The sequence below is a fragment of the Chanodichthys erythropterus genome, chromosome 10 (assembly GCF_024489055.1).
Source record: "Chanodichthys erythropterus isolate Z2021 chromosome 10, ASM2448905v1, whole genome shotgun sequence".
Classification (NCBI taxonomy): Eukaryota; Metazoa; Chordata; class Actinopteri; order Cypriniformes; family Xenocyprididae; genus Chanodichthys; species Chanodichthys erythropterus.
Genome location: NC_090230.1, coordinates 22,293,039 through 22,437,217, shown reverse-complemented (window position 1 = coordinate 22,437,217; position 144,179 = coordinate 22,293,039). Strand labels below are relative to the sequence as shown.

The following is a 144,179-nucleotide window of genomic DNA, read 5'->3' as shown; positions in this document are numbered from 1 at the left end:
CTCAGCATCAGTCTCTCTCTACCTCTGGAGGTGGAATATCAGGATAAAAACACCTACAGCTGTGTGCTGAACAATCCCATCAGCAACCAGACTCAACATCTGGACATCACTCACCTCTGTCACACATGTGCAGGTACGACAGCATCGATATACTGTGCATATATTTACTGACCTGATCTCTGTCTCCTGTTGTAGATCAGACTGATTAAATCACGTTAATGGCCACCTCTTTTTTACTCTACTTCAGGTCCTCCAGTCTCTCTGATAGTGTTGGTCTCTGCTGCTGCTGTATTTCTGTTGATTATAGTTACAGTCGTGATCTGCTGCATCTGCTGGAAACATGAAAAAACAGGTCAGAAAACCAAGCAATTAAAGTGTAAGTTCACCCCAAAAAAATTCTGCCATTAATTACTCACCCTCATGTCGTTCCACACCCGTAAGACCTTCGTTCATCTTCAGAACACAAGATATTTTTGATTAAATCTTAGAGGTATTTTATCCCCCATAAAAAACAACATAAAAACTGTCATTCAAGGTCCAGAAAAGTAGTAAAGACATCGTTAAAATAGTCCATATGACTACAGTGGTTCAACCTTAATGTTATGAAGTGAGGTGAATACTTTCTGTGCGCAAAAAAAAAAAAAAAAAAAAAAGACTTTATTCAAAATTTTCTTCTCTCCCGTGACATTCTCCCATGCTGTATACATTGTATAGATGGTGCAGCATTCTGTGTTTATGTCCGAATGCCGACTCAGTATTGGCTGATGCTGTTCACGTGAACAACAGCATGACACATGCGTGTGATGCTGCACAGGAGCTGGTCAATAATGAGCTGGTCAATAATGAGCCAACGTTCTGACTTAGAACCTGGAAGCGGTGAACAGTGTCTATAACTTAACAGCATAAGAGAATGACAGGGAAGAGAAGAAATTGATGAATAAAGTCGTCATTTTTTTTGCACAAAAAGTATTCTTCATAATCTTCATTGCTTCCTAACATTAAAGCTGCAGTCTGTAACTTTGTTTTTGTTCAAAAGTTATTCCTGTTTAGCAATTTTTGAGCAAGTAGTGCAGGGTTGGGGGTGCTCCAGAACAGGTTTAAGAACCACTGATCTAAGCGATCCTTAGTATTAATGCCATTGGCAGCGCAAATTATTGTAATGCTTTTTTTTTTTCTCATTTGGTCAGAATGAAAGTGGCAGATATGTTACTTACTTGTTCAGATGACATTCCAGTGAAAATTCTTATTTTTGTCATACTTCCAAGACAATATGTGATTCCGAAGTACAGTACACACCAGTGTGGTGACTGACAGCCACACATTCACAGCATTAGATTCATCCGCACTAAAGAGCCGATACACAACCCAAGTAAAGATAATTCCACAAATAACTGCAATTGCAGGTTTCAAACAGAGATGGCGACAAAGAGGCAAAACTTACAGACTGCAGCTTTAAGGTTGAACCACTGTCATGACTATTTTTACAATGTCTTTACTACCTTTCTGGACCTTGAATGTGGTACTCACGTTGCTGGGGATAAAAAAAAACTCTTGGATTTCATCAAAAATATCTTCATTTGTGTTCCGAAGATGAATGAAAGTCTTATGGGTTTGGAAAAACATGAGGGTGAGTAATTAATGACAAAAATTTCATTTTTGGGTTAACTAACCCTTAACCTCCTATGTCGATTTATCATTTTCAAAGCCCAAATTTTAAAATGAGATTTAAAATATGTTGTTTTAACATGTGATTATTTATACAGTCCAGACCCCGGAGGAAAACACTGATTCAGCAATGTATAATCCAACAACACGAAAAACAGTAAGATCATTTATGATTAAGTTGTAATCAGTCAGGCTGATTGAAGCTTGTTGATTGAAGTTTTGTGCATCAGACAGTCAGAAAACAGACTGCCAGACTGTGGCAGATGTGCATCTTGATCCTTATTACCTTTAGTAAGGGAGGCTCAAAATGTACTGTTTGCAACTCAGGATAAACACTAACAACATATCCATTCAGCAGACTAATACATTCATTTGCATGAATCAATTTATTAGCACACACAAAAGAATTGTATTTTTACCCAACAACAATAAAATATAATACATTTTGGTAAATTATTATTATATTTAATAATTAGTTCATTAAAAAAGTCAATGTACACATGCTACTGTTTGCAAACCACATGAGTTTCTTTTAAAAATAAAACATTCACTTTCATTAAGCCTTTTTTATACAGTAAACCTTAATAGTGACTGTCAATCTATGTGCAATATTAAGTGTGTAGTAAACACAACCTTTTGTGTTTCCCGGAAGATAGAAGTTAAAATGGGTTAAAACTGTAGACTTCCATCTTGGAGGTTTGAAGCCAATGATGCTGACATAATGAGGGAAGCTCATCCTTCTTTATGTTAAAGCCACCAGCACTTGCACTCCATTTCCCAGCATCCCTCCTGTTCCTCACCTGCACTCACTCACCAATCACCTGCACCTGCAAGTCATCTACTCATCACCACAGTATTATAAAGGCACACTTCACCACTGCACTTTGTCTGGTCTCGTCAATGAATATCACAATGTCACACGTACCTGGACTCCTTACCTGATTCATCTCAGCTTAAAAAAAATGTTGCAGTGTACTATATATCACAAAGGGGTCATACGCAATATGTTACTTTATGGCAATATGCCCATGTCACACACTGACCTCATCAGATTACAGTCTAGGACTTCAATGATATTTTGTGGTCAAAATGCTAAAGGAGTTTCCCTTTCTCCTAGCTTGACCATCTAAGACCAGTCTATCCAGTAATCTAGATAATGTGGTGAATGTTTATATGGCTGTCAATGAATGGGACGCTAAATATAATTTTTTACTTTAATAAGATTTTCCTAATAAATACACAAGAATGAACTCCATGATTCCTGTTCCTTCCAAAAACAAAGCACTTGAATACAATAAGCTCGTAATCACAACTTCAAAAGTGGGAAGTAGGAAATTTCTAATAGCACATCATTAAGGTGTGTTCAATTTCATGTAATAAACTGATTTCAACTAGTAAAAGCGTTCATGTCCTTGTAAAGCTAGTAATTTAAGAGTGTAAGACTCTGAGAGCTCCTACTTGTACCACATGACAGATTCATTTAGGCGTTGATAATTTTACCTTAGAAATGCATAATTCCCTGTCTAAGGACGTGAACAGCTCCGAATATAACGTAACCTGTTGTCATCTTGAGACTACGGTTATTTAGGCATGGCCTAAGCACAGCATTAATCCACTGATACAAGGGACAGTGTCTGTTGAAGGTTTAAAATTCCTACTAGAAAATTTACAGTATAGGCTATGGACTTATCATTGCTATTATTAGCTAAGAAATTATTTAACAAACATTTTAATGAGGTCTTTTTTAAAGGTTGGTCTGCAATTAATTTTCACTCTTGCATCAGCAGGTTACTGACTGAGTTTGTTTCCTTTCAGAGATCAAAGATAGAGGCTGTGTATGAAAATGTCCCCCAAAAATGGCGATCCAATACTGAAATTGATGTTTGAGCTCATATGGTCCCGGACTCACAACTTTTGGTTGAATGCTGTATAAGTGCAGCTCATTATTACTTCATGTTAACTGTTAACTAATGAACCTTATTGTAAAGTATTACACATTTTTTTAAATATTGAACCCACCGTTCATTGTGCTCTTTTATCTGTCTTGTTCCTTTTAAATAAATAATTGATTATCAAATGTGGTGCATTGTGGTTTACAGTTGTCTTTCACAGAACATTTGGCATGTGTAGTGTCCGAGGCAGAACTGGCATCACTCTAACAGTAATAATATTGCTACTTTTACTTTGGCTGACTGTTTGAAAGATGAAGAAAGAATCAATTTAAACACAGATTACTTTGATTAATTACAATAAAAATACATTTCTCACATTTAATTAGCTTTATTTAGGGTGGCCTGGCTAAATCCATTTGGTCTGGATTTATAAAATGCCTAAAATGTCCGTGTTGGCTTTGGTCTTCTCTGGTGGGTCTCTCTACAGATGGAATACATGTTCCAGTATTTTCATTGCTTTGACCACCCTCTGTAGATCATCCCACCTTCACGCACACCATGATTGGTTAAGTACAATGACTGCATGCTATTGGCTATTGGCACGCTACTGGACCAATAGTAGTCTAAATCACAACAGCAAGCCAACACATATTCCTTCAACGACCTGAGGCCTGTTGCATGCTATAGCTGAACAAACTTGGAGTTTCAGAGTTGATAAAACCAGACAAACCCAACCTGGTTTAGAAAATCTGATTGGATTTTGGTGGAAAATGTTGAAAATGGGTTGTTCAAAAGAAAGATTCTGAATTTTGTATTTTATCACAAAATCTAATCATGGTTTTGATCTGGATCAAATCGTCAGTTTGTGTTGTTCAAAACATTTGATCCAAAAAAAAAAAAAAAAAACAGGATTATTCTGGCAGATGGGTGGATTTCAGGAACAATTGTTAGTCAAAAATTTCTGTCTGTTATTTCCTAAAACTCATAATTTAGCAGAGGTGTAAAGTATTTGAGTAAATGTAATTAGTTACTGTACTTGAGTATCTTTTTGGCTATTTTGTAGTTGTACTGAGTATCAAAGATATTGGCAACTTTTACTCTCTACTTGACTACACGTTTGAGCAAGTAAATGTACTTTTTACTCCACTACATTTGTGATGAATAATGCAGTTACACATTACATTTTGCATGGCACCTAACTTTTCTGCAGCAGTTTGTTTCTGATATAAAGAAGCGAGATTGCCATCTAAGGGCACTGAAGATACTATATCTTATGTGTTTTGCCTTTACTCACCCACTTGTCAACAAGGATACTTTACGTGAATGTGAGTGCATTAGTAGGTAGTTGCTGATCGCAGGTGTTTGATTTATTAGATGAGGAAAATGACTGCAGCTGGTGATGAGGCTCAAACCAGCACGTACAGTAGACTTTGACTATTGACTATACTTAACATTGTTTTATTTATCTGCTATGTTGACAAGAACTTTTTGAAGGATATTGGTTTACTTATGGCCTTTTTGTGCACTTGAGCTTAACTGAGACTTGAGAGTTTGTAGGCGTTTAAAAGGTTGTTGTGTCGACCTTGATTTATTGCAATATTGAGTTGTTCAGTTTTATTTTGATTTTAGAAAATAAACATGATTTCTCATCTAATAAATCAACTGTTTCTTATTGTAACTGGCATGCCTCTCCGGTGTCGAGGACTAGTGCATCTTTGAGCCTCCATTCAGCATGAGTAAAACACTTAAGTACTGTTAAAATCAGATACTCTATAATTTTTACTCAAGTCGAATTGGAATTGGTGACTTGTAACTTGTAATGGAGTAATTTTTGATGTAAGGTATCTGTACTTTTACTCAAGTATGGTTTTCAGGTACTCTTCACACCTCTGTAATTTAGACATAAAATACTTTTTAATATTGTATGCTGGAAGTGAATGCCAGCTACAGTATTCATATCCACATAATAGTTGGGGGAGCAACATAATCGTTGTTACAGCACTGACATTATTATCTGAGCTGAAGAATTCATACTTGGTGACTCCTAAGATTTAGAATACACTGACAATAAGATCATTTACGATTGTATAGCACAAATTAATATTAAATCACTGTTTAGTGTTCAAATGTATGATACTTGCCAAATGCCTTTAGCTGTTGAGGAGCATCAGATCTGCAGGCTGAGGAGAAATCCTTGATGGTTTGGTCTGAAATCATAATCAGTATCTTCTGTGTTGGAAATATGAAACAACTTAAGCTGTTCATTTGACACTTGTAGTAATAATAATAATAATAATAACCTTTATTTTCTATAGCACCATTAAATATCTCAAAGCACAAGTAAAGCAACAAAGATACACCACATAATATAAAAATTAAAATTAAAGCAACAAAATAGACTATAAAATAAGCACAATGAAAAATTTAAATTATTCAATTAAAAGCTACCCTAAAAAAAAAAAAAGTGTTTTAAGCTGAGATTTAAAAATGCCAAGAGATTCTTAAACAAGTTAAGGGAACAGTTAAAAGACCAGTTTCAGATGAACAAAGGTCATGGGTTGGAGTATAAGGAATTAAAGCTCAGTCAAATATTGAGGTGCCAACCCATGTAAGGCCTTGTAAGTAAGCATCAAAATTTTAAAATCAACCCTAAACCTAACGGGGAGCCAATGCAAAGACTCTAAAACGGGAGTAATATGATCTCTTATCTTAATTCTTGTAAGGATTCTAGCAGCCGAATTTTGCACTGCAAACCTGCAATTTATTAAGGGTGGCTTTTGACACCCCTGCCAACAATGCAATTACAGTAATCAATACAGGAAAACACAAAAGTGTTGATCAGTCTCTCAGCAACAACGACAGCATTGGAAGCAATCTGGCAATATTTCTGAGATGTAAGAAATAAGTTTTAACAGTATTTTGGATATGTGGCTCAAACGTTAAATTGGCATCATAAATTACCCCTACCCAGCCAGCAGAGCCATGTGGGGCCCAAATGGGTTTGACCTGGGCTATCTAACTGGGACCCAGCCAGTTTTGCACCCAGTTTCCATGTAGGCCCCACATGGATTTGCCCAGATGAAACGAACACTGCTTAGTGTGCACACTACAGGCTGTTTAATGTAACACTTAATCAGTGTTGGAGGTAATGAGATAATTAAGTGATTGAATAATGATTTTGTATTAGTGAAGAACACCTGCTGTTAACAAGCAGAATCACTGAAGGAAAGAGAAACACAAGAACTACTTCCAGCCACAGCCTTGGATGAAATCAACTGAAGATAAAATACATTACATCTCTCAAGATCTGATTAAACAACTCCACAAACAACATTAGCTTCACTTATAACCAGACTGACTTTATTTCTGTCAGACATCTACAGAAGTTCGTATTAAGAATTAAGAAGAGGCTTAGATGTTGATTACTTATTTGAAAGTAATAGTGGTAACACTTTAGATTACAGCCTGGAAAGTACTACGTAATTACAACAAATTTACAGTGTAACTTTCAATAATTATAGTGTAACTATACAGTAAGTATGTGTAAGTATAGGGGAACAATATGTGAAGTATTGGGAATAAAGGGGTAACAACCAGGAAAATAACAAATTATTTTATACTGTAAATATTTTAGGGGTACTTATGACATATAACTAAGGGGTAAGTATGACATTACGGGCCGTAAATTAAAGTGGAGCTTGTTACACTCTTGTTTCATGTAGTTACAGGGTAAATATGACATTACGGGCCGTAAATTAAAGTGGAGCTTGTTACCCTCTTGTTTCATGTAGTTACAGGGTAAATATGACATTAAGGGCCGTAAATTAAAGTGGAGCTTGTTACACTCTTGTTTCATGTAGTTACAGGTTAAGTATGACATTACGGGCCGTAAATTAAAGTGGTGCTTCTTACCCTCTTGTTTCATGTAGTTACAGGGTAAGTATGACATTGCGGGCTGTAAATTAAAGTGGTGCTTCTTACCCTCTTGTTTCATGTAGTTACAGGGTAAGTATGACATTGCGGGCTGTAAATTAAAGTGGTGCTTCTTACCCTCTTGTTTCATGTAGTTACAGGGTAAGTATGACATTGCGGGCTGTAAATTAAAGTGGTGCTTCTTACCCTCTTGTTTCATGTAGTTACAGGGTAAGTATGACATTGCGGGCTGTAAATTAAAGTGGTGCTTCTTACCCTCTTGTTTCATGTAGTTACAGGGTAAGTATGACATTGCGGGCTGTAAATTAAAGTGGTGCTTCTTACCCTCTTGTTTCATGTAGTTACAGGGTAAGTATGACATTAAGGGCCGTAAATTAAAGTGGAGCTTGTTACCCTCTTGTTTCATGTAGTTACAGGTTAAGTATGACATTACGGGCCGTAAATTAAAGTGGAGCTTGTTACCCTCTTGTTTCATGTAGTTACAGGTTAAGTATGACATTACGGGCCGTAAATTAAAGTGGAGCTTGTTACACTCTTGTTTCATGTAGTTACAGGTTAAGTATGACATTACGGGCCGTAAATTAAAGTGGAGCTTGTTACCCTCTTGTTTCATGTAGTTACAGGTTAAGTATGACATTACGGGCCGTAAATTAAAGTGGAGCTTGTTACACTCTTGTTTCATGTAGTTACAGGTTAAGTATGACATTACGGGCCGTAAATTAAAGTGGAGCTTGTTACCCTCTTGTTTCATGTAGTTACAGGTTAAGTATGACATTACGGGCCGTAAATTAAAGTGGAGCTTGTTACCCTCTTGTTTCATGTAGTTACAGGTTAAGTATGACATTACGGGCCGTAAATTAAAGTGGAGCTTGTTACACTCTTGTTTCATGTAGTTACAGGGTAAATATGACATTAAGGGCCGTAAATTAAAGTGGAGCTTGTTACCCTCTTGTTTCATGTAGTTACAGGTTAAGTATGACATTACGGGCCGTAAATTAAAGTGGAGCTTGTTACACTCTTGTTTCATGTAGTTACAGGTTAAGTATGACATTACGGGCCGTAAATTAAAGTGGAGCTTGTTACCCTCTTGTTTCATGTAGTTACAGGTTAAGTATGACATTACGGGCCGTAAATTAAAGTGGAGCTTGTTACCCTCTTGTTTCATGTAGTTACAGGTTAAGTATGACATTACGGGCCGTAAATTAAAGTGGAGCTTGTTACACTCTTGTTTCATGTAGTTACAGGGTAAATATGACATTACGAGCCGTAAATTAAAGTGGAGCTTGTTACCCTCTTGTTTCATGTAGTTACAGGTTAAGTATGACATTACGGGCCGTAAATTAAAGTGGAGCTTGTTACCCTCTTGTTTCATGTAGTTACAGGTTAAGTATGACATTACGGGCCGTAAATTAAAGTGGAGCTTGTTACCCTCTTGTTTCATGTAGTTACAGGTTAAGTATGACATTACGGGCCGTAAATTAAAGTGGAGCTTGTTACACTCTTGTTTCATGTAGTTACAGGGTAAATATGACATTAAGGGCCGTAAATTAAAGTGGAGCTTGTTACACTCTTGTTTCATGTAGTTACAGGGTAAGTAATTAATAAAAAATAAATAAATAAATAAAAACGCAAACAGTCATATCACTTGGAAAACTTTATTTGAAAAACAACTTATTTCAAAACAGATTTAAAGTTACAACACTTCTTATTCGTTTCTCTTACTTGGCTTCCTCCTCCTCTTGTTCCTCTTTTTCTTTCTTTCCACTGATGAATCTTAAGAGTGAATCCCATTTGCTATTCTGTATTAAAAAAATACAGTACACCCGGAAATGTACTCATCATTTACCCTCATGCCATCTGAGATGTATACGACTTTCCTTCTTAAGATGAACACAAAAAGGATTTTAGGAAAAAAATTAATCATCTGGGAACGCTTTATAATGCAAGCTCACGTGTTCCTAAAAGTCGAAGCATCAAACAGCAATAACTACAGTAATCCATACGACCCTAATGGATGAATCGATGTCTTCTGAAGTGAAAAAATTCGTATTTGTAAGAAAAGTACCAAATATTTTAATATTTTTAAAACTTTCGACCAGCTGTCTTCTGCGCGTGCATGCTTGACGTAACTTGAAGCGTGATGTAGCGTAAACTCACGCAGATGTTGGATGCCGTCAGTTTTTTTTTTTTTTATTATTATTTTTTTAGTAATGCTCACCTCACAACAAAATACACAGAATAACAGATAATGAGAACGAGAAACAAACAAGACAGAATAACAGAGACGGCAGTTCTCGCGTGAGTTTCACACGAATCTCCCGCGAGAACGCCATGAAGGCTTCACGTTGCTCATTTCAATATGCTTTATCGAACGTGAAGTCGACTCTCATGCAGGCGCTGGTGACAGCTGGTCGGAAGTGAAAAGATTAATAGCCTAAACCATGAATTTCTGGGTGTACTGTATTTTCTTATAATACAGAATAGCAACGGGATTCCTTCAGCTGAGAAACAAGAGCAGGTGGAAGCCAAGCGAGAAACAACAACAACCAAAAAATGGACAAAACTTGTTACTTTCTGTCAGGACTTTAGAGTTTGAAATGAAAAGTTGATTTAAAAAAATGAATAATAAGTGTTGTAGACCTGTTTTTAATAAAGTTGTTTTTCAAATAAAGGTTTCAGAGTCAGTGATATCAGATTGTTTGCATTTTATTAATTACTTACCCTGTAACTACATGAAATAAGGGGGTAACAAGCACCACTTTAATTTACGGCCCGTAATGTCATATTTACCCTGTAACTACATGAAATAAGGGGGTAACAAGCACCACTTTAATTTACGGCCCGTAATGTCATATTTACCCTGTAACTACATGAAATAAGAGGGTAACAAGCACCACTTTAATTTACGGCTCGTAATGTCATATTTACCCTGTAACTACATGAAATAAGAGGGTAACAAGCACCACTTTAATTTACGGCTCGTAATGTCATATTTACCCTGTAACTACATGAAATAAGGGGGTAACAAGCACCACTTTAATTTACGGCCCGTAATGTCATATTTACCCTGTAACTACATGAAATAAGGGGGTAACAAGCACCACTTTAATTTACGGCCCGTAATGTCATATTTACCCTGTAACTACATGAAATAAGGGGGTAACAAGCACCACTTTAATTTACGGCTCGTAATGTCATATTTACCCTGTAACTACATGAAATAAGAGGGTAACAAGCTCCACTTTAATTTACGGCTCGTAATGTCATATTTACCCTGTAACTACATGAAATAAGAGGGTAACAAGCACCACTTTAATTTACGGCTCGTAATGTCATATTTACCCTGTAACTACATGAAATAAGGGGGTAACAAGCACCACTTTAATTTACGGCCCGTAATGTCATATTTACCCTGTAACTACATGAAATAAGGGGGTAACAAGCACCACTTTAATTTACGGCTCGTAATGTCATATTTACCCTGTAACTACATGAAATAAGAGGGTAACAAGCACCACTTTAATTTACGGCCCGTAATGTCATATTTACCCTGTAACTACATGAAATAAGAGGGTAACAAGCTCCACTTTAATTTACGGCCCGTAATGTCATATTTACCCTGTAACTACATGAAATAAGAGGGTAACAAGCACCACTTTAATTTACGGCTCGTAATGTCATATTTACCCTGTAACTACATGAAATAAGAGGGTAACAAGCACCACTTTAATTTACGGCTCGTAATGTCATATTTACCCTGTAACTACATGAAATAAGGGGGTAACAAGCACCACTTTAATTTACGGCCCGTAATGTCATATTTACCCTGTAACTACATGAAATAAGGGGGTAACAAGCACCACTTTAATTTACGGCTCGTAATGTCATATTTACCCTGTAACTACATGAAATAAGGGGGTAACAAGCACCACTTTAATTTACGGCCCGTAATGTCATATTTACCCTGTAACTACATGAAATAAGGGGGTAACAAGCACCACTTTAATTTACGGCCCGTAATGTCATATTTACCCTGTAACTACATGAAATAAGGGGGTAACAAGTACCACTTTAATTTACGGCCCGTAATGTCATATTTACCCTGTAACTACATGAAATAAGAGTGTAACAAGCTCCACTTTAATTTACGGCCCGTAATGTCATATTTACCCTGTAACTACATGAAATAAGAGTGTAACAAGCTCCACTTTAATTTACGGCCCGTAATGTCATATTTACCCTGTAACTACATGAAATAAGGGGGTAACAAGCACCACTTTAATTTACGGCCCGTAATGTCATATTTACCCCTTAGTTATATGTCATAAGTACCCCTAAAATATTTACAGTATAAATAATTTGTTATTTTCCTGGTTGTTCCCCCTTTATTCCCAATACTTCACATATTGTTCCACTATACTTACACATACTTACTGTATAGTTACACTATGATTATTGAAAGTTATGCTGTAAATTCATTGTAATTACGCAGTACTTTCCAGGCTGTAATCTAAAGCGTTACCGTAATAGTTTGATTTGATGTTACCATTGTGGCGATCAGTGTGTGCTTTAGTCAGGCTCTTGACTTTTTAACATTAGTTTTTCTCTTGACAGCTGTGTCTGTTTGTTATGAATCTCAACAATGGTGACATGCTTCATGGTGCAATGCATTCTGAGTGCATCATACGAAACTTATCCATGGCTCCCAGAATGCATTGCACCATGAAGCATGTCACCATTGTTGAGATTCATATGCTGATTCATAACAAACAGACACAGCTGTCAAGAGAAAAACTAATGTTAAAAAGTCAAGAGCCTGACTAAAGCACACACTGATCACCACAATGGTAACATCAAATCAAACTATTACTTTCAAATAAGTAATCAACATCTAAGCCTCTTCTTAATTCTTAATACGAACTTCTGTAGATGTCTGACAGAAATAAAGTCAGTCTGGTTATAAGTGAAGCTAATGTTGTTTGTGGAGTTGTTTAATCAGATCTTGAGAGATGTAATGTATTTTATCTTCAGTTGATTTCATCCAAGGCTGTGGCTGGAAGTAGTTCTTGTGTTTCTCTTTCCTTCAGTGATTCTGCTTGTTAACAGCAGGTGTTCTTCACTAATACAAAATCATTATTCAATCACTTAATTATCTCATTACCTCCAACACTGATTAAGTGTTACATCAAACAGCCTGTAGTGTGCACACTAAGCAGTGTTCGTTTCATCTGGGCAAATCCATGTGGGGCCTACATGGAAACTGGGTGCAAAACTGGCTGGGTCCCAGTTAGATAGCCCAGGTCAAACCCATTTGGACCCCACATGGCTCTGCTGGCTGGGTAGATCCCTCAATTCTGTTTGAAACTCCACATTTGAACCATCAAGAGTTAGCTTGACGGACCCAGCTTTGCGTAGTTAGTGGGGAGAACCAATGAGCATAATCTCAGTCTTTTCACTGTTAAGACAAAGAAAATGTTCTGTCATCCATTCTTTCATCTTAGAGATACATTCAGAAAGAAAATCAACAGGCACAGCTTCATTGGGATTAAATTGAATATAGATCTGAGTATCATCTGCATAAAAATGAAATAGTAGGAAAGAGTTCTTTCTCTCTGGAGTTCTTTCTCTCTGGATTAAGCACATGGTGGGGGCAGGTCAAGACCTGCCGGCCTGGCCTGAGAAGCCATGTTGTCTTGGGGCAGTTGAAGAGGGAGAAGCAGAGTTGTGTGTCTCTTTTTAAGGTCTGGGAGGACCCACACCTCTTTGGATGGACCTTACCAAAGAGCAAAGTGGAATTTCTGTAGCTGGAATTTCCATTGTTGGGGAGTTTATGGCTCTTGCTTTTGAGCATGATTAAACTGGCTGAGTTGTTGAAGAAGAAACCATTAAAGATTCTTGTAATACTGATATGTTGCACAGGTATCAACATATCATATACACAAGCATTTAAATCTTCAAAATACAAACTTATAGGCACCAAACTTGGTATAGGTTAGTTTATGTTAACCATTGCAGGGCTCGACAATAAGGACTGCCCGATGGCCCGAGGCCAATGTGAACAACGCTCAGGACAGTAGACTGAACAGTCACTTGCCCAATCGGGCCAGTGCTGTAGGGTGTGCGTTATATATCGTCTATGATATCGTAATTGTTGATTTAACAATCTGAAATGATCAAGTATGTCGCTCACTTTACAAAAACCAAATAAAAACACACCCATTGAGTGCATGCATACACTATACGTGACGTTGTCTAGTAGGTTAGCGTGCATATAGATTGCATGCTTTCACTGCATGATTTAGGCACCGTCCACACGGAGACACGTTTCTGTGAATATGCACAATTTTTTTATCGGATAGGCATTTAGTCCACGCGGATCCAGCGTTTTCGAAAGATGAAACCACTATTTTTTGAAACCGGGTCCCAGAGTGGAAAAATTTGAAAATGCCGCCTTTGCATTGTCGTGTGGACAGGGAAATCCATATATTTTCTGAAACGATGATGTCATCGCCCCACGTATCGACCCTAGTCAGATGCGTTAACACCACAAAACAGCACCAGCAATAATAGAATCTACATGCTTGCGTTCGTGCTGCAGAAGCTACTGAGCCAAAAAAAAGCGTTATTTCTAAGCTTTGATATAGTTTGTATTCAGCGCGCAAGGTTTATGCGCATGCTCCAAGTCTTCTTCGCTGCTTTAAGTGCGTTTCTGTGACAGAATTACAGTGCCACATAATGGTCTGGCATGTATACTACATGATTTTGAGTCGTTTCAGTGGTTTCGTGTGGACGCAGATATTTTTTGAGACGAGGAAAAAAAAAGATCGGTTTAGGGTAAGCTCCGGCTTCGTGTGGACGTAGCCTTGGTCTATTAAAATGTCTTTAGAATGCCCCAGAATTCAAGAGTGTTCAAGTGTCTTCATTTTTTTAATAGTTTCAAATAACAGCATTTAACGTTTTATATTTTCAACATTAAAAACATTTTTATGCATCTGTAACTGCTCTTGGCTGATTAACTTTAATCAAGTTTAATCTATTCTATATACTTATACATTAGATTACAATTTCTGTACCAAAAAAATCTCCTGTTTAAACCTACATGAAAAACTTGAAAAGCACCATTTATTTTATTTATATGTCTGTTCTGTTGTATTTATTTGTGCTATTACTCGTAATTTGATTATTTTATTACTTACTGTTTATTTTTTTATAAATTTATTTGTTTGTAAGTTTATTTATAAGTTAATCTAATAGCTTTTGGTGTCATAACCCTATGTATTGAGGTTAAATGTAACAAAGACAACGAAAACAATAACTATGCTTTTTTTATAGGCCCATTTTCTTGTCTTTTACTTTTATATAAAAAATTTGGCGGGGCAACCTTATAATCAACCTTATCTGATGGTGTCCATGGTAAATGAGGCCCTTGCTCAGTCTGGTCCGTGGGGGAGGATTCTGCAGACCTCAGAATGAGTTTTAAAGATTACTAAATATGACAAATAATTGTATCTGATTTGTCTCAGTCATTACAGTATATCCAACACTCAAAAAAATAACTTGTTGGTCTAACTTAATTCAATTATGACACCTATTTCCACACAGTTGAACTGATTTATTTGAACTTAAGCTAGGTTAATTGTACTAATGAGTGAAATTCATCCTAATTGAATGAGATCACACCAGTTTCATTTGACGTATTCTGTGTATGTTTCCTGAACATAATTCATTCTTGTTGATCCAACCAGTGCTTTTTTTTTTTTTTTTTTTTTTTTTGTTACCATCATGGTGAAGATGTGCGCTTGTGCTTAGGTTTTGAGTAGCTGTTGTACACAGACAAACATGATTCATGACCATTGAGAGGGGAGAAGCTGATGACCATATGTAGACTGTGTAAATTTCGTGCAAGCCCTCAAACTATTTTATTTATATTTCTATAAAAATTAAACTAAAATCACACTTATTTATATGCTAAGTAACATTTATAGCATGCAAGTAATGATCAGATAAAGAACTTCTCATTACTGGCTTGAGCACAGTTAATGCTCGTTGAAAACAATATAAATTTGTTTTACATAGCCACCTAGAGCCTAACCACAAGGTCTACACTTCAGCATAATGGTAACCTCAAAAAATCGACATAACATAAACTCTTTTAAATGTCAAATATAACTGAACTCCAAACTTTAAAAGGTATTTCCCTTTACTAAAAAACACATTAAACAGCACTTAAGTTCAACATTTACTGTCCCAATCTTTCCCTACGCAAAGCATGCTGGGAACTAGAAATCCACTGCCCAGGTTCAATCAATGCAACATAAATGATTCATGTAGTCCCAACACAAATGGTTTAGGTTGACCTAACATTTTGCAAATTTAATTTCATTTAACATAATACAATTGAGTGCGAATGCCAAGTAAAAAACTAAAGATTTGTGTTGGTTCAGCTTATTTTATTTAAATACACTGAACAAGCAGCTAGAATCATTTTTTTGAGTGAATGAAACATCACCATTAAAAATAAATTATGGTGTCATGTATTTGCAGCTACATGTTTATGCTATTTCACTTCACCTTTCTCATCCATAGCTTATAGACATTGTATGCTCACAGAGATACAAACAATAGACCTTTACTGCTGCATGACAACTGCATACAGCTAATTTTAGTATAACTCCACAACTATAAATATGACAATTAGTTTAACCCCTTAACTGTCACAGTCCCACTGGCCGGACGCCTCCCAACCAGCACACGCTTGTTTAGCACATGGTTTAGCCCAGATGAAATGAACACTACTCAGTGTGAACACTACAGGCTATTAAATGTAACACTGAATTGTTATTGGAGTTAATGAGATAATTAGGTGATAACGAGCAGAATCACTGAAGGACAGAGAAACAACAAGAACTACAACTTCAGCCTTCGATGAAATCAACTGAAGATAAAAGACATTAAATCTCTGAAGATCTGATCAAACATCTCCACAAACAGCATTACCAGCTTCACTTATTACTAACCAGACTGACTTTATTTCTGACATACATCTACAGAAGCTCTTATTGAGAATTACCAGAGGTTTAGATGTTGATGATTTGTTGAAAATAACAGTTTTGTTTGATGTCACCGTGATCGAGGTCAGTCATTGCTTCAGTTAGGCAGTTTGACTCTTAACTTTTTTAACGTTAGTTTTACTGTATCTGTTGTAGCTGTTTGTTATGGCAATAATGACAAGAGAAAATATGATCAGCTGCTTTATGATCAGAACATAACTGTCATGAAGTGGCTTATTTGATCACTGATCTAATGATTGAGCTTTATATGAGTAAAATATTAAGTTTGTGTTAACTCTTCTAGAAATACAATGATAAAACGGTTTTAGTCAGAAAAGCTGAATGATTTTTAAAACGCATTGTACACTTAACACTTTAAACCCCAGCAAAACTTCCTCACACACAGACATCTACAATCAGCGTATGAATCTCAACAATGGTGACATGCTTCATCATGCCACAATGCATTCTGGGTGCATCATGCAAAACTCATCCATGGACCCCAGAATGCATTGCAGCATTAAGCATGTCACCATTGTTGAGATTCATACGCTGGTTCTTGATGTATGTTTGTGAGTAAAGCTCACTGTAGTTTAAAGTGTTTAGTATACAATCTGTTTTAAAACTCATTCAGATTTTCTGATTAAAACTGTGCTGGATCTTTACATGAATCACATTAAAACACAGTAAGATATTGCTCATATTAAACTCAGTTATAAGATCAGTGAATTAAGTCATTGCGCAGTGATTATATTCTTATCATGAAGCAGACACAGCATCAGATTGTGTTTTCTCTTGCTTTCCTTGCCATAAATAATTCAGTTACAGCAGCCAGAGAAACCCTGACATTATAAAAACAAGTCAAACTACTCAACTAAAGTAAACTCTGATCACCATGATGGTAAGATAAAAAAAATCAATAAAACATCAACAACAAAAAAAACTCTCTCTTAATTCTCAATAAGAGCTTCTGTATATGGAGTTGTTTAATCCTCTGCTGAGATCTGGAGAGATTTAATGTCTTCTTTTATCTTCAGTTGATTTCATCTAAGGCTGCGGCTGAACTCAGTTCTAGTGTTTCGATTTTTTCTGTTCTTGTTCTTTCTTTCTTTCGTTCATTCTTCTTGTTAACAGCAGCTTTCTTCATTAATTCTCAATCATCACTCAATTAATGACTTAATTATCTCATTAAATCCAACACTGATTCAATGTTACATTGAACAGCCTGTAGTGTGCACTCTGATCAATGTTCATTTCATCTGGGCTAAACCATGTGGGCCCTACATGGGTGTGCTGGCTGGGAGGCGTCCCGCCAGAGGGATCGTGACAGTTAAGAGGTTAACTACTTCGAGTATGACTTTAGTCGGATTAAGGCAATAAAACATTGCTGTTTACATGGTCTAAATACTTAATCAGAGTATTGTCTTAATCGCATTAATATCGGATTACTGCTGTCCATGTAAACGTCACCGGGTATGGTTGTAACACTTTTTTCTTCAGCACCTAAAACTACCTTTTTTTTTAGGCTACACGTCTGAAACTTTTAGGCAAAGTACCCACATTTGTCTACTACAAATGGCAACAATTTAAATTTATTCAACTATGTCACAGACTTTGTGAGATGATGACAAATACAAGGTGGTCTTTTGTTACAACCTACCCCACTACTGGGGTAGGTTGTAACACATACTGGGGTAAGTTGTAACAGCTAGACAAAATGCACTGAGCATCTGTCACTCGTCCTCTTAAAAGTGGAAGCTTGTGCGTAGCTTTGTTGCATTATATTGAAACTTTGTTGTTGTTATTGTCATGCATGTTCTGGTTATTTGCGCATGATTAAACATGAGCCTTTATAAGGCGATAAAACAAAGCTTTGTTGCGTTTTTGTTTTTTTGAAGTGGGGATTGGGGGTGCGCCAACCCCGTTTGGGACACAGAAGGGGGTGCGCAGGAAAAAAGTTTGGGAACCGCTGTGATACGGTATTTTAAATGTTTTAGCATAAGGCTGCAGGTTTAGAAACAACCAATAGCTGCGCTATGAGATATATGTGATGCTATGATGCTAGCAGATTGAGTTAGGAACTATCAGCCTGCGACATCTAGAGTTTCATGACAGAACTTAACCCTTTCAAGCGTGAGTTTAAAATTTTCTAACTGACCCCCAAGAGCGATTTTATTTTAGGCGACTGTTATTTTAGAATGTTTGCCCTTATTGTTTCCATGGCGACATGTCTTGCATGTCACGTGTTGAACGCAGCCTCGATATGACAGATGGATCGCTATCATTTTGTTTTTCCTTTTTTATTAAAAATATTCACAAAATTGCTTATCAATTATCTGATATTCCGATTCTCAAATATTTGTAAGTGAGTGTGTTTTGTTGTTTAAAAAGCTTTATAAATGATCTTTATCTTGATCTATAATGCGAGAATGGGCGCCGCCATCTTAATTTGCCCCGCAGTTCGCAGAGTCCTGTCAGTTGGATTTACAGTTGAATTCATCAGTTTTTCCCGAAATATATGCAAGTGGCTGGTGAACTGGAAGAATAATAGAGTGAACTCTATCATTACTTAGGCCTATTATGTGTGTCTGATATGAATAAATGCCATACCACTCAAAGGGTTAACCCTTTCAAGCGTGAGTAGTCTAGCTGAGCCCCCAGAGTGAGTTTTTTAAGGCGACCATTATTTTAGAACATTCGCCCTTATTGTTTCTGTGGTGAATCATAGATTTTACTACTCCGTCTTATTCTTTTCTCTGGAAATGCAAAAGAATGCAGGATTTAATACTTTCAATTTCACTGTCACACACCCAACCATTAAACGCAAAAAACTTCAGGTTCAACCAGTTGATGACACAAAAGGGGGCAGGCCTTTTTTATTTGCATTTTATGGCAATAAAATCGTTGCCATCGTTGACTGTTGCCAACCTTTGGATTCTCAACAGAAAGGTAAGACTATGACTTTTTATACTTTTTTAAGATAAGGTTTTGTTATCTTATGAAAGTGCATTTAACTCTAAAGGGCTGATGTTTCAGGTCAAATAAAAGCATGTATTCTATATTCAATCAATAGAGCAAAGAATATCACAAATTTTATTTTAAATATAAAGTAGTATTCTAACACACAAAATTTAATTTTACATCCTACTGCAGGTCTTTATGACAATATGACGAAATTAACATTCTGCCACTTTCACAAGAGTGGATGCCAAAGAAGCGAGAATTATATATAATAAATAAGAAAATTATAAAAATGTGTTCTCATCTCGTGCAGCAGAAATACGCGCACACACACACACATATATATATCTGTGTGTGGTGTGTGTGTGTATATATATATATATTTCTGCTGCATGAGATGAGAACACATTTTTATAATTTTCTTGGTCATGAAAAAATCAGTCTTTTTGATAAAGGCCTTTTTCATTCTTCCTTTACTGCAAAACGCTCGCTTTGTCTAGATGCGATTAAATCTGCACTTAAATCATTACTAAGCGAACCTGGTAATGCTGTTTGTGGAGTGTTACGGACAGCAAAACATTCATATGGTGGTTTAATTCTTGAGGTGATGTCTTGTTAATAACAGTTAAAACATTTATCTGAAAATGAAAGTTATGAAGCAGTGGTTCTTGCTCAGCATTAATTATGGTTTCATTTGATCATATGGTAGACAATTGCAACTGACATGTTGCAAGCTTTATTTAAATTCACAATTGACATATATGGAATAAAATGGTTATATTTGGGTATCACTAAAGAGAAATAACCAGATTTATTAATAAAGTCATGTAAACATTGTTTACTTGCATTGTCAGGTTACTGATTTGCATGTAAACAGGCAAAACTGGTTATTTCAGTGGGCTGATAATTGTGAGCCGTCAGCTTACAGGTGTGTATGTAAATGTGCTCATTACTGTTTCCTTAACAATCAAGTCACACCAAAGCACACCCTAGCAACCATTAACAGTATGGCCAGCCAAACTGACTTTTAATCATTCACAGGATCTTGATATCAACAATTCAATTTTCACTAGTTAAAATGACCATTCTTTCAAGATATAAGGAATTACATTTTTACTAGTAATGTCTAGGTTACTATTGTAACCCCCGTTTCCTTGAAGGAGGGAACAGAGACATTACGTCGATACTGACAAAATGGGGTCTCGCCTGGGAGCCCAATCACCTCCAAATGGTAGAAAACAAGCCTATGAGAATTGGACCGTGAGATTTACATGCTGGATTCCACCCATCCAGCACATCCGGGTATAAATAGGACTGGCATACTCACTTTTATTCATATTTTGCTGATGAGCCGAGACAGTGATCCGGGTCATTCAGCAGTAGATCAGGGCTATGGCAAGGGGAAGTAACATCTCCATTACCTCCTTACATTAGTAACCTAGACATTCCCATTCAGTCAGTCACATTCAACATTACATCAATACTGATGTACAGGGGTCTAAATGAAAAACGCCATAGCAACTGAACTGTGCTATGAGTGTTGTAGATGCAGAAGCTGGCAGGCAACGGCGTGCCCAGAGCAAGTGCTACTCACAAACGTCGTAACCTACCCAGTGTCCGAAGTAACCCGAGAAAAGTCCTCCATAACAAAGGGATGGAGTAGACAGGGCCTTACTCTGGAGGTAGTCGAAGCTGCTGTTCATTAACCCAGGGAAGAGTGCTCAGCTCAATTCCTATGTTTCAGCCATGACCAATGCTAGGGAAACATTCCCAGTGCCAAGGGAGGGGAACACTACAGAGACCACACCCTACCCAATGGGAGGAAACCTGTGGAAATACACCTATGGACTGACCTTGGGGCAGTGCTACATTTGGAAGATCTGTGCGGTAGGTCCTACTTAGCCAGGGAGGAAACACTGCAGCACAGAGACAGGGCAGAGCCGCCCAAGGAAAGACTCAGGTTTTCCGACAAGGAAACTGTACTGTGGACAATACACATATGGGATTACCTGCAGGGAATCACAACATATGGCCATCTAGCCAAGTACAAGGGCTGACCAACTGGGCATGTACATGAGTACTGGGCCTGGCGTTGGACGCCTCCGCCATGTCAGACTGCCGCAACATGCTGGAGGAACTCCACAAGGTTCGGCATCTGGGGAACTGAACTGATGATAATAAGCAGTCACATCCCCTCCTTGGAGGGAAATGTTGTGGCATGTGAGAACCCATGGCTATCTACTTGTAGACTGCACACAGGAGGACATCGGGTCCACGCGGAGATTATAAAATCTAGCGAATGTATTCAGTGTCACCCAGCCCACAGCTCTGCAAATGTCTGCCAGAGAGGCACTGTGCTTTAACGCCCAGGAAGAAGCGACACCCCAAGTGGAGTGAGCTCTCACCCCGAAGGGGCACAGCTCACCTTTGGACTGGTATGCCAAGGCGATGGCATCTACTTACCAGTGGGCCAACCTCTTTTTGGAGACAGCCTTTCCCTTCTGCTGACCTCCAAAGCAGACAGAGCTGCTCTGAGCTTCTGAAGCTCTACATGCGGTCCACGTACGCATGCAGCGTGCGAACATGACAAAGCAATGCAAGGGCTGGGTCTGCCTCCTCCAAGGGTAGTGCTTGCACACTACTTAGATATGTACTTTGGGCACATATCTAAGCCGGGGTCTCAGGATGATATGAGACAAGGCTGACACAAATTCTAGTCATGATTCACTGACTAAAAACGCTTGCAGGTCCCTGACCCTCTTGAAGGAAGTGAGTGCGATCAGGAGCACTGTCTTCAAAGACGTGTTTAAGCTTGACTGACTCAAGGGGCTCAAATGGAACTCTCTGTAGGCCTGCAAGGATGTATGCCACAATCTGAGTAGCATGACTGTGGCTGCAGATGCCAAATGCCCCAAGAGCCTCTTAAACTGCTTCAGTGGAACCGCAGTTTTCCACGTGAACGTATTCAGGCAGTTCAGCACTGACTGCATGTGCTTGTTAGTAATGCACTTTCATGTTGACAGGGTCCAACTCCACACAGAGAAAAGAGATGTTCTGCACGGGGGAGAGCTTGCTCTTTTCCCAGTTGACCTGAAGCCCCATTTGACCAAAGTGCCTGAGCAACAGGTCCCTGTGTTCGCACAACTGATCTTGGGACTGGGTCAGGATGAGCCAGTCATTGAAATAGTTGAGAATGCAAATGCCCACCTCCCTGAGCAGGGCAAGGGCACCTTTCTCGACTTTGGTAAATATGCAAGGAAACAAGGACAGCCCAAAAGGGAGGATCTTGTACTGGTAGGCTCAACCCTCAAATGCAAAGCATAGAAACGGTCTGTGCCAAGGGAGAATCAAGACATGAAAGTATGCATCCTTCAGATAGATCGCTGCAAACCACGCTGTGTTTCAGTGTGAGCATCTTGAACGGGAGCCAGGGGAAACAGGGGAAACAGGGGCGTTGTTGCCTGCCATCGAGGTGAACAGGACACTGCTGAACCTGGGGGGACGCCTGGTCAACTCAATCGCATAGCCAAGTCTGATTGTCCAAATGAACCAACAGGATGGGTTGGGGAGGTACAGCCAGGCCCCCAAGCTCTGTGTGAGTGGCACACTCAAGACAACAGACACATCAGCGGAGGGGCAGTGCGGAGCACTGAGACCCAACCCGGGAAGCAGAGAATCCTGAGGTAGAGGCAGTGAGTGCGGTGCACTCACATGGCTCCAAATGTTCCCTGAAGGATGAGGCAGGGAGGCAGTGCGTCCTCGAAATGCAAACTCCCTGCACTAGGTGAATGAGGATGTGGCTGAGAGTGAGGAGGCAACGCGTTGTCAGCACAGATCCAGTATGACCCAGAGATTTTGGAAACTGCTCTTTTATTAAAAAGGTGGAACAGAAATAAAACGGAACACAGGATTTTCCACCGGGCCCTCTCCCGGGGTGAAGGAGCGGTGCCTTCACCGTCTCCTGGGACAGAGCAGTCCCCTCCATCTCTGGGTCACCCATCTCAGGGCTGCTCAGGTTGGGGGCCAGCCCACGGCAGAACGGTGGCAGTATCACACTGGGGCAAGATGTGCTTTATGGCCTCCATCTGCTTCTGGACTGCAGAGAATATTATATTAATATGAGAATATTCTGATGATTTATAGGTATCAAGAATTAGCATTTAAACTAGTGAAAATGTAATTTTGGTATCAAGAATTGTTTTCACTAGTTGAAATGCTAATTGTAATCTGTAAATATATTTCAACTTGTATAATTTGGCAATTTTGAAATCAAGAATTGCATTTCAGATATAAATAAATGAGAGAATAATAGCAGATATATGGTTTTCCTTGATCATTGTCTTAAGCCACATTAAGTGTTTTAGAATGTCCCTGATATATTTTGTATGATATAGAAGTCCTCTGAAGCCATATGATAGCTTCATGTGAGATAAGACTGAATCATAAATACGTTATCAGCTGAAAATCTTCTTCTCCACTGTAGCTTTTATATCTCCTTCATGCTTTAAACCACAGTCACAAAACAAACACATTAAATTTGGGTCTGTTTGAACTATACTTGTGAAGCAGAAGAGAACTAGAGATAGTGGCTAAATATCAAGGCTTGTAAATGAAACTCTGCTAATTCAAGTTCCACAATGATCCATAAAGATCTCCAGTATGCCCTTAATTTGAAGAATGTTACATAAAGTTCTGTTGCTTTGTGATTAATTCTACAAGATATGTCATTGTAATTATTTTCTTTTTAAACATTACAGAACTATTTTAGGAAAGGTCCTAGTTTGTGTGGAAACAGCGCAGAAAATCAGTCAAGGTTTCATCCGTAACTGACATTCAAATGGAGTATTATACAGTCTCAACCAAATATGGTGCTCGGATTGAGCTCCAGACTGAAGTAAAAGATAAACTCTCTAATCTTGATGTTGCTTGGGAAAATATGTATAAAGATGAGGATATTGATCCTCAGTTTGTCTTGGAGAAGGAAGCAGAGTTCTACAGAGGAGCCCCACCACAATGGCTGAACTTCTACTGTGCTGAGAGAAATCAAAAACATTTTGTTAAGAGGGACATATACACAAAAATAAAAAAACTCATACAAAAGAAAAGAAAAATAAACTGTAGCACATCCAGTATTAATCTCTTTCATCAGCCAGGCAGTGGAGGTACTACACTGGCAATGCAAGTTCTCTGGGACTTGAGGAAAGAGCTCAGATGTGCACGAGTAATTGATTCAGTATTAGATTCAAAAGCAATTGCGCAACAAGTAATACATCTGTTTAATGGGGGTGCTTCACAAAACCAGAACACAGTCCTACTACTTGTGGACAGAGAGACAGACACAAATGAGGACATGCAATTTATCTCTGACTTGCAAGACAATCTGACAAAAAAAATAAAAGAGAGCAATATCAATGCAAACATTCCTGTGGTCATCATTTTTAACTGCCTTCGAAAAAAGAACAAATCAGGAAAGGAGAAACTAATGTTGTGTACAAGCCTTTCAAAAGAAGAGCAGGACAATTTTAATGCCAAACTTACAGAGATTGCTGAGAGACATGACAGACACAAGGAATTTCATGGTTTTAACATAATGCAGAGGAATTTCAGCCAAACTTACATTACAGAGGCCTGTGAATATCTCAAACCTTTAAAGACAAAAAGGAGACCTCGCAATGCTCAAATGCTGTCTTTTTTGGCTTTGATTAACTCATATGTCCCAGGTTCATATCTTACTGAGAACTTGTGCCTGGAATTTGTGGATAAGAAAAATCACATTTCTGGCCATCCCACTTTGGAAAAACAAATGGGGGCCTTTGCAGATCTTCTGGTGATATATTCAACACGTTCTGGAGGGACCAAATATAAGGACAGATGTATACGAATGGCACATCCGATGATCGCTGACAAGTGTCTACAGTTACTAACCGATGCTGGCGTAACCTTGAGTGATACGACTATAAAACTCATCTCACATTTATGCCCTCAAACCATCCCCCCTTACTTGGTGAAAACAATCAAACATCTGCTTACAAAGCGAGAAAAATATCTGCCAAACGATGAGAGAGAAGAAACACTTCACAAGTTCTCCAATCTTATCCAAGATATTATAGAGAAAGAAAAAAAATCAATGTGCGTGGGAGTGTTCAAACATGCAGCTAAGAAGTTTCCACAGGATCCATTTATTCCACAAGCTCTTGCACGTTTTTATTATATCGAGCAAAGAAAATATGCAAGAGCTGAAACCTGGGCGAAAATTGCTATTGAGATGGAACCAAATAATTCTTTTATCAGAGACACACTTGGACAAGTCTACAAAAACCAACTGAAGAACCCAAACCTTGAAAATCTTTCTAGAAAGATTTTACAGATTGGAAAGCAAGCGTTTAAAGCTTTTGAAGAAGAGGCAGAGATCGCAGAAAAGGAACTAGACCCAAAGATGCAAGAGGATGGTGTGACATACGTCTCTGCTGTTTTTAATTACAGAGGGCTTTTTGGCTACATACAGGTAGCAAACACAATGTTCTACAAGCTAAAATACATGAACTCAGAATGGTCCAAAGTGCTCAGACAGGAAACACAGTCTCCCAGTTTAATCAGCTCTGAAAATTGTAAAAAATACAAATCTCTCCTCACAAGCTTAAGGCAAATAATTGAAGAGAAATGCAATTTTTTTGAGACCTTTCTAATATACTCAAAGCCAAACATTGATAAAATTGAACCACAGTACATTTGGACAGACACTGCCAAGTGCTACGAAAATTATATAAAAGAAGAGGAACAATTCAGCAGGTCTTTTGAAGGTCTGCTTTCTGCTTTAAGCCACATCACAAGTGTTTCTGACCTGGAGCAAATCACAGAACAATGGAGAGAGATTTATATGAATTCTCAGTGTGATAGTGATGCTCAAAACTACATTCTCGCCAACATCATGTTGAGTCAGAAGTCTGCAAACTCTGAAATACTCAGACCAGTGCCAGAGCTCCAGGACATATTACAGAAACTTTGGGGGAGAGAGAACAAAAACAGAAGCCCAGAGTTTTACCTCTTGGTCCTTTTGCTGTTTTGGCATGATAGTGCAAAGAAAACCAGTAACACTCCCGACCTTAAAGAGTGTGTCCAATACATGTGTGATTCATATGAAAGAACCTATCAGAAACACCTTCGCTCTCGCTATCTTGTTCCCCTCTTCTTCCTTGGGAGCGGTGGAGGATTTCAGAGACTTGTTCATTCCTCTAGGAGTAACCCTGACCTCTTCTCTGATGTAATAAATCAGATTGAGATCACCCGTCTCCTCACTGAAGAGCATGAGAATGCTGAAATCGAAAGTCTTCAGCGTATTGAAGGAGAGATTAGAAATCATAAGGTGTTTGCTTTTAGAGGTAGAATCCAAATTGAAGTTTCACCCCACAATCAGGCCAGTGTGTACAATAAAGACCTGGTCTCCTTCTACCTTGGCTTTACCATCAGAGGACCTGTTGCCTACAACATCAGATATGTCAAGAAATGTAAGTATTTTAGTATTAGTTTGTCAGAGGTGGACATTCCAGGGGTCAGAAAGTAAAAGTCCTGCCATATTTTTATCTCATCCACTGAAGCATTAATGAGATAATTAAGTGATTAATTGAGTGATGATTGAGCATTATTGAAGACACCTGATGATAACAAGCAGAATCACCAAAGAAGAAAATCACAATTTTTAAGTTACCATCATCGAGGTCAGGGTTTGTTTTAGTTGAGCTCTTGACCCTTGACTTTTTAATATTAGATTTTGTTTGGGCAGCTTTAACTGCATTAAAACCAAACAGACAAGCAAAGTTAAAATCAGGTGTTGGTTATGTTTTTACATAAACCTTATTTGATCTGAACTCATTTAGAGCTCAATCTCTGAGTTTGATTTACATTATTGATTACAGCAGCACTGTGATCTGACAGCACAAGATCAGCTTTTACAATACATTTTTTTTTTAAAAAAAAAGTGCTTATTTAAACACACAGACATCAAGAATCATCCTGTGAATCTCAACAGTGGTGAGAATAATAAAGCATGTTGCAGTGCATTCTGGGAGCCACCAATCAAAATTCATCCATGCCTCCCATCATGCATTGCTGTATGAATAAATTATGAGCTAAATTGTCTTAGTAATTTCATTTATTCTCACTATTAAAATTTTGCTGTTTTTCTGTGACTTTTTAGTAGCTTGTTTTCTAATGTTCAGAGTTGATCTGTTGATCAGAATATGTTGCTTGTCACCGTTGTTGAGATTCACAGGCTGATACTTGATGTCTGTGTGTGCCTAAAAGACTTTTTTTTTTTTTTTGTGATAAGTACAACTTTTTAAAAAAAAAAAAAAAAAATTCTGTATTGTATAAGCTGATCTTGTGCTGCAGAATCACAGTGCTGCTGTAATCAATAAAGTAAATCTAACTCAGAGATTGGGCTCTAAATGAGTTCAGTGATTCAGATCAAATAATGATTTTGAGAAAACAACCAACAACAAAAGCTAAGACTAAAAAAGGCAAGGGTCAAGAGCTCAACTAAAACAAACCCTGACCTCGATGATGGTAACTTAAAAATTGTGATTTTCTCCTTTGGTGATTCTGCTTGTTATCATCAGGTGTCTTCAATAATGCTCAATCATCACTCAATTAATCACTTATTTATCTCATTAATGCTTCAGTGGATGAGATAAAAATATGGCAGGACATTTACTCTCTGACCCCTGGAATGTCCACCTCTGTAGTTTGTGTAGCAGTTTGTCTTTCTCCCTCACACACTGTAATGATTCACCACACAGGCTGGGATCCATTTGCATGCTTTTAATGATAAAGGGTAGTCGTACAGGCAGGGTCAAACAGGAGCAGACAGGAATAACAGGGACAGGCAGGGTCGTGGTCAAAATAACAGGCAGACAGGTCAAGACAGGCAGCAATGGATCAGTAACGGGTAACAATACAGTCAGCAACAGGCAATTAGACAAGGAAATAACACTCAGAAATGTTCACCAAGGCAAAACAAGACTTCGCAATAAGTGGGTGTGTAGGAGAGTCTTTTATAGTCCAGGTGATGGGTAACAGCTGGAGTGGAAAACAGTCCAAGGCACGGGCTTATGGGAAATGTAGTGTGTGTGTGTCAGTATTCGGGAGAAGGCTCCCTCTGATGGCCAGAGGAGGGAACCACGGAACCGCAGCATTAGTTTGTGTCTAAAATAAAATATTTGATTCTCTTTTTCTTGCAGCTGCTCAGTTTGTGGACAAACACAAGGAGAAAATCATTCAGCATGTCAAGAAGGTGGATTCTATCATAGATGACCTTCGCCCACTGATTGGCACTGAGCAGTACTCAACCATCATAGCAGCTTCAACAAATGAAGACAAAATGAGACAACTATACCCTATTATATCAGCAGGATATGAAATGAAGGACAAATTTTACCAGAGCCTTTTAAAGTATGAGAAAGAACTTATTCACCTTTGGGAAAGAGAGTTCCAGTGAGTTGTACAGTGTGTTGTAATGTTCTAAAAGCGATATTTGATAAACTTCAAACAGTGCTGCACTGTGCTCAACATATCTCTAAATACTTCTGTTTTTATTCCTAAAAGACTTTAAGATCATAACTATCAGTGTATTCAGTGTATTTAAGTTATAAGCATGGGTTCCAATTATGGTACATGGGTTTAATATTGTTATAATGCTCTTTGTAATGATTTATTGAGTACTTTCTAATTCTATGTACTAAGTAGTTCGTTTTTTTTAAAGAAATTTCAGGAACTGTATAAATCAATCAGTTAAAAAATGTTTCATATACAAGTAATTTGCTGTTAAGACTGCATTTATTCCAATAAAAGCAATGTTCAATAAACTCTCTTGGTTATACTTTGAAACAACAACTGTCACGTTGGGTTGTAGTATTTAATCACGACAAAGGAGATATCAGGAATCTTTAATGGAGCAATCCAAACAAGGAACAGGGGAAATAACCAGGAAATAAAATACAAAACATCACATACCATTAGACAAAGCTAGACAAAGAATGGACTGAAACTAAGGGCTTAAATACACAGCAAACAGGAGTTAACGAGACTAAATTAACAAGACCCACCTGAACTGTAATCAGTAACCAAGGAGACAAACAGGGAGGCACACAAGGAAAACTGAAACAATTAAAAACTAGAAAAATGACTATGAAACTGAAGACGGGGAGAAATCATGAAAACAGATCAAAAACAATCTCCAAACAGACATAACCTTGCCCACTCCTGCAAAGGTGCGTCCTCGTGCCATACAAAGATAGCCCAACATAGGAGGGAGGGCGGGGTCTCTGGAGGATGACGAGGAACAAACAAAAGTCCAGGGGGTGGGAGGATTGGCACCCTGGAGGCTGACTAGGAGAGTCTTAGGTAGGGCGGGAAGCCTCCAGGGCGGTATCTGTGGTGCAGGGATCCAGGGAGGTGCTGGCAGCTCTGGGAGCCACCAGGGTGACTCTGGTTTAGGAGGCCATGGTGGCGCCGACAGTTCAGGGGGCCAGGGCGGAGCCACCAGTACAGGGAAGGCCTTCTCGGCTGGAGACAGGTAACCCCCCGCAAAATTTTCTTGGGCAGAGCTACGGCTGTGTGTGCAGCCCACACACACCAATGAGCCATAGCCATGATGGTCAATGTTGTCCTCACAGGGATGGGCTCTGTGGCAGAGTCTGGAGCGGACTACATAGATATATAGTTCCTTGTTTGTGGAACTTCTTTTGGAGATCTGAGTTTTAGAGTTCTGTCTTTTCATCATGGCAGATGAAAGGGACTCCTGATGCAATGAGGGGTCTGCCCTCATGTTTGGCTGCTGATCAGTACAACTGTACTAACCAATTCTGCAGAACTGCGAGGAGGGGGCCTTGATACCACAGCTCCAATTCACTCACTACTGCGCAGACTCTGGCTCCAGGATGTCAGTTCCATATTGGGACATTGGCGGCTTCACTTCTCTACAATGTGAGAGTGAATGTGCGTCATCCATATATTTTTTCTAGTCTATAGTCTGGACTTACATAAATCATGCTCTTGAACACTTACAGAAAAAATGTAACTGGCGCTGCATCATAGAATAGGGAAGGCGTAGGACATATAGCGTAAGCTTTTTGAAGAATACAAAAATGTGGTTTTGGCGGAAGCACTTGCAAGGCAATCATTTGTTTATATAAAGCATATACATTTACATTTTTTTTTCCAAAATGACAGATCGCTTCTCTAGATAAGACCCTTATTCCTCGTCTGGTATCATTTAAAGCCTTTGAAGCTGCACTGAAACTGTAATTTTGACCTTTAACCATCTGGAGGCCATTGAAGTCCACTATAAGGAGAATAATCCTGGAATGTTTTCATCAAAAACCTTCATTTCTTTTCGACTGAAGAAAAAAGAACATAAAAACCCTGGATGACATGGGGGTGAGTAAATTATCAGGAAAATTATATTTGAAAGTAAACTAATCCTTTAAGCAGCAAGTTAGATTTCCAGAATGATCGCACTCAAAGATGGACGGATGCTGATTCAACACACACTGAATCAGATTAACTTCTGCCGGCATGAGCCCGACTACAGCCAATGTGTAGAATACGCCATAAAAACTAGCCCGATAGACACCGATGGCCTGGCATTGGCTGATTTTCAGCTTGGTGTTTCACAGGCCTAAAATGTCTTAAATATCTTAAAATATCTTGCAATGTTTCATTAAAAGACAACAAAGCTGACCAGCCAGCTAGCAGCCAGGAAAATATCTGGTGTATTATTTAGCATTGTGTTTAGCTGTCAATCTGTGTATGTTATTAAAGACACATGATAGGTAAGAGTCTATAGTTGACCTCTGATTTGACTTTTTGATGGATGTTATATGACTGTAAAGCTGTTTTATAGGGCATCAACTGTGAGGTTCATTTAAAGCAGGACAGGAATAAACTCTTCACCTACAAACTAAACACAGATACATCAGATACCCACTCTCACCTACAAACTATTTGTCCACCCAACAGATCAAACCATGTTTCTGAAGAAAACCAACCACAGCAGGTTTCAGTTTGACTCAGAAAATGAGACGCTCACAATGTGAAATGACATTAACTTTTTTTCAGACTTTCACTGAACAATTGAAGAAAATGTTTCACACGGTTGTTCTGTTCTCTTTGTGCTGGTGGCGTCTGATTGGTAAGTTATAAATATATATATTTTTGGCCTAATACTGTTGTGAATAAATATTCTTTTTGCAAGTATTGATGGTGTGCGGGATTTCCTTTTGTTTTTTTAGATTTTTGACATTATTAGTCTTCTCTCCCATGCACCTATCCATTACCTGGAGGATTGCAATTGTGATTGTTTATTGGCCTATGTAATATTAGTAACATTCTTGACATAATAGAAGCCACGGAAGATAATGGGAACTGCTATAGTGAATGTAACCAGTGGAGACTCAAAGAGAGCGAATCCTCCATTAAGCCACTTTCTAATCTCAGGTCAGACCCGGTTCTACATGTAACATTAATGTAATGTGTAAACTTTTGAACAGGATAATTAGAGGAAATTGTTATTATTTTGCTTAAAGAAGTTACAGTAAAAGATTGTTTCCCAGAAGACAAAATAAGAACAACTTAGTCCGATCATCCTGTGCAAAAGTTTACACGCCCTAACTCTTAATGCATCGTGTTTCTCTCTTAAGCATCAGGGAATGTTTGCACTGTCTGTAATAGTTATGTACAATAGCTGTCCTCTGTGTACAAAGATGGATCCTAAAATGTTTGGAATGTTGGAATGGGTTTAAATATGCAGTAGATGCTGAATAAACAAAGAATGTGCAATTGACATAGTAGGGGGTAATAGTTCAGAAATACTTTGGTAGTAAATAGTCAGATAGATACTAATCTAAATGTCCTATATTTAAAAAATGTCAACATATTGAAAATATGCAGGTTAAAGCCTTTTTTTGTAATTTGACTACAGAAGGCATAGGATGTATAGCGCAAGCTTTTTGAACCGAGAGAGGTGTTATACTTTCCTCCTGAGCTGAATATAGAAGGTGGTCTGGTGGAAGCTTGATATTTTACTTTAGAACTTGTTAAATATGGATATTTTTCTTACACAAACACGTCGCATCAGAAGGCCTTTATTAACCCCCGTAGCTGTGAGGAGTACGTTTATAATGGATGGGTGCACTTTCTTGAGTTTCCAACTTGTTGACCTATTTCACTGCCATTATAAAGCTTGGACGAGTCAAGATATTTATTAATATAACTTTGATTGTGTTCTTTATACATTTATTGTGCTCTAGATAGCAGATAACTTAAAAAACAAACAAACAAAAAAAAACATTAATATCATATTCATGTTTCCCACTTTTCATGTGTCTTTGCTGCAGTTCAGAAAGTTTTTCAATTCACATTTATTTACAAACCATAGCTGATTTCAGTCTTTGTAGGGCCTTAATCAGTTTAAATCTGTCTGTTCATCAGTTGTGTTTGGTGATTCAGTGTCAGTGATGGAGGGAGATTCTGTCACTTTATACACTGATCTTACTGAAATACATGAAGACGACATACTGTGGACATTTGGAGCTGAAAACTCTCTCATAGCTAAAAGAAAGAAGCAAATCTTCTCCACATATAACGGTACTGATGGGAGATTCAGAGACAGACTGAAGCTGGACAATCAAACTGGATCTCTGACCATCACAAACATCACAACTGAACATGCTGGAGTTTATAAAGTACAGATAAGGACAGAAAAAGTGACATCAAAAACATTCAGTGTTTCTGTCTATGGTGAGATAAGTTGTCTTGTGTTTCAAATATTCTTGTTTTATTAAAGGAATATTCTGTATAACTAAGCTCAATTAACAGAAAATATAAATAAATAATAATAATAATAATAAAGTATTAAAGTTTTAAAGTATGGAAGTTATTAACATTTTCACAAATGTTGTCAATTGAGCTTAAATGGAACTGAAACCAGAATATGCTTAAACCGTTTACATATTGAAAGATTCAATCATTGTGTATTTTGAGAAGATGGAAACAAAGTAAGATTTTTGGCTGGATTTATCAAGATTTGTTTATTCTCTGATGTTTTTCAGCTCATCTGCCTGTTCCTGTCATCATCAGAAACTCTTCACAATGTTCATCATCATCATCATCATCATCAAATTGTTCATTAGTGTGTTCAGCTGTGAATGTGGGTCATGTGACTCTCTTCTGGTACAAAGGAAACAGTTTATTGTCCAGCATCAGTGTGTCTGATCTCAGCATCAGTCTCTCTCTACCTCTGGAGGTGGAATATCAGGATAAAAACACCTACAGCTGTGTGCTGAACAATCCCATCAGCAACCAGACTCAACATCTGGACATCACTCACCTCTGTCACACATGTGCAGGTACAGCAGAGCTGATATTAATGTTAATTAAGCTTATCTATCATGTTATACAGTGCTGATGTTTGATAGTGTTTGTTGTAGATCATACGGACAGATTCACTCACACTAATGACTCATTTGGTCATTTACAGATCAAGGTCTACCTTTATTGTACCTAGTGCTGATTTCTGCTGGATCTCTATTGATTGTAGTCGTGATGTGCTGCATCTGCAAGAAATGTAGAAAAACAGGTCAAAAGAGTAAGCAATTAATGCATATGTCAAAATATCTACTTTCTTGGGCACATATCTCAGTATAAGATTGAAAACTTTGTTGTTTGAACATGTGTGTTATCATTGTTAATGCAGTCGAGACCTGGAAGGATTCAGCTCTCTGTCAACAGAAAACACGAGTAAGTAATTTATGACTGTTTTGCAAGAAGTTATTGCAGTTGTTGAAGCTGGTTGACTGTAGTTTTGTGTGCAGCATCAGACTGTCAGTGAACAGATGTGGATGGTCAGCCTCAGTCATTACCTTCAATAGGGAGCAGCTCGAAAAAATCATGCTTTTATGATATTTACACTAAATGCATGTACTATTTGAACCACAGTGTAAAAGCTAACGTACTGTATGTTAGCGTTTGCTCATTCTGCAGACCTATAAATTAGCACAAATCAAAAAGAATTAGCACACAGAAAATACTGCACTTTTCTTCAATAACAATGAAATATCACTGATAAATAATGTTTAAACTGTTCCATCAGCCAGGCTCCTGATTGACTGTATTTTTTTTTCTTGCAGAAAATAAAGAAGGAGGCTGTATATTCAAATCTCCCCAAAAGACGATGATCAGATAACTCTTTACACCTCTTTAGTTCACACACATACACACACAGAGAGAAGTCAGTCAAGCAAATCACTCAGCAGTTTGTCCATTTAGGGCTGCTGTAGAAACATGGCTGCACAAAATGGCGATTTAACATGTAAAGCCACGCACACACTTAACGATTGTAAGGCCGATTATGAATGTAAATCGATACTTATGACTGATTGCGCTCAAACGCATCCAGTCAGAGCCAGTTGCGTTCAGTCTGCGATTACAGTCGCTGTTCAAATTCCATGTGTGAGTATATAAATCGGCTCCAGTCGAAGGAAACAATCGGTATGTGTGTTCAGCTCAGTCTTAGAATGTTTCAGCTAATCGTTAGGTGTGTCCCCGGCTTAAGGGGACCCGTGGCGTATGTAGATAGAAATGGCTTGTTCTAAGGTAATAAAAACGTTACAGTTCATCATATAACATATTTATACACCACTGAAAACAGAGTTATGTATATTAAATTGCATTTCTGTCAATGGATCCTCCTAAAATATACATATTGCACCTTTAAATATCGATCACACCCTTCACTGTTCTCACATAATCTACTTTTGTTTAAATAAATAGAAAATTGAATATCAGTTCTATAGTGGTTTACAGTATCTCACGTTCTGTTGCACTGTATGAAAAAAACATCCGCTATTATGTTTGTACTCTCCATTGAATAGGCTACTCCATATTGTGTATATTTGATAAAGGTGTAATTCTGTATTGTGTATATTTTGTATAAAGTGTGCATATACTGTGTATACTGTATTGTATAAATCTTTTATAGTGTATATTTTGTATTGATTCTGTAGGCCTATTATATGTAGCTGTACTACAGTATTTAGTGCAGTGTATATTTTGCAGATTATATTTGTAATACCTGTCAGATGCACTGTCTGGAGTATTTACCCAAGACCTTCAACTATTGTATACAAATGTGTCATTAAATGTCAAATTAAGATGTGGTTAAAATTCTCTTATTAGTCTGATTAATCAAGCTGTCCATAAAACAATCAAAATAAGCTCTACAATTTAATAAAATAACACATTATAAAGACACTTGATGTAATGTTATTTGATAATTAGTTTTTATAGTATTTAATAGGTTACAATAAAACATTTGTAACTGGTTTGTAAAAAGGTGTTTTGTGCATGTTTGAGTTTTCTCTGCGTTTACACTGGTCTGACCAGCAGGGGTCACCAGCGTGAGGCGATTCGAGCACTTCTAAAAAGTGAATCATTTTACGAAGCAATTGATTCAATTGATTCAAAGATTCGAAAAGCTGTTTCAGTTTCTCCCATCACTATTATGAACTAAATAAGACATCTACTTCACGGGTGGCAAACGTCGGTCCTGGAGAGCCAAAGTCCTGCGGAGTTTTTCTTAAACCCAAATCAAACACACATGAACAAGCTAATCAAGGTCTGAAGGGTTATTTGGCTCTCCAGGACCCGAATCGCCACCCCGATTTACCTGAACACTGCGCTGCCTCCCGATGCCTGTTTAATAATAATAATAATAATAATAATAATAATAATAATAATAATAACAAACTCAATTAAAGATAGATGACTTGGATTATTATCTTATCTGTTTCTAAAAATTGTAATTCTCATCAGCAAAACAACAGCACATTCAGGACCTGAAGACAGACCTGCAGATGTAATGATAAATACATAGCATATTTATCATCTTTGACTCACATGACTTTCATTCACTATATTGAATGGCGCCATCTGGTGGATGGTTTGAATAACTGCAGCTAAAGCAGCATTAAATCTCAGGTGATTCATGTGACATATGTAATGTGAAAGTTGATCTTTAGTTGAAAAAATTCACTATCTGAGGTTCTTTCTGTCTGAACGCTGAAAACAAAAGAAATTATCAGTTAATTATAAACCATTTTAGACAGTGGAACAAATACACAACGGGAAAGTGATGTTTTTATAGATCATAAAGATTGCGAGTAGAGAAATATGTCTGGATTCATAATGTAACACATTCAAACAAACATCATTGATTTACATTCACTCATCAGACAAACAAACATGAGTCTCATGGTGATCTTATACAACTTAATACAAACCACATCCTGGTTCATATCTACATACCCTCCTCCTCATATACATACAACCAAACAGTGTTCACTACATATTTTCAATAAACCCTGCTCATTGGGATCTGGTCAAAACACTAGTGATGGGCAGATCGAGGCTTCATGAAACACTGAAGCAGCTGAATCAAATGTGCCGTAATGATTCGAGGCTTCGAAACAATCTGACACCTGTCTCCACGGTGACCCCTAGTGGTCAGAGCAGTGCAAATGCAACAAAACTCAGGCCAAACATGCATTAAAAATACACTTTAACAAATGTATTGCAAAAGTTTTATTTAAAGTAAAATCAATTAAATGGAATTAACTAATCATCTAATAAGATTAAATATAGAGTGTCTGTATAATTTGTGTTCTTTTATCAATTTTAAAGGCTTGTTTCTCTGTTCCATGGCTCAAGCTAAACAGGCCAATAAGAGATTAATAACTACCATTATTCATTTTAATGTATAATTAAAACATGTACAACTGTATAAAACTGATCGGAGATCAGGTAAAACCATAGGGTAAAGCCCTAGACACTTGTTCAGTTGTTCTCAGTGAATCTGCATGATTCATGGGCTCACTTTATCATCACCCTCTGTTGGTGAAGCATTGAAATTTCGAACTGTTTCGAAACAGTGATGACGTGATGAAGCCTCATTTACTAAAATCACGTGACTTTGGCAGTTTGATACACGCTCCGAATCACTGATTCGAAACAAAAAGATTCATGAAGCTTCAGAGCTTCATGAAGCAGTGTTTCGAAATTGGCCATCACTACAAAACACTGGATCCAGACATGGTCTTATTATTGGGAGCTTACCTTTATAGAAGGCCTAATAACCAACATGGATCACATGGTCTGTCATTTTCCTGTTTCCATCAAGGACGTCCGGGCCTTCGGCTCCACTGGGGTTCTCCACCTCCTCCGGCTCCACCTCAGTCTTCAGATCCAGCTGCACCGTGGTCAACGGTTCCTGTTTCCTCATGGATCTTCATCCCTCTGGCTCCATCAAGATCTCCCACTCCATTAGTTCTGTCGTGGCCTCCTTCACCGTCTCCACAGGGGTCATCTCATGAGTTCAAGTCCTCCTATGTTCATATTTATGTCGTGTTTATGATCTCAGGTGTGTTGTGTTCAAGTCACTTCCATCAGAGCAAGATGGAGATGTATCTTCTCTGAATTAAACTCTACTTCTAGAAAATGAACAAACAATGTGCATCAGGTGTGTTCACCTCTGTCTTAGTTGCTTGTTTATTGTTTGTACATATAGTGTATATTGTGTATTCTTTGTACATATAATAGTGTTTAAGTCCCTTTTTGTCTGATCTTGTCTGGTTTGGTTTTCTGTCCTCGTGGTTTTGCTGAGCTGTATTTACTGCTTTGCAAATAAGTTCTTCAACAGTCTCCTTCCCATCAAGCTCTGACAGACAGATTTTATTCCCACAGTGGGTGGAAAAAAAAAAAATCATTCTATACCTATAAAAATATGATCATTTTGTTATTTTACTCTCTCTTCCTTTCTCTCATTTTATTATGTTTTTTTTGTTTGTATTCTGTCTGTAGATTAAAGAGTCCTGCTCATAGTGGCAGAACAGGAAGAAACCCTTTACCTACAAACACTCGTGCTCTAAATACCCATCCCCACACGAGAGGTCTGTCCAGCTGAAACCACATTTCTGAAGAAAAACGACCACAGAAGGTTTCGGTTTGACTCTGAACTTTAAAAACTGTTACTGTGAGATGATATATAGTTTTAACTTTGTCCTTTGTTTTAGGTTTTTTTTTTGGTTTTTTGGTTTTTTGTTTGTTTGTTTTTTGTATACACTAAAATTGAAGAATTAATAAATACACACAACATTTTGTTTGTCCACAATTCACAATATTCTTCAAGCAACTACTTTTCAAAAAGTATGTTGAATGATAAGAATAAAGAATATTTTCATCCACTGAGAACAGTGAAAGTTTTAATAAGGGTCAGATGAACTATAACATTATGCATATGCAAATGCAGCAAGTGAAACTAGGAGGTTCAGACTCTGTCGTGGGAGGATTCACACCAGCTGGAGTGTTTTATTAGATCAGACACTGAACCGCTGAAGAAAATGTTTCACATGCTTGTTTTGTTCTGTTTGTGCCGCTGGAGTTTGACTGGTAAGTTATAAAAAATATTTTTCCCACATTTCAGAGTAATAAAGTGGCTGCTGCTGTTCAAATGAGACTTTTTTCTGCTGCTATGAAACAAATTAATCATGAATAATATCTGAACGTCTACAAAGTCATGGAAATTCATTATTCAAAAAGTTTTTAAAATATCCAGCACAGTTAAACTTGTACTTTCAATCTGCAATAATTATCATGTATCTGTTTTCAATAAATTATGTAACTTTAAACACTGATTTCCTCTAAAGCAGACCATTTTAAAACAAATTATTATTTTTATTCAAATTATTTCCAGGTAATCTGTAAGCACTGCTGCAGTGTTTTCTCTTTCTGCTTGATTCTGACGGTCTAGTTTACAGTAGCAGTTTATAAATACATTTTACACATCTATTTCCTTTATCTATAAGAACTACTGATGTCAGAGAGAAACTTTCTTATAGTCAGTCAAAAAAGAAATTGAATATTAACATTGTTCCTTTTTAATTATAATGGCGATTCCTGGTGGACAAAAAAGTTTTTAATCACAGGTTAGAATTATAATCTCGGATCTGTTAATCTGTGTTTAATAATAAGTGTTGCAACCAGAGCTAAGTGTCTTTTTGTATTTCTCACACTTTCTGTTCACTGTTTCTGCTGCTGTTCTCAACTTCACATCTGAGCAAGAAAAAAAAAACTATGTTAGCTGATTTAAGGCTTTTGTAAACCATAAGAAACCTTAATCAATGTAAAATCTGTTTGTTCTCAGGTGTGTTTGGTGATTCAGTGTCAGTGATGGAGGGAGATTCTGTCACTTTATACGCTGATCTTACTGAAATACATGAAGACGACATACTGTGGACATTTGGAGCTGAAAACTCTCTCATAGCTAAAAGAAAGAAGCAAATCTTCTCCACATATAACAGTACTGATGGGAGATTCAGAGACAGACTGAAGCTGGACAATCAAACTGGATCTCTGACCATCACAAACATCACAACTGAACATGCTGGAGTTTATAAAGTACAGATAAGGACAGAAAAAGTGACAGAAAAAACATTCAATGTTTCTGTATATGGTGAGTAGAAGCGTCATTTGTCCAAACATTTACATATTCCCTTTACATATTGAAATGTTTAATAATTTTAGAGTTTGAAATGACATACAGATTCAGTGACCATTAACCCACTAAACATTCACTCAACACAAAAGTTATTACACTGATTCACTAAAATTCAAAACACCAAAAATAGACTGATGGTTGTGTTTATATTCCTGTTTATTCTCATGTTTTGCAGCTCATCTGCCTGTTCCTGTCATCAGCAGTAACTCTTCACAATGTTCTTCATCATCTTCATCATCAAATTGTTCATTGGTGTGTTCAGCTGTGAATGTGGGTCATGTGACTCTCTCCTGGTACAAAGGAAACAGTTTATTGTCCAGCATCAGTGTGTCTGATCTCAGCATCAGTCTCTCTCTACCTCTGGAGGTGGAATATCAGGATAAAAACACCTACAGCTGTGTGCTGAACAATCCCATCAGCAACCAGACTCAACATCTGGACATCACTCACCTCTGTCACACGTGTGCAGGTATGACAAAACTAATATAATGTGATTATTTACTGAGCTGATCTCTGTCTTCTGTTGTAGATCAGACTGAGACATTAATGACTGTCTCTCTTTTACTCAAATGCAGCTCCTCCAGTCTCTCTGATAGTGCTGATCTCTGCTGGATCTCTGTTGATTGTTGCTGCCGTCGGGATCTTCTGCATCTGCAAGAAATGTAAAATTGAAAAAGAAGGCAAGTATTACTTTCTCCTTTTAAACAAGTAATATAGCAAATAATACTTTAAAGATATGCTCTAAATAGTTTAGCCAACTGATAGCCCTATTTTATCATTTAAATAAAATTATTCTCATAGTTTTGTAGTTAACATCCTTTAAATGAAACCAAACTAATGTGTATATTGAGTTTGACGGTTTCTGTAGATTTCACTCATATAATATAATAATACTGAATGTCACTCTTTAGTCGTATCACTCTCTCTCACACACACACACACACACACACACACACACACACACAAAGATTCTGCGTTTGTCAAACTGCATCAATGCTGGAAATTCAAAAACAGAAATGTTTATTTTTAATTAACAAAAAAAAAAAAAAGAAAAAAAAAGCTTGTCCCATTATGAACATACATGTAAAGTTGCAGCTGGTGCTGAAATTAAAATCTATATGAATGATACATTTTCTTGAGCTTGTTGAGCTTTGATGCTGAGTAAATACAAAAAAATTTTAAGACTTTGTTAAACATCCCAGATGGGTTTGATTTATGTGTAAATTTATATGTGATTTATGTGTCTCTATAAAAATAATGATAAACAGTCTTTTGGAAGTTTTTGTAAGAGTTATAGGCCCTATCATGGCAAATTATATTTGTTAATGAATAAAAAGCCTTTTTTGAAAGCTCTAATAATAACATATATGTTGTGAGGAACCAGATCTAAGACTGAATTTTTCAGTATTAATGCATCTATCATAGTTCAAGCAGCAGAGACTCATGAGGAAGAGATCACTTACGCTGAGACGACATTCTACAAGAGAAACTCACAGAAATCAGTTAAGTATTTGAATAATTTCAGCAGTTTTGATTTTGTCTGTATAAAGCTTTCTTAAATAGAAATAAAATCATGCTCTCATAAATTCATTATGACAGAAAGTCGAAATCATGACATATTAAATTGAAAAAAAAAAATCAAAATTATGACAAATTGGAATTTTGACTTAACCCAAAATTAAGAAAAAAAACAAAATCATAATTCTGAGATTACAAAGTCAACATTATGAGTTAAAAAGTCAAAAATATCACATACAAAATTTAAATTATGAGATTAAAAATTTAAATTCTGACTTAAAATCTTGAAATTATGGCATACTAATTTTGACTCTGTTTGTCATGACTGTGAATTTTTAATCTCATAATTTTGACTTTGTATGTCACAATTTCGACTTATGTCAAAATGATGATTTACCAGAGCATTACATAAATCTCACACAGAACAGCACCATCAGATGTTTTTAAAAGCTTTATTACTAATATTATTGCCATTTTTCACAGAATGTTAAAGAGGACGATTGTGTGGATTATGCACCAATCACAATGAGAAGATGATCAAACGTCAGTCTTTTATTAAGTACAAAACCCAGATTATGATCATTTTCAGAAAAAAACATTTCTGCAAACTGAGTCTGTTGTTGAGTTTTGGGATTGTGAGAATCATCGTGTTATATCAGGAAGTCACAGCGGACAGAGAGAGTATGATTATTCTAAAGGGGTTTAAAGTGTGATCATTTGCAATGGATTAATTAAACGGTCTCCTAAAAACTTCGAAAGAATTTTCATTACATGAACTTTATTATATATATATATATATATATATATATATGTGTGTGTGTGTGTGTGTGTGTGTGTGTGTAAATCGTATGGTCCATTGGAACATTTTCATGTCTTACTCTAAAAGTCAAAAGTGCAAAACGTAGATGCAAACTTCTCATTAAAAGGAGTCAAAGTGAACCTGCTGTGGTGTTATTTATTCATGTATTCACATGGGTACAGAGATGTGGTTTGATCTGTTGGGTAGACAAACAGCTTGTGCATGAGAATGCATCTCCTATGGGTTTGTGTTTGATGTGAGTTTGTGATTGCATCTGTGAGGTGTGAAAAGTGTGTCTGTGAATGTGTCTAAGGTGTCAGACTGTATGATAGCATGTTTTTCCATTCCTGCTCACATGAAACCATTGACTTGCTCTACAGTGAAGCCACTTCACTACAAAACACTAAACTCATTAGTCTCAAATCAAAGTGATACTGCTGTGAAAACTGAAAATATCTGTGTGCATATACATGATTATCTTATGTACTCATAACGTGATCCTGCAGTTAAGCAGTGCTACACTCTTGCTAGTGCTGGAAATAACTACTGAAACTACACTCTCAGAGAGAAAAAGCTGTCACTGGTGGCACATTAAGCCCGGGTGAAAACCTGTACCTTTATTTCTGAGAGCATGGTTTCAGTAGTTATTTCCAGCCCTAGCAAGAGTTTGGTGTATCCAAAATGGTCAATGTTTATGATAATGTCTTTATTAATATTATTTTTTATATTTTTTATACTGTACATTATTGTTATTTTACATGTTATTGATTTCCTTAATCATTTACATATTTCAGTATATGTTGCACACACAGAAGAGGCGGAGACTTCTGGTGGCACATATATTGTTTTATTGCTGTAAAAACACATAAACAGAGATAGGAATTAGTTATTTTCAACTGTTTATCAGTGACTGCCAGAGTGGCTTCTTCATATATAAATTAAGCTCTATGTCCTTAAACTCACTTTGCACAATCTTATGACACTACATCAAAAGAAAATAAGAATATATTGCTGTATACTGTCTGTAACACATTAACATTTCCATTACATCAGACAGACAATAATACTCAGTACTCAATAAACATACACAAACGGTGTATAAGCACTTAGTTTCCTTTTTAGTATGCTATGTCTCTCTGTGTGCTCTGTTATAAACGATCTGTATCAGCAATTTATTTATTCCTAACCCATGACAGGTTTACAGAACACAAACGTAACAATAAACAAATATAAACTCTTTCATAACCAATTATTACAATTATATTGTAATACTAACAACATTAAGCAATATGATTATGTTGCTGTAATATCTCGCGCGGCCTCCACCAGCCCAGCGGAGTCGGCCGCCTCCCAGCCGCGATTGCGCAATCCATCGCGCGGGCGCCGCCGGCCGCATCTCAACCGTTAAATTTATCGAATTAATATACAAATTCATCAAACTAACACATATAACTAACGTATAACATTTTATGAACACAAACTGTGATGCCACATCACTCATCTTACCTGTAAAAACACATAAACAGAGATAGGAATTAGTTATTTTCAACTGTTTATCAGTGACTGCCAGAGTGGCTTCTTCATATATAAATTAAGCTCTATGTCCTGCGGCTCACGATCGCCCTCTAGCGTCACCCGCCAGCGTATACAGGTCTACGTGATGTTCAAGTTGGCATCATTGCACAATACTATATACAAATATATTTTGATATACATTTAACACAAGAACCATATTTTACAAATGACAACTAATAATATTAATGATAAGCAATACATACATAACTACTTGAGTTCATACCACTACATATATGCTCTGATATGTTTAAATATTTCCAAATGTAAGATCGTTTGGTGTCTCTTCTGTGCTGTGAGATTGAGTGGGTGTATTTTCCAGTGGAATGAATTATGTACCTTTGTATCAAAATATATGTCTGTTTCCATTTTGGCAGATATGAGATCTACAATTTTCTCTTAAAGGTGTCAAAACAACACCTTCTGTATCTAATCTCATCTATCTTTGACGTTTGACTAGTCACTCTAACTTAGCCATTACACCAACTATGACATAATGGATAAGTCTGTTTGACCTTTTCTTATAAGACTAAAAGAAGTGTAAGGGGGTGTAAGTTTCCTGTATATATAGTCATTGCTCTTATTTTACTCTAGAATTTTACATTTTTATTTAACAAATTTATTGTTCCTTAATCAAATTTTATCCCTGACATAATCATTGCTAGACTGATCCAGATCTCATCTCATTAGTTTTGCATCAAGTTATAAGCAGAACTATTCTTGATACCTTTTTTTCTTATAAAGGTCATATACTGTTTTTTTTTTCTGACAGTGTCTGGGTAATTTTAAAGGATTAGTTCACTTTCAAATTAAAATTTCCTGATAATTTACTCACCCCCATGTCATCCAAGATGTTTGTCTTTCTTTCTTCAGTCAAAAAGAAATTAAGGTTTTTGATGAAAACATTCCTGTATTTTTCTCCATATAGTGGACTTTAATGGCCTCCAAATGGTTGAAGGTCAAAATGACAGTTTCATTGCAGCTTTAAAGCGTTCTACACGATCCCAAACAAGGAATAAGGGTCTTATCTAGAGAAACCATCACTAATTTTTCTAAAAAATAAAATAAAATTTTATACATATTAACCATAAATTCTCATCTTGAACTAGCTCTCTTCTATTCTACATTCTCTTTTCTATTTGAATTCCGGAAGTGTAGACACTGCTAAGAGTATTACTGCCCTCCACAGGTCAAAGTTTGAACTAAATTGTCATATACAATATGCTTGTGCAATAGTATATAACAATTAGTTCAAACTTTGACCTGTCGAGGGCAGTAATACACTTAGCAGTGAACTACACTGCTGGAATTCTAATAGAGATGAAGAAGAAGAGAGCTAGTTCAAGATGAGAATTTATGGTTAATATGTATATTTTTTTTTTATTTTTTTTTTTTATTTTTTTTTGAAAATGAGCGATGGTTTCACTAGATAAGACCCTTATTCCTTGTCTGGGATCGTGTGGAATGCTTTGAAGCTGCTGAAACTGTAATTTTGACCTTCAACCGTCTGGAGGCTATTGAAGTTCACTATAAGGAGAATAATCCTGGAATGTTTTCATCAAAAACTTTTAATTTTAAAAGTAAAATTTTAAAAAAGGAAATTTTAATTTGAAAGTGAACTAATCCTTTAAGAATAAATGCAATGTATGACTTACAATTTATGATTTACTGTATATTTGATGGTTGTTAATCATTTATTTTGTTTTCATCGGTTTTGAGAAAAAACTAACTGGTGCTAACAATATGCATAACAGGGCATCTTTAAGACATAAAGGTCAAAATTCAGAGTGTGAGATCAAGATCATATGCTGCGTTCATGCCACCTCGTATTTACCGGAATCCTGAGATGACAACACGTGACGTTATAGTCGGAGCTGTTCACGTCCTCGGACTGGAATTATGTACAGCGGTCAGGTGGTACATGTGGGAGCTTTCAGAAAACTCCCAGCCTACAAGCTGTAATTACGAGCTCTACGAGGACGTGAACACTTTTTACAAGATAGTATCTCATGATTACAGGAATCATGGCATGAACGCACTTATAATCAGATCACCTTAAGTTCCCTTGATAGTGGTAAAGTCCAGACACAAACTTACGAGGACTGCTCAATATATCTGCTCCTGCTCCAGTTCTGTAACCTCCATTTGAGGATGATCAAATCAATGAACATATCACAGGTGATGTGGTAAAGTTGATCCAACAAATAATACAAACAACTTGTTTTTTATTTATTTATTTATTTATTTTATTTTAGTAGAAAAAAAAGTCTTTTTGATAATAAGCCTAATTAGCAAATACACTATATTGCCAAAAGTTTTGGGGGGCCTGCCTTTACGTGCACATAAACTTTAATATCATCCCATTCTTAATCCATGGGGTTTAATATGGAGTTGGCCCTCCCTTTGCAGCTATAACAGCTTCAACTCTTCTAGGAAGGCTTTCCACAAGGTTTAGGAGTGTGTTTCTGAGAATTTGTGACCATTCTTCTTGAAGCACATTTGTGAGGTCAGGCAGTGATGTTGGCGAGAAGGTCTGGCTCACAGTCTCCGCTCTAATTCATCCCAAAGGTGTTCTGTCGGGTTGAGGTCAGGTCTCTGTGCAGGCCAGTCAAGTTCCTCTACACCAAACTCGCTCATCCATGTCTTTATGGACCTTGCTTTGTGCACTGGTGTGCAGTCATGTTGGAGCAGGAATGGGCCATCCCCAAACTGTTCCCACAAAGTTGAGAGCATGAAATTGTCCAAAATGTCTTGGTATGCTGAAGCATTAAGAGTTCCTTTCACTGGAACTAAGGGTTCAAGCCCAACCCCTGAAAAACAACCCACACCATAATCCCCTCCACCAAACTTTACACTCGGCACAATGCAGTCAGGCAAGTACCGTTCTCCTGGCAACCGCAAAACCCAGACTCGCCCATCAGATTACCAAAAAGAGAAGTGTGATTGGTCACTCCAGAGATCATGTCTCCACTGCTCTAGAGTCCAGTGATGGCGTGTTTTACAACATTGCATCCGACACTTTGCATTGCACTTGGTGATGTAAGGCTTGGATGCAGCTGCTCAGCCATGGAAAACCATTCCATGAAGCTCTCTACGCACTGTTCTTGAGCTAATCTGAAGGCCACATGAAGTTTGTAGGTCTGAAGCTATTGACTCCGCAGAAAGTTGGTGACTTCTGCGCACCTCAGCATGCACTGACCGCGCTCTGTGATTTTACGTGGCCTACCATTTCATGGCTAAGTTGCTGATGTTTCCGATATCTTCCACTTTGTTATAATATCAATAACAGTTGACTGTGAAATATTTAATAGTGAGGAAATTTCATGAATGGACTTATTCCACAGGTGGAAACCTGTCACAGTACGACACTTGAATTCACTGAGCTCCTGAGAGTGACCCATTCTTTCACAAATGTTTGTAGAAGCATTCTGTATGCCTAGGTGTTTGATTTTGTACACCTGTGGCCATGGAAGTGATTGAAACACCTGAATTCAATGATTTGGAGGGGTGTCCCAATACTTTTGGCAATATAGTTTATGTATAACCCAACATCTCTGTGATATTATGGTTTGTAAATATGGCTTGGGTCCCTCCTTCAATACGCGTCTGTGGGACTTTTCACCATTCATCATTCTCTGATTCATGATTCAGAGGAAACTGAATCATTTAAAATAACAGCATCTGTCTCCTCAACACACATTATTTAGGAATCATTCATGTCTGGAGCACAGAACTGAAACTGTGCATGACTGGCAAGTAGAAAGTAGTTTCCCCCAAACCCCCCAAATTCTAAGAAAAGTGACATGAAGTCAGATTTACACATCATGCGGAAGTCCTTAGCTGTGTCTGCTATATAGAATACTTTGCATACCAAACAAAAGGCAGCTAATCAATCATTTGGTGCACCTGCATGGGGCCTATTTCAATAAGGAGGTTCAACCAACTCTGAGTTAAAACTTGAACATGGGAAACTCTGAGATTTCGGTTTCAGAACAGCTGAATTGAGTTAGTTCAATCGACTCTGAGTTAACAATGAGTTAAGCGCGTGCACCACGACTATTAAAAGCCATGATCAATGGAGCTCCGATATTACAATTCACCATGGCAACAGCACCCAACAAAAAATGTCTGCATACTTCAGAGACAACACATGTTTAATTCTTATCACTGTTATAATATCACAGGTGAAAACTTGCAGAACAGTAGGCCATTGAACAAATAGGCTATTCATTTTCATGGTATCCCACAGGCAAAAAAGTATAAAACAATAATAATTTAAGTGTATTTTCCTTATTTTGGAAATTATCTGCTAATATGGTAAGAAAAATACGGCAGCGGCTATTTAGCTACACTAAGTGGATGCTACTTTCTTAGCAATAGATCCTATAGTAAGTGCAAATAGCTCTAGATGCTATTTACACTTGGTAAATAGAATATATCACTATTTTCACTATGTAAAAGTAGTTCTTTGCAATAAGTGTAAAGAGTAATTAGATGCTATTTATACTTTATACTGGCAGACACATTATTTGCACCTCAGTATTATTGTACATTACCAGGATGCAATACTAACAGAGCGTAAATGATTACAGTATGTTTATTAAAATTATAAATATTTTTATCATTAATAAACACTCGTTAGGAAGTTTACTTCCACTTTTAGAACATTTTCTTCATTTTTATTTAAAATCAATTCTAATGTGATATTGATGGAAAAAGGGAGAGAGCAAGCTCGGCAAAAGCTGGACTCCAGAGGTGTATAGTCCAGGGGTCAAAAAAGTCCTGCCATATTTTGCACCCACTGAAGAAGTGTTAAAGTTAATGTGATAATTAAGTGATTGAATGATGACTGACAATTATTGAAGACACCTGATGATAACAAGCAGAATCACCAAAGGAGAAAATCACAATTTGCCATCACGGTGATCAGGATTTGCTTGAGTTGGGCTCTTGACCCTTTTAATATTTTAATATTAGATTTAGTTATAACAGCCAGACAAACAAAAAGAAAGGATGATCAGGTGTTGGTTATGTTTTCTCATAATCATTATTTGATCTGAATCACTGAACTCATTTAGAGCCCAATCTCTGAGTTAGATTTACATTATTGATTACAGCAGCACTGTGATCCTACAGCACAAGATCAACAGTTGATTAAACCACTTTAATGCAGTTGTTTGTCTGTTGCAACAAACATGTTGATCTGATTTATCAATGAAGAAAGGTTTTCTGAAAACACCTGCAAATGCTGCTTAGTAAAAACTAACAAACAACTGATCTAAAGTACTCAGGGGTCGAAAGCTCAACTAAAACCACCAACCTCCATGATGGGGACCTCAAACAAAACATATAAACCTCTGTTAATTCTCAATAAGAGCTTCTGTAGACGTGTGACAGAAATAAAGTCAGTCTGGTTAGTAAGTGAAGCTGGTAATGCTGTTTGTGGAGTTGTTGAATCAGATCTTCAGAGATTTCATTGTCTTTTATCTTCAGTTCATCTAAGGCTGTGGCTGAAGAAAGTTGTAGTTTGTGTTCTTATTTCTCTTTCTTTCAGTGTTTGTTCACAGCAGGTGTTTGAATGATTGAAAGAATGTTTCAGGAACATAAAACTAACCTTTAAATAACATTCTACTAACATTAAGGAAACTGGACAATTTATGTTCTTGGAATGTTACAAATCAATGTTCCTACAATGTTGACTTTTTAATCAAAATTAAGTTAAGTTAACATTTGAGGAACATCAAACCTTATAAAAACCTTTCCTTTAACATCAAGAAAACTGGATGTTTTTTTTTTTGTTTTTTTGTATGTTCCCAGAACCAACACTGAATATTCAAAGAATTGTGGTGCAATTCCCACTGAGCAAGAATACACTCTGAGAAGAAATGTGTAAAAAAAAATGACACATATTAAGTGTAGCACTCTAGTTTACACATTTTGTGTCAATATTGCATAAAAATGTGTTTGAAGAATTCTTTTACACATATTATGTGTAGTTTTAAAATTAACACAACCTGTGTATTTGTTCACAGCATCAACACAATCTGTGCAGCCAAGAACAGCTGTTATGTGTTAATATTACACATTTACACAACTTTGTGTTGATTTTCACCTCAAAAACCAAGACCATTCAAGACCAGAGGTGTGGTCAAGACCAGATCTTCCAAGACCACAACTACATTATTCAATCAAGATAATTAATTAGTTCTGTGATTATTCAATTGGTTCTTCTTTTAATTCACTTTTATTTTACTGTTGTACAATATCAATGTACATTTACAGTGAAAAAAAAACAAAAAAAGTAAATATCTATTCTATGCTTGGAAGCTGTAAATACTGTTTTCTCTTGTTTTTTATTAGATAGGACCATTTATCATTTCTTTTCTTTTGAAATTAGTTGTTCCTGTTAGGAGTTTGGTGTTTGTGTGTCGTTCTTTGTTCACCCCTGAAGTTGTGCTTTCACTTGTGCTCCTGTAAATAAACTGAAAAAAAGACATTTGTTTCAGTTTATGTTGTGGCCTCAGTAGTTTAGAGAAACTTTATCTTGAATCATTTGTCAATGCTGTTTAGTATGGAAGCCCGTTTCCGCCACAAAAAAAAAAAAAAAACGCCACTTAAAAAAAAAAAAAAAAAGCCACTAAAAAAAAAAAAAAAAGATTAATTGCGACTTTTTATCTCAGAATTGCGAGTTATAAAGTCAGAATTCTGAGATATAAAGTCGCAATTGCGTGATAAAAAGTCAGAATTCTGAGATATAAAGTCGCAATTGCGAGTTATAAAGTCAGAATTCTGAGATATAAAGTCGCAATTGCGAGTTATAAAGTCAGAATTCTGAGATATAAAGTCGCAATTGCGAGTTATAAAGTCAGAATTCTGAGATATAAAGTCGCAATTGCGTGATAAAAAGTCAGAATTCTGAGATATAAAGTCGCAATTGCGTGATAAAAAGTCAGAATTCTGAGATATAAAGTCGCAATTGCGTGATAAAAAGTCAGAATTCTGAGATATAAAGTCGCAATTGCGTGATAAAAAGTCAGAATTCTGAGATATAAAGTCGCAATTGCGAGAAATAAAGTCAGAATTCTGACTTTATATCACGCAATTGCGACTTTATATCTCAGAATTCTGACTTTATAACTCGCAATTGCGACTTTATATCTCAGAATTCTGACTTTATATCACGCAATTGCGACTTTTTATCTCAGAATTCTGACTTTATAACTCGCAATTGCGACTTTATATCTCAGAATTCTGACTTTATAACTCGCAATTGCGACTTTATATCTCAGAATTCTGACTTTATAACTCGCAATTGCGACTTTATATCTCAGAATTCTGACTTTATATCACGCAATTGCGACTTTATATCTCAGAATTCTGACTTTATTTCTTGCAATTGCGACTTTATATCTCAGAATTCTGACTTTTTATCACGCAATTGCGACTTTATATCTCAGAATTCTGACTTTATAACTCGCAATTGCGACTTTATATCTCAGAATTCTGACTTTATATCACGCAATTGCGACTTTATATCTCAGAATTCTGACTTTATATCACGCAATTGCGACTTTATATCTCAGAATTCTGACTTTATAACTCGCAATTGCGACTTTATATCTCAGAATTCTGACTTTATAACTCGCAATTGCGACTTTATATCTCAGAATTCTGACTTTATATCACGCAATTGCGACTTTATATCTCAGAATTCTGACTTTATAACTCGCAATTGCGACTTTATATCTCAGAATTCTGACTTTATATCACGCAATTGCGACTTTTTATCTCAGAATTCTGACTTTATAACTCGCAATTGCGACTTTATATCTCAGAATTCTGACTTTATAACTCGCAATTGCGACTTTATATCTCAGAATTCTGACTTTATAACTCGCAATTGCGACTTTATATCTCAGAATTCTGACTTTATTTCTCGCAATTGCGACTTTATATCTCAGAATTCTGACTTTTTATCACGCAATTGCGACTTTATATCTCAGAATTCTGACTTTATAACTCGCAATTGCGACTTTATATCTCAGAATTCTGACTTTATATCACGCAATTGCGACTTTTTATCTCAGAATTCTGACTTTATAACTCGCAATTGCGACTTTATATCTCAGAATTCTGACTTTATAACTCGCAATTGCGACTTTATATCTCAGAATTCTGACTTTATAACTCGCAATTGCGACTTTATATCTCAGAATTCTGACTTTATATCACGCAATTGCGACTTTATATCTCAGAATTCTGACTTTATAACTCGCAATTGCGACTTTATATCTCAGAATTCTGACTTTATATCACGCAATTGCGACTTTTTATCTCAGAATTCTGACTTTATAACTCGCAATTGCGACTTTATATCTCAGAATTCTGACTTTATAACTCGCAATTGCGACTTTATATCTCAGAATTCTGACTTTATAACTCGCAATTGCGACTTTATATTCAGAATTCTGACTTTATAACTCGCAATTGCGACTTTATATCTCAGAATTCTGACTTTATATCACGCAATTGCGACTTTATATCTCAGAATTCTGACTTTATATCACGCAATTGCGACTTTATATCTGAGAATTCTGACTTTATGTCACGCAATTGCGACTTTATATCTCAGAATTCTGACTTTTTATCACGCAATTGCGACTTTATATCTCAGAATTCTGACTTTATATCACGCAATTGCGACTTTATATCTCAGAATTCTGACTTTATAACTCGCAATTCTGAGATAAAAAGTCGCAATTAATCTTTTTTTTTTTTTTTTAGTGGCTTTTTTTTTTTTTTTAAGTGGCGTTTTTTTTTTTTTTAGTGGCGGAAACGGGCTTCCATAGTTTAGGGTCAGAACACTGAATAAAATCATAGAAAATAAAATGTTATTGCAAATGTCTAGTTTGTTTATTGAAAGCCGTGATGAAACTGTGATAAATGTGGTCATCACTTATATTTCATTGTGAATTTGTAGTCATTTTATTGCTGCCACATTTGACATTCTCCTGCTTAAAAAAATTTTTTAAAAAAATAAAAAGGATTTTTAAAAATTTTTTTTTTAAAAAGTACAATACATTGTAGGGCTGAATAGTCAACAACTATTTTTGTTGTCGAATAGACGTTTGATCTCATATTACCTAATGTAAGGATTTGCAATAATGTGGTTTGCCCAGTGTGGCGCTGTAGCGCAAGACTGTAATTCAGATGGATAAATAAAAATAAAATGAAATAACAACAATGCCAGAGGACAAGAACAAAATTATGAAAAAAAAAAAAAAAAAAGGAAAAGGGTGCTATTATACATCATATCTGCTTACCATGTTATAAACTTAAATTGACTTTTTGCTTTTACAATTACACAAAACAGAACAATAAAGCTTGAAATCATTTTTAAAGCAAACTAAATATTGGCTTTGAGTCAGACCATTTAATTTTATAAATGTGAAACTTTTCCATTAATATTAACAGTTGTATCCCATGATCATTGAAGTGTATCATTATATCAAGTCCACTCAACTGCAATTCATTGTTCAATTGTTTCTTAATTAAATGCTCCACATCAATCCAAACTATTTTTGTATGAAGATACAACACTTTTGCGAATAGTGGTGGAACTATGATGTCACTAGTAGGCCAACCAGCAACTGGTTCCTTCGACAAAAACCTAATAGGATTTTTCCATAGGCTTTTGGATTATCACTTAAAAAAAGTCTCTGTGATCATCAAAAGTTTATGATACTTACACGTTTTGTCCATCAAGATCATTTTCACAGATTAACAACTTTTATACATTTTGAAGCCTAAATACAGTCGCCAGAAGTAAAAAGCTAAAGGTCAACATCACTAAGCTCATTTCATTTTTTATCTAGAGCAAACAAAACATTTTCTCTTAAAGGTGACCTATTCTGCAAAATTCACTTTTTCATGGTGTTTTGATATAAATGTGTGTTGGCAGTGTGTGTACACAACCACCCTATAGTGATAAAAATCCACCCACTCCTCTTTTTAATCCCCATAAATCATAAGCATTGTGTCTGAACAAGCCGTTTCCAGATCCCTGGCAGTGTGAGGTCACAAAGCCACAGACCCCGCCCACGAATGTTGACAGACACTGCCGTTTTAACATAGAACCGCCCTGAGCGAGTTCACAGCGAGTTGTACACAGTCCGCCATTGCTGTACTGATTTGAATGTCTCCCAAGCGTTTTAGGTGTTCTGTTTCTGGATGGATGAATCCACATAGCTCTCTTCATTTACTCCCTAAATCTGAGCCGCTGAAGACAAGGTGGATTAATTTTGTTTTTCGAAGAAAATGCTCCCTCAACTCTACCAAAATTAATTTATGTCTGCGCGAATCATTTCATACCTGACTGCTTTGTGAACAAATACAATACATATACAATACATAAGGTCTTTATATATTTGTTTACTGTTAGTGTTTCTGTGTACTTCACTGTGTATGTTGATGATAATGCAAGGGAGAGAGACTTTATGAGTGTACACGTGTAACACATTTTCATGGTTATACTAAGGATAGCTGAGGTTATTTCTGGCCTATGACTTGTCTAAGGGAGCCGATTTGGTCCCCTCTTGGTTGTTTTGTTTTTGTCATTTCTTGTTGAGTATTTATTTTGATTCTGTGTAAGGATTGTTTTTTTTCCTTTCTTTTTTGTAATAAAGAGACCATGTACTGCACCCTTGCCTACATATTCATTTAGTTGAATACCTTAAGCGGGTCCATTGTCCCTATTGGGTATATACAGGTTGGTAGAAGCCACTCTGTAACATTAAGATGATGCAAAAATACATTCGAAGCTCTCACTCCTGAGGGTAAACCATTTGAAAGGATTAGGGCATAGGGATGAGCCCTTCCGAATGGAAAGCAGGGTGAGTTTACCCGTTCGGCGTGATGACGTTTAATCTCTTCAACAGCCTCTGTAGTCCCATTCACTTCCCAGATATCAAGCAATGATGTCAATGTGTTAATGTGTCAACGTTAACCTCACTGAATCAATATCCCTTTTGCACCCTCAATTAATGTTGAAAAAATGTTGAAATTTCAACAAAAAAAATCAATGGTAATGGCATTGAATCAATGTTACAATGTTAAGTTGGTTCAACATCATGCTTGAACTCTCAGAAAATGAAACACAACTACAACTGACTTAAAGCCACACAGCCTGAAATCAAGTGAAGATAAAAGAAGACAATAAATCTCCCAAGATCTCTGCAGAAGCTCTTTTTGAGAATTAACAGGTTTAGATGTTGATGTTTTATTGAAAATGTTTGGTCACCATTCTGGTGGTCAGTGTTTCCATTTTTTCCCCTTTAAAATTGCTACTTTCTGCCATAATTTGTCATGTCTTTCTATCACCACATCTATGTAGTTAACCGTTTGAAGGTTTCTGCCTACTTGTGGCTGCTGTAGCCCCTCCCACTTGGAGCACAAGCCCCTCCCACTGAGAGGTTTCCGGTCAGAAATGATACCTACTTGTGTTTGTCAATGATAGTTCCTCACCTTTGTTCAGTGTTTCAGTAGATTAAAGAGTCTGAGCTGTGCATAGAAGCAGGAAGAGGCTCTTCACCTACAAACACTCACGCTATAAATACTCACAAAAAAAAATATCCACCAATACTGTATGTCCACCAAACAACATTTCTGAAGAAAAGAAAAAAAAGAGCGCAGAGGTTTCAGGTATGACTCAAATCTGAACTTAGTAAAACTGGCGCTGTGAGATGGCAGTTGGTTTTTAACTTTGTACTTTTTCCACACAATTGAATAAACTGAATATATACAAACATTTTTAAATCACTAAGGGTTAGGCTCAATTTCAAACACTATTCTACTACTTTTACATATTCAACACAACTATATGTAAAAAAAAAAAAAATAGGAAAGTTAATAGGAAAAATTCTACCATTATGAATTCATATAAGCATTCTATATATGTGTGTGTGTGTGTGTGTGTGTGTGTGTGTGTGTGTGTGTGTGTGTGTGTGTGTGTGTGTGTAAAAACATGTTCAGAGCATGTGGGTAAAGTAGGAGGGTCAAAGAAGCAGGTTGAGGGTTTTAGCAAGAAGTCTTATCAAACGGATCAAACATTTTGATGAAGAACTGAACAACATTTTTCAGATGTTTTTATTACTCTGTTTGTGTTGCTGGAGTTTGATGGGTAAGTAAAAAAAAAAAAAAAAAAATATATATATATATATATATATATATATGGTTTATTTTCTTTGTTTCAGGGTAATAAAGCTGCTCCTGCAGTTTAGTTTACATTATTTCCTACTTTTATATGTATCAGGTCAATATAATGAGATTTACTTACAGTGAATTCAGGTCTCTGTGTTTAATCGGAATTTTAAGTGGATATTTCCGGGCTTTCTATTTTGACTATAAATTTATCTCGCTCAGAAATCCAAAGTAATTTCAAAGATTACAAATGCACATACTTCCCAGCATTTTCTCAAAAAATCTATTGAATATATTCAGCAGAATTATTGTAATGGTAATTATGATAGTAATTATCGTCATGTATTTATTTGCTTTTGTGTCTCTGGATGTTCTTCAGTTCATATTCAAACACCAGACTTTCAGGCTTTGTAAACCAACTTAAGCCTTAATCTGTCTCTTTTCTCTTCTTCAGGTGTGTTTCGTGCTGAAACAAATGAAATACAGTCAGTGTCAGTGATGGAGGGAGATTCTGTCACTCTAAACTCTGATCTTACAGAAATACCTGACAGCTTAATAACATGGAAGTTTGGAGCTAATAACACTTGGATAGCAAAGATTAAAAGAAAGAAGCAAATCTTCTCCACATATAACGGTACTGCTGAGAGATTCAGAGACAGACTGAAGCTGGACGATCAAACTGGATCTCTGACCATCATGAACATCAGAACTGAACATGCTGGAGTTTATAAAGTACAAATGCATGCAGCTAAACTGTCATCAAAAATGTTCAATGTTTCTGTCTATGGTGAGTAGAGATCCCCAATCCTGTCCTCTACACTCCTTTTTTATTAACTCTTTATATTGAAGTGTTTAATCATTTATATTTTGAGATCACAGACACACTCATTAACCGTCAACACACTAAACACTCACTCAACACACTGATCTGAAAATATGATTGTTGATTAACTGTTGATTTCTCTCGATTCTCATATTTTTCAGCTCATCTGCCTGTTCCTGTCATCAGCAGTAACTCTTCACAATGTTCATCATCATCATCATCAAATTGTTCATTGGTGTGTTCAGCTGTGAATGTGAGTCATGTGACTCTCTCCTGGTACAAAGGAAACAGTTTATTGTCCAGCATCAGTGTGTCTGATCTCAGCATCAGTCTCTCTCTACCTCTGGAGGTGGAATATCAGGATAAAAACACCTACAGCTGTGTGCTGAACAATCCCATCAGCAACCAGACTCAACATCTGGACATCACTCACCTCTGTCACACATGTGCAGGTACAACAGAGCAGATATTAGTGTTTATGCACTTATTCATTGACTGTCTCTCTTTATCATCACAACACACTCTCCTTCACTTCATCCAGTCTCTCAGGTAGTGCTGATCTCTGTTGCTGCCACTGGATCTCTGTTGATTGTCGCTGCAGTCGGGATCTTCTGCATCTACAAAAAACAAAGAAAAAAAGATCAAGAAGGCAAGTTTTTAAAAGCTACAGCTTTAAAACAATTATTATGAAAATATACTATATTTTAATCAGTTGATAGCCCTAATTATCATTTAATCACATTTATTCTCTTAATTTTAGTAATTAATGACCTCTAGTTTCTTTTTAATGGAAGAAACTGGAATAATGTGCAGTAACTGCACTGTAAAAAATTACCATGATTTTAACAGTAAAAGACTGTAAAAACGCTGCGGTGAAAAACTGTTAATTGGTTTACAGAAAGTTTCCGTACTATATAGGGTGAATAACTGTAATAGATCTTACGGTACATTTAATGTAATTTTACGGTAAAATACTGTTAAATTCACAGTTTTTGAAGTGAAAAATAACAATTCATTGTAAAATTTACAGTGAAAAACCGTAAATTGACATTCCCACAATTCCCTGCGTGACACTTCACATTTGATATATTTTTGTTGAAATAACTCTATTTCTTCTTAGTTTTTCTCATTTTTTTCTAATCAGTTATGTACATTAGGGTTTTATGTTACATCTAATGTTGTTAAATTAATGTTTATTGCATTTTTAAAATTTCATGCATGTTACCATGATGGTGTTTAGTGTGTGTGAATGACACTGTGTGCACCTTCTATATATTAGTATTGTCCTCCTCAGCTTGTGGAAAAGCTGCTTGTGATGAACTTTGATTCATCATGTGGCTCTCATCACCACTGTGTTTGGTGACTGTCAGTGTATTATAAAGGTACAAAACAGATATTAGTACTTCATTAGGTTGGTAAATTAACATTATATCAGTTAATGGAATATGTTATTTTACCGTAAATTTTACTGGGATTTTTTTTACAGTGTACTGAAATCCAATGTTAAATAAACATATTTAAAATGTAAAATTCACATGTAACTCCGTAAGTATGTTTACGGTTTGATGTCATTTTTACAGTATTGTTCTGGTAACCACAGCTGCCGGTATTTTTCCGTAGAAACAACTGGATTTTTTTTACAGTGTGGGTTTCGGTATGTGTTTGCATATAATGTCAATGGAACACATTCTTTACTCGTCTCTCGCTCACAAACTGCATCAAAACACTGTACATGCAAACACAGAAATGCTTTTCTACATTATTTCAATAATGTATTTATGAACATAATCATGTGTAAAGATTCAGCTTTCTGCTGGTGAATGTGTTCACATGTTTCATTTGTTGAGTTTCATTGAAAATTATGTGTTAGGAATATTGTTCATAATATAATAACTGCATTCTCTGCTGTAATGTCAAATTAATGCATGCTATTTAATATATTATTATTATTTAAACAGATCAGGCTTGTGATGTAGAAATAACATATGCTGACATGATCTTCAAAGGAAATGAACACAAATGGGTAAGATAGTTTAATCTCTGCTTTTATTCTCTGTATTAATTTAGCAGAAAGTGAGAATTTGATGTGGGCAACACTTTACAATACTGAGCCCATTATAATCAGTGATGGTGAAGCTACAACACAACAAAACGTCACTTCTGTTATGAAGAACAAACAGACTTACAATGGTCTGTCACATGATTTGATAATGGTTGCGTTCAGTTTACACACAGTGTAACAGAATGTCCATGTCCTTCTTTCTTCAGTCGAAAAGAAATTTAGGTTTTTGATGAAAACATTCCAGGATTATTCTCCTTATAGTGGACTTCAATGGCCTCCAGACGGTTGAAGGTCAAAATTACAGTTTCAGTGCAGCTCCAAAGGGATTTAGATGATGAATAAGGGTCTTATCTAGAGAAAAGATCAGTGCGTGAAAAACTGCATTTCCATATTCTCCAAAAAGTTTACGCAGTATGTCCTACACCTTTCCTATTCTATTTACGGAATGAATGCAGCAACAGTTCCATTTTTTCCGTAAGTAGAATAGGGAAGGCGTAGGACATACAGCGTAAGTAATATAAGTAAACACGGAGGACATTAGAGTAAGTAATTACGAGTTTATTTACAGATCTGTTTATAAACTACTGTCTGTTCTTGTCCGAAGCCAGCAAATTTATGAGCAGGCAATTTAAAAAATCAAAGATCATTAAGTAGATTCGAGCAACACATTTTTTTCCCATAAAATTCTAAATCTGCAAATCGTCCTCCGTCTCGTCGCTGTAGGCCGTGGTCACTGTGGGCAAGGCTTCGTCCCATGAAGAAATAATGAAGAAAGAGGAATGGCGACAGCACACAGCCCTGCTTCACTCCCGTGTCAATGCGGAAGAATTCAGAGAAGTTTTGGTCAGTGTGGATGCAGCAGCTCGATTCATTTTAAATGTTGCAGAAGAGGTCAATGAAACCAGGATGCTGTATGAGCGAGCAATTTTCCAGAGCGTGCCACAATGTAGGCTACACTGTCAAATGCTTTTGTTAAATCAATGAAATTGACTGACAGTTTCATAGTTCAATACTTTACTCAATAATTGTTCTCAAGATAAAAATTTGTGTTGTTTACGAATAACATTGCATCTGTAACGAAGCGGGACTCTGGATTCATTTGCAAGCTTTTATTAAACAGTTCGTAGTCAAACAGGCAGTGGTGGAACAACAGCAAACAGGTATGGCAGAGAGCAGACAGAATCGTAGTCGAGGAACAGGCAGTGGGTCAGGGCTGGCAGATAACAATCATAAATCCAAAAACAGAGCAAATAGTCCAAAGGGCAGGCAGCAGAGATTCGTACATGGGGAACAGACAGGATCAGTAACAGACAGACAGAGAGACAAGATAATAACGCTGAGAATTGCAACCGTGGTAAACAAGACTTCGCAAAGTATGTGAGGGTGTGAATGGTTTAAATAGTCCAGATTGCTGCAGCTGGGTGTGGTGATTAGTGATTGGTGGAGTGCGTGCAGGTGATAGCCAGGGAGGATGATGGGAAATGTAGTCCGGGAATAACTGGGAACGTGACAGCATCCCTGTTAGAAAGGGGGAAAAAACATGATTTCACATTGAATCTCAATTAATGTTCAGGATGCCACATTTTTAATTTAATAATTTTATTGGCATTATGTCTTGTGTGATGTTTTTTTACAGAGAGTTAAAAAGGAGGATCATGTGGTGTATGCACCTGTCAACACGAGAGGATCACAAGATCTGTTGCCGGAAGCCAGTGATTATAGTTTATAAAGTTTTAAATCTGAATATTTTTCTTACATCACTTTGCTTCAGAAAGCCTTTATTAACCCACTGGAGTCGTGTCATTACTTTTATGATGAATGGATGCACTTTTTGGACTATTCAATACCATTACAAAGAGCCAAAGAGTGTTTTTTTTTTTTTTTTTTTTTTTATATATATAATTCTGATTATGTTCGGCTGAAAGAATAATGTCATATACACCTAGGATGGCTTGAGGGTGAGTAAATTGTGGGAAATTTTTCATTTTTGGTTGAAGTATTCCTTTAAATTCAACCTTCATGTCATTCCAAACCCGTAAGGTTAATCTTCAAAAAACAATAAAGTTATTTTTAATATTCTATCATCATTCTTTTGTCCAGCTATTGAAAGTAAATTTTCAAGCTTTAAAAAGATTTGACAATCAAGAACACACCTCATTGTTTCTTGTGCATCAAGCATGCAGATTTGAGCTTCTAACTCAACTAATTGAGGCCATATCTGTACAGCTGGAAACAAAAACATGGACAGACAGCTTCTGTAGGAGCGTGACTGCTGTGGAATGTTTGTGTTTGAAGTGTGAATAAAGTGCATCATGCGGTTGAAGGGTATTTTTTCCATTTCTGCTCATATGAAGCTCAACATTTGACTTCCGCTCTACACAGCTTTACTATCTAACTGATTCTGACAGATAAAAGATATCAAATTTGACAGGAATATTATTTTGTGAACGTAAAAGTTGCTTCATCTAGCTCTAGCAAAAAAAACAGAAGTTATTTTTAGAAAGCTTCGCCTATTCTTGATCTCACACTTAGAGTCCCCACATCCTGTACCTGTTTTCTAAAGATCATATCCAACATAAAGTGCTGTTTGGTCTTAAGTATGCAGCCTGATACTGAGCTGTAAATATCATGTGATTGATGACTCAATATTACAACTTCCTTCAGCAAACAAGGGAAAACACAAGTCAATTTTAAAGGGATAGTTCACCCAAAAATGAAAATTTGATGTTTATCTGCTTACCCCCAGGGCATCCAAGATGTAGGTGACTTTGTTTCCTCAGTAAAACACAAATGATGATTTTTAACTCCAACCGTTGCCGTCTGTCAGTCGTATAATGCATGTCAATGGGAACACAATCTATAAGAGTCAAAAAAACACTGGGGGTCCGGTGACATGCCCCCACGGAAGAAAATTTTTAAAAATAACCCCTGAAATGATGACTTCGGGTGAATATTGTGGAAACTAATTGATACATTTCGATAAATATATTTCATACATTATAGCATATTATAATACAACTTATTAGGCCTATATATTTATAGAATAGCAAAGTAGGCCTAATCAATATACAAGACTGAACCACATAGATGTGAAATATAAAGGCTATCATGATCATTTTGCCAACAATGAACCATGGATTTGTTTAGTTTATAATACGTTTTTATTTTTAACTTAAACAAATACAACATATAACATTCAAAACTCATCAGCTTAGACTGCATTTGAAGAAAAATAAACAGTTTTATATAGCCTTGTGCAAACTTATTCAAAAGAATTAGACTTCTAGAATGTTCTTTCCAGTGCCAAAAAATAAACATTTTAAGGAAGTGTAGTGCAAATATCTTTATGTAATTATACTTCCATTATAGTTAACTTTCTTTCCAGTGCAAAACAATAATATATAAAAAAAACAGCTAATAAAGAAAATATAAAATATTGCACTCAAATACTGCATTCAAGCAATACAGCACCTGTATGTATGCACATGGAAAATCTCACAGAAACAAATAAACCTCCAGACTAAGTACATTGTGCAGCTGTTTTTTCCATGTGTACTTTTTTGATTTCTTGCAGCAGCGAGTAGTTGTTTGTCCTGTAGAGCTGCACTGTAGAACTCTGTACAAGACATCTCATAATTCAGAGTGATGATCAGCTCACTTTTTATTAGTCCAACTGAACATTTGTTTCGTACATCTGACCATTTATTTTTCATTGCCGAGAACACCCTCTCCACATACCCAGTGGAAGATGGGATGCTGAGGACAAAGGACACCACAGCAAGGATGTTTGGGAGATCAGCTGCCTGTAGAACTGCCATCCACTTCTCTGCTGTTCCCTTGGACACCCAGTCATCATGCTCTGTGAGATGCTTTAGAATGTTGTTGGCAGTAACACACTCATCATAAAGCATATCCATGGAGATGTTTTGCCTGCTAACCAGGTGAAGCTGCTCAATGATCTTCTCCATGCCATCATAAGAGATCCTCCCAGATGTCAGAGAGAGGGGCTGTAGATGGAAAAGCCAGTTGTCTTCTGAAAAATTGAACCATTTTTGTATGTACGTAATGGCAGTGTTTAAGAAGGCTGTAAACTCCTGTCTGGCAACATCAGCATCAGATGGAGAAAGACGCTGAAGCTTTTGTTTAGATAGCCATAGAATCCATCATCTCTTCTCTGAGATACTTTTGTCAGAAAAGAGTGCATGATGGCATAGAGGTCAGCTGATGTGGTGTCATTCCTCTCCAGCTTTTTGACCACTTCTTCAAAGAGGGTCAGGATTTTGTTACAAAAGAGCACATACACCTCCACAAGATCAGGCTTGTCGTCCTCAATGCTAGCAGCATTGCTTGTTAATTTCAGCAATTTTTGCAGGTGCCTTGGACAGTCAACACCCATGCTAATGAAACAGGACTTGAGAGCAGTCCAGTTCTGGAGCAGGCGACTGATTGCAGGGTTGAGTGACAGCCATCTGGTCACCACATGGCGCATGACTTCATGGAACTCGACATCACAAAAGGCACAAAACTCCTTCAGAGACTCTCTCCTTTTTGCAGAGATGGAAAAGAAACTGTAGACCTTCAGAACTACATTTTCTATGTCGACTGAGAGCTGATCCAGGGCATACTTTATGGTGTTATGGACAATATGCGCATGGCAGTTGCCTCTGAGGAGATCACTGTTTGAACTTTTTAATTTTGAGAATACTGAATTGTGGATTCCATAATTGACATTTGAATTGTCTGCACTGAATGCAGACACATGATCCAAAGTCAGGCCCAGGTTTCCAAGAGAGCTCCGAATTGTAGTGACTATTCCCTCAGCAGATTCATCTGGATTTTCAACAAAATCTATCAACATGTTTATGACCCCGCTCTCTGCAGTGAAAAACTGTACAGTCAAGGGAAACATCTTGCGATTGCCCTTGTTAGATGCAGTTTGAATATAGAATGGACGTGGATTCTCAGCAGTTTTTAATTTGTTGATCACCTCCTGTACTGCCTTTGGGGCAAGGACTTCTGTGACTAGTGCCTCTGCTTTTGTTCTCCCACAGGACATCTTCTTGACAATATTAGAATCGCTCAGTGTTCGGTGACAGAGCTTAAGCCCACAGTCAGAACTGTTGTAGCTCGAATTGTGGTTCACTGTATGATATACATGTGCTAGCTCAGCAGCAGTGACCTAAAGAAAGAGATATACAATTTCACTATTTGTAAGCCTATGCTTTGTGAGTAGGCTTAGTTATAGCAATTAGCAATTCTATATTTTTGTGCTCTTTTCTTTGTGGATCTTGAGAGAGGAAATGTCATTGCTCCCTATGAAGGCCTCACTGAGCCATTGGATTTTAACTAAATCTTAATTTGTGTTCAGAAGATGAATGAAGGTCTTACGGGTGTAAAACAACATGAGGGTGAGTAATAAATGACAGAATTTTCATTTTGGGGTGAACTAACCCTTTAATTTATAAGATGTTTACTCATTAAATAAAATTTGTCTGATCATTTCAGATTCTCATTGTTTTCCTGTTGTGTTGTGATGCATCTGTTATCATGTCATTTTCTTCAATTACTTCTGAATTTAAATTTCAGTGTGATGTGGTAAAATGATCGGTCCACTCATTTCTGTCCTCCATGTTGTGTTTTATCTGTGGTAGCAGTCATCTATGGCTGTTATAAATGTACCTCAGAATTCTGTGTGATACATAAATTGTAAAATTCAATTTTAACTGTTCTCAGCCTGTCTAATGTAATATTCTGGCCCCATACTCCAAATGAGTTCACCTAGACTCATTTTTAAAAGGCAAGACAATATTAGGAATTTAAAGAGCACTGCCAAACCAACACACAACATTTTGTAATTTTGTTTATTATTTAATGCATTCAGATAACAACAAAAATAAGAAGCACATGACCCTCAACAGCAAATGATTAAAGGCAAGAAACTACAGGCAAAAAGAGTTGTTTTTTTTGTTTTTGTTTTTTTGCGTTGGTCCATTTTGGGCTGTTTGGCTTTTTATTTTCAGACTAGTGGAAAGAAAAGCTTTTAAGTGTAATTTATTTTATTGCACTTCATTTATTTGCATCAAACATTTAAAGGAAATTTTCTCAAAATGAGTCAGAAATCTCCACTTCAATAACACTAGCTTAACACCAGAGTAACAACATTCAGCACAGCCATATCATTTATGCATCCAGGTACAGACGTGGAACACATCAAATAATCTCAGTAAAGTGTTTCATCAACTATAAAATAAATCAACAAGCTAGTTAATGCTGTTTTTGTGCTGGCGTAGATGGTGGTCATTCTGTTCATACTTAGTCAGCCTTTTTTTTTTTTTTCTTGATGAAGATGGTTGACCAAAGGCAGCTTGCTGGTTAAAATAGTTAAAGGCTCTAGGTACATTTGCAATATAACACTATTATTTACTATACTAGTATTTTCCAGTAATGGCAATTATACCAGTAACAACACCTACAGTATCAGCAGTACAGACTTAATTCAGAACCTGTATACCTGTTTGACAAACACATATTTATGTACATGCTCTTTACTTTGACGAGCAGGGGGATTTCCAGTAAGATGGTTATGCGACATACTCAGATAAGTAAATGTATAACCCCAACTTTCGGTTCTAAATATTTTCAGGGTATGAAAGTAGCTATAGCAACTTGTTCTTTTAAATGTGTGCGCACGCATACAATGGGACGTTTTCTATATAATATATTTCTTTAATAAAAAAAAACATATGTGATGCATCTCACCTTAAAACTCAAAAGAAGTGAAATGACTAAACGAACTTAAATTATACGGTCTACTTGTAGTGGTACTAGACATACATACATATTAACTTTAAAAGCACAGATTGGTTTTAATTCAATCAGTTTTTACATTATATTATTAGCATCAGACAAATGATAACTTTGCACTATTCTATGCCATTTTAAGTGGCTGTTCAATGATACCATTTTCAACTAAAAACAGAAAACTTTTTATGTGTTTTAGCCATTAATTTAAACAAGTTGTTTTGTGGGCCTGAAAACACAAACTTTTGGAAATGGGTTTCAAAGTGCAAGTTTTTGAAAACGATACAGTTCTCTTCTCCGTGTAAACTACAAAATTTGTTAAAACGTCATCAACTGTGAAGTCATGCACATGTGCATTATATATTCAGTCTATGGAGTAGTGTTTATTTACAAAGTAACTTCACCAACTACTGGCCTGGCAGCAGAATAGCGTTTTTAGTAGTTTTCATGGATCAGTTTGAACAGGATTGTTTTGACAACATTGTCATCTGCATGCAAAATGCAAAGGAAAAAACTTTCCACTTTTAGTGCATCATTGTCATGTAACCTCCACTAAATAGTGTGAATAATGTGTTCACACTAAAAATTCCAACAAAAAATACATTTTTGGAGATGGGTCGGAGCCAGCTCCAAATGGGTGGGACTTTAGCTCCAAGGGGGTTGTACAATCTTCCAGAGGCTTTCAATTGGTTTTCAATAGGCACACAAATGGGTAAGATAGTTTAATCTCTGCTTTTATTCTCTGTATTATTTTAGCAGCGATGATCTATTACTTGAAGTTTTACATTGAATCTCAAACAATTTTTAGAATGCCACATTTTTATTTAATACATTTAGAAGCAATATATTGTGTTCCCTTTCAGTCGGTCACGTTCGACGTACGTCAGTAGTGACCGACGAATTGTGATATAGCCCTATCAGCTTCGAGTGAACTAAAACAAGCCAATGGAATTGGCGTGCGATATTTGCATAATGCTCCGACAGGTGTATATAAATAGGAAGCAGATGCAATCGCACTCTGTCTTTCGCTTCGGAGCCAACAGTTGGTGTCCAGCTTCAGACTTCACAAGAGTGAAACTAAACAGCCTTGGAGATTCAGCGTCTGTTTGTGTTGGCGTTAAAGCACAACAGCGAGGTCGCGAGCTTCCCGGGGAGCCTGAGCTTAAGCTCTCAACCGCTGTTTTAACAGCGACTGAATTCCAATATAAAACGCAGTTGTCTGTTGCGATTTGGGCCGGTTCCTCCCGGTGTGTTCGGGGAGTGGTGTACCCGAACACATCGCGTCACTCCCTGTGTGCTTCAGCACGAGAGAGCTGACTCTTCCTCTTCTAAAAGAGCTTCACAGACAGACACTGCATCTTTTTCAAGACATCATTATGTCTGTGCGTTTCTGGAGGCAGTCGTTTCCTATCCTCACTGACGGCCACAATCACTTTCTCTCATGTCTGCGTAGCGTGCTGAGACTGTGTTTGTGGGTGATTCATATTCTCTTATGAGAATATGCCCACGTCGGTGCGTTGTTTGTCTCGCCTTTCTCGTAAGGGCTTGAGCGCTCAGCGCGCCGTGTGCCGTCAAGCTGCCGGCTGACAGCGCGCGTTGCAATGGCAACCCTGCGCGTCGTCTGGCGCTCTAGATACTTTTGTTAATAAGCCTGGGTGACCAGAGGATCACAGTGGGGCCATACCCGCCGAGCCATTCTCCGTGGGCCCCCCACTCCTCTAGTGCATCACAAACATGTTGTGGCTATGTCCGTGGGTGGTTCATGTTTAGTAAAACATGGCCACGTCGGCGCCCAGTGCGCCGTGTGTCGTCCAGTTGGACGGCCACGTTCACTGTCCAACATGGCTGGTAGCTTTTGCTTGGATTGCTGGTCCTTCTTATGAGGGACCTAGCGTCTTAGTCGGAGCTCCAGCAGAGGATCAGATGTCGACTGCTACATTGGAGAGAGTATTGTTGGGCTCTGAAAATGAAGATGATGCTGAGCGTCTCACAGTCGTGATGTGCTCATGCTGAATCAGATTCAGACTCGACAACCATGCATTCCCAGTCCCCTGGGGGCGTTGTGTGACGCGTACTCGCCTTGCCCCGCCCCCTTTGCCCGGACGTGCATGGAAAAACTTGGCAGTTTTGTAGCCTCTTTGGTGTTAAAGATGGAACGCCAAAGGGGCCATAATCTGCACTACAAGTTTTTTCTCTCTCACTACCCTTTAGGCTGGGGTCGCAGTGCTACGGGCACACTACCTCTGCCCTGCATGGGTCTTGGCCCCCGGCAAGTCCGTGGTAGGCGAAAGCACTCATTGCATGTGGGTAGTTCTGAGTCAGGATTGAGCTACGCATGATGCAGGTCATAGCGCAGGCCTCTGGCCAGACAATGTCCACCATGGTGGTCCAGAAACACCCCTGGCTAGTCTTGCTGGGATGTGTCATCGTCAAGTACACTTTCTTGATGTGCTCATCTCACAAGCTGGCCTAAAACCCAGCCCGCGGTCCTGGGGATATGGTGACCTGCAGCTGAAGTAAACAGTTCTTTCCCCGGAAGAGAGCCGGGTGGAGAATTCTGGTCTGTTCCGCCGCTGGCTCTCCGGAGTCCAGCGGTACCCACGAATAGAACTGTTATCTGATCCTCCAGGTCCCAAGAGGGTTTGGCTGGTAGTGTGCAAGGCCCCGCCTTGTCACTCTTAGCCCTCTCTCACTTCACTAGCAGGTTCCAGTGTGGTGGTTCAGGCTGCACCCCATGTGCCGTCTCCCATTCACACTGCTACCTCGCAGAGTCTGACCACACTCCGGTCCGCTCCCATGCCGTCCGAGTTGGGTCCCCCTACTCTGCTTGTGGCTGTCAGCGTGCGAGGCCCTGCCTTGTCACGCGCAGCCCACCCTCACATCGCCAGCAGGTGGCAGTGTGATGGTGCCGGCCGCGCCCCGTGCACCGTCTCCAATATGCACTGCTGCCTCGCAGAGTCTGACCACACTCCGGGCCGCTCCCATGCCGTCTGAGTCGGGTCGCCGTACTCTGCCTCGCTGCCCCACCCTCGGTGCGTCTGTGGTGCCTTTGGTCCCGCTGGCTCGGTGTCTGGAACCGTGGATAGCGCTCCACAGCCTGTCCAGCTGGCTCATTCGTACCATCAGACTCGGCTATGCGATTCAGTTCGCCCTGCGTCCTCCGGTTTTCAGGGGTGTCCACTACACTCAGGTGTCACTGGACAACGCACCTGTTCTCCGGGTGGAGATTGCTGTCCTCCTGGCGAAGGATGCAATGGTGCCGGTCCCTCCAGCCGATATGAAGTCGGGGTTTTACGGCCCCCTACTTCATTGTACAGAAAAGGGCAGTGGGCTATGGCCAATCCTGGATCCGTGCGTCTTGAACCGATACCTTCACAAGTTGCCGTTCAAGATGCCGTTCAAGACGGACGAATGTGTCCGTCCCCGGGATTGGTTTGCAGAGATCGACCTGAAGGACGCGTACTTTCATGTCTCGATTCTGCCTTGCCACAGACCCTTCCTACAGTTTGCGTTCGAGGGTCGAGCATATCAGTACAAAGTCCTACCCTTCAGGCTGGGCCTGTTGCCCCGCGTCTTCACGAAGATTGCGGAGGCGGCCATTGTTCCCCTCAAGGAACAAGGCGTTCGTATTCTCAACTACCTCAACGACTGGTTGATCCTGGCCAGCTGGTGAGCGCAGTTGTGCGAACACAGGGATATGGTTTTAGCTCACCTCAGCCGGTTGGGGCTTCGGGTCAACTGGGACAAGAGCAAACTCTCCCCCGGGCAGAGGATCTCTTATCTCAGTCTCGAGCTAGATTCGGTCGCCCGGACTGCGCGCCTCACAGAGGAACGCGTCCAGTCGGTGTTGACCTGCCTGAGCATGCTCAAGCGCAGGACAGCGGCCCCACTGAAACTATTTCAGAGGCTCCTGGGGCATATGGCATCTGCAGCCGCGGTAACGCCGCTCGGATTGCTCCATATGAGACCGGGTCCCGAGATGGGCTTGGCAGCGCGGTATGCTCCGTGTTCCCATGACACAAAGCTGCCGACGCACACTCACCCGGTGGTCGGACCCCTCGTTCCTGCGGGCTGGAGTGTCCCTGGAACAGGTGTCCAGGCACGCTGTGGTCTCCACAGACGCCTCTGCCACCGGATGGGGGGCCACTTACAACGGGCATGCAGTATCGGGTCTATGGACGGGGCCTCAATTGCATTGGCATATCAATTGCATGGAGTTGCTAGCAGTACGTCTTGCACTGGGCCGCTTCAAGGAGCTGCTGTCAGACAAGCATGTACTGGTCCGCTGGGACAGCACTGCGGCCGTTGCGTACATCAACCATCAAGGTGGTCTACGCTCCCGTCGCATGTCGCAACTCGCCTGCCATCTCTTGCTGTGGAGTCAGAAGCATCTGAGGTCCCTTCGGGCCACTCATGTCCCAGGTGTGCTCAACCGTGCAGCCGACGGGCTCTCACAGCAGCCTCCACTTGCGGGCGAGTGGCGGCTCCACCCCCAGGCGGTCCAGCTGATTTGGCAGCATTTCAGCGAGGCCCAGGTAGACCTGTTTGCCTCCCCAGAAACTGCCCACTGCCAGTGGTTCTATTCCCTGACCGGCGGCACACTCGGCACGGATGCCCTGGCACACAGCTGGCCCCAGAGTCTGCGCAAATATGCGTTTCCCCCAGTGAGCCTTCTTGCACAACTCCTGTGCAAGGTCAGGGAGGACGGGGAGCAGGTCTTGTTAGTGGCGCCGTACTGGCCCACTCTGACCTGGTTCTCAGACTTCATGCTCCTCGCGACAGCCCCTCCCTGGCCGGTTCCTCTGAGGAAAGACCTCCTGACTCAGAGACGGGGAACCTCCACGTATGGTCAGGACGGGATGCGGAGGTTCTGAGTGATCTCCCGCAAGCGGTCATAGACACCATCACTTCCACTAGAGCTCCTTCCACGTGGAGCCTCTACGCACTGAAGGGGAACCTATTCGTTGAATGGTGCGCCTCTCACCGAGAGGACCCTCGATTATGCTCGGTCAGATCCGTGTTTTCCTTCCTGCAAGAAGGGTTGGAGCGAAGGCTGTCTCCCTCCACCCTGAAGGTGTATGTTGCCGCTATCGCTGCACATCACCACGCAGTTGAGGGTAAGTCCCTGGGAAAACACGATCTGATCGTCAGGTTCCTGAGCCACTGGTTACACACTGGAAGTGTATTTTTTTTTTTTTTTTTTTTTCAAGCTTAAAAATAAGATTTGACATGCAAGAAGAACAAACCTCATTAGTTCTTGTGCATCAGATCAGATTTGAGCTTCTACTAACTTAACTAATTGAGGCCATATCTGTAAAGCTGGAAAACTTAAATGCAAAATGTTCATCAAAACAAGTCAACCCTGCTTCAGAAATGGTTTGATCTGTTGGGTGGACAGACAGCTTCTGCATAAGCGTGACTGCTGTGAGATGTTTGTGTTTGAGGTGTGAGGCGTGTGCCATGCGGTTGAAGGGTATTTTTTCCATTTCTCCTCACATGAAGCTCAACATTTGACTTCCGCTCTGCAAAGCTTTACTATGTAACTGATTCTGACAGATAAAAGATATCAAATTAGACAGTGACATTATTTTGTGAACATAAAAGTTGCTTCTGTAGTTATATGTAGCTCTAGCAAGAGAAAGTTATGTCTATTTTAAGACAAAAAACACAAAAAAACAAACAAAAAAAACCAAAAACAATCCTGTGACTAGTGAAACATCATCTATATTTAAATGAATACATAAATCGCTGTCCATTTACAAAAAAAAAAAAAAAAAAAAAAAAAGCTGTTTTGCCCACATAATTGTATAGAGGCTATGCATCGATGTCACTTTCCCGCCGAAAGCGCGCTCCTTCAGCTGGACTGAGTGGCAAAAGAACCTGCTGCGTGACTAGATTAATTGGGGAAACTGCGAAAACGTGAGTAAAACTAACGAATTACACTAAAGGTTGGAATTGAATGTGTTCCTTACAACTTGTCAAATAAACATAATCCATGGATATTAACATGCAGCCTGGAGTCGTGTTTCCTGACATTTATATGTGCCTGATTTCGACGGTGGGGAAATACATAATGCAAATCTGCCTGTGAATATTTTATATAGGCCTAACTACAATATCGGTAGGTTTAAATCCGCGTAATCACTTACATCAATGTTATATCATCATATTGTCCAGCCCTAAAACATATATAGTTTTATAGTATAGTTTTTGTCAGTGTTGTTTATTTAAAAACACCCAGTTATGCAGAATATGTGAAGTTCCTAAACGTAATTTAGGGAGGAGCGAGCCCATCTAATCTTCCAATTAACAGCCAGAGTATATAAGCTGCTGCTTACCTCTCTTCAGTCTCAGCTGTTTCAGCATCCGGTAGTGCCATACTAAACAATGTCCGATACCATGGAAATTCCATCATCCCCCTTCAGACGACGAACTTTCCCCGAGACACCAACAGTCACATCTCGCGTAAGATCGGATCTCACAATTCCAAACACGGATGCTCTTTCTGAGCGCTCATACAGACCACGCTCCGGATAACCGCTCTCTCCTCCACGCTCAGGATCGCCCGTTTAACTGCGCCTCATCAGTCTTCTTCAAAGACTTCATCTCTTCATTCTACCGCCGCTAATACACTGATATTACCTATTTCAAATGGTCCGCCAACAGCCTACGTCAAGTCCTCTCCAGCTCTGGAATTAATTTCTCCCGCAGATCATCAAAAGTTAAACTCTACGATATTCTTTAGTTCTATCAACAGTTCCAACATGCCAACAAACACTTCAGCATCATAAAAGCAAGACTCAGAAGTTTCTCTTCCGACCTGATGTCCTGAACATAAACATTTACAGCACGCTAATCCACAGTCCGTTGCCACCGCACGCACTTCCTCTTCTGCCGTTTTTCCGCCCGATCAACAACAGCGGCCGCAAAAACAGTCCCGCTTTTCCAGCTCTTCCCATATGCAGCTCCACTCCTCAGGCAAGAACTATCCAAACTTACTCCTGTCTCCCGCACTTTACTTCCTTCTATGGATTATGAAATGAAGCCTCTTGAATCTTGAAGCTTTTTAAAAAATAAATAAATAAATTTACAGCAGCCATAAACCAGCCAGTGCAGCCAAAGAATATAGATGTACAGCTCAGTCATTCCATTAAGCAAATAAAAGCCTGGCAATGTTAAACGTGTAGTTTTCTGATAATATAATTTCCATACTAATGTGTTGCAATAAATTAAATATAACAATAATAATACTAACAGAGTTTGATGCAAGTAAGTCATGCTCTAATTATGATAGGGTTTTATATTGTCTTTATGGCAGAATGTACGATCATGTAATGTTATATATATATATATATATATATATATATATATATATATATATATATAATTAGTAAATGGACTTTAAATTCCATTAACCTGTAGAGTAGTGGTCTGGGTTCAACATTCTGAATCGCACAGCATTCATGTGACTGGAAAGATAGTTGAGTCGTCTTTCATTTATCACCGCTCCTCTGAAAACATATGCATTCATTATAATTGAGCTGTGTATTCGATATGAGATTTGAAGCTTCAGTTTCATATGTAACATCACTAATTCCTTCTGCTTTTTCAGTTCTTTTTCAATCTTCTTCATGATAAACCCATGCGCCAGGATGCCCTCGCAGATGGTTACTTCTCGCTCACCCAGAAAGCGGATCCTAGCGTGAGGCTGCCTCCGCTAGTCGTCCATCACCCTCTATCCGTTTACGACTTGCCTCATTCCTCTTCTTCCTTCTGTTCCCCAATTTCTTCTAACATTCTTCTTGGCACAGATCCTAGCGTGAGGTTGCCTCCGCAAATGATCTCAACACTCTTTTTGCCCACCAACCCCTTTCTCTCACTTCAGCCATTTTGGACACCAGTCAGTAATGGAGCCCTCCTCCCAGCATTCATCTTTTTCCAAAACCAAACACTTCTTCAGGTCTGAGCCGCTTACCAGCCCATTCTCTTGCAACAGCAGTCCCTCTTCCAGCTCCTCCCAACGCTGTCACCATGGAACAACCATCATTCTCAACCCATAACCGTTCCATATTTCCATCAGGTGCAGACATTTGATCTTCTTCCTTTGGAGCAGTCATTTTTTTTATCTACCTCAAGCTTTGCAGCCAAGTGAGCAGCTTCTCTCTTCTTCAATCATTATTTCCCAGTTAGTTAGTGAAATGGACACCATCCAGACAATTTCCAACCAGTTATTTTTTTCAGGCCTGACAGAACATTTCAGCCACAGTCTGGAAAGTATACCTTACTCCAGCTTAATCTGCAATAATTTATAATCTGCAACAGCTGGACCCAATATAGTGGAAGGCCTCATCAAAAAGAACTAGATTCCAGATTCATGATCGGCCCCTTTTGATTCTCCACCTTATTCCGCATAAGCCCAATTGGAGTAACCAAATTAGATGAATTCTCCACCGCCACAACATAGACCAAGCAATCATTCTCATAAACCTGTATCCCATAGTAGTAACAGCCAATCTATGGGGTTCCGAAATGTTAATTGCCCCTTAGAATTTCCGCCTGTTACCAGTTCATCATCATAGATGAACATATCCCAGGTCACCAAAATAAAATCACAGATGTTTTATCTTCTTTTTCAAATTTAGAACATTGGTTCTGGAAGCAGACTCAAATCAACTTCAATTCCTCCTGATTCAGAACTCTCATTCATCTGGTCCATTCCCACAAGACATCTTCATACCACATCCACAAATACCATACTGCAAGCCGTTTCTCTCAGAACACTCCAAACCTACTGGACAGCTTAGAGTTCCTTCAAAAACTTCCACAGAGCTTTCCAGGAGTTTTCCCTCCTTTCAATATCCTTCATCTCTTACCTCCATCATACCAATTTAATTCAGGAACAATCAAAATCTACCTCAGTGGCATACATTGCTCTCCAAGTTCATCCATGGCCAACAGTGCCCCGACTCTTCAAGTCCCCAGATATCCCTCCTCATCAAAGGTTTACAAAACCAATCCCCCTCAGCCAAACACCAGACAACCTTTTAACCATCCATTTTTCTTATCTTTCTGCATGGGTGCAGCCATCACAGCAGCCCAGAGGGGCCTATCCGAACACCAAATTAAAATGATCGGTTGATGCCCCGCCTTTAAAAACAACATATGTTCGATCAGTTCTACAGCACAAACACTAGCATTTTTCTGAGTCTGGACTGCTTCTCCCTACTATTTTTGCATCTCTCATATTCATCTGGATGCAGTGAGAGCTCTCCCTTTTCGGATGTGTGTTAGCTACCACTCCTGGAGTGGGCTTTCCCATTCGAATTGCTGTGTGGGCTCCCCCGTCCAGATACTGTGCAGGCTCTCCCGTTCGACTTGCAGTGTGGGCTCTCCCGTTCAACTTGCAGAGTGAGCTTCCCGTTTATTTTATCGGGAGCTCTCCCGGTCGAATCGCAGTGTGAGCTTCCATTCAGGCGCCGTGGGGGCTCTCCCTTTCTGAATCGCAGTGTGATTTTTCATGTTCTTAACCATGGAGGCTCTCCCGTTCGGATCGCAGTGTGGGCCCTCCTATCTGAACAAGCGGACTGGAGGTACCAAGGATCGTATGTCCCATAAGGATTGCAGCGGGCCCTCATGTCCTTATGTGATCCAAACCACCTTGGAAGGACGGTAGCTCTGCGTTTATCTATATACCGTAGGCTCCCTTTTTCTGCGGCAGGCAGGTTCGCTCTGGATATCAGTGGCCCGTTTTCCCTTTAGGGACGAGGACCTCCTTCCCCTCTGTTGGCAGCTGGGGGCCCCATGTACTTCTGAATTCATGGGCCCCCATGTTGAAGACGTTGTGGCGGGACGTTCTCCAACCACGTACTCAAACCTCCAGTCCCAAAAAACACTCCCGCAGGAGTAATTTTAGAAGTCACTGCCGCAGCAGTGCAGCGACGAGATGCATCCTAGTCAAACTCACACAGCAGCAATAAACGCAAGCTCCCAACAGAGTTCCTTAAATAATAATATTGCCACAGCAGAAGCCTGCTCATAGCTCCACATGGTGGACATAGTAGGGTGACATGTTCCAGCCCAGCTCCCACAGGAGCCTCATTAAATATCACTGACGCAGCGATATTCATTCATGACTCCAGGCCAATTAATCACAACCTCCTTGTGTTCCGGCATAGGAAACACTAGTGCCACTCGACACCTCAACTCTATTCTTCATATCGCTTTAATCTTTCGCTCCTTTTGGGGGGGTAACAAGCATTAAACATCTGGGTATCCCATATACTTTAAATCCTTAAGCCTTTTCAACCATGCTAAATCCAACTTGCTGTCCCAAATTTATTCTGCACTTTTTGGGGGGTGTATCACAGCTCGTGTTGAAGATGCTTCATCGAGTCCCTCCTCAGTGGACAGCAAGCCAAATTAGCTAAACTAATACCCTAAAGATTATATGGGCAAACGAACTTGTTAAGTGAAGTTCCTAAACGTAATTTAGGGAGGAGCAAGCCCATCTAATCTTCCAATCAACAGCCAGAGTATATAAGCAGCTGCTTACCTCTCTTCAGTCTCAGCTGTTTCAGCATCCCTCCACCTCCCCAAACTCCACCTTCATTTAAGGTACCTTGCCCTATGTAATCACTCGTTAAAAGATGGAAAATAATTAATTGATGAGTTGTCAAACTAATAACAACAATATACACAAACATGTACACACACCAAATCAGAGCATTTTTAATCCCACCCCTAAACAGGCAGTTAAAACATGGTATAATAAAAAATCTATGGGGTATTTTGAACTGAAAGTTCACAGGCACATTCTGGGGACGCCTTAGACTTATATTACACCTTGTGAAATAGTGTTCTAGCTAGGGCACCTTAAGGTTTGGGTAGATTAGAAGCAAATAATCAGTTCTCGTAATCAACATTAAATAAATGGACAGGATAAAGATCTGTGTGTTTCAGCTCTCCTATCAATCACATGAAATCACGTGACTTTGGCACCTTGAACCACTGATTCGAAAAAAGAAAAGAAAAAAAAAAACATTTGTGAAGCAGTGTTTTGAAATTGGCCATCACTATATTTAGTTGAAAAGGGTATATATATATATATATATATATATATATATATATATATATATATATATATATATAAAATATATAATATAGTGTGTGTTTAATATGAAGGTTGAACCACTGTAGTCACATGAAATGTTTTAAATAAGTTTTTAGTACCTTTATGGATCCTGAGAAGAGACGGTAATAACTTTAGCAAAAAAACAAACAAACAAAAAAACAAAAACAAGACATAGGTAAATAATATGGTAATTTATTAATGAGGAAAGACCTTTAGAGTTCAGTGAGTGTTTAAAATGTTTAAAAGTGTTTAAAAATGTAAAAAAAAACGACAGTCTTGTCTCTGTTAATACAGTAAGAAACGATGGTAACTTTAACCACATTTAACAGTACATTAGCAACATGCTAACGAAACATTTAGAAAGACAATTTACAAATATCACTAAAAATATCATGTTATCAGGGATCATGTCAGTTATTATTGTTCCATCTGCCATTTTTCGCTATTGTTCTTGCTTGCTTACCTAGTCTGATGATTCAGCTGTGCACAGATCCAGACATTAATGTTGGCTTGTCTAATGCCTTGAACATGAGCTGGCATATGCAAATATTGGGGGCGTATATATTAATGATCCTGACTGTTATGTAACAGTCGGTGTTATGTTGAGATCCGCCTGTTCTTCTGAGGTCTTTTAAACAAATGAGATTTATATAAGAAGGAGGAAACAATGGAGTTTGAGACTCACTGTATGTCATTTCCATGTACTGAACTCTTGTTATTCAACTATGCCGAGGTAAATTAAATTTTCGATTCTATGGCACCTTTAAAAGGGAAACGCTCAGAATCGGCACATATTTAATTACACCCCAACATAGGCATTCACCTTGGACACCTTGGACTTTTATTACATCTTGTAAAATAGTGTTCTAGGGCAAATTTAAATGAAGCAGATACAAGGTGCTTATAGCCTACAAGAAAAGACAAACCATCTCCAAAGCATCTACAAAGCACTCATACGTAGTTAGGTAAATCATTTTAATCTGTGCAGGGAAGATTATACATGCAGGCATGGATATACACTATAATCTTGCATAGACATGTCAATAGAAATACAAGTACAAAGCACAGGACCCCCTTAACCACAAATTATGAGATTTGGTCTACTTTGGAAAAATAATAATAATAATAATAATAATAGAAAATAAAAAAAAAATGCTTCTCTTAAAACATTATTATTTTTCTTAATTGGTTTGTCTTCAAGAATATTAAAACAATGTTTACAATAATCCAGTCCAAACTTTTAAGATAATACTAACAGTAGTACTAATGCTAACAATAATACTAACATGTGACAAAATAAACTAATCACAATAAACTAATCACAATAAAAGAATGTGTCTGAACATAAAACTCCAAAGGTTCTTATCTTCCTCTTCAGAAATGGTATGAATGAAAGAAATAAACTGATCAACACTTAAATATCACAAATGTTTGACTAAAAACATTTAAATGTCACAAACATGTTTGACTAAATGTTATGTTTGACTGTTTCAACAGTTTGTGTGAAAATCTTGCTGTAACATTTCTCCTGATAATCACATTAAGTATTTTCATTAGCTTAACACTAGAGTAACAACTTTACCACAGTTCATAGTTTTCTTTTTTTTTTTTTTTTTTCTTGATGAAATGGTTGACCAAAAGCACCTTGCTGGTTAAAATAGTTAAAAGCTCTAGGCACATTAGCAATATAACAATATCAGTATTTTCCAGTAATGTAACGATACCAGTAACAGCATACAGTACTGTACAGACTTAATACAGAAACTGAATACTTATTGTTTGACTCACAGATGTCTTGAAAAAATACATATTTGTTTACATGTTTCAGTGTGATACTTTAGTAGAATATAGAACTTTCGGATACAAAAACTGAGATAACTTTCAGGTATGCAAGTAGCCATAGCAACTTCTGAAATCTGAAATTACCCTAATATATTTATTATGGTGGTTTCTAAATTCCAAGAACACAGAGAACGGACTTGCATTCTCGTGGAGTCCGGTTTTGCCAGACCTCCTTGAAAGAACGAACTCGGAAGGACTTGAGGACACAGAATGCATCATTTGAGAATTGAGATGTGCTGCGATCTTGTTGCTCAACTGACCGTCCCAGCATATTATAAGTGGCTAATGCACAATAAATACAACATAACATCACATTTTATTATATTTATTATAATATTATATATTTTATTATAATTATAATAATCATATTTTATTTTTATTACTTATATTTTATACTAACATACATTTAAATTGACACCTGCCATGGTGTCGGTCATCTCTGATGTGTGTCCTCAGGCAAGCACTTAAAATTGCAGTATGTAAGAATTTTGAAGGTCGCTAAAAGGCTATTCAAAACAAAGGCGTAGCTTGATGACACCAAGTTTGAGTGCGGAATCTTGGGACATGTGGATAATATAATATAATATACAATGCAATATAATAGGGATAGGACTCGGGAAGAAATAATTGTGATTATTTATTTCTGCTGTGGTATGAGGCGAAGCGGGACCGAGTGTTGTGGGGAGCTGGAGCGATTGCGCAACACACACCTCACGAGCAGCAGGACTTTTAATATGACACAGTTGCTGGCGCCGCTTCCGCTTTTCCGGTCATGAGTATGAGGTAACACAGCTCTGTTTATCATATTAGATACATTTGAGTGTGTGTTTAAAATGATGCTATAACGTTATACATAACATTACTTGCCTTCGCTCGGCGGCTGCTGTGAGACACTGTTACACACTGCAGTAAGATAGATCGATTTTAGAATATCATATTAAATGCTGGATGGCTTGTGTTGATAAATGGCATGCAATTAATTTTAAAACGTATTGTATGATTTAGAAAATTCTGTATTACTGTTACTAAAAATATAGCTGCTTTTGCAGATTATGCTATGTTAGCTACTTGACAAAATAGTGTTTTTCTCTGAGGCAAATCAAGAACATTAGATTTAAACAATAAGACTAAACGTGTTGAGCTATATAACAATATTTAGTTTTCTGTCTATAAATGTATCAAAACAGTTGTTACCTTGTCTATTAAAACTTGTAATATTTTAAAGCATCTTTGGTGTTTTCCATGGTTTCTACAACATAAAACCAGAAACGATTTCTCACGATTTACAAATCACCGGAAACATTTGGGATATTGTAAGTACTCAAGTGAACAAAATATATAACACTGGCCTAGTGGTTTTTGGATATTTCACTGCAAAAATATTACATACTGCACCTTTAAATGTTAAGCATGTAGTTCCTGCTACATTGGTGCCACCTAACCAAATTACAAAAATAAAGCATATTTTGTAAACAGCCCTTTCTCATGTCATGCCTGACTAAACTCAAACATAACTCAACAGCTTTTAAGGGTGCTTGTGAAGGCATCAACAGGTAAATGTAGGCTACTTTCCATAAAAGTTCAAACATTAGGAAAACTTTAGCTGTGTCGCTATGTGTCATGAGAGTAAAGAACTGAGCAGCTAACACTGTCTAGAGCGAACATGAGCATCTCGCTTATTATAAACCCGTCCAACGTATCTGATCAGTGCCAACAGGTGCATTTTTGACATAACATGCCATCCAGCATAATTGGTTAAAGTCACCAATATTCGCAAATCCATGTGAACAGGGAACATTTTGACAATGTTGAAGTTTCTGCAGCAACTTTAAAAAAGAAAAAGAAAAAAAGGCTTATGTAAATAAAAACAGGCTCCCAACATCTGCTCTGAAAAAGTCTAGAACTATTACTTGTAGAGAGCTTCTTTGTTCCTCATTACTGATATGCTTTAAGAAATGTTAATATAATTTAAAAATATTTATGAATATCAAATTAGTTGTTGTGGTGTTAAAATTAGTGGAGGTAAAATTTGACTACTTTATAATTTATAATTTTGGATACTGAATAATGAAATGTTGGTATCATAATATTTCTCTATGAGATTCAGCCGATGCTTTTCTCTCATTCTTCTCTCACACATTAAAAAACCTCACCTTTCGGTGGAATTCGCCATTTTGAAACCAAAATAGGTGATCTACGTGAATCGTGTAGATTCAATGAGAACATGTTTTTTTGGTGGGGTGGGGGGTTCATATTAGGTGCATGGAAATATAAAAGCGAAGGGCCTTGCATCACCAGTGCAGACCACCATCAGAAGCTGAAAGCACGCCTGGCCTCAGCGATTTACTGAAATTGGTGAGTGATGGTTTCAATAATTTTAATATTTGCTGGTATATCTAAGTTAAGTTACCCAGGAGCTCTGTTGACATAGACTACAGCTTGATGAATTGAGTCATTGAACACAGCAGGACTGAACACAACGTTAGCCAACTAGATAAAGCTCCGGTGGAAAATTATTAGCTAACGCTACCGTTTTTGAGGAGGTAGATTTTGAGGTGAGGGGACTGACAAGGCAGAAGGTAAAGTGGTCCACCGTTCTATCAATAAGCAGACCTGCCAACCTGTACGCAATTTGTGTAGCAGATACGCATTTTGACTTCAAAGTACGCTGGTACGATTTGTCACTCTAAACCTGTGGTTTCTCAAACTTTTTAGCGTGGAGTACCCCCTGAAGGGATTCCCATCCTTATGCGTACTCACTTTCTTCCACTTCGACTGCAGTCACACCTTTTCCATTAAGGGACAATATTTGCCCCCTAAATTGATTTTTCCAGTGCATATTTTTACGTTTATGAATAACTTTATAAAATAAATAATGTTTTAAATAAAAAATGTTTAATAGAGAAATAGGCAATGATGGTAAAATGAAGTGATACTTTTAAATATTAAACTAAGACCACCAGTAGGTGGCAGCGAGTCATTCATTCAGTGACGAAGCAAGTGGCTGTGAATGAATCGTTGAATCATTGACTCTCACAATTCGTTCAAAAGCCGCATTCGTGTGTTGTAGTTCTGCTCTGGTTTTCGTTAGAAATATTTTTTTGTTGCAAAAATACTGACAGTACTGTGTTTAAAATGTACGTTTTGTTTTTTGACCTGTTGTATAATAATGCACGTTTACAGTCATGTGGATATTTGGGTACAATTGCATTCTTCCTTGTTATCAACATTAAATACAAGAACTCACACAAGGTATGTTTTGTATCGAAGAAAGTTTGAGTCTTAAATTGATATAAATCCACTATCTGTGTCTATATTTGTTCTTCATGCAAGTGCTAAATCCCCACTTTTACAAAGGCGCATTGTCGAGAACGGCAGTAATTTAGCGCGATTTAAGGCAGCAGATTCGGCACGCAATCTATCATATGCATGCTGCTTGTGTGGATACAGTCATTTTAGACTGCAAAACATGAGGTAATTTGATTAAATGTAATGGATTTACGGCATTTTGCCAGTTAGAAAAACATGCTCGGTTTTAATATTATTTTAAGGTATGGTAGAGTTAAATTAACTACTCCGCATTTTGTTCGCGTACCCCTTTTTGTCACCTCACGTACCCCAGTTTGAGAAACACTGCTCTAAACAACGCAAAAACCTGGGCTGCGTTCAGCCCCGACAAAACGTTGCAAAACGTTTTTTAAACGGAAACGGTGGTGCGTTGAACACCCTGTTGTGATGATGCAAGCGTTGCAACTATGGCAACTGAGAAGGACATTCTTTGTGTTCTTTTTGAATAATTTTCGGAGCCTGATGAAGTCGGTATAAATAGGTGTTTAATACTGCAACATGCGCTCGATGTTACAGTCACTGCCGTTCAGAATAAAAGAGAACATCCCAATCCAGTGAAACTTCTCATTATTGTGATACAACACTTGCCTTGCATTTCAGGATGAAAAGACAAACATTTCAGGTGAAGGATAATCCACTTCTTACCTCCCAGACTGTGTTATGATCTATATTATTTTATTGTTTAATAGGCTTATCATTAATGCTGATCACTGCTGTTGTGCTTTGATATTGTAATATTTACCATTATATAATCAGAGTATAGAAAAGTTTATTAAAGTGTACCTTCACAATACAACACCAAAATATATAAGTAAAGTATTTTTATGTTACATTAATACCCAGTGTGCGAGCTGTCTCTTTAATACCGCGTGGTTTATATACATCTTGCCGCTGATTGGGCTGACATTTGACACACCCACCAAACAAGAGAAAACGCATCTCAAACCTGTTGCACACCGTTTCCAGGAAACATGTCGTTCAACCTGGAAAACGTAGCAAAACGTTGCGCACCGGTGTGAGCTTGAACATGCCCCAGGGCTGCGTTCAGCCCCGACAAAACGTTGCAAAACGTTTTTTAAACGGAAACGGAGGTGCGTTGAACACCCCGTTATGATGACGCAAGAGTTGCAACTATGGCAGCTGAGAAGGACATTCTTTGTGTTCTTTTTGAAGAATTTTCGGAGCCTGATGAAGTCGGTATAAATACGTGTTTAATACTACAAAATACGCTCGATGTTACAGTCACTGCCCTTACCGTCCAGAATGAAAGAGAACATCCCAATCGAGTGAAAGGATTTGTGGAAACTTCTAATTATTGTGATGCAACACTTGCCTTGCATTTCAGGATGAAAAGACAAACATTTCAGGTGAAGGATAATCCACTTCTTAAGACTGTGTTGATCTATATTATTTTTATTGTTTGTATTAATTAGGCTTATCATTAATGCTGATCACTGTTTTTGTGCTTTGATATTGTAATATTTACCATTATATAATCAGAGGAATATAGAAAAGTTTTATTAAAGTGTCACTTCTCAATACAACAGCAAATAGTATTTTGATATTACATTAATACTCATTGTGTGAGCTGTCTCTTTAATACCGCGTGGTTTATATACATCTTGCCGCTGATTGGGCGAACATTTCTGACACGCCCACCAAACAAGAGAAAACGCATCTCAAACACGTTGCACACCGATGCACACCGTTTCCAGGAAACATGTCGTTCAACCCGGAAAACGTAGCAAAACGTTGCGCACCGGTTTGAGCTTGAACGTGCCCCTGGTGACGCCTGGTGCACGCGCAGTCCTCAAATCAAGCTACAGCAAAAGAATAAGAGTTCGACCAATCATAGCGCTAGGTTCTTTCAGCAAACAGCAAGTGGGGATGATTGACAGATGCATAAAGCCTTTCATTAAAAAGTGACTGAAAATCGACACCAATAAAGATTCCCGCTCGATTCCCCTTCATAATACTTAGTAAGGAGGCCATAATAATTTTTGACTCATGGCTGTAGTTAAATTTCTCCAGCTCTCCCCAGGTTGGCAAAAAAAGCATCTCAAAATGCATCAGATTGATGCTTTAAAATATGGAATATTTATATTTTTCTTATGGGGGAGCATGACCCCTGACCCCCCTAGAGGGGTAATATCCTTCTCACCTTTTTCACCCCTGACCCGTTTTCTTGCCTGTCCTTTGCCTCTTCACTGTCCTTTCAATGAAAGTGTCAGGGTAATAAATTATGTTATATTGACATCTCACTGGCAGACTATCGATATGTTAAACAGTATGTCGCAGTCTCATGGGCAGGAGTCCTCACCTAGTCATCATTCTGATTGAGGACGGATCATCTTGATCCACCTGTAAGAACATACAAATTCACAGATGGTATAAGAGAAGAACAGGACTGATCATTCAGATACACACACAAATCTAGAGACTAGGAATTGTGTATTTCTTTCAGTGTTTGCAAATTATACAGTAGTTTTATTTCCCCAAATATGAAACACATTGTGTAAGAGCCATTGAATGTCTGTTGTAATTCCATTGTTGGGCACTGGGTGGAGTGTGGGTCTGATTATTAAATAGGAAGCCAGAGAGTAAGAGAAGTCAGGTGTGTAATGGAGGGAAGCACAACATTTTTTGACATGTCAGGACATGTGCAGTAGTGATGGGAAGTTCGGATCATTTTACTGACTGCTAATTAACAATGCTTATCAATTGTTTCAGTATTTGTTTTATATATTTTTCCAGTACTTTCCCAGTACTGTTGTTGTTCCAAAAGTATGTTATATCCTATATTTAAAGATAGTAACATTAGGTCTTCCTTTCTGATTTGCTGTGTTTAAGCATTTGCAAATAAGATGATCCATGATTTTGGTATGGGGTAAGCTTATATGAAAAGAAAATGTAAGCATTTTAGAAATGTGTTAATTGACTGCATTTTGTGTGAAAACGACATAAATTGTGTTAATGCAATGGCCACAACAGACAGATGTTCTGCTAAATGTTTAGAGTTTTGAAAATGTGACTACAGAATGGACAAAAGTATGTTAGCAATTGAAAAAAACTGTAATACCAGGTGTAAACAGGGCCGTATTAGCAAAATAAAGAGGTTTGCAATACAGATGTTGTCTTAAAAAGCGCGGTTGTCTTATTTATTCTGTGCTGTCGTCTCCACTTGTCTCAAAGTTAAAAGGGGTGGTTCAGTGTTTTTTTTTTTTTTTCTAGGCTTGATTGTGTTTTTGCAGTGCAGTTTAACGTGTCTTAATTCATGTTTTTGTTTTTTTTTTTATTCAAATTTTGCATATATTTTACCTTTATTCTACACCTCTGTTTCCATTGTCATTTGAACGGCTCGTTTGACTTTCTGCTTCAATGAAGCCGCTCCCTCCGAAATACGCAATGTACTCAGATTGGTTGGCGGGCTTGTGATTCGCTCATGGTTCTGGATTCGCTGAAGCTTCCGGAAATGCCATGGCCCTTACCATTCGTTGCCTCAGTGGAAATGTAAATAATGGTGTCTGTATTGCTGTATCAAATTGAGCCGAATCAGACCCAGATGAAGAGGGTCAAGCTGCAATCACGGCTTTTAAAAGACATTTATGAATGGTATTTCATCCAGTATTTGTGTCAAAGTGTTTAGATATGCTGTCACTGCTGTTTGTTAGCTTTCAATGTACAGTTTTATCCTGATTAAATCTTTTAGTAGCATTTTTGTAAAGGTAGCGTTTAATTTATACCAGAGGTGGGGGACTCGAGTCACATGACTTGACTCGAGAAAGACTTAAAGGGATAGTTCACCCAAAAATGAAAATTCTGTCAGTAATTACTCACCCTCATGTTGATACAACCATGTAAGTCTTTCTTTCATCTTCGGATCACAAATTAATATTTTGTGATCCGAATACTTTCACCGTTTCCCATCAAATGATCGTGAGCGACTGAATCTATGGCTGCTGGCTGTTCAACGGGATGTTAATTTACCGGTTAATTTCGTCAAGCACATGAAGTTGTGCAGTGAACATTTCTCTCCAGACGACTTCAAATCAGTTCAACAAAAAAGATTACTGAAATCAACAGCTGTGCCCAACTTGTTTAGACCAACAAGGTAAGTGGAAGCAGTATGTGGTAATTGTTAAAGTCATGATACACTCATTTAGTTTTGTCTTTATTTGTATATGGCTATATATTAAGTAAAAAAAAACATAATACATGATACTACGGTGGCCGAGAGAGCTCAACGCGCTGCAAATGAGAAAACATCTTCATCAGTTTGACAACACATGCGCTGCAAACTCCACAACACTTACAAATAGTGAAACGCGCTGCAAATAAAGAAAACATCTTCATCAGTTTGACAACACATGCGCTGCAAACTCCACAACAATTACAAATGGTGAAACGCGCTGCAAATAAAGAAAACATCTTCATCAGTTTGACAACACACGCGCTGCAAACTCCACATGTTTTCTTTATTTGCAGCGCGTTTCACTATTTGTAAGTGTTGTGGAGTTTGCAGCGCATGTGTTGTCAAACTGATGAAGATGTTTTCTTTATTTGCAGCGCGTTTTTCTTTTTGTAAGTGTTGTGGAGTTTGCAGCGCATATGTGTTGTCAAACTGATGAAGATGTTTTCTTTATTTGCAGCGCGTTTTTCTTTTTGTAAGTGTTGTGGAGTTTGCAGCGCATATGTGTTGTCAAACTGATGAAGATGTTTTCTTTATTTGCAGCGCGTTTTTCTTTTTGTAAGTGTTGTGGAGTTTGCAGCGCGTGTGTTGTCAAACTGATGAAGATGTTTTCTTTATTTGCAGCGCGTTTCACTATTTGTAAGTGTTGTGGAGTTTGCAGCGCATGTGTTGTCAAACCGATGAAGATGTTTTCTTTATTTGCAGCGCGTTTTTCTTTTTGTAAGTGTTGTGGAGTTTGCAGCGCATATGTGTTGTCAAACTGATGAAGATGTTTTCTTTATTTGCAGCGCGTTTTTCTTTTTGTAAGTGTTGTGGAGTTTGCAGCGCATATGTGTTGTCAAACTGATGAAGATGTTTTCTTTATTTGCAGCGCGTTTTTCTTTTTGTAAGTGTTGTGGAGTTTGCAGCGCGTGTGTTGTCAAACTGATGAAGATGTTTTCTTTATTTGCAGCGCGTTTCACTATTTGTAAGTGTTGTGGAGTTTGCAGCGCATGTGTTGTCAAACCGATGAAGATGTTTTCTTTATTTGCAGCGCGTTTCACTATTTGTAAGTGTTGTGGAGTTTGCAGCGCGTGTGTTGTCAAACTGATGAAGATGTTTTCTTTATTTGCAGCGCGTTGAGCTCTCTCGGCCACCGTATGATACAGTGAATCACGATCATTTTATGGGAAACGGTGAAAGGTAAGCCGTTCATTTTGTGGCAATGTTAAGGCACCTTTACGTTTACTCGTTAGTTTGTCACGATTCGAACATCCAGGAAATGCACACTTTCTAACCATTGTAAACAATTACTTAGAGCGAGACCAAAAGCACGATCAATGTCGAATTCAATAGCTTACATACAGCGCGCGCGTTCACCTGCATGTAAACAAAGTTTAGCGCTTCCGGCTATGCCAGCACTTCATCTTGAACACTAGGTGGCGGTAATACTCCTAAGGAGTGAGCAGACAGTAACAAGTAGTAGTAGAAGAAGACCGTCGTCAGTTTAGTTCTCGCGCATGCGTCATGGAGCTCTCGTGAACTAACGTCAGAGGCCTACAAGAGAGAAAATGAATAGTTGAATAAAGTCGTTCTTTTGTTTGTTTTTTTCGCACGAAAAGTATTATCGTCGCTTGAGAAACGTACGGTTGAGCCACTGTAGTGGCATGGACTACTTAAACATTTTCTTCACTGACTTTCTGGACGGACAAGTTTGTGCCCCCTTAAAGCCAATGGAGGAGTATTCCACCGCTCATATTTAATCACAAAAATATTAATTTGTGATCCGAAGATGAAAGAAAGACTTACATGGTTGTATCAACATGAGGGTGAGTAATTACTGACAGAATTTTCATTTTTGGGTGAACTATCCCTTTAAGTCGCACATTGTAAGACTTGAGACTTGCTTGACAAATTTTAATAAAAGACTTGACTTGACTTTGACTTGACATTCATGACTTGAGACTCGACCAGGACTTGACTTAAATTACTCGAAATAACTTGTCTTTTGTTTAATAAATATATTTTTGAATGCGCCTCAACCTAACCACGTGACACAGCAGGCAAGCAGAGAGAGCTTTCATGAGTAAAAAAAATAACATTTTGGACATGTTAAGAGTTGACTTAGAATTGGTTTTGTGTTCATTAAACAGAAAATTTAGTAAATCAGTGCTGTCAATGTTTTCCAGTTTAACGCGTCAAAAATATTTAACGCAAACGCAGCATCCTTTGGCTAGCATTACAATATATATTATCACGCTCTTATTCTTGCAAATGCTTTTAAATAATTTAAGCGTGCCAAAAGAGAAAAAGAGAATGCGCTGTCTGTGAATGTCCTGTCACACACATGACGCACAGAAAGACGCGCGCCTGAATGTCATGCTTGAACGAACAATAACACACCCAATAATGCCACAAATGTCAGTTTTGTCGAGTATCCTCATTAGAGCAGCCTTGAATGAGTTAAAGTCTTAAACGAAAGTAAATAGTTGTGAGAAAGTGGGACACGCGTGAGATCAGCATCATGTGCGGCAGATCTTAAAGTGACAGCAACCAATGCTGTCTGTCACTGAAGACCAAAGGTAACAGAGAAAATTACCTCATGTATTTTTTTGCAAGTGCAATGCGTTGTAAATGGTTATTCACTGTTTATAATGAAATGTCAGCTTTTTTTGCAATAGCACTTAGTATGTGTACAGTGTCTAATAATTGGTCTTCAGTGTTAGACTTTGAATGAAAAGCTTACGGATAGTTTATGGGGATGCACATAAATATTGTATACACACACACAAACAAACTAAAAAAAAAACTCAAACTTGCAAACTGTAACGAAGGCGGGACTCATAGTAAGATCCACATGCAAAGCTTTATTAAATGTTGAGTGTGGTCGTACCATAGACTGTAAAAAAAGATGGACGACGCGACGTCGCTTCCTTCCATTGTAATGAACTGAAGCCAAAATGGCCGACCGAATGGGCGCTGACATGTTACGCAATACGTAAGTTTGGAGCCTGGGCATGCGCAGAAGGAACCGTCAGTGGAGCCGGAGGCGGAGTCGCGATATCAAACTTCCGCCCAGACGACTGCGTCATCATTCATGTATTTTAAATAGACTATAAAAATTATATACAATTTAAAATTCTACCTATAAAATAATAGGCTATTCTATTTCTAGAGCAATAATACTTTTAAAACAGCAAATTCAGTAGATAAAATCAATATAATATGCCACTAGAAACAACTCTAAATCGTCAGAAACGGTCCTGCCATTTTAAATCAAGTTCAACTAATGTTACAGGAGATCGATTGCTGTAATTAGAGTAAGCTATCATTAGTTTTGTCCTGCTAATTATTATTTTATACCCATAAAAATAATAAGTAACTGCCAGATAACGATCACCTGCTTTTTCCCGACATTGTTAACATTAGGTGTGTTATCTTAACTAATAACATTTATTAATTAGCTTATAACACCCATATTTAATTTTACAGAAAAAGGTTCAGTGATCCGTCAGATCCTGTAGGTCGGTTAGTACAGTTTACTGCTGAACAACTCATTTTGTTGGTGTTAAATAACAAAGAAATCGAAAATTAACAGTTAGTTAATACATCTTCAATCTCCCCTCGAAGCTCCGACAGTCCTCAGACAAGCTGAGCTGTCAATCAAGTTCGAATCATGACGACACGCCCCGTTTTTATAGCATCAAATTGCTAGCTAAAATCTAAATCATCACAAAAACGAACAATTGAATATATATCAGTGTGATAACAACTACCTTAAATGACCAAAACCATTTTTCATAAAGTTTTATTTGAAGCAGAATTTATTTTTAAGTTTTCACTGAAGTCTCATTCGACTGCATTGAGAGGGCGGGGTTTATGACCTGTACTGCATCCAGCCTCCAGGGGGCGATCAAAGAGCCCGCGGCTTCACTTTTCAGAACGTATGAGACACACCCGGGTCGTACAGGCATGGTCAAACGGGGCGAACAGGAACATCAGAGACAGGCAGAATCGTAGTCAGGAAACAGGCAGTGGTCAAAAGGCAGGCAGCTAACAATCACAGAACTGTAGAACCGGAACAGACAGGGAAACAGAATAATAACGCTTGGAAATGTCACACAGGGACAACAAGACCTAGCAGTGAGGTGATGTGTGTAAGAGTCTTTTATAGTCCTGGTAATGAGCTGCAGCTGGGTGTGGTGATTAGTGATTAGTGTGAAGTGTGTGCAGGTGAGTGGCAGAGAGGATGATGGGAGACGTAGTCCGGGAACTGACAGGAACAGACGGTGATCATGACACAAACAAACAATAGACTTTTCACTCATACATGTGCACACATTCACTCACAAATATTAATGAATTACAATCATATCACCTCTCTCTGTCACACACACACACACACACACAAACAATCAAATTTGCAAACATAACCATGCACATGCAAACAATACACTTTTCACTCATACACACGCACACACATTAATTTATATTTTATATTTAGGTTTTTATTGTATTGGCAGCTCAGCTGTATGTGGACACCTTTTGAGTAGAAATGCATATTGCAATTTTTTTGTTGCAAATAAAACTCCCATAGTCCATAACTACTGTAGTTTTAATTAATTTTAATTTTAATATAAATATAATTATATAATTTAATATAATTTTAATATAAATTCAGTCAAATCATCAAACATTTGTATGACTTGCCAGTGACTTGTTTGACCCAGGGTACGATTTGACTTGAATTGCTTGACATAAAGCAGTGACTTGACTTGATTCTCACAAAAATTGATTTGGACTTGCTTGAGACTTGAAGGCTATGACTTGAGACTTACTTGCGACTTGCACATGTGTGACTTACTCCCACCTCTGATTTATAGCATGAACAAATGTTTGTCTATATGAACATAGAAGTTTGTTGGTGAAGTATGCAATATAATTTAGCTAACATTAACTGACTAGCGAAGCCAAAACGCGTTGGTCTATGTTTACGTCCTTGATGCAACCAAAAAATAGCAAAAGAACTATACGTTTAAAAAATGTGTACATACAATAAAACGTCCTTACAGTTTGAAGCCAATAAACATTGAACTCGTGTAGATTCTGGATGCTGTCTTCCGCACCGCATCCAGACTATACCACTGATTAGTATTATAATGGGTTCTATTATCTTTTGACGTGTCGCTCGCACCCGGTGTACACAACTCTTCTGATTCCATTATGCCGCGCGACATGGCCTCGCCCAATTTGTGACTGCGATTGGAATAGGATTTCAAACCTATAATTTTTTTCTTTTTGCCATTCACACTTGCCGCATCTGATTGGATTTCAATCGGATATGCACAAAATCAGATTTGAACTGACAGTCTGAATGAGGCTTTAGTATCTTACCGGATCACTGCGCTGCGTCCTGCCGTCTGTTTGAAGAAAAACATCAAACTCAATTAAACACAGATCACTTTGGTTAATCACCATAAAAATACATGTTTTTGCATCTTTCAAATATTTTTTTACACACAATCTCCATCTTGTTAAATCAGCTGTATGTAATACTCACCTTCTCCACTTGCTTGACACTTGCGATAGATAATCACAGCAGCAGCAGCAGCAACGAGCAGAACAGCAAGAACACCAACAACTATTCCTGCTACAGCACCTGAAGACAGACCTGAATCTGGAACTGATGAAGAGAGACAGTCATTATTACTAGAGAGAGCCACTGATAACCAACTGTACCAATATATTTGTCTGATATTTACACCTTTGTACTTTGGTCATCAATTGTATGACATTGATTAATAAATGACAGATTCCTTAATAAAAAATAACAGCAGCTAAACCAGCATCACTGCACGGTGCACTCAAAAGGAAACATCAATGTCACAAAAAACTAATTTTATGCATTTTTCATGTTAATAAATTCAGACCTGTTAACAGCGTGTTTGTTGTGTCGTGTATCTTGATGGTTATGTGAAGATGAAGGAGCAGAGGTGGGTAATCCAGGGGTCAAAGAGTAAAAGTCCTGCCATATTTTTATTCCACCCACTGAAGCATTAATGAGATAAATAAGTGATTAATTGAGTGATGATTGAGCATTATTGAAGACACCTGATGATAACAAGCAGAATCACCAAAGGAGAAAATCACAATTTTTAAGTTACCATCATCGAGGTCAGGGTTTGTTTTAGTTGAGCTCTTGACCCTTAACTTTTTAATATTAGATTTTGTTTGGACAGTTTTAATTGCATTAAAACCTACCAGACAAGCAAAGTTATGTTTTTACAAAATCATTATTTGATCTGAATCACTGAACTCGTTTAGAGCATAATCTCTGAGTTAGATTTACCTTATTTATTACAGCAGCACTGTGATTCTGCAGAAGATCAGCTTTTACAATATATATATATTTTTTTTTAGAGTTCTAATTTAAAAAAAAGTAGAGCTCATTTAAACACACAGACATCAAGAATCATCCTGTGAATCTCAACAGTGGTGGCCATCATAAAGCATGTTGCAGTGCATTCTGGGTGCCACCAATCAAAATTAATCCATGGCTCCCATCATGCATTGTTGCATGAATAAATTATGAGCTGAATTGTCTTAGAAATTTCATTTATTCTCACTATTAAAATTTTGCTGTTTTTCTGTGACTTTTTAGTAGCTTGTTTTCTAATGTTCAGAGTTGATCTGTTGATCAGAATATTTTGCTTGTCACCATCGTTGAGATTCATATGTTGATTCTTGATGTCTGTGTGAGCCTACATTTTTTTTTTATGATAAGGACAACTTTTTTTTTATATATATAAATGTATTGTAAAAGCTGGTCTTGTGCTGTAGAGTCACAGTGCTGCTGTCATCAATAATGTAAATCTAACTCAGAGATTGGGCTCTAATTGAGTTCAGTGATTCAGATCAAATAATGTTTACATAAAAACATAACCAACACCTGATCACCTTTTAACTTTGCTTGTCTGTTTGGTTCTAATGCAGTTAAAACTGCCCAAACAAAATCTAAAATTAAAAAGGCAAGGTCAAGAGCTCAACTAAAACAAACCCTGACCTCGATGATGGTAACTTAAAAATTGTGATTTTCTCCTTTGGTGATTCTGCTTTTTATCATCAGGTGTCTTCAATAATGCTCAATCATCACTCAATTAATCACTTATTTATCTCATTAATGCTTCAGTGGGTGGAATAAAAATATGGCAGGACTTTTACTCTTTGACCCCTGGATTACCCACCTCTGTGAAGGAGATGTTATCAATTATGATTTTTATGATCATTTTTTCTAATAGACCAATTTGATGTTTGCAAACAGCGATGACGTTTTTGTGGGCGGAGCCTACCTGGTTGCAGAAAATGACAGTTGAGCAGTAGCAGTCTATGGAAGCCACAAAATAAAAGAATAAAAAAAAGTTAATTTCGAGTTTATATCTCACAATTCTGACTTTTATTTCTCGCAAATTTGAGTTTATAGCTCACATTTCTTACAAAGAAAAACAGAACTGTGAGATATACTTGTATTCTGTCTTTTCTGAATTGCAATTTATCCCGCAATTCTGACTTTTTTCCCCTCAGAATTGTGAAATAAACTCACAATTGCCAGTTATAAAGCCAAACATAAATCAGCAGAAACATAAATCGGCGCCTATCCTTGCAGGTGTCATCAATCCAGTCTGTGAAACGTCTCCGTTTAGCTTCAAATTACATTTTCAACGATGGTTTTCTTTAAAAATGAAGACTATATTTTTTGCATTCCCAGAGACACAACAAAACATTTTTCTCTTATTCTGTGGATTTTGCACATTTCAATTGCTACCGCTATTTTTCTGCAACCACTTTGCAAGTGACGAAATTGTGACGTCTATATATATATACACACACACACACACAGGTGCTGGTCATATAATTAGAAAATCGTGAAGAAGTTCTTTTTTTTATTGTAAATTATTTTTTAAAATGAAACTTTCATATATTCTAGATTCCCTACATGTAAAGTAAAACATTTAAATTTTTTTTTTTTTTTTTTTTTTTTTTTAATTTTGATGATTAGAGCATACAACTCATGAAAGTCCAAAATCTCAAAATATTAGAATATTTACATTTGAGTTTCATTAAATGACCATCCCTACAGTATAAATTCCGGGTATCTCTTGTTCTTTGAAACCACACTAATGGGGAAGACTGCTGACTTGGCAATGGTCCAGGAGACAATCATTGAAAAAAAAAAAAAAAAAAAAAATGAAATGTTTTACTTTACATGTAGGGAATCTAGAATATATGAAATTTTCATTTTTAAAAATAATTTACAATAATAAAAAAAAACCTTTTTCACGATATTCTAATTATATGACCAGCACCTATACATATATATGTATCAAGGGAACTAAATTATACTCACTAACAGTAACTCTGAAGCGGTTCTTAATCATGCCGCTGTTGATGTGACGAGGACTGATGCTGCTGATCTTCAGTGTATATTCTCCAGAATCTGTGTTTCTGGTGTTCATGATGGTTAGAGATCCAGTCTGATTGTCCAGCTTCAGTCTGTCTCTGAATCTCTCGTCACACTGATCATCTTCACAGATCTTACTCTGATCTCCAGTGATTTCAGCGATGGGAATATCATTGAAATACCACCTCATCTCATCATTTGGGTTTCTTATTTCATCAGGACCTAAAGTGAGAGATTCTCCCTCCTTCACTGATTTTTTATCTGGTTCAGGAAAACCTGAAACACAAACCAACAGCTGATTAAAGGATAATTTTGAAAAAAAAAAAAAGAAAACACTGGATATGAGAACAATGTCTCATGCTCTTTGAAAAGCTACATTTATTTTTTCCACACATTTTAATTTTGTTTTTACATTAAATCCTTTAACAGTAAATGTGTTTACAAAACTTTATTTTCTTTTAGTGCAAGAAAATATTTGATATCTGAAACCTTTTACCACTATTGGGTTACGGAGATCTGCTTTACATGACTGCCCCAGTACATTATTTAACAAAACTTGACACAGTTTATATAGTGCTTTACATTTTATTACTGGTTATAGCTATCAAGCTGTCAATCTTCAATCAAACAATCTGTAATATCTTAAAGTTCCTTGAGTTCGGACAGAGTTTGCTAAAAAAAATTCTTTAAAGTACAGATGGAATCAAAATCAACCCTATTTACTTTATAAGTGCATATTACTAGTCTTGTGGTGAACAATTAATCCATGCAAGTTAAAACAGAAAAAAAATAGTTTGTCGCGGTAATCTTTAATCAAAATCTGAAAAGTTACTTCAGGTCTGGAATGGTGTTCCTTCTCTGATAACGTCAGAATGACGGCTTGGGTTGAAAACACGTAAACCACTTCTCTGCAACCGTTCGTCTGCTATGAGTGAGAGATGGAGAGGAGGAGCGCTAAAGTAAAACTCTGCCCTCTATTCAGTATTCAGTTTCACTTGGAAATAGGTCACAACACTGGAGAAAAGTCATTTGCAACTTCCGGTTCATGCAGACTTTAAACATAATGCTTTTGCAATACCTTACAAAATGTCTTAAAGCTGCCTGTGCTTCCATCACTAAATGAGTTTAAGTTACTTTTAACAGATTGTGTGTTTTATCCTTTGGTAAATTGCTGCTGTGATCCTTGATTGTAATTTTTTATTTTTTATTTGTATGTCTATGTTATTGTTGCTGCTTTCATGGCCAGGGGCCTGTACCATGATGATAGTTGAACAAACTCAGGGTTAGAGGATTAGTTTCAAATTGACAAAACCAAACCACTCCAATCTGGCTTTGTTGGTACCATGATGCTGATCATCAGCTTTCTCTGTCAACTCAGGCTTTGATCCTGAGTTTGTGGAGCGCATGCACATGAATGCGTGACATCAGTGGCAAACAGCCAATCACATGCCTTGCAACAGAAATAAACTGTGATTCACTTCTCGCGAGAGAGACAGCGTGATTCAAAACTCTTTCGCTGAAAATGAAGAATTCAAATGCATTTACACTAATGGAAAATACTTGTCTGTGAAAGAGGACAAATAAAAGAAATGATCTTTCTCTATCAGTGCAAGTGAAAGTTGTGAAGTTAGTTTATATAGTTGATAACATATAGTGATAGAGACTTAAACATACAAGGTCACACGTAGTAATTTTTAAAGAGTATATTTACACCTTATTTAGGCCTATATTACATATGATTATATATATATATATATATATATATATATATATATATATATATATATATATATATTATATATATATTTCATTGAAACTAAGTGCTTAATAACTACTGTTACACTAAACTTGCGTGTGTATAATGGATTAATAAAAATATAGATAATTATACAAATCATATATAAATTATATTATCATTAAAACCAGACAATTTCATCATTAAATATTTGTTTTTACTATATAATGACCTTTAATTTGGAGGAAGAGAAACTGGGGGAGTGACTTTATTGCGTTAGGTGTGTCAGTGTCAGTTTGCTCACATCTGATTGGTCCAATTTCAGTTTCAGATCTCTAACCCAAAACATAACCTGCCCCGGAGCAGGTTAGACATGGAGCGTAAGTTACCATGGCGATAAACACCGCTAAAAGTCAAGTTACTTTACTGGTACCTAAAACCCAGGATTGCCGCAAACTAATCTGAAACTTACCTGGCTAGCCAGCTAATCCGGCTTCATGGTACAGGCCCCTGGTCTGAGTTTTTAATCTGGTTAAATAAGGAATAAATGAAAAAAAAAAAAAGAATGTTTCAAAGACATTAAGTATTTACTGCATTAATATAGAATAAGGCCTTGTTTACATCTGGAATTAAGATGCATTTTGGTCGATGCAAGTGGAAGCTAAATACAGGTGTAAATGGGTTGTTACATTCCTATGTTATGTTGAGTTGTGATTTAGGTGTTTTTGTATTTTCTCTCCCATGTATTTTCTTCTGTCTCTCTCTCTCTCTCTCGCTCTTTCATTTTAACTTTTGTAGGTGACGCACTGAGTGGGTTCATTGGCTGTCAATCATTCGGGCTGAGTGGGTTAAATGTGCTAACATGGAGGAGTTGTTCTCCAATCGTTTCGCTGTTGGACAGGGGTCCTGTGGCATGCCCCCTGGAGGAAATGTTTTTGCATTTTAAATTTAAATTCATGAATATGGTGCAATCTGAGAGCCAAATTAAGTGACTAGGTCAATGAAGAAATTTGTTCTCTTGTAAACAATTTTGTGCTCTAATAGTAATTTATTTATTGGTGATGGTAATGCAGTAACGGCACAGTCACACAACATATAGTAGACTACATGTTTGACCACTTATGAACTATCATTTAGAGTATACATTTAAACCATTAAAAATATGTAGCAAAAGAGGTTACCTTTGTTGAATTCATTTATTTCTAGAATAATTAGTGGAGGCCTGTATCTATAAATCTGTATTTGTGACTTGGGTAAAGTTGGTTTTATATTCGCACATTCGGACTTCTGATAAATTCAGACTTTCCAATAAATGTGCAATAAATTAATGTTTGCGAATTTTAAGCAGCAACATGACATTGACAACCAACGATTGTCAACTTACAACATTTTTCACAGTCGATCAAAATAGGCAAGTATTGTTTTAATGGCATATTTACTTATGAATGTCCACTGAATGTCCAATGTAGTGTGATTAACAAGCTATTGAATACGGATGTCCGAATGTGTGAATATAAAACCAACTTTACCCAAGTGTATTTGTGGAACTAATGGTCACTCTTTGATTTGTTAATCAATCCAGAATGCACTAAACACACTACTTTATTATAGAGAAGAACAACAAATGAATAAAAATATATAATCATAAGCTGACCAATAAATAAATAAATAATCTAGGCGAGTACATATTTCAGCAGCAAAAAGTATGCTAGCCTACTTCTTAAAAAAAAAAAAAAAATTGCACAGTAATTTTATAAAATCTAAATGTTAATAAAAAGTGTAAAATTACTATTTGTATTCTTATGAAATGAAATAAAATTTTTTTATTAGATTTATATTTGAATGTAAAGAATTATATGCATTTATAATAATGTAAGATTAAAATTTTAAATGTATTGTGCAGCTTTTTAATGGGGCAACAAGATATGATAGATACGACAGAACAAAATACACTCTTAGCCCGGATTTTATATTTACTTAAAAATATAATTACAATATACTTAAAATATTTAAGTTTGGTTGCATTACTTATAAAATATAAGTAAATTCTACTAATTTGTGGGTGTATTTGAATGTGTTAATAAATGTAAGTTAAATGCACTTAAATTATGAAGTTTTTCTCCTGACCACACCTCCTTCACACTGGTTTGCGGCGGGTAATGACGCCATTTTGTCATGGTGTGTATGAATTCAAGGAGCTGTTGATGAGCAGTTGGAACATTTGTTTTGGCTGTTCTACAGACATTTTTTCCAAACATTTACCTTTTTATAGTCACCAAAGGAGAAAATTACAATTTTTAAGTTACCATCATTGAGGGTCAGGGTTTGTTTTAGTTGAGCTCTTGACCCTTAACTTTTTAATATTAGATTTTGTTTGGGCAGTTTTAACTGCATTAAAACCAACCAGACAAACAAAGTTAAAAGATGATCAGGTGATGTTGGTTATGTTTTCACATAATCATTATTTGATCTGAATCACTGAACTCATTTAGAGCCCAATCTCTGAGTTAGATTTACATTATTGATTACAGCAGCACTGTGATTCTACAGCGGAGGATCAACTTCTACAATACAATTATTATTATTTTTTTTAAAGTTGTCCTTATCACAAAAAAAAAAAAAAATATATATATATATTTTAGGCACACAGAGACATCAAGTATCAGCCTGTGAATCTCAATGACGGTGACAAGCAACATGTTCTGATAAACAGATCAACTCTGAACATTAGAAAACAAGCTACTAAAAAGTCACAGAAAAACAGCAAAATTTAAATAGTGAGAATAAAGAAAATTACTAAGACAATTCAGTTCATAATCTATTCATGCAGCAATGCATGATGGGAGGCATGGATGAATTTTGATTGGTGGCAAGTTAACTTGCTTAGTACATTGAACTTAAATATACTAGTTGTAATAACTACAAAATAATTAATATTACAAAACATTTTAAGTGAAATGAACTCGAATTATTAAGTTCACATTACTTAATCATTACTTAATTTTTTTAGGGCAACCAGTTTCCTCAAATTTTTTAAGTAAATTCAACTTATCCGGGCTAACAGTGTAGGCTATTAATCTTTCAGTGTGCAAAACCATGATAGTTGAAGATTTTTCTTCATTTTCTTTTGTATTAGTTTGTTTTAATTGTAAATGGTTTAGAGACTTTTTCTTTGTTTTATTCTTTTCTTTTATTTGGCACAGTCCAGTTCCCTGTGTCCTCCCCAGTTCCTAAATAGTGTAAATTTGCTGTTTTCTTTCTTTTTTTTTTTCTTTCTTTCTTTCTGGATTGTAAATTAATATTGTTTATTATATTTTCCTTGAAAATAACGTATCTTAGTCTGTTTAAAAATAAACATAAATTCAATGGTATTGCTTCACAGTCTCCTGCTTCTCTCATACGTTTTCAGTGTTTAATGGTGATAATTGTCAAAACTGGCCTAAATGTTCCCCTTCTTACTCCCTAGACATTTAATACCCAAAGAAGGGTTGTAACAATGGTCTAAAACATTTGGGGTTTGTTCAATTTTGACTACGTTCAGAGGTAATCAAAAACGCATTCGACCGGACTGCTTTCATAATGTAAAAGTTCATATGGTTGAATGTGATCGAACAACCACTAAAGACCGTCTACTGACCTAATGTGTAAACATTATGGGATGTGCTTTAGACAGACGGGATTTAAACTTTGACAGCTGAAGAACCAAGATTAGTTTGAAGATGAAAAATGTACCAAGCACAACATTCTCTCACCATTACAGATTTCTAACAAACACTCACAGCGTTCAGCGATCTCTTGGCTATCAGAGCAGAAACGAAAGCTTCTGCTCTCTGTATGTTTTTCTGTGTTTTCCCATGTAAATTGCACAAGCTGATTCTGTCCATTAGACCGAAAGATCTGAAAAACAACATATACATTTACCCGTCCATAAACCCTCCCATCGAAGAAATCAGGACAGAAGTGGTTGAAAGAGGACAAAAGAGAAGGAAAAAAACACCAGGTGTAAAAGGGAAATTGCCTGCTTATGATCTGATCGATCAAAACGCATCTTAATACCAGGTGTAAACAGGGCCTAGAGATAAGAACAACTCTAAATATTACTGCAGAAAAATCTAACAATGATGTCATTTAAACCTGCTTTTAAACATTCATTAAATGACTCACCATGAACGGTGACATTGTAGATCTTTTCACTGATGATGCGGTTGAATCGTTGTAGTTTATATTCTCCAGAGTCTGTGTTTCTGGTGTTCATGATGGTAAGAGATCCAGTCTGATCCAGCTTCAGTCTGTCTTTGAAACTCTCAGTACCTTCATTACACTGAACATCAGTACAGTTGTCACTGTGATCTCCATTGATTTCAGCTATACGAGTTTTATTAAAATACCATTTAATCTCTTCTTGTTGGTATTTGTGAACATAAGTGTATAGTGTGACTGAATCTCCCTCCGTCACTGACACTCTGACAATATCATCAGCAGAAATACCTGAAAAAGAAATGAATAGTCAATCATGAGCCAAACAAAACTAAACAACAGGAAAGTGCTGTGAAATGTTTTTTTTTACCGGATCATAAAGAATTGTGAGTAGAGAAATCTGTCTGTATGTAACATTCAAACAAACAGCAGAAGAACATCATTGATTTACACATTTACTCATCAGATAAACACATGAGTCTCATGAATGATGCTGAACATTTTAATGAATATCATACAAGACACACACACACACACACACACACACAAAGAAAATATTTTAATCACAAAGCATTTCTTTTATTTTCAGTAGGGTACAACGAGGCTAAAAACTTTCCAAAACATCTGCTTTTTAAGATTCATTTAGTTACATTTGTCTGATTCTCCATGCGATTGTGGGCTGCAGCTCAAAGTTTATTCTGCGCTAATTTGATCTAATATTTGATGTTTTTTTATAATGTGGTAGTTTCAAGTAGCAAATGTGAATCACTAAAATGATTGAATATATTTTAAAACAAATGTCTTATTAATTATTTTAAGCTAATTAAAGCAACAGTTTTTCAATAACAGAGGAGTATATAAAAGTATGGTATTAGGGGTAAAAAGAAAAATTCCAATGCTGTTGGGACGAAAGACACAGTAATTAACATGATAATAAACTGACTTTTCCATTTATTGACATGACAAGGTTAGATTCAGATGGTAAATCATATATTAAGTTGGTGTTCTAATAATTGTGATACTAAGTGTGGTCGCTAGAGGGCAGTAAAACCTAATAAGAAACCTAGAAAGGTGATGAAGAAGGTTAAGTTGTTGATTTGCTATGGCAATGTTAATGATGTTTCCTACATTAAAGACGACCGTTTGGAGTTAGCTTTTGTTTTCATTCTTTTTTATACATCTTACAACATCACATTTGGGTGTCCACTTTAGAGATAATACGCAGTACCGGCTCTTCTCACATGTTGCCGGTAGGATAGTAAAATGAACGGTGACATTGTAGATCTTTTCACTGATGATGCGGTTGAATCGTTGTAGTTTATATTCTCCAGAGTCTGTGTTTCTGGTGTTCATGATATAAAACCAACTTTACCCAAGTCGTTTAACAGTTACAAGAACTGTTATTTTGAGGCAGAGTAGGCTACAAGTTAGAAAGAGCTTTAAAATATGGACCTTCTTGAATTTGACTAAACAACTGGTTTTGTATAAGAATGTATGAATATGAATATTTGATTACTGTACTGTAGGGCTATTTTATTATATCTGCAAGTGCTAGCTACAGCCATGGACTTCGGTAAAGTTGGTTTTATATTCGCACATTCGGACATCCGTATTCAATAGTCTTGTTAATCACACTACATTGGACATTCAGTGGACATTCACAAGTAAATATGCCATTAAAACAATACTTGCCTATTTTGATCGACTGTGAAAAATGTTGTAATTTGACAATCGTTGGTTGTCAATATCATGTCGCTGCTTAAAATTCGCAAACATTAATTTATTGCACATTTATTGGAAAGTCTGAATTTATCAGAAGTCCGAATGTGCGAATATAACACCAACTTTACCCAAGTCACCCATGGGAGGTCTCTGACTAAATACTGATACCTAGAGGTCAAAAGCAATAGCAAAAGTAATAGGTCATTATTATTATTATATGAGGCCCAACCTCATATTCTTTCATAGGGCCCAAATTGGCTAGCGGCTCCCCTGCTTACAATGGTCGAGCCAAAATATCAAACTGTAGCAAAGCAATAAGAGCTGAAATCAAACTGCAACTATTACCTGGGTCGAGTACAAACAATAACACCGAGACCAAAATTATTCGAAACCTCATTTTCACATAAACACAAATAAATAAAATAATCCAGATCCTAGGGTTTCGGTTTGACAACAGAAAGAAGACGTAAAGTTGGTTTTATATTCGCACATTCGGACATCCGTATTCAATAGCCTTGTTAATCACACTACATTGGACATTCACAAGTAAATATGCCATTAAAACAATACTTTCCTATTTTGATTAACTGTGAAAAATGTTGTAAGTTTATTGCACATTTATTGGAAAGTCTGAATTTATCAGAAGTCCGAATGTGCGAATATAAAACCAACTTTACCGAAGTGTACAGAAGGAGGGTGACGGAGCATGCGCCGAAAAGACGGCGAAACAGCTCCAGAGAAACAACGTTAATCTAGGTTACTTAGAGGTTTGTTTAATATTCTCTCTTTTTTTTTTTTTTTTGTCATCAAATGTCATCAAATAATTACTTACAAAGTGAATTTGTAGAGTGAACGTCCTAATTACGGTGTTACGGATCAACTGGGGATCATGTCAACTGGGGACATGCGCGTGCACGCAGATAGTTTTACCTGACTTTCCCGCAGATGTTGGACAGCGCTAGATTCGTCACAGGGAATTTTCTACGGAGGAGATTTAAAGGCTTTCCACATTATTTGTGAATGTTTGTATTATTATTGGACTTTGTTGTTTCCCCTGTCGCGCTTCGAATGTATCAGACACCGTTTAAGGGAAGTTTTAATGCGTTTTCATGTCGCGTCTCACAGACCACGCCCAGATTATTTTGTTTACATTCGTTTCAATGCACCTACAAAACTAGGTGCATTAAATAAATTACGTTTCTAAGCACTTGTGTATATGTTTTTATTATTATTTTAAAAAATATTTCTTAATTTGCCTCTTAATTTGAGCAGCAATATTTATATGGTTTAAAAATGTCAAACATTTAAAAAGTGCTAAAGGAGTTATTTAAAGCATACTCCATAAATGTTCCTAAAGAGTGGTCAAGACGGATAAACAATCAATAGTATAAATAGGCCTACATTCGGTTATCATTTCTAATTAGTGATACACAGATAGGATTAAGTGGATTTTTCCAGAATATTTATTTAAGGGAATGATCAACAAAATATGCATAGATAGGTGCAAAATCACAAAAAGACCTTTTAATAATACATATAGGCCTAGCTTCAAAGCAGCATTACATAACAGATTTCTCTTCATAATGTACACATGCATTTTATGTCAGAAATTACTCTCAATGTAATGTTCATATGGCAAAAATGTATGGTTCTTTGACAATAGAAGTATGGTTAGTAATATCATTCAGTTATGCAGAAACATATTAAGGCAATAATGATTATTGGCCATAATGATTATAATATAAGGATAATTTTGCATGTTGATTCAGAGTTGGTGTCATCTGAAGACCTCGGTGGTGTTGTCCTCATCTCTTCACAGGTGTTGGGTTCACTTAAAATCCTCACAAAGGCTGAATCCCAATGTTAGTGAGGTCGGTACCAAATAAAGTAAAACTGGCATAATTCAAATTTATATTACATATAAAGAGTGATTTATTGGTGACAAAGCCAGACACATTGTTTTTTGAAATGTTCAGCACTTTAAAACAATCAGGGAGCCACTGAAGTGCACATACAATATATGATATAAGAAGAATCTGTTTTCACATTTATACTTTGTTTTTAGGTCCTCTGTTTCCTGTGCATAATGACAGAGGCAGACCAGACCAGAAATACTCTAGGAGAGCTTATAATATAAAAAGTTCAAAAGTCTATTCAAATACTTGGGTAAAGTTGGTTTTATATTCGCACATTCTGACTTCTGATAAATTCAGACTTTCCAATAAATGTGCAATAAATTAATGTTTGCGAATTTTAAGCAGCAACATGATATTGACAACCAACGATTGTCAACTTACAACATTTTTCACAGTCGATCAAAATAGGCAAGTATTGTTTTAATGGCATATTTACTTGTGAATGTCCACTGAATGTCCAATGTAGTGTGATTAACAAGACTATTGAATACGGATGTCCGAATGTGCGAATATAAAACCAACTTTACCCAAGTTATTCAAATGCACAACGTTCTCCCTAGTCCTTCCTTACAGACTACCTTCCTGAATCTTTTGGAACAGAATAGCTCCCTGATTGTTTTTAAAGTGCTGAACATCTCAAAAACACTGTGTCTGGCTTCGCGAGGCAATCGGACCTCAGCACTGTACTAGAATGCCACAAGAGAGAAACTCTGACATCTTTCATTGTTTTGTAAGAATGACAATAAGAGATGTTTTGGTTGCTTTTGTAGAACTGAAGATTATTATTACAATTTGTTGTCTTTTCATTGTAGGTCTGATAAAAGAAAGAAAGAAAAAGGGACACATCGTCTGGTTTGGCAGGTGGAAGATTTGTCAGAGGATGTACCACTTACCACACGTACCACCTACCTAAGCATTGATGCAGACCATGTACACCCTTTCATGGAAACGGTACTCGCTGGTGGCTGTGGCCTCTTTCAGCCGGATAATGCTCCTGCAACAAAACAAAGATGGTTCAGGAATGGTTTGAGGAGCACAACGAGTTTGAGGTGTGTGTGTATGTGTATATATTTATATATATATATATATATATATATATATATATATATATATATATATATATATATATATATATATATATATATATATATAATGAATGATTCCACCAAAACAACTTATCTTTGTAAAATGGCACATCTTTTTACATTAAAGAGATAGTTCACGCAAAAATGAAAATTGTCATCATTTGCTCACCCTCATGTTGTTCCAAACCTTTATAAATTTCTTTCTTCTGTTGAACACAAAGGAAGATATTTTGAGGAATGTGTTAAACTGAACAGTTTTGGGGCACCATTGACTTCCATAGTAGTTTTTTTTCCTGCTATGGAAGTCAATGGTGCCCCAAAGTGGCCTGGTTACAAACTTTAATCAAAATTGTGCTCAACAGAAGAAAGAAATAATATCTTAATATCTTTGCTCCTGCTGCACTCATGGTATGGTAGCAAAGTTCCTTGAATATTACGCCGGAATGAGAGTATAGTTCCTAGCTATATCGGCCTAGAAAATGCAACTTTTCATTTTCCGTCAGTCTTATTTCACGATGTAACTACAGAAGAGTCAAGTTTTAAATAGGAAAAATATCAAAACTCTTTGGTCATTTTTAAGCGCGATGCTAACGGTCTCATCAGATTCAATGAACTATGCTAAGCTATGCTAAAAGTGGTACCGCCAGACGCGGAGATCGGCTGAATAAATTTGAAAACGGTAAAACTCAACTGTTTAACTCTAGGGGAGCTGAAAAATGAGCTTATTTTCAAAAAAAGTGGAGTGTTCCTTTAAGTAAAACTTAATTGTGGTAACCATTATGAATAAAAATGAATGAATGCATATTTGTCATTTTAATAAAACTTAAAGGGTTCAGCTAAAAATGAAAATTATGTCATTAATTACTCGCCCTCATGTTGTTCCAAATCCATAAGACCTTAATTTGTTTTCTAAAAATGAACAAAGATATTTTTGATTAAATCCGAGAGGTATATGACTCCTCCATAGACGGCGATTAAATTACCTCTTTCAAGGTCCAGAAAGGTACTAAAGACATCATTAAAACATTCAACGTGACTGCAGTGGTTCAGTTTTAAAGGGTTAGTTCACCCAAAACTGAAAATAATGTCATTTATTACTTATCCTCATGTCTTTCTACACCCATAAGACCTTCGTTCATCTTCAGAACACAAATTAAGATATTTTAGTTGAAATCCGATGGCTCTGTGAGACCTGCATAGACAGCACTGGTACTTCCTCTCTCAAGATCTAAGGTACTCAAAACATATTTAAATCAGGTCATGTGAGTACAGTTGTTCTACCTTAATATTATAAAGTGACAAGAATTTTTTTGTGTGTGTGCCAAAAAACAAAACAAAAAAAACGACTTTTTAACAATATCTAGTGATGGCTAATTTCAAAACACTGCTTCTTGATGCTTTGGACCTTTATGAATCAAATCAGTGGTTCGAAGCGCCAAAGTCACATGATTTTAGCAGTTTAACGGTTTGATATGCGATCTGAATCACTGATTTGATATATTCTCGTCATTTTATAATAAGGTTGAACCACTGTACTCACATGAACTGATTTAGATGTGTTTTTAGTAACTTTATGGATCTTGAGAGAGGAAATGTCATTACTCCCTATGTAGGCCTCACGGAGCCATCAGATTGGATCTTAATTTGTGATCTTAAGATTAATGAAGGTCTTACGCATGTGGAACGGTATGAGGGTAAGTAATAAATTACATTATTTTAATTTTTGGGTGAACTAACCCTTTAATGTTATGAAGCAACAATAATACTTTGGGCAAAAAAAAAAAAAAAAAAAAAAAATGACTTAATTCAACCACTTCTTCTCTTCCCTGTCATTCTCATACACTGTTTACATTGTGAACACATTTCAGTGCTTCCGTGTTCTACTTCAGGACGGCAACTCATTATTGGCCAGCTCCTGCATCAGCATCACATGCATGTGTCGTGCTGCTCATGTGTACAGCATCAGACAATACTGAGGAGACTGGCATGGAAGAGAAGAAATTGTTGAATAAAGTCATTATTTTTGTTTGTTTTCTGTGCACACTACAACCGGCAGTGGAAGTCTGTTTTTTGACAGGAAAATAAAACCGAATATAATTTACATGTAGCATGTCAATTCTACATGGTATGACAGACTCTCTCTCACTTGTGTATGTGAGAAACACTAAGTGACAGTGAGTCGCGCGCATTCACAGAATAAATAGCATCTAATTCAAACACCAGCCATTGGTTAATAAATTACATTTCACTGGCCAATGATAGACATTTAGTCTCCTAGCATTAAAGTTTAATTGCATATTCACATTGTAGTGGGTTGCATAGAAAGAAAGTGAATGTTATCTCAACAGTATGTCACTTTTTTTCTTGATGACTTTTATTTTAAGGTGGCGTTCTCCCAAATGAAGTGGATTTTCCTTTTAATCAATGTGAGTGACAATCACTGGATACTTCTGAATATGGAAGTATCAATACTGGACTCAATGTTAGGAAACAATGTCTTGTATGTTGATATGTGAAGGCAAGATTTAGAATTTTTACAAATTGAGTAATGTTACTGTACATGTTTTTTTTTTTTTAATCATAGTATATTGTAGTGTCATACTGTACATATTTTTACTCTTCACTCCAACAGAATTAAGTTCTGCTTGTTTATCGGCCATCATATTGATCTTTAAGGTCGTCATCAGCTAAACCTCATGCCCAAGTTACTTTACTTCCTGTACAAATGCGAACCTGAGTTGCTTTCATATTCATGTGAATCATGCCATATTGATTAGTGCTACATTGATTATTAGTTCCAGCACTACAGAACTCACTGAGCTCAGACCACCTCCTTCAAGTATTCTCAGGTTCAGTACCCTGGTGTGCTCCAGGGTCTAGATTTCACATTATCAATTTTCTGTTCTGTTCAGAACTAAACTGCCTGTGTGAAAGCACTAGATTAGAAAAGCATTAGAAAGCACTAGACATTAGAAATACTCCATTTAACCTTGTAAATAATTGAATGTATTCCACTTAATTCTTTTGAATACATAAATGGACTTTTATTTGGCATTAAATATTTTTAATTTATCTGTCCAGAACGCTCTTGCCCTGACGAGAGGCATCAGTCCAAGCCAGCTGACACAACGCCATGCAGTGGAAATGAGGAAGTTTGTGTACCACAAACTCAAACAAAATGCATTATGTTAAAGATTTAGTTCACCCAAAAATGAAAATTCTGTCATTAATTACTCGCCCTTATGTCGTTCTATACCCGTGAGACCATTGTTCATCTTCAGAACACAAATTAAGAAATTTTTGATAAAATCTGAGAGGTTTCTGATTCACAAGAGAGGGGTCTGCCTCAGTATCACCCACATGCATTGAGATTCAGCGTTCTGACGTATAACCTGGAAGCGCTGCACTGTCTCTACAACTATCTCTGTAATAAATGACAGAAATTTCATTTTTGGGTGAACTAACCCTTTAATTTTTTTTTTTTTCTTCTTCCCTTGAGTGCTTTCCCTACTTTCACTTTCATAATGTCACAGCCCCTGACCCTGTGTTTACAGTTACATCATTGACCCCATCTCCAATGTGTTTGCTGCACCGTGGCATAAAATTGGAGTCAAGATGCCACTCGCGAGGCTTTCTGTTGTGTTATAGCCTCTATCTGTGTTTTCTAGGGACTACAGTGTAGACCCTGTGAGATTAAATTAGCATGTTCCCAGTTTGTGTAACTGTATGTGTATCTCTAATCATTCATCTTGCCTATCATGTCCCTTGACAAATTCTCCTCCCCTTCCCAATTTGTTACTCATTTGTAATGTGTAATATATATATATTTTTTTTTTTTGCATATGTGTAAATAGTAAATTTTCTTTATTTCTATTTCTTCATTGTAAAATATTTTTCCCTTCTCATGCTATTTTCATACCCTTGCATATTGTAAATAAATCATTTGCTTGTTCAGACTTGTGTCCTTGCCTTGTACACATCACCTGGTTATGACATATTTGTGTATGTGTCTTCTCCCGTTTGATGTTACAACCCTTTACCCCTTGATTCATCACCATCAGGGGTTGTAACAGTTGGTTTTGTGTTCCAGGAGTACACTGTAAAATGTAATTAGTTGAGTTTACTTAGAAAGCTTAAGTTTTTTATGTAAACCCAACAGTTTAATTAAGGAAACCGATTGCCTTAAATTTAGCAATACGTTTTTAAAAATCGAGTACTTACTTCAGTCATGTTAAAAATCTTGTTCACATTATGTAGAAACTGCCTTAAATTTCTTAAGCATTTTTTACTCAAAGTTGCAACAGTGGACCATACATTTATTTGTATTTATTAAACTGGAGATACTGTTGAAAATAATAAAGTTTGATGTCACCATCATGGTGGAAAGTGTTTGCTTTAGTTGGGATCTTGACCTTGACTTTTAACGTTAGTGTTTCTCTGGCGTAACTCAGTGTTTGTAAGACACAGCTGTTATGGTGAAAAAAGCCAAGAGAAATACTGGGATTGATCTGTTGCATTTTTTTCTGATGATATTATTGAATACCCACAGATTTAATCCTGAGGTTTATACTTGATCAAAAGTGTGCTTTGTTACTATAAACAATTAAATATTTTATTGCTGAAACTAGATCAAGTGCACAGTTGAGATCATATATTTTTAATATTATATGTCAAAAAACATTTTGGGCTACTTTTAGACACACAGACACATCAATAATCAGTGTATAAATCTCAACCATGGTGACATGCAATGCATGCTGGGAGCCATCATAGTATAAAACTCATCCATGGCTCCCAGCATGCATTGCATGTCACCATGGTTGAGATTTATACTCTGATTCTTGATGTCTCTGTGTGTCTATATAGTTCAGAATGTTATTTGACTAACATATTAAAAATATTCTCTTCATATAGTTTCATTGATTATTAAAAAATACTTGTTTGTTTTAAATGACAAACCACACTTTTGATCAAGTATAAACCTCAGAATTAAATCTTTGGGTATTCAACGATATCATCAGGAAAGATGCAATAGATCTATCCCAGTATTCCTCTTGGCTTTTTTCTCTATAACAGCTGAGTTTTACAAACACTGAGTTACGACAGCCAGAGAAACACTAATGTTAAAAGTCAAGAGCCCAACTAAAGCAAACACTTTCCACCATGATGGTGACATCAAACTTTATTATTTTCAACAGTATCTCCAGTTTAATAAATAAAATTAAATGTATGGTCCATTGTTGCAACTTTGAGTAAAAAATGCTTGAGAAATTTAAGGCAGTTTCTACATAATGTGAACAAGATTTTTAACATGACTGAACTAAGTACTCAATTTGTAAAATTGAATTACCAATCCTCAAGATTTCTAAGTACTCTGTACTGTGTGGTAGCTAAACCCAACAGTTTAATTAAGCTTTCTAAGTAAACTCAACTAATTACATTTTACAGTGTACAAATCTTCTTAATGAGGTGTTGACGTTTTATCAAATGTATAAATGTCACCGTTATGGAGGTAAGCGCTTCCTTTAATTGGGCTCCTTTGACTGTTTTTCCCCCAATTGTTGCAATTGTGTTTTTAAAGCATTCATTGCAAAAGAAATTGTGAGAGAAATCGGATCAAATGGATTTTATTGCTATCCATCATACAGTGGCCTTATTCTCTGGTCTCTGAATGTTGCATTTTCTTTCATGTTTGTTGTAGTCCAATGACAATGTATTAAATCTTGTCATGTTTTGATACTTTTAAAGTGTTCATCATTGGGCAGAGATGATTGACACAGATATTAAGATTCTGCGTATGATCCTCAACAATGGTGACAAAATTTTCAGATAAACATTAACTCTGAACATCTCAAAACAAGCTACTAAAGTCACAAGAAAGATTTTTGTTTAGCGTCACCATCGTTGAGGATCATACGCTGATTCATGTGTGTGTTAAAGTTAGAAAAAAAAGCCCTGCTCAAAACTCTTGTCTATGTAAAGAATTATATATATAAAAAAATAATAATAAAATTAAAAGTTAATACATTCACAGTTTGTGGCTTTCGTGCTGATCTGTGAATAAGAACATCACATGATGACTGAATAACCAGCACTTACCAACCTAATTCATCTGATCAGAAATTATCTTGCATGTATTGCTATAACTAACATTTCTCAAAAAAAAAATTATGTTATATATTAAGGATCAAGAGCCCATCTAAAGCAAATGCTCAACTCTATAGCGGTGACTTCAAACTTTATTATTTTCTATAAAACACACACGCAGAAGGCAACGTTCGTCACCTTGTTCAGCTTTGCCTAAAAGTTCTCTAAAAGTGACAAAAATTCTGACATTTTACAGAACATTTGTGACATAAATGTCCTCTTTTGGTAATGAAAGTGCTGCAGTTCAAGGTTCCTTATATGACTTTAGGGGGACGTTCCAGTTTGGGTCATTTTATGGTCACATAAGAACATTCAAAACATTGAACTTCAAAAACATTTAGCAAATATTAATAACATCATAAAGATGCTACGGCAATGTTGTTCTAAGTACTCTTTCTCTCAATGTTATGAGAATGTTCTTTTAGTAAAAAAATAACATTGTATGGACGTTCCTTGAACGTTGTTCTCATAACCAGAGGTGGGCAATCCAGGGGTCAAAGAGTAAAAGTCCTGCCATATTTTTATTCCACCCACTGAAGCATTAATGAGATAAATAAGTGATAAATTGAGTGATGATTGAGCATTATTGAAGACACCTGATGATAACAAGCAGAATCACCAAAGGAGAAAATCACAATTTTTAAGTTACCATCATCGAGGTCAGGGTTTGTTTTAGTTGAGCTCTTGACCCTTGACTTTTTATCATTAGATTTTGATTGGGCAGTTTTAACTGCATTAAACCAGCCAGACAAGCAAAATAAAAAGATGATCAGGTGTTGGTTATGTTTTAACATAATCTTTTGACTTGAATCGCTACAGTAGAAGATTAGCTTTTACAGTACAGATTTTGTTGTTCTGATCACAAAAAAATTTAGGCACACACAGACATCAAGAATCAGCGTATGAATCTCAACACCGGTGACAAGCAACATATTCAGATCAACTCTGTACATTAGAAAACAAGCTACTAAAAAGTCACATAAAAACAGCAAAATTTTAATAGTGAGAATATAGAGACAATTCAGCTCATAATTTACAGAGGTGGGTAATCCAGGGGTCAAAGAGTAAAAGTCCTGCCATATTTTTATTCCACCCACTGAAGCATTAATGAGATAAATAAGTGATTAACTGAGTGATGATTGACCATTATTGAAGACACCTGATGATAACAAGCAGAATCACCAAAGGAGAAAAATCACAATTTTTAAGTTACCATCATCGAGGTCAGGGTTTGTTTTAGTTGAGCTCTTGACTCTTGCCTTTTTAGATTTTATTTGGGCAGTTTTAACTGCATTAAAACCAACTAGACAAGCAAAGTTAAAAGATGATCAGGTGTTGGTTATGTTTTCATATAAACATTATTTGATCTGAATCACTGAACTCATTTAGAGCTCAATCTCTGAGTTAGATTTACATTATTGATTACAGCAGCACTGTGACTCTACAGCACAAGATCAGCTTATACAATACAGATTTTTTTTTTTTTTTAAAGTTGTCCTTATCACAAAAAAAAGATATGTTTTAGGCACACACAGACATCAAGAATCAGCCTGTGAATCTCAACAACGGTGACAAGCAACATATTCTGATCAAAAGATCAACTCTGAACATTAGAAAACAAGCTACTAAGTCACAGAAAAACAGCAAAATTTTAATAGTGAGAATAAAGAAAATTACTAAGACAATTCAGCTCATAATTTATTCATACAGCAATGCATGATGGGAGGCATGGATGAATTTTGATTGGTGGCACCCAGAATGCATTGCAACATGCTTTATGATGGCCACCACTGTTGAGATTCACAGGATGATTCTTGATGTCTGTGTGTTTAAATGAGTTGCGTTTTTTTTTTTTAAATCAGAACTCTAAAAAAAAAATTTATATTGGTAAAGCTGATCTTGTGCTGTAGAATCACAGTGCTGCTGTAATCAATAATGTAAATCTAACTCAGAGATTGAGCTCTAAATGAGTTCAGTGATTCAGATCAGATAATGTTTATGTAAAAACATAACCAACACCTGATCATCTTTTAACTTTGCTTGTCTGGTTGGTTTTAATGCAGTTAAAACTGCCCAAACAAAATCTAATATTAAAAATTCAAGGATCAAGAGCTCAACTAAAACAAACCCTGACCTCGATGATGGTAACTTAAAAATAGTGATTTTCTCCTTTGGTGATTCTGCTTTTTATCATCAGGTGTCTTCAATAATGCTCAATCATCACTCAATTAATCACTTAATTATCTCATTAATGCTTCAGTGGATGGAATAAAAATATGGCAGGACTTTTACTCTTTGACCCCTGGATTACCCACCTCTGATAATTTACTCATGAATCAATGCATGATGGGAGCCATGGATGAATTTTGATTGGTGGCTCCCAGAATGCACTGCAACATGCTTTATGATGGCCACCACTGTTGAGATTCACAGGCTGATTTTTGTTGTCTGTGTGTGCCTAAGAGAAAGAAAAAAGTTTTTTTTTTTTTTTTTTTTTAAATCAGAACAACTTTGATAAAGCTGATCTTCCGCTGTAGAATCACAGTGCTGCTGTAATCAATAATATAAATCTAACTCAGAGATTGGGCTCTAAATGATTTCAGTGATTCAGATCAAATTATGATCATATGAAAACTTAACACCACCTGATCATTTTTTTCCATTGTTTATCTTGATGTTATAATTTGGTTAAAACAGTCCAATCAAAAATGTATTTTAAGAAGTCAAGGGACAAGAGCCCAACTAAAGTAAACACCGATCTTCATGATGGTAACTTACAATTTGTGAATTTCTCCTTTGCTGATTCTGCTTGTTAACATCAAGTATCTTCAATTAATGGTCAATCATTACTGTTAATCACTTAATTAACTCATTAGGCCTGTTTGAGATGAGCAAATTCTGTGCAGAACCGATCACCGGTGATCACCGCAAGATGCATGCCGGTTAGAAATGTGTCCGAGGGTGGTCCGCCTTGCTCTGATGTCATGCTGACGTGTGTCAAAAACCTCTCGCGAGGGCGAGGCGGCCTCATTGGACTCTGCAGTCGAGCGCAGTTCCTCTCCACCGACTGCGCTGACCAAAAGCACGATGGGAAACGACTTGCTGATGACACATCTTAATGCTTATTGGTTTAAACAACCGTGATGTATTGATCTCTTTTAAAAATGTTTGATTTTAAAACACTAACACCATGATTTTATGCGTATAAATTATGTGTGAATATTCCAAAAGTCTCTGACAGTGTGATCTCTCTATGGGATATGTGATTGTTATCATTTTTATAAAAATATATAAAAACATGTCTGTAATTAAAATAAAAATGATTGATACACACATCCTTCGAATGGAAATAAATAACAAGTACTTTGGGTGTATTGTTCATTATGTTTATTTTCATATAAAAGCAACAGAACGTAAATTACATCCAGTTTATCAGCAACACAGCGCACAAGTGTGAATCCCGCGATATCCGCCTATGATCTCGCAGGTGTCTGATGCACTACGAGAAAGGAGAATTGTCCATCTTGCCTGCACTTTTTTCACTCCTCCCCTCACTGCAGCCGCCTACTCTCGGCTGAACTTCAGGCGAGGCTAGGCGCATCTCAAACAAGCCTAATTTAACACTGCAGTTTTTGCTGTGTACAATCCAGGTGACTGGAACAAAATACTGAGGAGGACTTTTACTTTCTGAACCTGGACTTTACACCTCTGATATTTGTATACTTTTTTGGAGTAAAAAAGGTACAAAAATGTCCCTTTAAAGGACAGCGACAAGCTGTTGTACCCCTAAAGGTACAATTTTAAACCTTTTTTTCTGTGTGTAAGTAGCTACAGATTACAATGTAAGGACGCTTTTTATAAACTTTGTACTCAGAATGTATTACAATAACATTATGAAAACATTCAGCAAATAATAACATTAAAAGCATGTTCTCAGAATGTTATCCTAAGAACGTTTTTGCTCAACATTACGAGACCATCAGTCAAGTACAAGTAATGTGAAATACATGTTTCAAGAACGTTGTTATGGGAACGTTCACACGCTCAACATTACGAGAACATGTAATTAGTCCACTCTTACTTCCAACAAGGGTGACCAAAAAACAAACAAACAAAAAAAAGAAAACTTTAATGAAATCAGGGAGAAGAAAACTCATATCACAAAAAAAGATCATTTATTTATACAAGTGAATCAATAAATACAACAAAATACATATAACAAAAGTTCCTTCCCCCTCAAAAAGATATTAATAACCAGCCAACCCTCTCCCAACACAGGCCAGAAAGAGTAAAGTAAATTACACAAACAACCCCAAAATCATATTAAATTAATACAACACTAAAAAAAAAAAGTAATAAATAAAATAAATAATAATAATTACACTGCAAACATAAACCTTGTGCAAAAGAATAGTGTTTTAGAGCATCAATCTGATTTAGGGAGAGGTTGCCTGGCAACACGAGGCTGGGAAGTGATACAAAAAAAGAAAAAAAAAAGAGAGACCTTTTCTAATTTCCTAATTCAAAACCTAAAAATAAACAAAAACACAGTTAACAATACTCAAAATAATCACACTTTCTTTAATCTCATTAAAAAACAATAAAATCCAACCACCTAAATGTTATAAATACCCTCTCCGATAACCGCACCACAGCCATGAACCACGGACTAATATCCGAGATCAAACGAGGACGGGCTTGACCAGTAGCCGCTAAATAATTTACATTTGGCAGACGCTTTCATCCAAAACGACTTACATTCCATTATATCATACATTTGTGCATCTGCGTATGTGCAACCTCTGGAGTCGAACCCATGTTCTTGTCATCGCTAGTGCCATGCTCTAACCACCGAGCAACAGGAACGCTACTATGTGCACACATTGAAAGCCACTTTATAGAGACAAACATAGATATTCATAATTTAGCCTCCCAGATAGCAACACTGTGTCGGCCCAGATCCGGCCCACATCTGGCACATGTGGGATGATGATCTGGCCCACATGTGGCAGGAATGATGGCACTTGGGCGGACCGCTCCTGTTTGCCAGATCTGGACCACAAGCAGGCCATAGAAATGCCAAATGTCAGCCAAGAGCAAAGAACTGGACTTTATCTGATCCACAAAATCTTATATATTATTTATAGAGTCATCTCAGCATTAACAAGCCTGTTTTCAAGCAGAATCACTGAAGGAAAGAAGAAAAAAAGAGATGAGCAGAAACACAAGAACTACAACTGACTTCAGTCACAGCCTTAGAGGAAATCAACTAAAGTTAAAAGACATGAAATCTAAGAAGATCTGATTAAACATCTCCACAAACAGCATTACCAGCTTCACTTATTACTAACCAGACTGACTTTATTTCTGTCACACGTCTACAGAAGATCTTACTGAGAATTAACAGAAGTTTAACTCTCATGTTTGTTACATTTGAGGTTACCATGATGGTGATTGATGTTTCCATTAGTTGGGCTCTTAACTTTTAACATATATATTTGTCTTCTCTGGCTGCTGTGGTAGTGTTTCTGTTGAACACATTAGTGGTAGCAAAGAAAACTGAAGTATGATCATGTGATCATTATTAACCCTTGATGATTTTGTAATCATGAAATAGCCTGCTTCACTTAAGTCATAATAATTGAATATAAAAGTTACTGCAAAAAGAGATTCAGATATGTTGCAGAAATCATTGGAAGATGAAAATAAATAGAAACACGAGAAGGAAAACTACTTTGACAAACACAGATATCAGTAATCAGCATATGTGTCTCAACGATGGTGACAATAAACAAAATATTTAGACAATCAGATCAGCTGCATAATGCTCTGATGCATTCTGGGAGTTTTGTACTATAGTACCCAGCATGCATTGCGGCTACACAATGCTTTTGATTGTCACCATAGTTGAGAATCATGTGCTGATTCTTGATGTCTTAGTGTTTCATCTCAAAGTGCCTTTATAAAAAAATAATAAAAATAAAAATTTCTGCAATACAGCTCAAGCCACAGAAACTGTGTTTGTAATGTTGGTTTCTTAATAACGCAAAACCGTTTTTTTCATCTAATCAACATCATTATCATAATAATAATATCATCAACTGCTAACAGACAACACCTGATTTAATACACATTTCTATTTCTGAAGCTGCTAATGTATTTGATAAACAAACCATCACAGCAGTCAGAAAAGACGGTTATATATGTATAAAGTTAAGAGGCCAACTAATGGAAACATCAATCACCATCATGGTAACCTCAAATGAAACAAACATGAGAGTTAAACCTGTTAATTCTCAGTAGGAACTTCTGTAGACGTGTGACAGAAATAAAGTCAGTCTGGTTAGTAATAAGTGAAGCTGGTAATGCTGTTTGTGGAGTTGTTTAATCAGATCTTCAGTGATTTAATGTCTTTTATCTTTAGTTGATTTCCTCTAAGGCTGTGACTGAAGTCGGTTGTAGTTCTTGTGTTTCTGCTCATCTCTTTTTTTCTTCTTTCCTTCAGTGATTCTGCGTGAAAACAGGATTGTTAATGTTAAAATTACTCTATAAATAATATATAAGATTTTGTGGATCAGATAAGGTCCAGTTCTTTGCTCTTGGCTGACATTTGGCATTTTTGTGGCCTGCTTGTGGTCCAGATCTGGCAAACAGGAGCGGTCCGCCCAAGTGCCATCATTCCTGCCACATGTGGGCCAGATCATCATTCCGCATGTGCCAGATGTGGGCCGGATCTGGGCCGACACAGTGTTGCTATCTGGGCTACCTGTTCATTAGTGATGTGACGTTTGACGAGTATGGGGAGGCTGCAGACCTGGAGCCGGTAGATATACGTCCCAAGCATTTTTACCCCCCCCCCCCCCCCCCCTAGCGAGTCATATCCAGCTGCACACCCGCAGCACCATCAGTTTCATAATAGTGATGGGAAGTTCGGATCATTTTTCTGACTCGGACTTTTGAGTCTCGTTCAACAAAATGAACGAATCTTTTTTCGAGTCATTTCGTTCATTTTAGCAAAATGTAATTAAAATGTTACGTGTTACTTCCCCAACACATCTACTACTTATGCAAACGTTGATCCCACTACAAACAATAGGCTAGACTACAATGCTATAAGATTCAGAAATTATTAATTCATTACCTGGGTCTTCAGTTTATTACAAGCTGATTAAGCTCACCTCACCTCTTGTCTGACAAGTCTTCGGGTTTAAGTCATTCCTTAATGACGTGACACCCAGCTAACCAAAATACGTGACTGTTACGTAACTGCAACGCAATTTGGTGACCAAACTTTCGTCGTGGCGACGTAACATTGTGGCAGCCGGAAAAGTGAAATTCCCGGATACGTTGCCACAACGTAACTTTGTGACGTTGCCAGTTAGTAACTGCGACGTCGTGGCAACGTCGTTGTGTATCAATAGTTGTGTGTTGGTAATCAGTTGGTAATTTTTATATTTATTTATTTATTTATTTTTCTATGGGCGGACATGCAGAAGTTTAACCTAATTTATGTCCTCATTTGCCCAAACTAATTTGAAGGCTATTCCAACAGCTGTGAACAATGAATGCAGAGCTCAAAATGAATTCAATTCATTTATTTTGAAAAACACACAGAACATGAACAAAAATCCAAATAAAAATGATGAAATACACCCAAACTATAAATAAAAACATATCGCCTACAGCGAAACATAAAATAAAAGCATTCAAGATGTTTTGCACTCAGTATCATTAAAAACATATGCTAATGTAACATTTTGCTAACATATATTTCAGACGTTCAATCACAGAGGTAAAAATATTAAGTAATGTGAACTTAATAATTCGAGTTCATTTAACTTAAAATGTTTTGTAATATTAATTACTTTGTAGTTATTACAACTAGTATATTTAAGTTCAATGTACTAAGCAAGTTAACTTGCCACCAATCAAAATTCACCCATGGCTCCCATATCATGCATTGCTGCATGAATAAATTATGAGCTGAATTGTCTTAGTAATTTTCTTTATTCTCACTATTTAAATTTTGCTGTTTTTCTGTGACTTTTTAGTAGCTTGTTTTCTAATGTTCAGAGTTGATCTGTTTATCAGAACATGTTGCTTGTCACCGTCGTTGAGATTCACAGGCTGATTCTTGATGTCTGTGTGTGCCTAAAATATATATACTTTTTTTTTTGGGTGATAAGGACAACTTTGCTGCTGTAATCAATAATGTAAATCTAACTCAGAGATTGGGCTCTAAATGAGTTCAGTGATTCAGATCAAATAATGATTATGTGAAAACATAACCAACAACTGAAGAGTTTCGTTGCAAAACGAGATAAATCCATTTTTTTATTTTTTCAAAAATCTGGTTTTTTGGTTGTGCATTCCAATTAATATCAATTCAACTGCAGTTGGTTTGTTTTGATTTAAACCTTCATAACTTGAAAAATACAGCTAAGTAGCACCATAAAACAAAATAATAACATGATAACATAATAATAAACATGTTTTGACAAAAATGTTAAAAACGGATTTATCTCGTTTTGCAACGAAACTCTTCAACTGATCATTTTTTAACTATGCTTGTCTGGTTGGTTTTAATGCAGTTAAAACTGCCCAAACAAAGTCTAATATTAAAAAGTTAAGGGTCAAGAGCTCAACTAAAACAATCCCTGACCCTCGATGATGGTAACTTGAATTGTGATTTTCTCCTTTGGTGAAAAACTATAAAAAGGTAAATGTTTGGAAAAAATGTATGTAGAACAGCCAAAACAAATGTTCCAACTGCTCATCAACAGCTCCTTGAATTCATACACAAAATGGCGTCATTACCTGCTGCAAACCAGTGTGAAGGAGGCGTGGTCAGGAGAAAAACTTCATTTGCATTTAACTTACATTTATTAACACATTCAAATACACCCACAAATTAGTAGAATTTACTTATATTTTATAAGTAATGCAACCAAACTTAAATATTTTAAGCATATTGTAATTATATTTTTAAGTAAATATAAAATCCGGGCTAAGAGTGTGTCCTCTCCAGCAGCTTGAATGTTTTCCCGGTTGCCATGGCAGCTCTAACGGCCACCAGCACTAACGTAAACATAACAATAAAAAAAGGTTTTGCGTCTTTCCAAAGTTAACTTTATACATTTTTATAAAAGCCATTTATTCGTTGTCACCTCGTAAAAATAAATTCTCTCAGAAAAATTAACTTTACTCTCTTGTCAACATACTGTGCGCGCGGCGCGCACTCCATTTGTGGAGTTACGTTGTCAGTTAGTAATGCTGTTTCTCAATTCCAAGAACGCAGAGAAAGGACTTGCGTTCTCGTGGAGTCCGGTCTTGCCAGGCGACCTTGAAAGAACGATCTTGGAAAGACGCCAGGACAGAGAACGCATTATTTGAGAATTGAGATGTGCTGCGATCTTGTTGCTCAACTGACCAACTGACCGTCCCATCATATTATGGCTAATGCACAGTAAATACAACATAACATCACAAACAAATGTCATAACCTGTTCAAAAAATATATTTCATATAACTATAGACATTGTTTTCATATAATTATCTTTTTATTTCACCGCGTGTATTTATGAAAATGAGTAGCCTTTGGCTGTTATGCTTTGTCAATGTTAAGATTATTTTTTATATGTCAATAAAAATACTGCAGGCTTTCTTCAGGTTATCATTTTATTAAAATTAAGCAAAACAAACGGTTTACTTTCACGAGCCGTCACATATTTGCGAGCTTGTAGCTGGAATCTCACGAGAACTTTAAAGCTTACGGGCTTCCATACGTCGACCGCCGCAGCGTCTTCTGGGATTTTTAACGGTTCGATTCCCTCAAGTTTGCATTCGATGCATCCTCGATATCGAGAACACATCCGGGTACTTTCATGCGTCCTCCATTCTTGCGTTCTTGAGTATAGACCTTTTTCACACTTCCGGGTTTTTGGCTTCCGGAATGAGCCACGCAGTGTAAAAGATTTTCCGGTTACAGTGATAGATAGCCTCGATCAGAACCAGTTCGGGAATCAAAGTCGTTTTACGAATTAAATGTCTTGAAAATGTTTGAACGGCCTTGGTGAATTATTGGTGAGACTACAGAGCTCGCATTAAGAGCTAAATTTAATAAATAATTTGAAGTGATGGCGGTTAAACTGGTTATATTCTTCGTGTATGTTTGGCGCGGCTGTGCATTATCGCGCTCCATGTGCTGTAAAGACAGTGTCTGTGTCTAAACGTGCATACTATGTGACATTATTAATATTCAGTACTATTTAGGGTGGATCGTATGCACATAATGAGATGTATAGAGTGTTTTTAGCGACGTGCTGGGGAAATGATCGACTGGTAGATCCCTTATCACACAAGCCTGATCCTCTGATTCGTGAAGCAGGACTGCTCGCACCATGATATTTCTGGATATAAACACTTCAGTCATCTCTCACTCATTTTCCTGTCATCATCATCTTAAAGTGTGTATTATGCGCAGCATTGTTGTGCTATTGCAACATGCAAAGACTGATAGTTGTGTACAGTGTGGTTTTGGAAATTATGTCTTAGTTTAATCATTTTAATCGATCAGGATTAATGATAACGAATGTGGGATGTGATGCCATATGAGACATGCTATATATTTTTTAAAACGTAGCTATTAAACTCACGACAATATTATGTATCTCACGACTTTATATCCCACATTAAAGTATACATTGGGAGTTAATTTTTTTAATTAATAAATTATATAAATGTTCGTAGTACGTAATACGATCTGGGAAATTCATTTGTAAGTCGCTTTGGATAAAAGCGTCTGCTAAATGACTAAATGTGTAAATGTGTGGAAATTGCTGAATGCGTAGCTGCATAGCCTTTGCTGTATGACAGCTGGTGATATAAATCCATCTTCCGGTAAATTCGATCAACGGTCTGAGTGGCTGTATAAACTACAAACAAGTAGAAAATAATTTATTTGTAGATTATACAAAAGCTATTTGGAAAACAGACAAAACAGAAAAGGTAAGAAGCGATATTTGAGAAAAGAGCATATCAATGTAATAGCCGTAGACGCATAGCAGAACTAACTTTACCCTGCGTCACGTGATTTCCGATTCTTGTGAAAAAGGTCTATAGGAATGAACTTCGACGGTTGATGATGACGTAAAGCAAGAACACAAGGACGCAAGATCGCTTAAGAACGCATATTGAGAAACAGCCTAAGTCATGGAATTACCAAAAAGTACGAATACATTACGTACTGTTACGTCGTGTGTTAGCTGGGCAGGCAGTCCCATGCTAAACCAACGCATTCTGAGCCGGTAAGAGAATTGATTAGTTCATGAGTCTTTCGGGTTTTTGAGTCGTTCCTTAAACACGTGACAGACCCATACACTAAGCCAATGCATTGTGAGCCGGAAAGAGAATTGATTAGTTCTTTTTATGAGTCTTTCGGGTTTTGAGTCGTTCCTTAATCACGTGACAGACCCATACGCTATTTCTGACATTTCTGTCACTGTTTTTGTTACTGTTTCTTGAGGATCTGTGGTGTGTTATTATAAATTTATAAATAAAGCTCTGTTATAAATAAAGTATTGATTAATTTATCTTTTTGACTGTCTATCTGTAAATAAACACTAGGCTATATAATAATATACTAATCCAAACCTACAATACAAAGTATAGCCTAGTTTGTTCATTTTTACTCCAATTTTGAGTTTTCTGTTATAATAATTGCTTTTCCTAGTCAGACTTGACATATTGGTCTAATATAAGAAGATTGCTCAAAAATGACATAATTACATAAATTAAAAGCAAATAACATTTTGAATTTGAATTATTAATGTTAGTTTAAGACATCAAGGTTATGATAACTTCAGCTTTAACAGTTGTAACACAAACTCAAACAAAACTGGAGATTTAACGTTATTTACTAATAAATATAATGTGCTTGGGTCACACAGCATAGCGTATGGGTCTGTCACGTGATTAAGGAAGGACTCAAAAACCCGAAAGTCTCATAAAAATAACTAATCAATTCTCTTTCCGGCTCAGAATGCATTGGTAGCGTATGGGTCTGTCACGTGATTAAGGTACGACTCAAAAACCCGAAAGACTCATAAAAAGAACTAATCAATTCTCTTTCCGGCTCAGAATGCATTGGTAGCGTATGGGTCTGTCACGTGATTAAGGTACGACTCAAAAACCCGAAAGACTCATAAAAAGAACTAATCAATTCTCTTTCCGGCTCAGAATGCATTGGTAGCGTATGGGTCTGTCACGTGATTAAGGAACGACTCAAAACCCGAAAGACTCATGAAATGAACTAATCAATTGAATCATCAGTGCTGCGTTCAGCAGCCCCGACAAAATGTTGAAAAACGTTTTTTAAACGGAAATGGTAGTGCGTTGAACACCCCGATGATGCAAGTGTTGCAACTATGGCAGCTGAGAAGGCCATTCTTTGTTCTTTTTGAATAATTTTCAGAGCCTGATGAAGTCGGTATAAATACTTGTTTAATACTGCAAAATATGCTCGATGTTACAGTCACTGCCCTTGCCGTCCAGAATGAAAGAGAACAACCCAATCGAGTGAAGGGATTTGTGGACTCTAATTATTGTGATACAACATTTGCCTCGCATTTCATGAAAAGACAAACATTTCAGGTAAAGGATAATCCTCTTCTTCCCTCCGAGACTGTGTTGATCTCGGTTGATCTATATTATTTTTATTGTGAGTATTAGGCTAATCATTATTGCTGTTCACTGTTGTTGTGCTATGATATTGTAATATTTACCATTATATAATCAGAGGAGTATAGAAAAGTTTATTTAAAGCGTCACTTCACAATACAATAGCAAAATATATAAGTATAGTATTTTTGTAACATGAATACCCATTGTGTGAGCTGTCTCTTTAATACCGCGTGGTTTATATACATCTGGCCTCTGATTGGGCTGACATTTGACACACCCACCAAACAAGAGAAAACGTATCTCAAACCTGTTGCACACCGTTTCCAGGAAACATGACGTTCAACCCGGAAAACGTAGCAAAACGTTGCGCAACGGTTTGAGCTTGAACGTGCCCCAGGTGAACTACTAGCAGTACAGAACCTGTAGAATATTGCACATGCGCGACTGAACGAATCACCCCCGAGACGACTCGTTCTTCCCGAGTCACATTAAAGATTCGTTCAAAATGAACGAATCGTTCAAGAACGACACATCACTATTTCATAACCGCAGTCACAGAACAGACCTGAGGGGCGGGGCTTAAACAGTCATATTTGCGCATACTTCATTTTCTTGTTAAATATAAGTTGGTTTTACATGGATTTTGATCGGATCGATGTCTACAGTATTTAACAACAATACTTTTAAATAAAGTCAAGTTTCTGTTCATATAGGGTCCGTGTACGTTTTGATAGTTTGTTTTCCAATTTGAAATGAAATACGCAGAAACGAGAAAACGGTCGTTTCCCGTTTTTTCGTTTGTTAACAAAACCGGGAAAACGAGATTTTGACTCGATTTTCGTTTTTTTCGGGTCACGGATAGAAAACAGAAACACGACTTCAAAACTCGTTTTCCACATGTGGGCGGTCATTACACGCCCCTTTCAGCCGATTGGTCAATCAAATCTGAGCCATTGACGTCATCTTCAGTTCGTTCAACAAAATAACAGTCCTCTGCCGCTATATCAGTAGATGACATAAATCGGCTTTCTTCTGTGCAACCTAACGCGTATTTCACAGAAATATTTATTTCAGAAATGTTAATCAGCACACAGACTGTTGTAATGCTGTTTGTAGTTTAATATGCATGGTGAAACTGCGCTACCCACACAAAGGAGCGGATGAAAAGCACAGATTAAAAAAACAACAACAAAAAAAACCTACAGTTTTTATTTTATTCTATTTTGAATAAATAGAATAAATCACAATAAATAAGTAGTGTAAGCAATTTTGAAAAACGAACAATAGCTCATCTCTCTTTATTTATTTATTTTATATAGCCTAACATTGCCTGCTGAATATAGGCTAATGTTAATAACCCTTTGGTTAAAAGATTGAGGGAATAGCCTGTAAAGATCAAACATTAAAGATCAAAATTACAGCTACATAGCTTTTTTAGCTATGACAAAAATAATATATAAATGTTAAGCCAAAACGAATTAATTTAAAGCTGAACTGAAACAGAAACCGGCGTTATGTAACACCATTCGAATCTGTGAAGGGTTAATTTATTTTGTTATTATAATTATTATTTTGTACGCTCACAATAAAAACATTGCTCGTAAAATAAACAAATAAATGTTCTGCCGTCTCTGTTTCCTTTCTGTGAACTTCTCAAAAATGAACCGACACTCATATTGTCGCATTTTTTCCCCTTTCATTTTGGTAACATGTTAATTACTTAAGTGAAATAAATTTCGCGCACAGACATAGGCTATTTATTCCTTTTATATAATTGAATCCTTTGTTCTCCGTTCACAGAAGCGCTGCAGGTGCATGATGATGATGAATCCTCATGTTCTGTGTTTATTCTGCTATTTGTTCATGTAGGCTAAAACTAAACCCCTGGAATTTGTTTAATGATTCACAGACATTTATCAATTCTATTTTCGTTTAATTTCAATTTAATATAATCTTGTCGGTTAATGAAACGATGATCGCACCAGTTGAAAGTCAGGGGGAAAAACAGAAATTATATTGACAAGGCAACAATAATTTTCGTTTAGTTTAAGTTTTTCAAAACATCCAGAACTGCATACAGTAAATTTTCCCGCTGTTTAAGCCACGAATATTTACAAAATAAAATAATTACAAAGATGATAAAAGATAATAAAATAATTACATAGATAATAAAAGTTAAAAAATGTTTAATATACGAGAGTTTTTGTTTTGCTGTTGTCCACTAAAGCAATTGACGCAGAATCGCCAATAGCCGTTAAATCGAAATTGAAAGTAAAATGTTCAGGGCCATTTATAGCTAATTCAAAAGCGAAGGAAAGACAGAAAAAGTGAGGATAGCAAGTAAACTGTGACATATAATAATGTTCACTGTGTTCATAAAAGTGTTTAATTTAAGAGATAAAATCTGTATGGCCATTTATAAGCTAAGGAAAACTAAAAAGCCCCCCGATGGTGATACCGTTATTAGGTGTTGCCACCTAGTGGATAGCCTATTTTCTAATATGACTGCATAGTCTACTGCAAGGAATGCGTCTGCTAAATGATTGAATTTAAATGTATAAAATGTAAACAAAACATTAAAATAAGAAAAAAAAAATGAGTGCAGTAGCCACTGATCTATAACAGAGAACAGTCTATCATTATGTATAGCCTATTGATCGGTGGTAGTAGCCCAAAGGATGTCATGCGCTTGGTAACAGATGTAGAGGCATTTACATTTTACATTTTAAAAACACAATGCCAGCTTAAAAACAGACTTAATTAAATTTACTGTAGGTTTTTTAAACTTTTTTTTTATCTGTGCAAACATATTTCTGTGAAATACGCGTTAGGTTGCACAGAAGAAAGCCTATTTATGAAATCTACTGATATAGCGGCAGAGGACTGTTATTTTGTCGAACGAACTGAAGATGACGTCACTGGCTCAGATTTGATTGACCAATCGGCTGAAAGGGGCGTGTAATGACCGCCCACATGTGGAAAACGAGTTTTGAAGTCGTGTTTCCGTTTTCTCTCCGTGACCCGAAAAAACGAAAATCGAGTCAAAATCTCGTTTTTCCGTTTTTTTTAACAAACGAAAAAACGGGAAACGACCGTTTTCTCGTTTCTGCGTATTTCATTTCAAATTGGAAAACAAACTATCAAAACGTACACGGACCATATAGGCCTAATATGCATAAGATATCATGATGTACAATGAGGAGTTTTAATTACCATGTTAATGGATAATACAAACTAGGCTATGTTTTGTTAAGGCATGAACTAATTTGAATAAACTGTGAACAAATACTTTTATAATTTTGAAAATATATTAATAAATGTGTAACCATATAGTAAAATGTCTCCCTTGACTGTATGTGATATGTCCCTATGTTTAGGCCTATGTTGTGAACTTGTGACAAGTAGAATAAAGACATGGAGGTATGGCCATTTCATGTCAAAATATAGGCCTACATGTATTCAATCATTGCAAATCCTTGAACAAGTGAAACATGCATTTAAGTCAATGAGACATTTAACAACAGAAGGTGTATACGGTGAGATATTTCTGTCATGATGTGGTGAACGAATTTATATTTATATATTTATATGAAGTTTTTATCTGCTATAGGCTATTGAATCATTTACATTTTATCATTAAAGAGTTTTTTTTTTTTTTTTTGCGTTTTGTAAAAGATATTAATCGTGTTAATATTAAATAAATATTAATTAATAAAACATTCATTTTGTTTTCAGGGATGAAAAGACAGGTTTTTCTGCAGAAATGCCATATAATCTTGTTTTTTGCATGTTTTTATTTTATTATGAGCAGTTTAAATATGTTTTAACCCTATTATTTTAGACATGTTTTTTAAATATCCTATTTGTTCAACAATCATACAGACAAATACGTTTCACTTGTTCAAGGCTTTTTTTAAAATGGTTATTTTTATTTGACATTAAATAGCCTACGTTACATAATATTATCTGTAACAATTTGAACATGAAGGAAATAATACGATCAAATATACAGTCAAATGTTACACATTTATTAATATATGTTTGAATTAATACAAAAAACTTAAATAAATAAAGCTTCTCAAACTCTGTGTCGTTAAGTATTATTTGAAACGTGGAGGAAATCATTTAAAATAAAAACAGTGTAGGCCTATAGTTGCAGCCTATATATTCGCAGTATACTGTGTTTGTATCCATTCATTGGCATTAAGCATAGGCTGTTTTAAAATTTTGCTCTTTGTAGGGCAGACCAGGTACACTGTTAGACCTTGCTGTAGAAAAACAGCCAAATTCTGACAGTAACAAACCATTTTCCATTAAAACAGTAATATACTGTAGAAAACACTGCATTCTGGGTAATATTTGTCATCTTTGAGAAAATAGCCTACAGGAATATGCTGTGAGTTAACATCGCTCAAAGTCAACACTCAGAGGCTGTGTTCCAAATCACACCCTATACCCTCATTCACTATTCCCTACATTAGTTCACTAATATAGTGCACTTGACAGAGTGAATGAAAAGAAGTGAGTGAATTCAGACACTGATGAACACCTGATTAGCAGAATCACTGAAGGACAGAGAAACAAGACTGTAAGACTAATGCTGGACTGGACTGAGAAAGGGCTACTCGTTGAGAAAACAAAGGAAATTAACATTCAAACTCTCTCTTGTAAAATTAGCATCCCCATTTGAGATTTGAGTCGATCACAGCTCAGCAATGCCTTAATCTACATCTCCTTCCTTCACCCCCTCTTCTATACATGCAAAGATGAACTGAAATTCACCCAAAATCTATATGGTTTAATGTGAACAGTTATCATACAACATTATACATGTTGGTATCATTTGAAATGTCTCAGTGGGACTGGTTCAAAGGTCTCATTCCCACAGAAGTAAACCAGAATGTAATAAAGGTTTAAAGATTTTAGAGTTATTTTGCCCCCTGCAGTGGGTGTGATCACCTTCACCAGGTCTTTCATGCAAATGCACTTCTGTCCCTAAAACGTGTAAACAGTCTGGGACCCTGATTAATGCAAATTCCAATTGAGAACTCATTTTTCCATTTGAAAGAAGTTTCTGTCTTGGTCTGAGTATTTAAAGAGATGTTGCAGGAGACTCAGGGCTCGATCCTGTGAAGATGAGCCCACATTGCTGAGTATCCTTCCTTGTTTTAGTTTAGTTGATAGATAGATAGATAGATAGATAGATAGATAGATAGATAGATAGATAGATAGATAGATAGATAGATAGATAGATAGATAGATAGATAGATAGATAGATAGATAGAGTCAGGGTACTCAAGGTGGTTGCTAGGATTTTACTATGCGGTTGCTAAGGTACTTAGGATGGTTGCTAGGCTGTTGCTATGTGATTTCTAGGGTACTCTGGGTGGTTACTAAGGTGTTGCTATATGGTTGCTAGGGTACTTGGGGTGGTTGCTAGGGTTTTGCTATACGGTTGCTAGGGTACACGGAGTGGTTGCTAAGGTGCTGCTACGCGGTTGCTAAGGTACTCTGGGTGGTTGCTAGGCAGTTGCTATGGTAACCTGGGTGGTTGCTAAGGTGTTGCTAGACAGTTTCTAGGGTGTTCTGGGTGGTTGTAAGGCGGTTGCTGTGGTAACCTGGGTGGTTGCTATGATGTTGCTAGGTGGTTGGTAGTTGTTACAGATGGTTACTATGATGGTTACTACTATTTTATAGAGTTATTAGCCCACTTTAACACTTAGCTAATCACTATTAGCATGCAACTGCTGCTCAGTAAAAACTAACAAACAACTGCTCTACAAAACTCAGGGGTCGAAAGCTCAACTAAAACCACCAATCTCCATGATGGTGACTCAAACGAAACATCTAAACCTCTGTTAATTCTCAATAAGATCTTCTGTAGAAGTGTGACAGAAATAAAGTCAGTCTGGTTAGTAATAAGTGAAGCTGGTAAAGCTGTTTGTGGAGTTGTTGAATCAGATCTTCAGAGATTTAATGTCTTTTATCTTCAGTTCATCTAAGGCTGTGACTGAAGAAAGTTGTTGTTTGTTTCTTATTTCTCTTTCTTTCAGTGTTTGTTCACAGCAGGTGTTTGAATGATTGAAATAATGTTTCTGTCACAGAGATGGTCTCTTTGGTCCCCTCAGATCGCCACCGGAGGGCGCCGTCATCGGAATACTAACCGGTCTAGAACTACAACTCCCATCCCACTTACCTGGACTGATTACACCTCCCCCCTGCAGTGCATTTACTGGACTATAAAAGACTCCCATAACCCATCATGCTTTGCGAAGTCTTGTTTTGCCCTGCATTCATTACTGAGCGTTTACCCTGTGTATTGATATCCCGTGTATTACCTTGGACTGCCTGATTACCTTGTTTACCGTCTGCCGCCTGCCTTGTGTTACCCCTGCCTGTTCTCTGGACTATTCTGCTCTGTCTGCCGCCTGTCCTGACCTACTGCCTGGTATTGACCCTGTCACTGTCTGTTCTACGTTGTTCTTGTTGCTGTCCTTTGACCATTGCCTGTACGACCACAATTATTTATTAAAGCTGCATATGGATCCCATTGAGTCTGTTGCCTCGTTACAGTTTCAGGAACATCATACTAACCTTCAAATAACATTCTACTAACATTAAGGAAACTGGACATTTTTATGTTCTTGGAATGTTACAAATCAACGTTACTTGTTGTTTTTAATCAAAAATAAGTTAAAATAACGTTTGAGGAACATCATACCTTATAAAAACTTTCCTCTAACATCAAGAAAACCAGACGTTTTTAATGTTCCCAGAACAAACACTGAATATTTAAAGAATGTTCTTATTCGCAGGTGCAATTCCCACTGAGCAAGAACACACTCTGAGAAGAAATGTGTAAAAAAAATGACACATATTAATCTAGTTTACACATTTTGTGTCAATATTGCATACAAATATGTTGGAAGAATTCAAAATTTTTACACATATTTTAAAATTAACACAACCTGTGTATTTGTTCACAGCATCAACACAATATGTGCAGCCAAGAACCGCTGTAATTTGTTAATATTTATATAACTATGTGTTGATTTCAGAGATGAAATTAATACACATCTTCATTTTCACCTCTAAAACAAAGACCATTCAAGATGAGCGGTGTGGTCAAGACCAGACCTTCCAAGACCACAACAATCACAGATATCAGGGTTGATTTAGTTGAGCTCTTGACCCTTGACTTTTTAATATTAGATTTTGTTTGAGTTGTTGTAACTGAGTTGTAACAGCCAGCCAAGCAAAGAAAAAAGATGATCAGGTGTTGTTGGTTATGTTTTCACATAATCATTATTTGATCTGAATCACTGAACTCATTTAGAGCTCAATCTCTGAGTTTACATTAGTGATTACAGCAGAACTGTGATTATTCAATTGTTTTTCATTAGATAGGACCATTTATTGTATAACTTTTCTTTTGATAATGGAATTAGTTGTTCCTGTTTGGAGTTTGGTGTTTGTTTGTCATTCTGGCCTATATTCACCCCTGAAGCTGTACTTTCACTTGTGCTCCTGTAAATAAACTGAGAAAAGACATTAGTTTCAGTTTATGTTGTGGCCTCAGTAGTTTAGAGAAACTTTATCTTGAATCATTTGTCAATGCTGTTTAGGATCAGAACACTGAATAAAAGACTGTAAGACTGTAATTCAGATGCAATCCAACAGAAGATACAATGCTTTTTTTCCTTTTTTCCTTTTTTTTTTTTTATTAATGCCATATACCAACAATACAGTGAGATATATTGAAATACTAAAATAAAATGAAATGACAACAATGCCAGAGGACAAAAAACAAAATTATAACAAAAGGAAAAGGGTGCTATTATACATCATATCTATCTACCATGTTAAGCTCGAATTGCTTTTTTGCTTTTACAATTACACAAAACAGAACAATAAAGCTTGAAATAATATTCAAAGCAAAAATAAAATTTGGCTTGGAGTCAGTCCAAATGAAACTATTCAATTAATATTAACAGTTGTATCCCATAATAATTCATTATATCAAGTCCACTGAACTGCAATTCATTGTTCAATTGTTTCTTAATTAAATGCTCCACATCAATCCAAACTATTTTTGTATGAAGATACGACACTTTTGCGAATAGTGGTGGAACTATGATGTCACTAGTAGGCCAACCAGCAACTGGTTCCTTCGACAAAAACCTAATAGGATTTTTCCATAGGCTTTTGGATTATCACTTAAAAAAAGTCTCTGTGATCATCAAAAGTTTATGATACTTACACGTTTTGTCCATCAAGATCATTTTCACAGATTAACAACTTTTATACATTTTGAAGCCTAAATACAGTCGCCAGAAGTAAAAAGCTAAAGGTCAACATCATTAAGCTCATTTCATTTTTTATCCAAAGCAAACAAAACATTTTCTCTTAAAGGGGACCTATTATGCAAAATTCACTTTTTCATGGTGTTTTTGGATATAAATGTGTGTTGGCAGTGTGTGTACACAACCACCCTATAGTGATAAAAATCCACCCACTCCTCTTTTTAATCCCCATAAATCTGTTGACAGACACTGCTGTTTTAACACAGAACCGCCCTGAGCGAGTTCACAGATAGTTCAACTTTATTTAAAATGGCAGGACCGTTTCTAACGATTTAGAGTTGTTTCTAGTGGCATATTATATTGAGTTTATCTACTGAATTTTTTGTTTGTACTTTTTGTTGGAGCGGGGAGGCCCAGCTTGACTTTATTAGTTGAGTTCATTTTCTCCCTTTTGTTGCTGGGCTCCCAGCAACAAAAGTTTTTGGTTACTTTTGTGAGTAATTTGTGTTAAAATAAAATCATTTATTTGGGAAACTCTAGCCGTTGTCCATCTGTTATGTTACGTGCACCCCCCCCCCCACTCCTAGGCATTTAAACCGGGGACCGTAACAATTGTGTATAATTTATGTAGCCTATTTAAAAAACTGATGGTTCCTTCTGCACATGCCCAGGCTCCAAACTGACGTCTTTGCGTAACATGTCAACGTCCATCGTCGTACGTTTCACATTCAGTTAATTACAATGGAAGGAAGTCACGTGGTCCAGCTTTTTACAGTCTATGGGAAATTGTGAGTTTGTTATTGGAAGGTGAATGGAGTGCCAAATTTCTAGCTTTAAACGCTATTCTTCGACCACAACCTGAGAGAAGTAATACACTAGCAATTCAACTGTAGTTTGTTTGCTTAATAAAAACTGCACCAGCTCAGCAAAATTTAGGAGCTTGTGTTACTTGCTTGTGGGATGCTCCTGTAAGCGTGTGTTCCCTTCGTGACGTGGTCGCAATATTATTTTGCAACGCTTCTTGGCTGGAGGTCGGTCAAGAGTTCTGAGGGACAGCGTTCGATGGTGAGATTGGCTTTGCAGGAAGGAGATCTTCGTGGGTTGGTTGCCGGGTTACAAATTGTTTCTCTGTGTCTTGGTGAGCTGCTGAAAGCACAGGGAATTTGAGAGGATTTTCTTCAGTGAAGTCCAACAAAGACTTGTACAGGGAAGTTGATAAGTTTTGATGAGCTCGGTCATCATTCATTCAAGAACATATCAGTCTCCAAAAATAACTCTAAAACACATACTGTAAGAAGACAGTTGGAAGATAATACGCTTCTTTCCACATCCCATTACAAAACAAGTTAAACTATCACTTTTTGTTTCGACTTTTTGTCTCAAGCAAAACTCTTGGGCATATTTTGAAGAGTCACTTCACACACTTTTGAAAATCCAGCAAAAAGCGCTCATTGTCACAGTTGTAAACACAACAGCTTTCTTCTTCAATGAGGGGGTTTTGCATCATGGCGGCTTTGTTTGCAGTTGGGCCGGTAAAGAACGTGACACATTTGAAATCTAAACAACAAAAAAATTATTGACATGGTTTTATTATTTTTTTCGCTACTTTCTGCCATAATTTGTCATGTCTTTCTATCACCGCATCTAAGTAGTTAACCGTTTGAAGGTGTAGCCCCTCCCATTTGGAGCACAAGCCCCTCCCACTGATAGGTTTTCGGTCAGAAATGAAACCTACTTGTGTTTGTCAATGATAGTTCCTCATCTTTGTTCAGTGTTTCAGTAGATTAAAGTGTCTGAGCTGTGCATAGAAGCAGGAAGAGGCCCTTAACCTACAAACACTCAAACACTCATGCTATAAATACTCATTGTCTCTCACAAACAAGATTGTCCACCAACAGATCACACAACATTTCTGAAAAGAAAAAAAAGAGACCGCAGAGGTTTCAGGTATGACTCAAATCTGAACTTAGTAAAACTGGCACAGTGAGATGGCAGTTGGTTTTTAACTTTGTACTTTTTCCACACAATTGAATAAACTGAATATATACAAACATTTTTAAATCACAAAGGGTTAGGCTCAATTTCAAACACTATTCTTCTACTTTTACATATTCAATATATACTAAATCTTTAAAAAAAATTAGGTAAAAGAAAAAAATTAAGAATGTCTTCCACCATTATGAGTTCATATATGGGCAATTTATATATATATATATATATATATATATATATATATATAGTGTGTGTGTGTGTGTGTGTGTGTGTGTGTGTTCAAAACATGTGTGGGTAAAGTAGGAGGGTCAAAGAAGTAGGTTGAGGGTTTTAGCAAGACAGTCTTATCAAAAGGATCAAACGTTTCGATGAAGAAATTAACAACATTTTTCAGATGTTTTTTTTACTTTGTTTGTGTTTCTGGAGTTTGATGGGTAAGTTTAAAAAAAATGTATGGTTTACTTTCTTTGTTTCAGTGTAAACATTTCAGATTACATTATTTCCTACTTTTATGTACCAGATCATTATCATGAGATTTGCTTACTGTGAATTCAGGTCTCTGCGTTTAACTGATAATTTAACTGTGGATATTTCCGGGCTTTTTATTGTGACTATAAATTTCTCTCGCTCAGAAATCCAAAGCCTCAGCTGAACCGCTTTCAAATATCTGGTGTTTTTTGTGATTTTCAGTATTGTAATTTCAAAGATTTCAAGTGCACATTCTTCCCAGCAATTTCTCAAAAAACTTTTTGAATATATTCAGCAGAATTAAACTTGTTTCTGTCAAACTGTTTTTATCATCATGTATTTATTTGCTTTTGTGTCTCTGGATGTTCTTCGATTCATATTCAAACAACTCGATCTACACCTGATTTCAGACTTTGTAACCGAACTTAAGCTTTAATCTATCTCTCTTCTCTTCTTCAGGTGTGTTTCGTGCTGAAACAAATGAAACACAGTCAGTGTCAGTAATGGAGGGAGATTCTGTCACTCTAAACTCTGATCTTACTGAAATACCCGACGACTCCATAATATGGCAGTTTGGAGCTAATAACTCTCAGATAGCTAAAATCAAAAGAAAGAAGCAAATCTTCTCCACATATAGCGGTACTGCTGAGAGATTCAGAGACAGACTGAAGCTGGACGATCAAACTGGATCTCTGACCATCACAAACATCTCAACTGAACATGCTGGAGTTTATAAAGTACAAATGCTTGGAGCTAAACAGTCATCAAAAACATTCAATGTTTCTGTCTATGGTGAGTAGAGATCACCAATCCTGTCCTCTACACTCCTTTTTTATTTAACTCTTTATATTGAAGTGTTTAATCATTTATATTTTGAGATCACAGACACACTCATTAACCGTCAACACACTAAACACTCACTCAACACACTGATCTGAAAATATGATTGTTGATTGTTTATTTCTCTCAATTCTTTCATGTTTTTCAGCTCGTCTGCCTGTTCCTGTCATCAGCAGTAACTCTTCACAATGTTCATCATCATCATCATCATCAAATTGTTCATTGGTGTGTTCAGCTGTGAATGTGAGTCATGTGACTCTCTCCTGGTACAAAGGAAACAGTTTATTGTCCAGCATCAGTGTGTCTGATCTCAGCATCAGTCTCTCTCTACCTCTGGAGGTGGAATATCAGGATAAAAACACCTACAGCTGTGTGCTGAACAATCCCATCAGCAACCAGACTCAACATCTGGACATCACTCAACTCTGTCACACATGTGCAGGTACAACAGAGCTGATATTAGTGTTTATGCACTTATTCATTGACTGTCTCTCTTTATCATCACAACACACTCTCCTTCACTTCATCCAGTCTCTCAGGTAGTGCTGATCTCTGTTGCTGCCACTGGATCTCTGTTGATTGTCGCTGCAGTCGGGATCTTCTGCATCTACAAAAAACAAAGAAAAAAAGATCAAGAAGGCAAGTGTTACCTAATATAGCCCTAGTTATCATTTAATCCCATTTGTTATCATAATTTTAGTATTAAATGCCCTCTAGCTTCTTTTTAACTGGGTTTCGATATATGTTTAGAACACATTTTTTACTCGTCTCTCGCTCACAAACTGCATTAAAATTGCAAACACAGAATTGTATTTCTACATTATTTCAATAAGAAATAAAACAACTTTCTCTGGTTTATGAACACAATCATGTGTAAAGATTCAGCTTTCTGCTGGTGAATGTGTTCACATGTTTAATTTGAGATGTTTGTTTACATGTTTCACATGTTTTCATTTAATTGAAAATTATGTGTTAATAATATTGTTCTAAATATAATTTTTGCACTCTGCTGTAATGTCAAATTCATAAATGCTATTTAATCTATTATTATTATTTAAACAGATCAGGCTTGTGATGAAGAAATAACATATGCTGAGACAATAATCTACAAAAGAAATGCACACAAACCGGTAAGATATAGTTTAATTTCTGTTTTTAGTCTCTGTATTGTTTTAGCATCGAGTGAGATTTTGATGTGCGCTTGTGTTTTTGTCTGTATATGATCTATCACGTTACACACAACATTATATTATATTATATTATAAAAGCCATAACATTATCATTCAATGTGAAAACTTCACTATCAACACTTTTAAATAACTGATGCTACACAATTAATTCAACAAGACTAGAACAAGTTTGTGTTGTCAGTTTCTAGCCCTATCACATATTGGCATACTAAACATACAACCATATAAAAAACCTCAAAAACATAACAAACTCAAATCTCTATTATAAACGAACATTAAAAACTAACAAGTCTGTCCCTTTGCTGAATAAAGAAAACCCACATTAAATAACATTTACTTTGCAGTCCCTTGCAAAACACGCTGGGAAGTACAGATCCACTAATATGTTAACAACAATTCATGTAGTTCCAACACAAAATTATTATTAAGTTAACTTAGATTTTACAATTTAAACAAATTAAGTGAAGATTGTGTTTGTTTTGAGCAGTGAACAGTGTTCATTTTAGCAGAAACTCACTAAATTAAACCGTCTAACAAGAAACACACTGCAAAACCTGGTGCTCAGTTGTTGTATTTTTGTTGTTTTTTTTGTTTTTTTTTGTATAGCTGTTAACATTTTGGTTTTAAATGTGGCCAATTCATAGTCCTGAACTTACCTGAATTCAAAGGAACGATAAAAATAGATGTCACGCAGCATGCTGTTATACGGAAGCAAATGAAGGACATTAGAGTAATTACAAGTTCATTTATAGTGTGATCTGCTGCCGAAGCCAACAAATTTATGAGCAGACAATTTAAAAAATCAAAGATCAAGCGACATGATATTTTCCACAAAGTAAAAAAACCTGGTACATAATTTTGGCTGCACAGCAGCTCTTAGAGAATAGTGTCAATGCAGGCAGATCAAAAGCACTGTTGAATAAATGTCAAGAATACTGTTGAATATCAAATGTCAAGTCAAATGTCAAGTGTCCCCAACTAAGCAAGCCAAAGGCGACATCAAGGAACCCAAACTCCATCAGGTGACATCGATGTAGGCTGTGGTCGCTGTGGGTAAAGGTTCGTCCCATGAAGAAATAATGAAGAAAAAGGAATGGCAGCCCTGCTTCACTCCCGTGTCAATGCGGAAGAATTCAGAGAAGTCTTGGTCAGTGTGGATGCAGCAGCTCGATTCATTTTAAATGTTGCAGAAGAGGTCAATGAAACAAACCGGGATGCTGTATGAGCGAGCAATTTTCCAAAGCATGCCACAATGTAGGCTACACTGTCAAATGCCTTTGTTAAATCAATGAAATTGACTGACAGTTTCATTGTAGCTCAACACTTTGCTCAATAATTGTTCTCCAAGACGAAAATTTGTGTCGTTTCTGAATAACATTGCATCACTGTTAGAATGGGGGGGAATAAACATGATTTCACATTGAATCTCAATTAATGTTCAGGATGCCACATTTTTAATTTAATAATTTTATTAGCATCATGTCTTGTGTGATGTTTTTTTACAGAGAGTTAAAGAGGAGGATCATGTGGTGTATGCACCTGTCAACACGAGAGGATCACAAAATCTGTTGCCGGAAGCCAGTGATTATAGTTTATAAAGTTTTAAATCTGGATCTTCTTACATCACTTTCGCTTCGCTTCAGAAGGCCTTTATTAACCCACTGGAGTCGTGTGGATTACTTTTATGATGAATGGATGCACTTTTTGGACTATTCAGTGACAATACAAAGAGCCAGAATGTTTTTAAATATAACTCTGATTGTGTTCTGCTCAAAGATGAAAGTCATCTACACCTAGGATGGCTTGAGGGTGAGTAAATCATGGTAAAATTTTCATTTTTGGTTGAACTATTGCTTTAAAGGGATACTCACCCTTATGTCATTCCAAACCTGTAAGACATGTTTATCATCAAAAAACAATAAAGGTATTTTTAATATTCTATCATCATTTTTTGTCCATCCATTGAAAGTGTATTTTCAAGCTTTAAAAAGATTTGACATTCAAGAAGATCAAACCTCATTGGTTCCTGTGCATCAAGCATGCAGATTTGAGCTTCTAACTCAACTAATTGAGGCCATATCTGTACCCTGCTTCATTTTGTACAGAAATGGTTTGATCTGTCGGGTGGACAGACAGCTTCTGCATGAGCGTGTGAGCGCTGTGGGATGTTTGTGTTTGAAGTGTGAATAAAGTGCATCATGCGGTTTGTAGGGAAAACACCCTAGGAAGTAAAATTAGCTCAAATGAAATATTTAGGGAATTATAAAGAGTTGTTTAGATTACGACCGAGCAACTGATTCGTCATTTGCTCGAGCCGTAATAAGCTCTTGTAATGGATATAAATATCCAACAATCGTGAAAACCCTGATTAAAGCAGGTAGCTTGATCACAGTTTAAGACATTAAATCATAAAGCACATAATACAAGACACTTTCCTTTTAAAATCTACAAGAGATTTTATTTATTCTAAAACAAGCTAATCTAACACGAACACACACACACATACATACATTCATTCATACGCGTTGCAGTAAGACAGGAAGTGAGAGAGGAAGAGTTTAAGAGAGAGAGAGAGAGAGAGTGTGTGATATGATGAATTCCTAGCAAAGTTATGCTTTTCAGAAGATTTGACCTGAACGAACCATGAATCATTAAGTTCAGTTTTAATCTGGAGGTACTTGCTTGCGTCGACTTTGAATGTGAATATCCCTCGTTGGCGTGTAGAGAAGAGTTTTCCAAGTCGATGAGTTGTCGCAGGGTATTCAAGGTCCGTGTTGTGTTCGGTAGAACCCAATCACGTTTGAGCTTGCTGAAAAATTAAAGGGAAGTCTCTTTGTCGCTGGAGTTGAAGCGGCAAAAGTCGTTGGTTGAACTTTGCGGCGAAACTTAGGACACAAGACTTTAAGTGGTAAAGGAAAATTAAGTAAAAGAAAAGAAAAAGTGAGTGAAGGTTGCATGGCTTGAATGAGCGGCTTGTCTGTTCTTGTTACTCCATTGTTCTTGGTACTTGTCTTGACTTCTTTTTCCAGAACTAAACAACTCCTTCCTCGTTTACTAACCAACTTCCCCCGTTCACTATCTTGCAATATAATCATTTAAACTTAGTTGTTTGTCACACCTCTGAGGAGTCATGGCCAATCAGACATTGTCCTGTTTCAAGAGGGCCTTCCTCTCTGGCCCCAATAAAACATAAGTGTTACATCCTGGTCTGTCTCTGCTTTAGCAGAGTGCCATTTTAACATAATTGCTATTTACTGGAATACGATACATTCTAGACAGATTTCATTCAAGCCATGATCCAAGAAAGATGAAAAGAAATAAATCCAAAAAAGGCATGCTTTCAGTCATTCAGTCAAGAGTTAACATATTTACATGAATTGTGAGTGTTTCTAAAGCCTAACTGTTTACAGGTAGTACTTGTGGACACATAATGCAAAATGTATGTAGTTAAAAGATGTTTGATAAGTCCATTAAAATTGTTGGAACAATTTTGATGCAGTTTTATTTGTTCAACAGTCTCTTTGGCTTTCCTGTGAAGTAAGGAAACAAAAGGGTCTGCATTGTCTCTCTGTTTCTTTGCTCTGATGATCAAAGAAACTTTGTCTTCTTGGGTGACCCTTTGGTATGTCGCTTCTTCTGCTATCAGGAAGCATGTGTCGTAAAAGTAATCAGCCTGGCTTTATATGCAGACGGGCCGGAGCCAGAACCTCAATTCTGAATTAGAATTATGTTTTGAAAGAATCATCTGAATGATTCATTTGTCTGGTTCGTCCACAGTTGCTACAGGTTGAAGGGTATTTTTCCATTTCTGCTCATATGAAGCTCAACATTTGACATCCACTCTGCACAGCTTTACTATGTAACACTGATTTTGACAGATAAAAGATTCTGTCAAATTAGACAATGACATTATTTTGTGAACGAGAAATAAGAAAATATCATACACTTACATGTGAAATATAAGTTAAGTTAAGAACTTTATTAATCCCACAAGCAGCAATTCTAGTAGGGTAGTAGCATCATATAGCAGACACAAAGTATCACATAGACAGTACAGTACAGAAAATAAGTAAATAAAGAAGTAAAAATATAACCCAACATGCATATTTAACTAGATGACAGTTATTCCTAGTGCTGCGACATATAGAGAATAGAAAAATGGAAGACAGTACGCATCTCTGAGGAGATCCAGTTGATGTAACAATCTGACAGTACTCCATTCAACATAATTCTTTGCTGTCTACAAAACCAAACCATGACTTACATCAAATTCACATACAAGTTTCTTTGCTAAAATGGCAGGATTCATTGTGTTGAACGCAGAGGAGATATCAAAAAACAATCTAGATATTGGTGTATGGGATCTAGCTTGTGACCCCTTACTGTGATAAGTTGTGACTTGACTTCCCTCTAGAAGGCTTTCATGGCTAAAGAAGTTAATGCAATGGACAGAAAATCATTTTTCTTGCTTAGGAATAGGTATTATATTAAATGTTTTCCATTAGCAAGGAACTACTTGTTCCAGGGATGCTTGAAACAGAGTGTGAAACACACAGTATTTAAGTGTTCTTAAACAGATAACATCTAGACAAGGTGCTTTATTAATGGATGTATCTTTCAGCTGCTTCACTTCATTAAGAGAATGCAAAATCAAGGAATTATAGAGACTTAATTTTTGTTTTAGCCAATATTAGGACTGAAGTTCAAGGGCATATGCATCTCTATGCGTACAGTATCCATCACCTTATTGTCTCATGATTACTGATCCTTGAACAGTGATCCTGTAGTTGCTTCTGTAGTTATATCCATCTCTAGCAAGAGAAGCAGAAGTTATTTCTAGAAAGCTTCAACTGTTGTTGATCTCACACCTATAGCCCCCACATCCTGTACATGTTTTCTAAAGATTTCACATCTAACAAAAAGAGTTAGTTCTTTGTAGCCTGACACTGAGCTGTGAATATCATGTGACTGATGAACAATACTTTTGCACTATGCCATTTTGTAGTATAAGGGGCTGTTTACACAACACCATTTTCAACTAAAAACAGAAAACTTTGGATGTGTTTTGGCCATTAATTTACACAACAATTCAGTTTTGTGGGCCTGAAAATATACTTTTGGAAATGGGTTTCAAAGTGCAAGTTTTTGAAAACGATACAATTCTCGTCTCTGTGTAAACTACAAAATTTGTTAAAACTGTCATGGACATGCACATTCAGTCTAGTGGCATAGTGTTTATTTACAAAGTGACAAAGCAAACGTCTCGGTTACATAGGTAACCCTCGTTCCCTGACGGAGGGAACGGAGACGTACGTCGGACAGACCGATGAATAGGAATCTCGCTAGAGAGGCCAATCTACTTCGAGTGTAACTAAACGAGCCAATGCACATTGGCATGCAATCATATGCATCAGCTGCTTGCCTCGCAGCGCGGGTATATAATGAGCAGCAGGTGCGTTGCATCTTCAGGTTTTCGCTGAGGAGCCGAACCCAGCAGGCGGCAGCATCAGCAGGACAATGCCTGTGGCGACGGGACGTACGTCTCCGTTCCCTCCTTCAGGGAACGAGGGTTACCTATGTAACCGAGACGTTCCCATTCAGTCGGTCACGTTCGACGTACGTCGGACAGACCGACGAATAGGAATCCCTACCAAAGCGCCACAGGAGCTGCCCTCTTCCAGCGCTCTGTCGTGAGCCACCTGAACCCCCTTGCCTAAGGACGGTGGGACCAGGCTCACACAGAGAGGGTCGATCACTGTTGTTCCCAAAACCCACTCAGTTCGACAATTGGATAACGCTGGGAAAGCGTAGCCTTACATGCGATAAGGAACGCTGCGGAAGCCATATCCTTCCCCGAAGGAGTTATATGGATAAGTACATATGGACTAACCCTGTAGGTTGTACAACATATGGAAGAACTGGGGTGACTCCACTCAGTGAGAGATGGGTTCTCCCAGAGGGAAAGACACAGGCTTCGTTTAGGAGCAGCCGTGGAAGAAGCCATATGGGATCCCCGTAGGGTCACACATATGGAACCCAGCCTAAATCCGGTTCTCAAGGATACAACGGAGTATAGGCCTGGCGCCAGAAGCTCCGCCACGTCGGCTGCTGAAGGGTAACCGGAGGACTCAACAGGGTCTGCCCATAGGGACTCTCTGGAGAATAGAATGCGCATGTAGCGCAGCAAGCCGTCACTAAGCCGGGGCCTCTCCGTGCCTCTGACCTGAGGCGAGAACACGGGAGGAGACCGGCTCGACACGAAGGCTATAGTATCTAGCGAACGTGTTAGGTGTCGCCCAGCCCGCAGCTCTACAAATGTCTGTTAGCGAGGCGCCACGAGCCAGCGCCCAGGAGGATGCCACACCTCTCGTGGAGTGGGCATGCAACCTGAGCGGGCAGGGCACGCCCTGAGCTTGGTAAGCCAGGGCGATGGCATCCACTATCCAGTGGGCCATCCTCTGCTTGGGGACAGCCTTTCCCTTCTGCTGGCCTCCATAACAGACAAAGAGCTGGTCTGAGGTCCTGAAGCTTCGAGTTCTGTCTAAGTACAGTCGCAAGGCGCGAACTGGACAGAGCAAAGCCAGGGCTGGGTATGCCTCCTCCGAGGGCAGCGCTTGCAGGCTCACTACCTGGTCCCTGAAGGGAGTGGTAGGAACCTTGGGCACGTAGCCAGGCCGGGGTCTCAGTACCACGTGGCTGTCACCCGGCCCGAACTCTAGGCACGATTCGTCGACCGAAAATGACTGCAGGTCCCCTACCCTCTTGATGGAGGCCAATGCCACCAGCAGCAAAGTCTTCATAGAGAGAATCTTTAAGTCTGCTGACAGCAAAGGCTCAAAGGGAGCAATCTGGAGTGCTCTGAGCACCAGAGTAAGGGCCAGTAAGGCGCAACTAACAAGACCTGCTCCTCGTCCTCCCTGACTTTGCACAGGGTCTGTGCAAGTAGGCTCACTGGGGGAAACGCATATTTGCGCAGGCCCCGGGGCCAGCTGTGAGCCAGTGCATCTGTCCCGAGTGTCCCCTCGGTCAGAGAGTAAAACAACTGGCAGTGGGAGATTTCTGGTGAGGCAAACAGGT

At 37.2% G+C, this 144,179-nt stretch overlaps 3 protein-coding genes and 1 long non-coding RNA gene across 13 annotated transcripts; 3 read left to right on the top strand and 1 right to left on the bottom strand.

Moving 5' to 3' along the window:
- Nucleotides 1–56,691: 56,691 nt before the first annotated feature.
- Nucleotides 56,692–59,413, top strand: LOC137028180 (CD48 antigen-like). The gene is made up of 4 exons (XM_067396950.1): nt 56,692–56,980; nt 57,178–57,468; nt 57,558–57,665; nt 59,340–59,413. The coding sequence occupies exons 1-4, from the start codon at nt 56,692–56,694 to the stop codon at nt 59,411–59,413; spliced, it is 762 nt and encodes a 253-aa protein (XP_067253051.1).
- An 18,435-nt stretch (nt 59,414–77,848) lies between these two features.
- Nucleotides 77,849–104,219, bottom strand: LOC137027942 (carcinoembryonic antigen-related cell adhesion molecule 1-like). Of its 9 annotated transcripts, none has more exons than XM_067396579.1 (8): nt 102,826–103,021; nt 100,726–101,049; nt 94,777–95,102; nt 93,718–93,752; nt 91,929–92,051; nt 91,763–91,788; nt 84,521–84,561; nt 77,849–84,412 (listed from the first exon to the last, which is right to left on the bottom strand). In XM_067396579.1, exons 1-6 carry the CDS (start codon nt 102,875–102,877, stop codon nt 91,767–91,769), a joined length of 882 nt encoding a protein of 293 aa, XP_067252680.1. In that variant the 5' UTR covers nt 102,878–103,021; the 3' UTR covers nt 77,849–84,412; nt 84,521–84,561; nt 91,763–91,766. The 9 variants fall into 9 exon arrangements, 6 of the variants coding, with proteins under 6 accessions (XP_067252680.1, XP_067252683.1, XP_067252678.1 ...); XR_010896105.1 differs by lacking the exon at nt 77,849–84,412 and adding an exon at nt 90,253–90,436; XM_067396582.1 differs by lacking the exons at nt 93,718–93,752; nt 102,826–103,021 and adding an exon at nt 103,411–104,219 and having other exon boundaries at nt 94,773–95,102.
- Nucleotides 103,137–109,400, top strand: LOC137027943 (uncharacterized). Of its 2 annotated transcripts, XR_010896109.1 has the most exons (5): nt 103,137–103,247; nt 104,250–104,351; nt 105,209–105,445; nt 107,866–107,907; nt 108,563–109,400. It is a non-coding gene; the product is annotated as an uncharacterized lncRNA (long non-coding RNA). The 2 variants fall into 2 exon arrangements; XR_010896108.1 differs by lacking the exon at nt 104,250–104,351 and having other exon boundaries at nt 103,149–103,247.
- A 1,848-nt stretch (nt 109,401–111,248) lies between these two features.
- LOC137028179 (CD48 antigen-like) lies at nt 111,249–136,571 on the top strand. Its single transcript, XM_067396949.1, has 6 exons — nt 111,249–111,294; nt 118,270–118,451; nt 128,550–128,559; nt 135,532–135,864; nt 136,061–136,354; nt 136,444–136,571. Exons 1-6 carry the CDS (start codon nt 111,249–111,251, stop codon nt 136,569–136,571), a joined length of 993 nt encoding a protein of 330 aa, XP_067253050.1.
- Nucleotides 136,572–144,179: the final 7,608 nt, after the last annotated feature.

What these genes read in the sequence shown, in the direction of transcription:
- LOC137028180 (XM_067396950.1), top strand. Translation starts at nt 56,692, where the DNA reads ATGGAGGGAGATTCTGTCACTCTAAACTCTGATCTTACAGAAATACCT. An exon ending in CCTCTGTCACACATGTGCAG is followed by an intron (nt 57,469 to 57,557) that starts GTACAACAGAGC and finishes CACTTCATCCAG; the next exon opens with TCTCTCAGGTAGTGCTGATC. An exon ending in AAGAAAAAAAGATCAAGAAG is followed by an intron (nt 57,666 to 59,339) that starts GCAAGTTTTTAA and finishes TTCTCCTTATAG; the next exon opens with TGGACTTCAATGGCCTCCAG.
- LOC137027942 (XM_067396577.1), bottom strand. Translation starts at nt 102,877, where the DNA reads ATGAGGTTTCGAATAATTTTGGTCTCGGTGTTATTGTTTGTACTCGAC. An exon ending in GGACGCAGCGCAGTGATCCG is followed by an intron (nt 84,562 to 91,762) that starts GTAAGATACTAA and finishes ATGTTCTTACAG; the next exon opens with GTGGATCAAGATGATCCGTC. An exon ending in TCAATCAGAATGATGACTAG is followed by an intron (nt 84,413 to 84,520) that starts GTGAGGACTCCT and finishes TTTCATTGAAAG; the next exon opens with GACAGTGAAGAGGCAAAGGA.
- LOC137028179 (XM_067396949.1), top strand. Translation starts at nt 111,249, where the DNA reads ATGATTGACACAGATATTAAGATTCTGCGTATGATCCTCAACAATG. An exon ending in GCGTATGATCCTCAACAATG is followed by an intron (nt 111,295 to 118,269) that starts GTGACAAAATTT and finishes CTTGTGGTCCAG; the next exon opens with ATCTGGCAAACAGGAGCGGT. An exon ending in ACTCTGTCACACATGTGCAG is followed by an intron (nt 136,355 to 136,443) that starts GTACAACAGAGC and finishes CACTTCATCCAG; the next exon opens with TCTCTCAGGTAGTGCTGATC.